Source organism: Lineus longissimus, chromosome 6 (genome assembly GCF_910592395.1).
Source record: "Lineus longissimus chromosome 6, tnLinLong1.2, whole genome shotgun sequence".
NCBI lineage: Eukaryota > Metazoa > Nemertea > Pilidiophora > Heteronemertea > Lineidae > Lineus > Lineus longissimus.
The window spans coordinates 1,498,283-1,629,878 of NC_088313.1; the positions used below are offsets into that span (position 1 = coordinate 1,498,283).

General features: G+C 41.6%; 4 protein-coding genes across 8 annotated transcripts; 1 reads left to right on the forward strand and 3 right to left on the reverse strand.

The window, feature by feature from the left end:
- Positions 1-3,622: 3,622 nt before the first annotated feature.
- Positions 3,623-7,240, reverse strand: LOC135489559 (uncharacterized). The gene is made up of 2 exons (XM_064774958.1): positions 6,941-7,240; positions 3,623-6,176 (listed from the first exon to the last, which is right to left on the reverse strand). Exon 2 carries the CDS (start codon positions 6,166-6,168, stop codon positions 4,063-4,065), a length of 2,106 nt encoding a protein of 701 aa, XP_064631028.1. The 5' UTR covers positions 6,169-6,176; positions 6,941-7,240; the 3' UTR covers positions 3,623-4,062.
- A 12,009-nt stretch (positions 7,241-19,249) lies between these two features.
- On the reverse strand, positions 19,250-28,848 carry LOC135489511 (leucine-rich repeat-containing protein 27-like). 3 transcript variants are annotated; one of them, XM_064774897.1, is made up of 10 exons: positions 28,420-28,848; positions 27,683-27,875; positions 27,179-27,328; positions 25,896-25,955; positions 24,344-24,656; positions 24,061-24,231; positions 23,487-23,732; positions 23,128-23,254; positions 22,737-22,818; positions 19,250-20,664 (listed from the first exon to the last, which is right to left on the reverse strand). In XM_064774897.1, exons 1-9 carry the CDS (start codon positions 28,702-28,704, stop codon positions 22,750-22,752), a joined length of 1,614 nt encoding a protein of 537 aa, XP_064630967.1. In that variant the 5' UTR covers positions 28,705-28,848; the 3' UTR covers positions 19,250-20,664; positions 22,737-22,749. The 3 variants fall into 3 exon arrangements, with proteins under 3 accessions (XP_064630967.1, XP_064630966.1, XP_064630968.1); XM_064774896.1 differs by lacking the exon at positions 22,737-22,818; XM_064774898.1 differs by lacking the exons at positions 22,737-22,818; positions 25,896-25,955.
- A 2,067-nt stretch (positions 28,849-30,915) lies between these two features.
- On the forward strand, positions 30,916-34,044 carry LOC135489733 (uncharacterized). Its single transcript, XM_064775228.1, has one exon. The coding sequence runs from the start codon at positions 31,128-31,130 to the stop codon at positions 33,930-33,932; it is 2,805 nt and encodes a 934-aa protein (XP_064631298.1). The 5' UTR covers positions 30,916-31,127; the 3' UTR covers positions 33,933-34,044.
- An 8,415-nt stretch (positions 34,045-42,459) lies between these two features.
- LOC135489642 (neurotrimin-like) lies at positions 42,460-120,411 on the reverse strand. 3 transcript variants are annotated; one of them, XM_064775080.1, is made up of 9 exons: positions 120,276-120,411; positions 110,339-110,547; positions 49,774-49,925; positions 48,701-48,923; positions 47,919-48,085; positions 47,603-47,717; positions 46,833-47,023; positions 45,520-45,661; positions 42,460-45,232 (listed from the first exon to the last, which is right to left on the reverse strand). In XM_064775080.1, the coding sequence occupies exons 2-9, from the start codon at positions 110,421-110,423 to the stop codon at positions 44,715-44,717; spliced, it is 1,593 nt and encodes a 530-aa protein (XP_064631150.1). In that variant the 5' UTR covers positions 110,424-110,547; positions 120,276-120,411; the 3' UTR covers positions 42,460-44,714. The 3 variants fall into 3 exon arrangements, with proteins under 3 accessions (XP_064631150.1, XP_064631148.1, XP_064631149.1); XM_064775078.1 differs by having other exon boundaries at positions 110,339-110,551; XM_064775079.1 differs by lacking the exon at positions 120,276-120,411 and adding an exon at positions 110,775-110,857 and having other exon boundaries at positions 110,339-110,551.
- Positions 120,412-131,596: the final 11,185 nt, after the last annotated feature.

The window sequence follows — 131,596 nt, forward strand, 5'->3', positions numbered from 1 at the left end:
ACATTTAGTAGTTTTGCTAGCTTCAGTCTTGCCAGTTCAAACCGCGTCCTAAAACAAAAAGTACTAATTGACAGATTAACTGTCGATCACGATGAATGGCACCTCCATATTTCTAATATCATTTCAAGCTGAGTTCCTGTACCCCGTAGTTTCTCTCGAATCATTGTGCATCCCTAGATGGAGCGTCCAGATCCCTAATATCATTTCAAACACTGCCAACGGGCCCTACAAATTTCGACTACGTATCATTTGACTGCGTCCACCAATGGGTTATGCCAATTCCTAAAGCTTTTTAATTGGGTCCCTGATCATTTCGATTATTGATTATTGATTAGTGAGTATTGCACTCGTGCATATACGAACGCCCCACAAAACCTGTATTTAAAGGCGATTTCATCGTTTTACGGGCGTGCGAAAGAAAACATGGAAAATTCTCTTTCCTCGGCCTTTCTTGATTGTGTTTCGTTTGTCTAGTCGGACAAATCGTTTGTGGAATTTACACCACAAACACTTTGCATTGAAGTGATTTGTTCTTGATGTTGAAGTTATCTTGGATCGATCGACAACGAATAACAGATTTCCTCACAGTCTGTTCTGAATTTATCAGAATTGATGACACTCGAATGCAAAAAAGAGTACGGACGTATATCTCAGGGAACCTATTAGAAGTTGAGCACAACAGCAGATAGAAGCCTTTTTTACACCTATAAGAGAATCACTGTCTATATTTTATAGGCAATACCCAAGATTTTTCCGGTATCATCATAAATTGACTTTGGAAGTCTTCTTGACGGGAGTGAATAATTAGCCCAGAATATTTGGTAAGAAATACGTCCACACGTACTATACTATAAGTACATGTATATAGCATGGTCTGTAAACGCGTGGGGAATTGCCTGATTCACAAGTACATGTACTTATAATTGAGTAACACGACCTCAACTGAAATAATTTTGTACCGTATCGTATTTAGCAGGGCAGGGGCAGGGGCAGGGGCAGGGGCAGGGGCAGGGGCAGGGGTAGGGGCAGGGGCAGGGGCAGGGGCAGGGGCAGGGGCAGGGGCAGGGGGTCCCCAGACGTCGACAAAGAGCGTGTCTAAGTAGGCCCTTTTGGGACGAAACGTTCTGCCCCCCTCCCCTCCAACCGAAACGTATACGACCGTCTTGTATACATGTATTGAATTTAGAAGAAGCGCTTCAACTTCACATCATGCGCACATCCCAATAATTCCGAACACAGTAGAGAAATCACGGTGCGAGACAGAGCAATCAGAGTGACATTAAAAGGAATTGGCCGGCTGACGGAATCTCACAGTTTTTAAACATTTATCCAGTGCTGCTGATGTCCATTTAATTAGACGAATAATTATTTTTCAGTTTTCAATTTTCTCTTAAGACGACTCTGCAAGTGTGGTCAGTCGATCGAATTGGGAGTATAGTTTGCTTTATTGGGCGGGATTCGTAGAAAATTCTTATGAGATGGCGTTAGGATGTTGGTATGGTTTTTCTCGGCTGATTTTAGTCGACAGACTCCGTGGCGAATACGCACGACGCCTTTGTCTAACCAAGTGCTTTTCTCGGCATATACTTGTACAATGTACAGTACTCTCTATTAAGGACACCCTTGGGACTGGTCCTTAATAGAGAGGTGTCCTGATTAGAGAGGTCAAATTGAATAGAAACAACTAATTTGGGACCAAGTCTAGTGTCCTTAATAGAGAGGTTGTCCTTTATAGAGAGGTGTCCGCTAAGGGAGGTTCCACTGTATTACGCATTAGAGTGTTTCCATTTCTCAATTGTTTGGGAACGCTGTAAAACAAATTGAGGACGCGTTCTTCTCCGTTTTCCCGCCTTGAGAAGACATGGTCCAAAATATAGGGAACAAAGACCGAAAAGGTTACATCGGTATTCTGTCAACTTTGATAGCATAACAAGAGTCAAGCTCGATCGGAACAGAAGCCTATCACAGCTCTCCAAACGTTGTATCTTACGCAGAAATCCGGCTCCCTTTTTTACAGCTCGCTAGTGATACCCATGCTCAAACTGAAACAGTACGTGTTTAACCTGTGATCAACCGAAATACAAAATATAAAAACAAAACAAAAAACGCCCGTTGATTATGCAGAAGCAACCAGAGACAGGCGAACAGTTCTCAGCAGGCCATCAACTATATGTACTCAAGGCTAACTTTCGCCTGACCGAACTCTCCGCACCGCCAGTCTATCAATCTTGGCTACAATTTATGCCTCTATCTAATATCTTACTTTCATACAGATCTAGTGCCTTATAAAAATCGAAAATAGCCGCCGTAATTCCAATTTCATTTTCTCGGCATTAGCTCGAGAAATGGGGGGATTCCGCACGCCATTACCCGCCTCATTAAACTTGATGAAGCGCCTCCATGATCGGCCATGTCGGGGAAGTGACCAAATTCATAACCCGGGATGTTCGGGGCTTATTAAATAGCTACTGAGTCACCCGACACGGTTTATCGGGTCAATTTCTGTGTTCCAAAGCCGTGATCGGCGTAAACCCGGCGTGAAATAATACATTCGCATCAATCGACATCTGATAGATTGAATTTGGTATCGGTTGCGGTGTGTTCTTCACAGCAGAGACATCTGGTGGGGGATCGATGAACCCAGTCCACGTTGAAGTCCGCTTCAGTCGAAAATCCAGACGAAACGAGAGGCTCGCATTTCGTCCCAAAAAAAATATGTATAAATCAACTTGGGTGTTCATGATATTTAAAGCTCATTATTCAATCACGTTACAGCCACGAAGTACAGTGGCCTGGCTCATTGCTAGCTTTGATATTAGGCAATGAGGCTAAATGATGCAGCGCACCTCGTTCCGTCATGGGTGAGCTACTGAACTTCATGGAGTCATACATTAAACAGGCTGTCGGAGTATGCTGAGGAACCCCGGACAAGCCTGACAGTGCCGGAATGTAGGAATGACCATCAAGGACATTATTACCAAGCTGTCCGCCACCCAGTCACCTTCACCTCTACAGTTTCAGTACCCATAATTAAATAACACTTCAAATGGAAAAATTCGAAAAAACTGCCCAAATTATCACGCTATTCTGATTTTAGACGCGTAAATGAATTAGCAAAGGCCATGATGATAGCCTACCACAGATAACTGTAGTTCGTACTTTGTAGTTCTTGTGTGGTTGCGAAACCTTCCTTATACCATTGATTGCTTTGGCAGAGTACAACGCGCCATCTCGCCTCTATGAGTAGAACTGATACAGAAAGGTGAATTTTATCGCAACAAACGTTTTGGCCAGTAAAGTGGCTATTCTTACGGTATGTACAGAACAATAAGATCCAGTTTCCTCTCAGATGCAAGTCACTCAAAGCAGAACTATTACACAACTGCCAAATGAGTGCAAATTGGCTTGTCGAAAACCGTTGTTGTAGGCCGGAATCAGTGTCTGTCTGGGAGATGCGCCCCGATTGTTCAATGACGTATTGAAGAACACGGCTAAACTTTTTCACCAACGACATTCGATTTTACTTCCAATACCAGACACCATCCTACCAACAAGCAGCCAGTTTGCACCATATTAACCAAGCAAGCAGCTACACAGGTCAACGTTTACATGAAAAATCTAAATAGAAATACTTTTTTAAAACTATGAAAAAACTGTAAAACACGAAATAGTCGTCATCGAAATCTCTATGCAGAATTTTCATAGTTCAAATAGCTCAAATACATTCTCTAGCAGGTCATTATGGACTTTTTGCCTGTGTGGCCAGCCGGCCGCATTGCGGGAACTAGCTACCGCGGGTCTTGAAACCTCGACTCTTTGGGTCAAAGGGTGAATGCCGGTGTAACATCTGTGGTTGTTCCCCATGTGTCAGTGTTTCCAAACAATAGGCAGCTAGAGAGACCACGACATTTCAATAGGGGGGATACACAGAAAAACTTGTCAATCTATTTTTGAGCGTTCCCAAACAATGAGGGGAAACACTCAAAAACAGAAACACTCAAAAACAGAAACACTCAAAAACATTACACCGGAACCACTAAAAAATCAAGATCAGCCAGGTTTTCAAATCATCTGATAAAATAGCAACTTTGCTCCAATACCAATGATAAGCACCTTTTCCTTGATGTCTATTCGAATCCGATCAACATTTTCGTCCACAAAGATAGGCTCTCCAGTATTGACGATAGATATCTTGTCATCAATAAGTAAAATGACCATGAGACGGTGGCGGCTCTCATGACTGTACCCGGACAATTTGTGCCTGAGCATACCAGCTGCAACAATAATTCCGTCAGCTCCACAACAAATGTCTCGGACCAGGAGGGCACGAGGTAGCTCTGGTATCTTTCCGGTTGGTGACAATGTATCACCAGAGAGCTTGAAAGCTTCGGATCCCGGGAAAGAGATGTAGACCATTTGGTTGAGCGAATCGTACGCTAGACGGCCATGATGGCTCTCTTTAAGGGAATGCAACACTTCGCCTTCGCAAGTGAGAACAAAAATATTAACGTCTGGGTGAAATCCGTCGAGAACGATAATCACTTCGCCAGTGCATGCGAGGGCGTGAGGCCTTGTAAATGCAACTTGGTATGCTATGTTTTCATACCGCTGGTAATTCCTAGCAAAGAGGTAAACCCGCAGATGAGGCTTACCCGTCCGAAGTAAGACCAAATCGCCACGGACGTTAGCGGTCAAATCCTTCGACAGTGTCACCCCTTGGGTGACCTCCTTAAAGTCTTTCACATCCATAGAAGGGAAATAGAAAATCTTGCTTTGGCTTATATCACTGGTGCCATCCAGGATTGCCAAACCTTCTGGCAGACAAACAACACTATAAATACAACTAGGACCGTTCGTGTCAAAATTCCATTCACGTATCAGTCGACTTTGAGACCTAGGAAAACCTGTAGGAAATGACCAAGCATATGAATTTGTTTTTGTAATTCGTTCTGCAACCTCTGCCATGGCTGCTGACCTGGAATCATGTTCTGCTCTCGAGGACCCAGCATTATGAGTAACATCCACTTCTGCATTCCCCGACAAGTGACAAACCTGTTCGTCTGGACTGACATTCAGTTCTGCACCCTCCGAAAATTGGCCAACCAGTTCGATCTTGTCAATCGAGCCTTGCAGATCTCCAAGTATCGACGCGATCGCCACCGTACCGCTTCTACAAGCAACGATTTGTTGGTGATGTTCAACCCCATGCCAATTTTGTTGCTTTAACTCCTTAAGCCTGTCCTTTGTCGTAGCAAGCCATTCAACTGCGGTTGATAGGGTTATCCTGGAAGGCTCGACCTCAAAGGAATCAAAATGAACTTTGTCAATTTCTTTTATCTTTGCTTCCATGTTTTCTACGTGTGTTGCTTTCTCATTCTCCAGCTGATTCAGTCGAATCTTAAGTTTTTTAATCTCCTGTTTCACATCGTAGATATCACGTGCCAGTGGATTGATGGCGGCATTTGATTCGTCCATAATCTTCTTTTTTTTAGACTCGAATTTCCGTTTTGCTCCCGTCAGGTACAGGTCAACTTTTGTGATCCGGTCCGCTGTTGACTTGGTGGTGTTTAAAAGTTTGTCAGCCTGCTCTTTTAAAGATTTCACCTGATCAGTGACAAAAGTCTTGTACATGTGTGTGCCATGGTCTTCTTTTGAATGATCTGTTCTGAGACACTTCGCACATATCAATACGTCGCACTTGTAGCAGAAGTGCTTCATCCGCCTCTTGTGCTTCATACAAAAATCATAGATGATGTGATCGCCAGTTTGTTTCGTCTCATCAAGATGGCTACTCCTACAATCTGGGCAGAGGTCGCAGTCGCATAAATCACAAACCGACTTTACTTCCAGCTCATGGCAGATACTGCACATCACAGCATTTTCTGATATGGGGCGTTCCGAATCTGATGCAGCAAGGATCTCAACAAAACTCTTCGTCATGAGATCATCCTTCAGCCCATCCACACCACCATCGGGGAGCTTGCACTCTACGCGACACTGTGGACATGGAAACGATGAGCCGCCCTTCGACTTTGCAAGGTCGATTAAGCATTTCTTGCAGTAAACATGGTTGCATAACTCGAGGATCTTTGGTGCAGTGAAGATTTCACAGCAGATGGAGCACTCGACTTCTTTCTTGATCTTCAATAGATGACATGACGATGACATTTTGAATTCTGAAAGTAAAGATAGGCACATAACCTTGTTATAGGGGAAGGAATGAAACGGCCAGGGGCCATTGTGCTCACCGCATAGATATTTGATGGTTTGGAATTCATCCTAGTTAAGAAACATGCTACATGTATAGTATATAGGTCAAACCAAAGTCGGTATGACATGTGATGGATGCATTGTTGCTTGGAGTACTTACCATACAAAAATCATCGAAAACAAGTCACTAATAAGCGAGATATTCCACTTTTTACCATTTTTAGTTTTTGCCTCCTGATGGCCAAGTCGAGAATCAGATCAGATCGAAATTCATTGTCAGAGGTCACCTGACCAGGGGGGGGGGGGTTTCAAGTTCATAGCTTTAGCGGTTAAGAAACGTGCCACTGTTTTTGAAACAGGATACAGACGACAACGGCGACGGACAAAGACAGACGACGACGGACGACGAAAGACGACGGACACTGCGCTGTTGCATAGACTCCCCTACGTTGAGCCAAAACGGGGAAGACAAGTATTTCAAGTTATCATCTAGAAATAGTACCTATCCGCAAATCCATGTCGAGTGCCATATATAGAACAGGAAATATTGGCTGTCGAATCTGCCTGTGTTTTCAAATTTGTTGTTGTCGTCTGCTAGCACTATGGTACATGTACCATACACAGGCAAATATGCCCGACCCAAATTGTACGAAAATTTTGGCAACAGTATGGTGCAGACACTGTCCGAATCCCCCAACTGTATACGACCATACGGCAGATTTATACTCACGTTTAGCGGGTTCTGCGTGCAATGCCTGGATTGATTAATGCAATCTCACCATTGGCAACGGTAGTGATACTGGCTTCGCAGCAAATGGCCAGCTATCCTCTCAATGGGAGATTGTTGCGATGATTGCAGCTGTATATAGTGATGTACGAAAGAATTTGCCAGATGTGCTTGCCTGAGTTCGTGGCCGAGAGTTCACCGTCATCCAAACGGTCATATCAACATGGTCTACGCCAGTTGCGATCTGCAATCACTGAAAAACCAACGATAAATGCCAGCGTGTCAAAACACTACGTCATTTCGTTGTTGACAAAGACCGACCTACTTTTTTATCGATCGAATTATGTCTGGACAGATGCTCGAGCAACACATGCCTTGGCAAATATCACGGACAAAAAATAAAAAAGTCGGGCCGGCATGATATTATGTTCTCAATAGGCCATTGCAACCATTAAAAGAAGGCGTCAGAAACAGGAATTTGTGCTTGTGCACGCCGTTTATACTGAGTGTCCCAAATGTGTCCCCCATGTTGGGACCATCCATAGTTCCTTCCGACACTTTTTTTTCGGTAAAACATTGTTATTGTCCTTAGTGAGTGTAAGCCACTGTTATATATAATTCGGGGGGACACCCCCCCCCCCCCCCCCCCCCCATTTTGGCCTTGCGGCCAGGAAGATTATTCACCAGTCCTTCGCTCCAGTTTTTAAGAACAGTTCATATTTGTTCCAATCATGGCAAAATGATGCTACAAGCCAATACCAGGCCTTGAGATGAAATTCACCTCTATTGATCTCTAATGGTTGGGATTTTAGCTTTTGTGCGGATCGATGCACGGCGACGCGTTGCGCGGAGACAAAAATCTACACCACAACGATAATAAAAGTGAAGTTGCATTGTAATAGCGGGGTGACGTGGACTCCGATCTCGGCGTCTACTCACGAGGCGGGAAAGGATGCCGTCGCCAAGCAAAAAACGGGAAACGGGAAAGACTGGAGGAGAATACAGAGCTAGGGTGACGACATGTTATTTACGTTATACATGTTATACAATAATCCGATTGTGCATAAGGAATGACAGGGCTTTCTATTACCTAAAAGCTGCACTTGTTGAATGGTTTATCCCAATTCAATTCAGGTGCAGAACAATTATTGCACAAATTTACCCCCTTAAAGAGTTCTCTGGTTGTTAAAATCCTGTAATAGTTTCTTAAAAGTACTATACCTTTTTAAAAATTGAGATCCCGAATCAACTTAGTCACATGCTCCTGCAAAAAGCCAGATTTTTGCCGCGAACCAATGAAGTTAAGGAAAACTAAGCGCAGATGAGTGTGATTGTGTATGGGTGTGTCCCGAATTAGGGATTGAAAGCCCTGCGGCAGACTGTAGTTGCGTGAATATGAATTTGAGTCTTATACTTTTGTGTTGTCTGGGATTCGTGCTCATGATAATATATTGGCCTAATACATCAACTGGTTCGACACTCGGACGAAACAGCACTGTTTCATATGTGTGTCCTTGGGCTAGGCACTCAACCCTACTTGCGTCTCTCCACCCAGGAGTAAATGGGTACCAGGCTTGCCTGGGAAGTTGACCTGCCATAGACCAGGGTCCTATCCAGGGGGAGTATTACTCCTGGTGGGTTAATGCTCCAGAAGCCTGGTAAAGCTCCGGCTGGATGGGCTGTTCTCGGCTCGGGCAAGAGCCCGGCTGACTTTAACTTAACTTGTACATCTGCAGCAGTTGCCGCAATAGCATTCCGCGAAGTTACTATTTATAGCTCACAAGGTCATTTGAATAAGATATTGATGACGTTTTAGTCACGTGACAGTCGGACATCGACACTTATTTCTACGCATTTGAGCTTATTTCAAATTCAATTATCTTTGACCCTGCATTGTTTTTAGCATGAATGATACCATAGAGTCAGAGAGAGTAATATTCAGAACAATTATGTAGTATTTCTAACACTCGGACATGTGCCAGATTGAATTTAACTGCCCGAGTTAGAAAGCCTGAATATCCATCACGAAACCGCATGTTTGTCTCGCATTGCCTGTAATTCAGCGATGGGGAAATAGAGGGCAGTAGCTGCAGTGACGTCATTATCGCGGAATGCTATTTAAGTCACGGTATCCAATGTACTGTTATGTGCAAGATTCGATGAATCCACGCCGGGAGCGACAGATCTGTTCGGTAGATGAAGCAGCTTTTTGAACGCCTGTCTCATCCTCGAGTTCTTCCATGCGTAGATGATCGGGTTCAGTATGCTGTTGAAACAAGCTAAGGTGTACGTCACGATTAGCACCGTGCGATTAGTCAGCCGAATGTCTGCGTACATAATTGTCAGAACCACAGTGACAGGGAGCCAACAAGTCAAAAATCCACCCACTACCAGCAAAAACATTTTTACCGCCCTGTAGTCTGACTTCGAGTTTTGTGCTTGGTCTGGAGCCTGTGTTTCTTCTCGACTCCTATTTTGCTGCCGATGTGCTATCACATACAGTTGAGTGTATAGGACGACTTGGAGGATGGACATCACGCAGAGATAACCGATAACGAAAAGCTTATATCCTGGATGGTGGAACTCCTCGTAGGTGCATGTATTAATCTTCCAATTTTTTCTGCCTGCGAATTGGCAGAGGCCCATTGATATCGAGATCCCCCAAATTGCGATTAGAATGACGGTGACTTTTCGCGTGGTCATTTCTTGGTTGTAATGTAATGGGCGGTTGATCGCGAGTGAGCGATCGATGGCAATAAACGTCATGTTTAAGAGCGTGCAGTACACGGAGATGATGACCGTCAACTGAACGATTGAACACATAACTATGTCTGATGAATCGAACGAAAAAATAATATTGGAGGTGGTGAGTATAAGTATCGACAGTCCCACCAAAGTATCGGCGACAGCTAAACTGCACATGATCAAAAACATGTTTGTCCGAAGCGAGCGGAATTTCGCAACGGCTGCAATCACCAGCAGATTCCCGAATAGAATCATTGCAGCTCCGGCCAAGTTGACGACAGAGATAGCGGTCTGCAATGCCAAGACCCCTTTGATGTCATTGAAGTTCGTTTCGGGGGAAGCTGTGGTCAGGATTTGAATACTCGTTGTATTTGCCATAGTTCTTGGACAGTCGGCTCCTTGAATTTTGAACGCGGTTTAACACTACATCCAGTACAAAAGTTACTCTTCTTCACATGTTATTGTGATAGATATTCAAGGTTCTGTTGAGCCACCTATCTTCATTGCCTCCTCAATGTCCATGTTTTTGAGTACTCCGACCTGAAACATAGAAAAAGCATCACTAATAGCTAGGAGTCTCTTCTGAGTATTTTCACAGTTCAGTATACATTCAGGGTGATCCACAAAAACTGTTATTCTGCAAGGAATTTTTTTGCAAACGGTGGGGGAGTGTTATACATCTTGGCTGTCAGATGCATTTTTTAAGTCCACTTTTTCCTCATATCTTTTGATAGTAACAGAATTTCAGAATGTCCATTTTACTCCTTGACTTTAAGGGCATGTATGCATGGAAGAATGGACCAGGAATATCTCTGTGTCCACTTGCACACCACTCGGGTGCTTGCATATGCCCAGGAGACTGCGCCGATGCCATGAAACAAGTTGAAATGTACGGTGGCTGGGAAAGCCAATGAAATTATTTTTTTTAACTCGGGCACCCGACATCTCGGGCGCCCGACTTAGTATCTCGATCGCCCTACTTATAGTAACTCCGGCGCGCCCCGACTAGAAGCGGGCTTGGCTTGAAGTGCGATATTTATATGATAATTGCTATGATATCAGGGGTAATTAGGTTACAAAATACGTAAATATGTTCACAAATAAAAGTTACTGTGAAAACCGCAAAACACCTTTGTCATGTTGTATATTATTGCGATAATAAGGCTTCGAGAAGGTGTCTATAGGTGGGAACAGCTTCGTTATAATGCCCTTAACGCTGAGGTCCTTCACTGTCAAAAGGGTGGCTATAGTTTCTTACAGACGAGACAAGACCACCATTGATTTTTTAAGCCTTTTAGCAGTTAAATTGTCAATGTTTGACCGCGACGCATCAAATACTGCGTGGGGTTGTGAATCTGAAATTTTGATATGATATTCCGGACAGTCGGGCAGGTAAATGGTGAAAAATAAACTGGTAGTTGACCACGGAAAATTTTTGATAATCGACAAATTAGACAGACATTGATATTTCCACTCTTTTCAGCCAACTGGCAGAAAAATCTCAAAACACGCCCCCTATTACCAAATTAGCAAAATTCCAAATTAATTTTTTCATCAAATAATTTCTTTATATCTGTAGACTTGCCACAACAAATATTTTTTCAATACCTCTCCAAATATGTACTCGAGAGTTAAAAACATGCACTCGTCTAATTGATAGGCCTCGACCCCCCCCCCCCCAACTTATGAATATTCATTAGTGGTCTTGTCTCAGACATCCTTTAATACTATGATTACACATACGAAACCAGTTATTACAGTGAACAATACAAAACTCCATAATGAACAAGGGTGTAATCAATTGATGCATAATGACATTCTAAAAAATCTTAAGTTCCCAATTTCCTTTGGGAGATAAGATATGGCATTAAGTAATAATTAGAAGTAGGTACATTGCATGTCTAAGCTTAATAAAGTCCAAGGCCAGACTAAATAACTCCTGTTTTTATGAGATTAATCAGCAGTGCAAGTCGCTGAAATAAGGGCAATAAATCCAGAGGATACTATCATGTCATCATATCATATCACCACTATAATGGACGCAATGTAACTTGTGATGTAACTCCTCAGTCAGTTTAGATCCGATAACTACAAAACTTCTCCCGAGAGTCGAGATTCATACAGGGCCTATCCCGAGGGATTTAAATATCTGGATTCTGTAGCAATTATGGAGAAATTGCTTTTTTTGTTGCTTCCACATAAGCCGGGCATGGTCATCATCATAGGTAGACTTTTCACCGAGTAATGAGTAATAAAAAAGGCCAATCTTGTTAAAAAGAAGTAATTCTATAACCGTACATATAATGGGCAGTAAAAGGAAGAAATTATTGAGTCGAAAAGATAATAGGCTTGCACTGAAATTCTGCAAAATAAATTATTATATTGATGAATTGATTTTTCGCATTAGGTAAAATGATAATATTACCTTTGAATATTTGAAATCCCTTGCGAAGAATATTCCCTTATTTCCGTCTTTTCAAGGATTGTCCACATTGTCCAATTGAGTTTCCCCGGCAGACGTCTTTGAAGTGTTGTTGTATCGCTCCCGTCTTTCAATTAGTGAGACTGGACATGCATGGCTGATATCACTGGTCAAGTGAAGATGGATGGTCTCAGTGAGTAGTGATCAGTAGATCTCGCGGTGGAGGGAGTTCCGAAGGATGTGTCAGTGCTTGATGGCAGTTACCTTGAGACATGTAACCGACAGCTCTGCCAATTTTCTCTGATCTGATCATTTTGCCACAGACTCATCCACTCTCACGAGATTCTATGGCACCAGAGTATTACTTTAAAGAGAGGTCACAATTTTCCTACAGATTTAAACAGGCTCGAACGATCAAGACGAAGAATTCACTGCCTCTGTTCCTCGTCTAACGTCCGATCCAACTGCACAGACGTATTTATTGCGGCACTGCCACTCCCATGATACCCCTGCAAGCTCAGGGTGTCATTGCATAAAAGGTGATTAGGGTCAATGGAAGGTAACTTAAAGGGTATGTGATCGTATGACAGATCCCCCCTGAGATGGCTCATACACCGACTGCAGAGGTAGTCATATGAATATAGCGTACTCACATGCAGACTCACGTGATGAACAACTCAATGTGTGGAGCTACAGGGCATTTTGTGCGGATGTAATGTGAACATCCTTACACAATACACATTGTAATAATAATAATAATAATAGCTTTATTCACATAAACTAATAGTTTATAGTGATTACAGAGAAAATTTCAACACAAAAAATACAAGAAATTACAAGATGACAGACGGTATAAAGACAGCTGGGGGTAGAGGAAGGTTGACAAGAAAATGGTGAAATACGAACGATCAAGTAAAGAAAGACAGAACTAGCAGTGCATGTTGCATGCAACACGGATACGTTCTGCCTCCTTTACGTATTTGACAAGATTAGAGGTTTGACTTTTGCTGGAGCAATTTCAAAGACATGACAATTTATACATTGGATGTGCTGCATAGAAGGGTTTAATAAAGCGTTGCCGCGGTACATTGTATTTTGGACATTGTAGGAAAAAATGATATTCATCTTCAATGATATCATTACAAAATTCACAAAAACAGTTTTCTCTGGGTACCCCTTACACAATACACATTATACATAATTATCGGCGACTTCTTGAACCTTTGAGATATCAACCGGTTAATTGCTGTAACTTTATCGGACCCGCCCGATGGCTCCAGCCAGACCTCCCTCCGGTGATTGCCTAATGCCTCGAGAGACCAAAAGGAATCAGTAACTTTTGTATAATAGAATCTCTGGTAAGCATTTCCTTTGCAGTGATGGATTTGAGGACTGTATATTTGTGACCCGCTCTACCAAAACTAGGCGCTTGTCGCATCTGAACTTGACAGGTTGATACGGACTTGTTGTTCATTTCCCTATTGTAGACCTTTGGTGAAATGTAACCAGATCAGTTTGTAATAGATTTCACAAAAGGTCTACAATAGGGAAATGAACAACAAGTCCGTATCAACCTGTCAAGTTCAGATGCGACAAGCGCCTAGTTTTGGTAGAGCGAGTCACATTTTAGTGGAAACATTGAGAGAATGTCAAGACATCTGCACTGTATAAATTCTTTAATGAAGAACACCTTCAAAATTCACAACAATACACAGATCGAAACTGCCCTGATCCTTTTGTATTTCTATATACAAACAAGACAAATCCAATTCTCAACTATTCACGTTATACATGTTATATAATAATCCGATTGTGCATAAGGAATGACAGGGCTTTCTATTACCTAAAAGCTGCACTTGTTGAATGGTTTATCCCAATTCAATTCAGGTGCAGAACAATTATTGCAGAAATTTACCCCCTTAAAGAGTTCTCTGGTTGTTAAAATCCTGTAATAGTTTCTTAAAAGTACTATACCTTTTTAAAAATTGAGATCCCGAATCAACTTAGTCACATGCTCCTGCAAAAAGCCAGATTTTTGCCGCGAACCAATGAAGTTATGGAAAACTAAGCGCAGATGAGTTTGATTGTGTCTGTGTGTGTCTCAAATTAGGGATTGAAAGCCCTGCGGCAGACTGTAGTTGCGTGAATATAAATTTAAGTCTTATACTTTTGTGTTGTCTGAGATTCGTGCTCATGATAATAATATATTGGCCTAATACATCAACTGGTTCGACACTCGGACGAAACAGCACTGTTTCATATGTGTGTCCTTGGGCAAAGCACTCAACCCTACTTGCGTCTCTCCACCCAGGAGTAAATGGGTACCAGGCTTGCCTGGGAAGTTGACCTGCCATAGACCAGGGTCCTATCCAGGGGGAGTATTACTCCTGGTGGTTTAATGCTCAAGAACCCTGGTAAAACTTCGGCCGGATGAGCTCGGGCCGCAGTAGTTGACTTGTACATCTGCAGCAGTTGCCACAATTTAAGTCACAGTATCCGATGTACTGTTATGTGCAAGATTCGATGCAGCCACGCCGGGAGCGACAGATCTGTCTGGTAGATGAAGCAGCTTTTTGAACGCCTGTCTCATCTTCGAGTTCTTCCACGCGTAAATGATCGGGTTCAGTATGCTGTTGAAACAAGCTAAGGTGTACGTCACGAGGAGCACCGTGCGATTGGTCAGCCGAATGTCTGCGTACATAATTGTCAGAACCACAATGAGAGGGAGCCAACAAGTCAAAAATCCACCCACTACCAGCAAAAACATTTTTACCGCCCTGTAGTCTGACTTCGAGTTTTGTGCTTGGTCTTGAACCTGTGTTTCTTCTCGAATCCTATTTTGCTGCCGATGTGCTATCACATACAGCTGAGTGTATAGGACGACTTGGAGGATGGACATCAGGTATATATAACCGATAATGAAAAGCTTATATCCGGGATGGTGGAATTCTTCGTAGGTGCATGTATTAATCTTCCAATTTTTTCTGCCTGCGAATTGGCAGAGGCCCATTGATATCGAGATCCCCCAAATTGCGATTAGAATGACGGTGACTTTTCGCGTGGTCATTTCTTGGTTGTAATGCAATGGGCGATTGATCGCGAGTGAGCGATCGATGGCAATAAACGTCATGTTTAAGAGCGTGCAGTACACGGAGATGATGACCGTCAACTGAACGATTGAACACATAACTATGTCTGATGAATCGAACGAAAAAATAATATTGGAGGTGGTGAGTATAAGTATCGACAGTCCCACCAAAGTATCGGCGACAGCTAAACTGCACATGATCAAAAACATGTTTGTCCGAAGCGAGCGGAATTTCGCAACGGCTGCAATCACCAGCAGATTCCCGAATAGAATCATTGCAGCTCCGGCCAAGTTGACGACAGAGATAGCGGTCTGCAATGCCAAGACCCCTTTGATGTCATTGAAGTTCGTTTCGGGGGAGGCTGTGGTCAGGATTTGAATACTCGTTGTATTTGCCATAGTTCTTGGACAGTCGGCTCCTTGAATTTTGAACGCGGTTTAACACTACACCCAGTACAAAAGTTACTCTTCTTCACCTGTTATTGTGATAGATATTCAAGGTTCTGTTGAGCCACCTATCTTCATATCCTCCTCAATGTCCATGTTTTTGAGTACTCCGACCTGAAACATAGAAAAAGCATCACTATTAGCCAGGAGTCTCTTCTGAGTATTTTCACAGTTCAGTATACATTCAGGGTGATCCACAAAAACTGTTATTCTGCAAGGAATTTTTTTGCAAACGGTGGGGGAGTGTTATACATCTTGGCTGTCAGATGCATTTTTTAAGTCCACTTTTTCCTCATATCTTTTGATAGTAACAGAATTTCAGAATGTCCATTTTACTCCTTGACTTTAAGGGCATGTATGCATGGAAGAATGGACCAGGGATATCTCTGTGTCCACTTGCACACCACTCGGGTGCTTGCATATGCCCAGGAGACTGCGCCGATGTCATGAAACAAGTTGAAATGTACGGTGGCTGGGAAAGCCAATGAAATTATTTTTTATAACTCGGGCACCCGACATCTCGGGCGCCCGACTTAGTATCTCGATCGCCCTACTTATAGTAACTCCGGCGCGGCCCGACTGGAAGCGGACTTGGCTTGAAGTGCGATATTTATATGATAATTGCTATGATATCAGGGGTAATTAGGTTACAAAATACGTAAATATGTTCACAAATAAAAGTTACTGTGAAAATCGCAAAACACCTTTGTCCCTGTATGAATCTCGACTCTCAGGAGAAGTTTTGTAGTCTTCCGATCTAAACTGACTGAGGAGTTACATTACAAGTTACATTGCGTCCATTATAGTGGTGATATGATATGATGACATGATAGTATCCCCTGGATTTATTGCCCTTATATCATCTACTTGCACTGCTGATTAATCTCATAAAAACGAGTTATTTAGTCTGGCCTTGGACTTTATTTAACTTAGACATGCAATGTACCTACTTCTAATTATCACTTAATGCCATATCTTATCTCCTAAAGGAAATTGGGAACTTAAGATTTTTTTTGGTGTATTCCTGTTTCGCCTATTCCTGTTCCGCCTATTCCTGTTTCGCCTATTCCTGTTTCGCCTAATTCCTGTTTCGCCTAATTCCTGTTTCGCCTATTCCTGTTTCGCCTAATTCCTGTTTCGCCTATTCCTGTTTCGCCTAATTCCTGTTTAGCCTATTCCTGTTTCGCCTATTCAAATGTATTGCTAACCTCCCCACAGACGTAGGAATATGAACCGTCCCTTACTGACCGACCAAACCCGAGGAGAGCCACATATGTACGCATTGAAACAATACGTCAATGGAGAGAGGGACATAATGAGTTACGTTGATGCCATCAGTTACCTTGTCTGACATAATATCATGATATGTATTTTCCACCTTGTTTGACTATATATGTGCTGTACCTACATGTATATTATGACATGGGTTTTACAGCTGATTTTGATCATAATTATGAGAATGTACAATATTACGTATTTTTATCAAAAACTCATGAATTCAGTTTTCATAAAATAAACGACTGCTTTACTCTACTTAATCTGTTAGTTTTTACTGTGTGTCAGTATGGTCCTATGGTCCTATGGTCAAATAAGTCCCGGACTGTCCCCGCTTTCAAGGTGACTCTTTCAAAACGGTCATGGCATGGTTTGTTAACAAAGTTGATGGCATTTGATTAGTCAAATTGTCATCACATCGTTAACATCATCCAATTGTCCCCTCACATTTTCCCCATAAAATGGACATGCATCCCTAAGGTTCCCCGTGGGAAAGTCGATTTATTGTAGGGGTACTGGAAAGTAGGCGAAACAGGAATAGGCGAAACAGGAATAGGCGAAACAGGCATAAACCTTTTTTTTAGAATGTCATTATGCATCAATTGATTACACCCTTGTTCATTATGGAGTTTTATATCGTACACTATAATAACTGGTTTCGTATGTGTAATCATGGTATTAAAAGATGTCTGTAAGAAACTATAGCCACCCTTTAAATATTTGGATTCTGTAGCAATTATGGAGAAATTGCTTTTTTTGTTGCTTCCATATAAGGGCATGGTCATCATCATGAGGTAGACTTTTCACCCAGTAATGAGTAATAAAAAAGGCCAATCTTGTTTAAAAAAAGTAATTCTATAACCGTACATATATAGCGCAGTAAAAGGAAGAAATTATTGAGTCGAAAAGATAATAGGCTTGCACTGAAATTCTGCAAAATAAATTACGGATGAATTGGTTTTTCGCATTAGTTAAATTATAATATTACCTTTGAATATTTGAAATCCCTTGCGAAGAATATTCCCTTATTTCCGTCTCTTCAAGGATTGTCCACATTGTCCATTTGAGTTTCCCCGGCAGACCTCTTTGAAGTGTTGTTGCATCGCTCCCGTCTTTCAATTAGTGAGACTGGACATGCATGGCCGATATCACTGGTCAAGTGAAGATGGATGGGCTCAGTTAGTAGTGATCAGTAGATCTCGCGGTGGAGGGAGTTCCGTAGGGTGTGTGCTTGATTGCAGTTACCTTGAGACATGTAACCGACAGCTCTGCCAATTTTCTCTGATCTGATCATTTTGCCACAGACTCATCCACTCTCACGAGATTCTATGGCACCAGAGTATTACTTTAAAGAGAGGTCACAATTTTCCTACAGATTTAAACAGGCTCGAACGATCAAGACGAAGAATTCACTGCCTCTGTTCCTCGTCTAACGTCCGATCCAACTGCACTGACGTATTTATTGCGGCACTGCCACTCCCATGATGCCCCCGCGAGCTCAGGGTGTCATTGCATAAAAGGTGATAAGGGTCTCTGGACGGTAAATATAAAGGGTATGTTACCGTATGACAGATCCCCCCGGAGATGGCTCATACACCGACTGCAGAGGTAACAAGTTCAACGCTGATCATCAGGTGAAAATCCTTGGACTTTTATACTCTTAGACTCGGCTCTAAACCACCATGTCAGCAAAAAACCAGTGAACCTGCCAACATTATTATCATAGAGTCATGAATATAGCGTACTCACATGCCGACTCACATGATGAACAACTCAATGTGTGGAGCGACAGGGCATTTTGTGCGGATGTAATGTGAGCATTCTTTCACAATACACATTATACATAATTATCGGCGACTTAATGAACCTTTGAGATACCAACCGGTTAATTGCTGTAACTTTATCCGAACTGTCCGCTGGCTCAGGCCAGACCTCCCTCCGGCTATTGTCTAATGCCTCAAGAGACCAAAAGGAATCAGTAACTTTTGTATAATAGAATAGGAAGTGACTATTTGGCAAGCCCGGCTTACCAAACAGCGAATGTCCTGAATGGAGAGCCGAACTCATTAATGTTAAAGTAAAGTCTCCAGCTCGCCAAACAGGGTAGATTTTTTACCTGTTTGGCAAGCCCGGCTGGCCGAACAGGGTGGCTTTTTAGTGCTGTTTGGCAAGCGGCTCTCCAAACAGGACAAAAAAAGATGCCTGTTCGGTGAGCGGCTTGCCAAATAGACCCCGGCCAATAGAACATCCTGTATTTGTTTCCTTAACGGTGATGGATTTGAGGACTGTATATTTTAGTGGAAACATTGAGAGAACGTTAAGACTTCTGCACTGTATAAATTCTTTAATGAAGAACACCTTCAAATTTCACAACAATACACAGGTTGAAACTGACCTGATCCTTTTGTATTTCTATTTACAAACAAGACAAATCCAATTCTGAACCGAATAACAAATATTGATTTCATTCACAACATAAGTTAAATGTCTATAGTCGTAGTTCCACCTATCATAAAACCCCGTGTTTTTTCAAGACCTTCGCCGTGTGTCAAAAAACCCGGGGTGCACTTACACCTATCAGTGGTGTTAGATAATGGTTTAATAATAGCTCCGGCGACAGGTGCGCTGTAGGTAGGGAGCACTCCTGTGTTTCTTTCCCGTCGGAGGGGGATTTCGCATGCGGAATACCGAGGCAACTACAGCGCGCCATCTGTCGCCGGATCTTAGAACTTGCAATTGCCGTGTCTATTCAGATTCCACCTATCAAAAAACCCGTGTTGAACACGGGTCTAAATTAGCCCCCGATTAGCCCCATCGAGCTCGATGGGGCTAATAGACACGGGGATTTGACACACGGGTCTATTTAGACACGGAAATTCATAGGTGTAAGTGCAAAAGACACAGGGATTTGATAGGTGAAAGTACGACTTAAGTCTCACCCCCCCCCCCCTCCCCTACCACATCTGTGACCCGTCATAGCAAAACCAGGTGCATGTCGCACAGAAGATGAGCCTAAATGACACCAGGAGATAATGGAAGAAATTGATGTGCTCATATTTCACAATAGGCAGACAATAGAGAAATGAACAAACAGTCCGTCTCAACCTGCCAAGCTCAGAGCGACATGCGCCTGATTTTGCTGTGATGGGTCACATTTATCATGGCGATGTAAATAAAAATATCCAACTCTTTATACAAAGAATGTGATGGTAAGGATCACTTTAGAGCTTTGCATAGTCAAACTGGGAAAAACTTCCCAATGTTTTTAATATCATCATTATCAAATGGTCAACAACATCAAAGCGTCAGGTAAAGACTTCTACATGTTCTAGGGCTAGGCACAAACTGCTACTAAAACGCTTTATATCACAGCAAGATGCTCAGTGGCCGACTGCTGAGTGTGCAACAAAAAGGTTGGTGAATCCTGTTGCAATCCTCATGGACATAATGGCAAGGGAAATGACCCCCGTCTGAGGTTTCAATTTCTCAAACTCAACGTGAAACCAGAAAGTTCTGAAAAGTCAGTTTAGTCCCTTACTCAAATCGAGAAATCTGATCTGATTTGAGAGCACGAATTGCAAGTTGTTTTTAGCTCGAAAAGTTCTTTTTTCCACTTGAAAAAACTCCAGGCTGATGTTTCTACCAGAAGGATGTCTCTGCCGGCAATATTTATGTGTCTCCTGTAAAAGCTTGGAACCGGTATTCCAGCTGCCGTCTTCGCTGTTTTAACTCTCTGTGCAGAACTTCAGCCTGAAATACGGACATGTAAGATTACAAGCAGCAAATTCACACTGAGCTAAGTCAATGATGCGCCGTCCCAAACATGGAGAAGACTCCTTTTGGGTGTAAAAAAACTTGCAACGCAACCGGTACAGGCTTTCATTTATTCATCTCAATACCTATAAGTTTGCCGGTCAATTTAGTGGTAGTGATCATCTATCCTGTTCAAATTCAAGCAAGAAGGTTTTTGAATATGCACACTATGAAATACATGTGACAAACTCGCCCTCGCCCTCAAAATAATGGTGCAATGGCCAGATTCACTCTTAAAATCTAAAATAAAAACAATTCAAATATCACTCAAAAGCATAATCTATAAAAATTGTGGGGTATCTGCTGTCTAAATTATGTGATGTTTCCAAACGCGATGTATGTGATGTTTCCAAAAGTGCTGCATGTGATGTTTCCAAACGCGCTGTATGTGATGTTTCCAAAAGCGCTATATGTGATGTTTCCAAAAGCGATGTATGTGATGTTTCCAAAAGCGTTGTATGTGGTGTTTCCAAAAGCGCTGTATGTGATGTTTCCAAAAGCGCTGTAGCACCGATCTGTTAGAGGGTCAACTAGTAAGGTCCTTTACTAATACAACATATTTTCGACAGTGTTGAGACGGAGAGGTGCTGTGATATCCATCCGACTCAAGTAAAACTCCTTCTGGAGACGAAGGTATTTGGAAGTTTCAGAGTGGGTGGTGCAGGGCAAAGCAAGAGTTTTAGTGAAACATAGGATTACTGAGGAGACACCCAAATCAAACCCAACACCTTTTCCGTTACATTTCATTTCTACCTACTTTAAAGATCATGTACTGTCCGTCATGGCGGCCAATAACAATAGCACGTTAAGCCCAGAAATAATTGAAATTCTAGTTCTGTAACCAGAGGACTTTATTCTAAAAGTTTTATTTCGTACATAACAAGTACAACAGCTAAATTCTGAGCTTGATGAAAGAATGTATTGTTCTACTGAATAGTTACTATTTCACATTTGCAATCAAACAATGAGGCTTTAAGCCAATGAAATATGCAAATTCTAATTTGTTTATTTCATTGGCTTCAAAGCCTCATTGTTTGATTTAAGTTCCGGCCATTGGTCACCATGACAGAGACATGGGCTAATGAATTTTAACTTTCTTCCATGATAAGGTGTTATATTTTTAGTCTAAAGAATACCAGTTTTTGGGGAAGAAATGAATGTAATATTAGTGGGATATAATAAGTTGAAAATAATGGGAGTGCATGGCTGGGATGGTAGTCTGGAAATATGCTGTTGGATGAGCAAATGTGAGCCATACCTATTGCATCGCCCGATTTAATTCAAACTATGTATAATGTGGCAGCGTGGCGACTCAGTGCGTGCTTGTATAACGATGCTTCAACGTTTGATTGCAGCGCTCCGATTGGGCACTTGTTTTCTACTACTATCCGTCCCCGAAGGGTATGGATTTCACCAGGGGTTTGAAATATCGAGAGGTGAAGTATATGTGACCCGCTCTACCAAAACTAGGCGCTTGTCGCATCTGAACTTGACAGGTTGATACGGACTTGTTGTTCATTTCCCTATTGTAGACCTTTTGTGAAATGTGACCAAATCAGTTTGTAATAGATTTCACAAAAGGTCTACAATAGGGAAATGAACAACAAGTCCGTATCAACCTGTCGAGTTCAGATGCGACAAGCGCCTAGTTTTGGTGGAGCGAGTCACATATTAGGTCCGTTTAGACGACGCGAAAAAATCCGGATGCGTCCCGAATCCGGATTAATTTTTCGTCGTGTAAACGCAAAAAGATCCGGATCAATGTGGTTGCATCCGGACTAAAAAGGTACCATCGCCTTGGGTGGTTTTAATCCGGATTCATCCAGATTCGATCCGAATGCGGTCTTTTCGCCTGTCGTCTAAACGGCCCTATAGAAAACCACTGGTGCCAGAAAGAGAGTAGCACAGAATGTAAATGAACATGATGAATAGAAGCATGCTTTATTATTTGGTCAACCAACATCACAATAAAATGCACCCTACACCAAGCAGAAAGGATAAGAATTAACCTATAATAGCTGATCAGATTTTGGTAGGATTTTGTCGCATATCGCCGCAGCGTCGTAAGAGTTCAGTCTGCAGGATTTTTACCTGTTGGAAATGGAAGGACTAGTTAAAGGTAGTGCTGATAGGTGGCGTGCTGGTACTATACATGCAGCTTCCACTAAAGAAAGCTAATCATGCCTCTGATTTTGGAAGCTGGGCAGGAAGCAAGGATAAAAGAGTTCTCAAACCCGCCAATACAGTGAAACCTCTATTACAGACACGTCTGTAAACAGGACAGCTCATCTATTAAGACACATACTTTGTTCCTGTAGTAGTTATTAGACGCTATAATTAGGACACCACTCCTTTGAGGATAGTCCCGAGGGTGTCCTTGAAAGGATCGCCTGTACTTACGATCTCCATCTCTCTTTTAGCTGCAGCCATCTCTTCTTTGGGATTACCCTTGGGATGCTTCCTCCTCTCGGTCATATCCTGTGCGTGTGTCTTGATCTTACGCTCCAGTTCTCGATCTCGTTGAGAACTGAAAGTCGGACCAAAAAAATCTAAATTAGGCAATTCTCGTTGCTCCAAAAAAACAGAACAACATAGATCTGTGGACGTGAAAAATTCATGTCGATAAGCTATTGAAACAAGACTCGACGATTCTTGAAAATGACTCAGAATGTATCATTACCTATCAAATTCAAAGGGAAGGATAATGCAAAAAAGATGTTTTGTATTCTTTTGAAAACATTCACAAGATGATACCTTACCGTGCTTCCTCCAGCCTCAATCTACTCGCCGGTGACATCACCCGTCGCATTTTCTCATGGGCAGACTTGACGTCTTCTTTAATGCGTTCCTCGTTGTTCTTCATTTTCAAATCTCCCGATTCGATTCCAAATGGGGCAGTGGTGGCTGGTTCTTCATAGTCTTCTCCTCTCCGCAATCGCTGCGTGTATTTCTTTCGTTGCATCTGTCGCGTCTCTGTCTGAAAGTTCTTCAGCATTTCAGTATCTCTGAAAAAAAACCACAACAGATGGAGAGATCGCCTCCTTGTATTTTGTTTTCAAGAAAAGAGCCGAAGAAAGCTGAGCCAATTCGAGCAAACCTACTAAAAAACAGCAACTTTTATTTTGAAATAAAATTTGATTCTTATTTTTTCCTCCTCTGAGCTGCTTCTACAGAAGTCTTCTGTGAGAGAAAAAACTTTTCTTATTTTCAATTCTAATCCACCCTCCTCAGCTTGCCCTTGGATGAAAAAGGACGCTAACCAAGGTATTAAAAAAGTCTCGCCTTATCATCTTGGACGTAGTAAAAAAATTCGCTTCAATGCTTTCTACTTACTTTCGCTTCTGTAGTACGGCATCCTGTTTTTCTTTGAGACTCTGTATCTTCTTCAACCTCTTCTCCTCCTGAGCTTTGTGTTCGATAACCTCCATTGGGGGAAGAGTAGGATACCGACTCAAGGACTGGGCCGACTTCTTGGACTTGATGGAGGATCGTCTCGAACCCCCACTGAAAATAGCACGCATTCAATCAAGTTGATAGTGTCACTACCAATGGAAGGGCCAGACAGATTTGGCTGATGCGATGCTCGACAATTTTATCATTTGAACGGTGATCTTACCTATGAGACTTGGATTTGTTCAACTTTCCCGATCCACCGGCCTTCGTCACTTTTTCCATATGCTGTTGTCGAATCTGATAATAGCTCACAGGCTTATGTAAGGCAGCAGAATGTCCTGGGAGCGATCCCACAGAATCCAGTGCCTGGTCGCTCCGAGCTGAAGCGCGATCGTTCAACTGGTTACTCCGGAACTCTTGTCGTTCGTAGCCATAGTCTTGCACATTGCGGTTCAACCGGTAGTCTTCCACGCTTTCGTCGGATGAAGTGTCTCCATCTTGGATTGACAGCTCAGCAATTCTGTTCATTTCTGGAACTAAAGATTGGAATCTGTTCATTTCTGGAACTAAAGATTGGAATCTGTTCATTTCTGGAACTAAAGATTGGAATCTGTTCATTTCTGGAACTAAAGATTGGAAATCTATGACACAAGTTGATGGACATTTAGTTTGATGATATGATAATTTCATCCTCGTAATTTTGTAGTATAGCCGATTCTCTCAACTCAATCTGACCTGGCTCATCACCATGGGAGCCACTCTCAATTTCATGTGTAGAGCGCCCATTTAGCTTGGAAGATATTATTTCTAATTGGATTGGACTATGTGTCATTATCATTATGTACGTGTATATAACAAGATATCCGCAAAAAGTTTCAAAAAGAGCTGGAGAGGACAGATTATGTAACAAAATGATAACACAACTACATGTAAACGTATCATCATTTATGAAGACCAATAACTGTGAAATTCAAACACAAACAGAAAAATTTCAACAAGACTGACTGAAAAACTCAAGATGTTAGAAAAAGAACAAAATAAACTGACTCGACTGTTATTAAATCTCACACCATACCAGTGATACTGCACGATAAATGCCACTTACTCAAATGAGTATGTGACTCATTCGAACTGAAGATTGTGTTAATTTGTTTCTTCTTTTTAGCTGAAATCAAAATTGCCGAGAAACGGGGTAGGAGAGTGCAAAAGAAAAGTATGAATGAATGGGATGGAGGTGGTGGTCGGAAAAGATGGATCTCAAAATTGTCTCTTTTCTACCACCTTTGTTACACTGAATATTTGAGATATGTAAATAGGAATATGAAATTGGTGGGATAGAATGTGGGAAAAGAAGAGGGAGTATAAATCATAAAATCATGGAAATAGTGCAAAAAACACTCAAAAGTCTTTGAATTGTTACGGCACGGAAAAATCAAACAAATCAGGGCTCTCTATAATGAAAACTTGTGACGCCATTCCAAATAACACCCCTAAGTGCAATTCTATAACACCGTGGTACTATATTTCATTCCAAGTGATGCATGCTAATGGCATTTGAACAGGAGTTCAACTTCTGTGATGTACAGCAAATTCCGTCCCCCCCCCAACATTTCTGAACGTCACGATTGAATCAGACTATAGCTATAGTATGATGTACTATCCAGAATACAGTACCCGACTACACTTGACCGGATGAAGAAAAGCAAGAATGAGTCTGTTCAAGTACCAAAGATGCATGACGAACAAGGATATGAAATGGTACCACAAAAACTCACCAGGGGGGCTTGAGTCAACAGACGATTTTGATTGAACTGATTCTTCTTCAGTACAATCTTCTAAATATACAAAGACCAAGCGTCAGATAAGCCAAATCAGAATTGGATAGGAAACCGACACTTGGCATACTTACAATACAAAATGCTCAAATGATGAAAATGTTGGAATTTAAAACAACATTCCTAACACAGGTGCATCGTTACTTGCACACTTGGATGAATGAATATCAGACAAGTTTGAACTAAAAGTAAAATTCCTTCCAAAATATTGCTGAAATCAAAAAGGCCACTTTTCGTCTTTTTATGTTTGGGACCCATTTGAAGAAATAATTTCATCATGGTTGTTCACTATATAAGTTCACTGCATGACTGATCCTATGATGATCACTTCAATTCAATTCAATTCAATTCAATTCAATTTATTGCACAACTATCAAAGGATGAGACAGTATGGCAGTACATATATACAAATACAACACATACAAAAATATTTTTAAAAGAAAGTTACATGTATATGGTAATTAAAATAAGACCACAATGACTTATTAATTAGTGCCCCTGAAGAGCTGTTTGTCTTTCTTCAAAGGCTTTCGAGATAAAAATAGCGGTATCTAAAATAATCTTGTTGTCTTCACTGCATCTATGCATCTCACAACTTCCAAACGGTCCTTTCAGAAGAACAAACACATCTTTTTGTAGGCCTCTTCCATGTAAAAGAATAACATGTGAAACTGAATGATAAACAAACACCCAGATAAGGTATGTTAGCATAGGCACAGGAACACAATACATCCATTTATACCAGTGTACAATGCAGGTCAGGATATCCCATATAGTTGTACAAAAGACAAAATTAAAATACAACAAGCATGGTTCAATGTACCGAGAACTGTAAAAATAGGCACATTATTGATGTTGGAATAGTAGATGTACAACTATTATTGATGTTGACCAATTTCACACAGCCTTTGCAAGTAAGATGATTCAGCACCTTTGATATTTCAAATGTGATGTTTTTCGTGCTGTGTGTATAGCATAGTGTAGAAACTCTCCTATTTGAACAGTGTATCATTCTATTCATAGAATAACATATAGAACTTACAGGTAACAACAAAAAATAACTATCATCACAAAAGTAGCCAGAGAATTTTCCGAAATATTGAATGATGCATCATGATCTACGTCTTGACTAACATTTATAACAAGCTAAACTGTCTCTGTGTTTTTCAGTTCCAATAAATCATCAGTATTCTCTATTTACTCTTCCTTGTTTTTCTACTTACCTGATAAGGGAGTTCTTCCCTCGGATTTCGTGAGCAGCATTTCTCGAAGATATCTCAGAATGTGATCGACACCTCGTTCAATGATTTCTGATGATGGGAACTCAAGCGGGTTACTCGCAATATTCAGACCAGTCAGAGTCTCAACAAGACCTACAAAGATGAAAATGTAATTTTGTTTCCAAACATTAGTGGGAAATACTACTTAGCAGGTTGCTGTGCTCATAAATGCATATAAAGTGAAGGAATGTGTACGGGGGAGAAGTTTTGACAAGGCCTCCCACAAGAGGAGTGCCAAAGCACGCGTAGTGATTCTGCTAGATATCTGAAATGGCAGGACAGAAAAGGGCACAGCCTTTTGGTAAAAAAAGCAGGTGCCTTGCCCAGCTTTCAATGAAATGAAAATGATTTAGCAACTTATTAAATTGTTAAAAAAGGCAAGGTACAGCACCCTGCTTTTAACTCTTTAGCTGAAATAATATGCCAATTTTGCAGTGCGTGACTTACCAAGTTCTAAAGGCAGTGACTTCAGCTCATTTCCTTCCAAGAGAAGCGTTTTCAAGCAACAATGTCGACCAATGTATGTACTGGGAAGACCTACAATGTAATTTCGTCTCAAATCGAGCCATTTCAAATTTGGAAGACGATCGAAAAAGTCCTCTGGGAGACACGTCAAATTATTTCCTTCCAGATAGAGATACTGAAATAAGAATTGGGAGGATAGAAAGTTTATGAAGACTTTTCCTATGGAGAAAGTTGTGATGCCCTCCATATTGGTAATCTAATTGAAATAGACAAGGATCCTGACACTAACAACAGACAATGGCGATGCACTGTTGGATAACCATTGTCAAAAACTAAGATTTTATCTTGCAATTATCTTGATTGAAAAGCCTATGTCTCTTCTCTGTACATGACTATAGTCTAGAGAAGAAGTCTTGTTCATCTTGTGTGCTTTTAATGACTATTTGTGATCCGATTTGGAGAACAATGGATACATGAGGAGCAACTTGAGATTAAGTAGCTCGGTATAGAATAGTTTTTGGAATTTTTCAATGCACTGTCTGCCTGTTGAAGTCGCTCAAATTTCACCATTCCAGAGTCGAGCCGACCAAGTTTCGGGACTTTATTATCGTTCTCTCCAAGACGTCAAAGATATCATATCACTGTGACTACTGACCAAGGTAGGCCTTTTCTATTGTGACTTCAAGATTAAGTTTAGTAAGTATGATGGAAAAAATCACCTCAAGCTCCCCCAGTTCCAAGAGTTCATCTGGAATTCTCATCAAATTTCTTTGACTCAAATCAATTGTTTTACTCCCAAGGGCTTTGCATCGTTCAATCAACATCAATACTAAACTATCCAAAACATTTGAGGATTCTGAACACCTGCCACCGCCAATGCCACCGCCAATGCCAACGCCAGCGCCAGCGCCAATGCCATTGTCAGTGATTTTGGCGTCACCATTCAACGTCATTTTTAACTCTCGTGTAGAGCAACCCATTTCGTCAACATCTGATGGCGACATGTCCACATTAATGCATCGATTACACAATGACAGTATTCTATGTATTTATTTCCATCAACAACCAAACATTTGCGAATTTCCTTAAGTTATCGAGGAGTCATTAAGCAAAATTCCACTGCAAATCGAGAAAGTCGGTGCTCGGGTCCGCCATGTTTAAACAAAGTTGGCTATTTCAACCTCGCTTGCAGGATTTCTTGAGAAATCACATGCACAGTAATTGCACTATCTCAGATTCATCAAAAGCCTGCAAGCGAGAACGGGAAGCCATCGCCATGGCGATTATACAGTGCGCGTCAGAAGAAACTGAGCCTATGTTAGTTAGATAACAATGACATAACTTTAGGTTTTATCCAAAGGCGGCATCCAAAATAATTTTGGTGGCTATGTGCCAGTGCTTATGTGCAGAAGGACTTTCAAGCACACAAGACTCAATCTGAAGATCGAAGAGACATTATAACTGTCTTCTCTGTACCAGGGTCGAGCAGTTGTGTTATTCTAGGATGAGACAGAGAATTCGATCGACAATGTTCTTATAATGAGTGTGGTTCAGTCTTCGGTCATGTAATGATGAAGCAAAATACAATTTGTAGTGTCTCCTCCAGGGTTGTGACTGTCTTTGGAGAGTGTGTGACTTACATACATAAGTTGGTCAATTTGACGGCACATACAAAATTCATGCTGCGTCGCCCCCCCCCCCCCCCCCCCCCCGCCTTATGAGATGCATACGTACTTCGGTTATGACCCAATTCAGTATCATTGTCTCATTGGCAAGAGTCATTTCTGAAGGACACGCCGGTACGCGAATTTTTAAATCTTCCATCCGAAGTTCAACTGACGTCACAGACTTGTCGAATTCTGATTGGCCGAAAGTACACAATGCTTTGCTGAAAGGCTCAGGAAAACAAATTCGCCTCCAGGGCGACTAAACCAGGCCAGTCCACTGCATCCGGAGTGTAATCATCAGGCGCAGTATGCGTCAATGCCATCTTATGGGACAAGTTGGTACCAATCTAAGAGAGGAGGGGACCGTCTCATAGGCCATGCCGACTTTGGAGCAGTGAATGTCAATCAAAAGTGTCCTCCTTTCACTTTTGATTGTCACATCGTCCCAGAGATGAGGGGGGTCAAAATTGAATGGCAATTCCCGAAGCAATGGCCCCCTTAATTGCGGAGGGGGGGGGGGGTGTACGGCTGACGTTTTCAAGAATGGGAAGACCACCCAATAAGTGATATCATACTTAAAAGATGGCCATTCTCGGTGAATTTGTCCTCGGAACGGGATAGCAAAACCTCACTATTGTTACCATAGGGTCACAAGGTTGTTGCACCACTCCCAAAATGTGGGATGGTTAGGAATATACATCTCGTTTTAAAAAATTTCTGCAAGTGACCTTGCCGTTAGGGTAGGTTCAGAGGAAAAACAAAATAAAACAAGGTTCTTATTTTAAATATTTATTTTACATTCCAAGCAATAGGACAAGGCGTCTGGATTGTCCTGTAGGAGGAAAACCGTTTCGACGGGAGAAAACCTACGCATTCGAGTCAGCGCGCTTTGGACTCGGGTAAAACTCAGTCGCCATGTCACGATAACCAGGGACACATGGTGTCAAGTCATTGTCGTCGATGTCTCCGCTAACGGCCTGCAGACCCAATTAGTGCCACCCGTCTCCACCTACCAACTGGCCAGGACCTCTGAAATCTGAATAAGTGAAAATTGAAATTAACACGCTAACCATGGACAACAGCAATAACAACAAAACAAACACAGCATTGATCATTCACACTTCCAGCGCTCACTACCGCCCCCAGTGACCCCTCACCCTCCACCCACACGACCCCCACCACGCCCCCCCCCCCCCCCCACCCACACCCTCTCCCAATCCCATTAGATGAGTGGATGGACAAATGGTTCCTATATAACTATCTTACAGGTATTTCAAATCATTTCGTCAACCCTTTGAGTGTTTCCTAGTTTGAGGAGATAGGGTGAGTACTTTTTTTCTTAAATTTTTTGAAAAAGTGGTCTTCGCCATTCAAATGTTAATGCTGACATTTCGACCAGGGTTCTCGGCCCGTTCAGAACGATTTCAGGTTTGTTTACATTTTGCATGTGCGCGCACGTGCACTTTAAATGACCCAAGAAACGACGTCACTCATTGGCTGAAATAGTTGGTGACAGCGCTACGTCACTACCGCCCTGTTCAGGAAGTTTTCAGAACAGACCGATTTGTCCTAGAAATTTGCTCCAAAACACACAATATGCCGCCCTGATCACCGATTGAGTAGTAACAAAATGTTGATTATTCCGTCCACGAACGTTGGTTAGTGAAATCTAGGTAGAAAATGGAGTGGTTTTGCGAGAAACTGTTGACATTCCGACCCGTCCCAAACCAAAACAAACTGTGGTGGGGTTGGTAAAAAACATGGCTGCACCTGGTTCTGACATTTCTTCAGGAGAAACAAGTGGTTCTGTTGGAAATACCGGGATGTCATCCTTCACAGTCGACAATGGGAGCTTCATTGAGACGGGGGTCAGCCAAATGGCCACACGGGCAACCTTTCTGTCAATGTTTATCTTGACTGGATTTCTCGGAAACTGCATGTTGGTTGCCACGATTGCGCAAAGCAAACGACTGAGAGTCTCCATGTTGAACCTTCACATCATCAGTATGGCTTCAGTAAACTTGGTAGACACTACATTGAACATGCCGTTAGTTCTTGGCTCGGCGATCACACAGACGTGGGATTACGGTGGATTCATATGCCAGTTAAATTCATTCTTTGTTCAAATGGTGAATATTGCGATGATACTTAGTTTATGCATGATGACGATGGATCGCTTTATAGCTGTGATAAACCCAGATAAGTACAAGGAACGGTTGAATCATCGGAATACTGTGATAGTGATAATATACACGTGGGTGCAGGCGATAGTATTTTCTGTACCCATACTGACGGGGACAATACCTTCCAAAGCATTTTCCGCACGTTACCTTTGTTCGATTGCAGAAAATGCTCCGTTGATTTACGTTTCTATAATATCCTGTTTCTCCATTCTGGTGCCAGTATTTCTGACTATTGTCTTCTTCATCGTGATAATCAGGTCTTGCATCCGTCAGAAGGTTCATGATCGAGACACTCTTGCTCAGAACAACTACACGAGTCGTGCTGGGGCGGAACAGAATATTTGGATAGAACTATATGGTGCACGGTATGTTGGCCTTCTGTGTATTATGTGGGTGTTTCTAGTTGGTCCGTATGTGACTCTGAATTATGTAGAACAGTACAAAAACTCGGCTGAAACTGCAAAATTACCAGCTTTTATTGCATTTACTTATGCGTGGGAAGTGGACTTGTCTTTCATGTGGATGAAACTAAGCTATGTTCTGATTCTGCCATTCTTTACATACATCTTGCGCAAAGAAGTATGGCAGAAAATCAAAGATCTTATCCTATGCCGTAAAAGTAATACCATCACTGATGGTGCACCTGGAAACACACCACCCAGTAGGCAAGATGTAGAGCAGGCTAAAGAATTGCGCTTAGTTCAGGTTCAACAAAACTCCTTTTCTCCACCGATTTTGTTTGCAATTGCTGATGGGTTGCATGTTATTAGAGATAATCGTATTCAAGATGAAATGTCCACTGAAATTTCGGAAGTGACAGAATCTACGGACGCTATGATTCTACGGGCAAAAAAGTGTGATGTAAATGCATCGCATGAATTTCTTCGTGGCGATGAGGATACTAGTGATTATGATTCCCAGTGTGATCCTTACTCCGTGTCCAATCCGATATCTGTGAAAGACCTGCCCGAGGATGCAAAACCTGCCTTCGAAATGACAGGACAACCTCAAGCAAAAGATTCAGCGATGCGCGTTAAGAAAGAATCAACTGACGAAGGAGTTGGTTCGCAGGAAACATACTCGTCAGACTATCCGCCAGGGAATATTTCAGATGATATTCCTGTTGATAGTGGTGCCAGTGCCCCTTTGAATAACTCTGGAAATAAAGAGAGTTGGAATGAGACATCCCAAAAAGAGAAGGCCGACTCTGGAATTGACTCCACCCAAAATACAAACGAGAAGGATAGAAAGAGGCATCGGAGACGAAGAACTAAGTCCTGTGAGGCTGAGGGCGTCACGAAAGTTGAGAAGTTTGAGAAAGATGAAGGTGGTCGGGGTGTTGGTTATAATGAGCCAACAGACAATTCCGTGGAGCCTGTCGATTCTGGTCGTGGTACTGTAGAGTTGAAAAAGATGAAACATAGAAAGCGTTCTGAAACTTTGGTTCCTGATCCGGTGGGGCAAAATACTGAACAGGCTGAACCTGAGATAGTTGAAAAGACAGTTGTGGAAAGGTTGGTTGAAGATCAAGGGCCAGATAACCCTGAGGCTATTCCTAAAGCTCAGCCAAAGAAGAAGAAGAAAAGAAAAAATAAGAATCCTCTGAATCTGATTATGTTGCCGATATTACCACCTGTGCCACCAGACATGCCAGAACAACCAAGTATTGATGTGGATGATAATCCAGGTGGTTGTAAACAATGTCAGGTGAATCAGGGGGTTGAGGAATCTCTGTCTCAAAGCAAAAGACCTCCGCTCAGGTTGAAGCCTTTAGATATTACTCACAGTAGAAAAGACCTCAAACCTTCGCAGTCCCCTGTGATAAATCACGTTGATTCGAAGACTGAAAATGCATTGCAGGAAGCAAATGATGTATTATTTGAAAAGAAACTAATACCAAACATAACATCGCGAACTGAGCAAAATCTTTCACCGATAAGAAGAAAGTCGGGTGAACGGTCAGTGAATGGTTCTGCTAATGCAGACAGTTCTCTAATTCCTGGTCAAATGGACTTAGAACCAGAAAGTTCTAAAAAACAAAATGATGCAAGTAAGTTGCATAATTCATATCATTCGGATAACGTAGATTCTCTCAGTGCCGATCAGGTTGCTCAATCAAAAACGGATGTACCGTCAAAATACCATCGATCTGTGAGTGAAAACCATGTTCGTGTTCACTCGAATAATGACAGTGACACTGCACTTCTTAGTTCGAACACTTCTACTGATTTACATGAAATAAAGCAGGGGATGATGGCAGATGCTGTTCTGACGGGTGCATTTCCGAGACCGAAGAAGAGAAAGAAGAAGCGTGTCTTCATGTCGGAGAGTAGTCAGGATTTATTGTCGGTAGGGAGCACAACTGTTCAGCCTATCATGTGAAAGACGTCTGGTGAGTAAGGTAATTGGTATACAGGCCTCTCAATCACATGATTCCTATACCGTATAACGGTGTAGGCCGTACAGGATGTCCCCAAATTAGGTCTTTTTTTTTTTTTTTTTTTTTTTTTTAATAATATGACCCCCGAAGCGTTTTTTGGCTCCTAACATAACCAAATCTCATCCAAATGGCCTTATTTTATAGTTTTACCCTAAAATTATGATTTTTCAGGTGTATGTGGTGATATCAGTCACTAACTTTGATTTATGACGTCGCTGTTCAGGCAAATTGGCGCGATGAAATGTCCCCATATTAAGCTAAAAAGCAAAAAAACATGTCCCCCAAAATAGGCTAAAAAATACAGGGTGTAGAGGTCTCCACGTAATTGAAAGGCCTGGTACGGTATATACTTTGTGGACACATTTAGCTGGTTTTGGTGTATCTGTTTCACATAATTGGCAATTGCACGTAATAATAGGCCTTTTGTATGTACAGGTGCCCTTCAACCGGCTAAACAGCGTTGACACAGTATCTGCATGTATCAGCAATATTTTTGGTATCGGGCGTGACAGAATCAGATATTGTCATGTGGTTATTCGGAATATGGAGAAATATATTGCAACTTAACAAATTTATGTTGTAAAGGTTGTCAATTGGTGTCATGTGGTGTAGGCTGGGTGTGAGTGTTAAGTGTCATATGCTATTCAAAAAGTGCAAAACCATCCGCCATTTTTTTTTAGGGTTTTCCAACTACATACTATAATGCAGCCTGTAGTGTTGGGTTCCAAGCCAATCCAGGGACACCAGAAAACCGCCAGGCTGCCCCTAACACATGCAACAGCTTGGTGAAAAAAGGGAGAGCGCTAATATGTGACCCGTCACAGCAAAACCAGGCGCATGTCGCTCTGAGCTTGGCAGCTTGAGACGGACTGTTTGTTCATTTCACTGTTGTCTGCCTTTTGTGAAATATGAGCACATCAATTTCTTCCATTATCTCCTGGTGTCATTTAGGCTCATCTTCTGTGCGACAAGCGCCTTGTTTCGCTGTGACGGGTCACAATCACAAATGCTCCACACTGGCACTGAAGCAACTTCTTTCCATATCTTTTGTTGCTTGGGTGACCTCACAGTCACACTACACTTACACCTACATCAATGCATCTGTAATGTTCAATAACCTGCTGTCCTTGAAATGAACTTTCCATAGGTTCATGGTCTCTATCACCTTATTGCTTATTCATTGTCATTAGAGTCGCTCGATAATGTGATGGTGTTGCACTCGTTTATTGGATTTAATTGTTGGTTGCATTCATTGCCATTGGTGGCTTATGGGACTTAATGCAAGTATCAATTCGTTTCTTGTACCCCCCCTCCTCAAGGGTAGTTAAGCTATCACCACTAATCTTTGCCGATGCTTGAGTAGTATTTATTTTTCCTTTAGTGAAAATTTGGCGAAGCTGGAAAGAATAAGGATGCTAATGTGTCGATGTCTTGTCGAACATACAGCCTTACCCAGTAGAATTAGTTCGGTTACTTTATATGACGGTGATAACTGATATATTGTTGATGGTGATGTCTTGACGAAAGAAAAAGTAGCATTGGTGAAAAAAGGGTGATGCTTGAGCCTTAAGATGTCGTTATAGGGTGATAAGGTGTCGTACCCTTGAGGAGGGGGGGTACAAGACACGAATTGATACTTGCATAAGGTTTCATTCATCCTCTCAATCCAATTCAATTCAATCAGTTAAGTGTAACAAAAATCAATATGCGTAACACTGGCACTATTAGCAGCTAAACACTATGGTAGTTTCAGTTAGGCGAGACTTTTTTTATTTGTTGGTGCTCGAATCCGCCGACCTCCCGTTGTACGAAATAAGAATAAAAAAAATTTTATATCTAGCCAGTCTCGGATCCGCCGATTCGAACATAACCGATCTTGCAAAAAAAAAATTTTGTATTTAATTTTGAGCTCCGACAGTAACTTAAATGATCGAAAATATTTTTTTCAAAATCAAAATTCAACATGATTGAATTAAAATTAGCTTCGTCGGATTGATCATTCGAATCGAAAGTGCGAATGCCAGACCAGCTCTGCCAGACCTAGACTGGTTCTTGTCCTTTCCTAATGCATCCACAGTAGATATTATGACGAGAACCAGTCTATTGTTATGAGTCTGGCTGCTGACTGTTCAATGTGTGAAAATGCACTACTTTTTTTAGGAAAAAATTTTATTTTTATCCTTCCCTCCGACTTTGAGAAATCCTATCAATTTTTCGAGACCATGAAATCTTTGGAAAAAAACATTTTTTTTTGTTTTTGTTTTTCGTCCTCCTCAAAAATATATTCCTCCAAAAATCCGAGCACCAAGTAATAAAAAAAGTCTCGCCTTAGGACATTTTGACTCCCTCAAGAAGATGTCAGTCCTGTGAATTACTAAAACCGAAATACTTGAACCATGGCCACCGTCAAAAGGGTGCTTTTTCATATAAAAAGTAAAAGAAGTGTGACCACTTTTTATAATACTTACTCTACCTTTTTGGCTCACCGCAGCCATAATTGTTATATGTCGCGGAGACAGTAATTGCTCGTTTGTGGGCTGTTTTTGAAGGTGTCAGAAAGTGTTAGACATAGTCCGTCCATTATGTAACTTTGCTAAATGTATTAGCGATTGCCACACACTTTTCATATTACAGTGCGATCATCATTCAATATTTATTGAATATTTCGTTATCCGTGGGGGTTATCTCAGAGTCACATTAACACGGACGTGGGTGACTGGTCTCTCTGTGTTGTTTCATAAGCATCTGCATTGGTGTGTATCTGCATATGTGACCCGCTCTACCAAAACTAGGCGCTTGTCGCATCTGAACTCGACAGGTTGATACGGACTTGTTGTTCATTTCCCTATTGTAGACCTTTTGTGAAATCTATTACAAACTGATTTGGTCACATTTCACAAAAGGTCTACAATAGGGAAATGAACAACAAGTCCGTATCAACCTGTCAAGTTCAGATGCGACAAGCGCCTAGTTTTGGTAGAGCGGGTCACATATTTTTGGTACAAGGGGGGTCCTGACCTCCTAGCTCACAGTCACAATGTACATGCAATCCACGAAGTCACGTCACCTCCGTGTTAATCGCTTGATATTGTGTGACTGACTTCGTATCTCAGAGTCAGGCATGCAGATTTCAAAGTTTTCTGGGGACAGACCTCCTCATGACTGTGTGCCTGCGGTCAACTTTCAGAGACTATCGTTACTGACGTTTTTTTCCCTTGTGGTTGTCTCTCTCACACAAAAATATAGTATAGTGTCATCCTTGACGTCCCAGGCCGAGCTTGGTTGAATGTGCATTCAATCGTATGATCAGGAATACATGTAAATAAATTTAGATTTGCTATTGAAACGGTATTGGAAAAGGTTCATTGTCGGCCTATCGAGAGCGGAAAAAATGTATCGCTAATTTTACTAATAATAGTAATATTGGGTCTATTTAAAATTTGGTCTGGGCTTCTTCAAAAGTAAATGCCTTTGTTCTTTTGGGCCACTGTGTGAAAACTACTGAGCGAATTACCTAAGAAGTTTGGTGTTCTTAAATCTGTTCGAAGATTTTCAAAACTGTCTGTTTTCCCACTTTTCCCCCAATGTGACAGTATGTGGATCATTCAGCCAGAGCCAGTCACATACACGTACTGACGTCGTGAATTGCCTTGAACCTGCACACGCACTTTTCAGTATTCAGGGTCAGATTGTGTCCACAAACTGAACCAAATCATTGATACAATCGTAGAGTATTTGCAGTAAATACATTAAGTTCTTAAAATCTGGGTAAGAATTCCCTGAGTCGGTTTACCAAAGGGCCTTAATACATGTAACAGTCATGGTTTATTAGTCTACCGATACATAACTGGGGAAAGTCGGTAAATACTAGGCCTGATATGGTTACATCACAAATTGGCCTTTTTATGTTGAAATGCCCATGCTTTTGGCTGTATTTTGTAGTGTATGGATGTGTATGTGGTGGAAAGGTTATTTTAAACTCAAATCAGAGCATGAACTTTATAAAAGAATTTTATGATGCATAAGCCTAAATTTAAAAAATAATGTTCTGTAGGTAATTTACCCCAAGTGGCTTTACATGTACTTTGAATTCTAGGTAGGCCTTCACAGAGTCATTATCCAAAAATGTTAGTTTAAATAGGGTTTGAAAATTATAAAGTGTTGACATGGGGCCCTTATTCAAACCCAACAAGAACAAAAAAACATTTTTAAATTTCTTTCTTTTTTGGTCTCTCAGAAAGAACATTTCAATGTCACAGAATATATTTTTCTGTTCAGCTCGATGGTCTGTACCTTGGCCATAAGAAACTAATGCTGCATTTTGCATGTTAAAAAGCATTCATGCTTTCATTACCTCATGAAGCGAACCATTGGAATAAAGGGTCTTTAAAATAGTTACTCTCGCTCCAATGAGCTGTGACTATAGGGAAATTGGTTCTGGCTGTGCACATTTGTCTGGTGATATAAAAATATCCATATTCTTTTGTTTCACTAACAGTATGCCTACATTTACTGGTGTTAATAGTGTATGCTGTAAAACTTCTTTATTTGCCTCCATGGATTTTTATCGTCCCAGGGCAGTTGGCTTTCCGAAAATAGCCCATAGAATTATGTTCGTAGGGAAAGCCAATAAATGACAGGTATTGTGTAAAAGGTGTAGAACATGAATTGCAATGATGCATCCTGTTGCGATTATTTTAGACATGCAGAATATTTACAGACTAAAAACCCATTAACACATCTTTCACCTTTTAAAATCCCAAAGTCTTTAGTTCAATGTTGTCTTTTTCTTTGGTCTACAGGCGTAATCTCACTGAGTACTCGGTTCTGTAGTCCCGTCAAAGCCTGTACACTGTGTAGGCCTACATTTTATGCTAGAGACAATAACGTTTTTGAGGAAATTGCCAAGGGGGTCAACGGATTATTCAGATGTGGTTCATTTTGATTGCTTTTCTTGGCTTTGAACCATTTGTTTGGTATGTGAATTCCCTTGAGACCTGCTTGAAGAGCTCCATTTTATCTCATTGATGTGAAGGTGTTGCAGTACAGTACAGTAGAACCTTTATTTTGATAAATTATTTATAAAGCATTTTTGGTGTATCAAATGTCTAATTCTAATGAAATTGCTATCGACATTTTGAGACATGCTCCTTACTTAAAACTGTACAGGATTCAGTTGATTTCATAAATCTTTTTACATACAATGTACATGTATTACACTTACAGTAATGACAGTGGAACCTCCCTGAATGGACACCTTTGTTTATAAGGACATCCTCTCTCTTGAGGACAGTGGCTTTGGTCCCAAATGGGTAGTTTCTATACTATTTGACCTCTGTAATCAGTCCACCTCCCTATTATGGACAACTTTTGTCAGCCTAATGGTGTTCTTATTAGAGAGGTTTGGCTGTAAATGAAAGTTGAGATTGCATAATACCAAGTAATCTTGCCAGTCTTTATGAAGTATTTGATGTATAACATGAATTGTGATACTTTGTTCTTGGGCAAACTTTGTTTATATCAAATAAATGTTGGTTGATGTAACGAATTATTTTGTCGAAACCTGGATTCAGTTCTATGAAAGGTGTCAAAATATGAAAAAAGGCAGGAAAATGTGGCCGTTTACAGAATCTAACTATTCACAATAAACAGCCTCGTATTTGCCGGGTAAATAAACAGCCTCGTATTTGATGTTTAAGGCAAGCCATAAATGTCATGGTTCAGATTCAGTATTTACCGTCCTCCTTTTCAACTATTGTCCTTTTATCAAAAATAGTATTAGAATTTTAGTTTATACCTCACATGTTACATGTTTGCATACCGACGAATGTATTTTTCAAAATCAGATGTCTAGAAATATATTCGTCACCGTCCACAGTATATTGTGCTCAGTTTTTGCAGGGCTAAGATGCTGTAGTGCTATAGTATGAGGTCTTCTTGTCCTCTCTAAGCAATGTGTTAAGTGTACTTTTCTATGTTTAAATGTTTAATGCACGATATATTCTGTGAAGTATTCATAAATTTTCCGTCCATATTTACAGTGCAACAGCATGCACACAATAAGTACATGTACTACTCGCAAGTATCGATTATTGTAACTACGCAAAACATTGGGGGCCGAATTTACGAAGGGTGTTTAAGAGTTAGACGCGTGTAAATTCTACATAATCAGTTTCAGGGCCTAATGCGGTTTTCATGAAGAAACCCTGCAAGGCCCTGACTCTGTCTATTCAGACATTAAACGCTGTTTTAAGCTAAACACCCTTTGTAAATTCGGCCCTAGATGTTCAACATCTTGAAAGTTGTCACTGAAGTTTTGAACAATTGTTCGTGGGATTTCAGAGGAGTCTTAAAAACTGTTTTTTCTTATTTTACTGGAAAATATCTGTCCTTCTAATTATTGTGATTTGGTCACTGTATATACATGCTTCCCGAAATTGGTGGCTTGCATTGGAACTAACTTTTTCCCCCTTGTCCGTCATCAAAAGCATTCAAGTGTGTTGGTCAACCATGACTATCTCCTTTGTCCCTCCACCATAAGGCCTAGTTTCCCCTTATGACATCACTATTTCGGACACTCGGCGCCCCATTTCTGGAAAGGTGTATATATACAGAGACTTCTCCAATCAAAATGTGTAACATGAGAATAAAACATTGCCTGTTTTCCGGTATTTTTTTCCGTGTTTATTGTTAAGATTAAGGTTGTCCCTGACTTTAAGCTACATGTAGTGCTGGTAGATAAAATGGTGGAACAGCCATAAAAGTTGTTAAGATCAAATCAAAAAGAACATATTTCCAAATATTGATATATTTATCATTGTTCAAGAGCAAATCTGATGCCCGTGTATATATATATTTGTTATGTATTTATTTGTAAATTTGTAAATTCAGGACCACTGATTCACTGGCTTGGGTGCAATGCCACCTTTCTTATACATGTATTATTAATGTAAATAAGATTTTTTCACATTTGTTGTACATGTATTGCAAGAACTTTTTTAGTATCCATGATATTTATTTCTTTTTGTTGAAAACAAATTTGAATAACGTGTGATTGTGTTTTGTATACGATATCTTTTTGTATGCAATAAAATTCAAATTGAATTGAAAGCTTGTATATTTCATTCATTGTTCCCCTAACCATGTTAATTGTTTTTGACTTGTTGAGGCTGGGGCATTGAGCCCATTGAGAAAACAAGAGGATCGCTCTCCTTGACATGCTTGATGCATTGAGGCTTGATGTCTTATGGCCTCAAAATGGCCCAGTACGAGTATAGCATCCTCAAATACCGTCCTCGTATTATGTTACTTGGCTGGGTCATTTGAAGACAATTTAAATAGCATTCCGCGAAGATGAGGTCACTGTAGCTGCTGCCCTCTATTTCCCCATCGCTGAATTACAGGCAATGTCGAACAAACATGCGGTTTCGTAATGGATTCAGGCTTTCTAGCAAGGGCAGTTAGATTCAATCTGGCACATGTCCGAGTGTTGGAAATACTTCATAATTGTTCTGAATATTTCTCTCTCTGACTCTATGGTATCATTCATGCTAAAAACAATGCAGGGTCAAAGATAATTGACTTTGAAATAAGCTCAAATGCGTAGAAATAAGTGTCGATGTCCGACTGTCACGTGACTAAAACGTCATCAATATCTTATGCAAATGACCTTGTGAGCTATAAATAGTAACTTCGCGGAATGCTATTTGCGCCTCTCACAACCAGTCTGACTTCCGGACAAAGATGAGTTGTCTGAAAGTTGAGCCATGTCAAAATATGTACAGGAAAGAATTAATAACGACTAAATTGATTAACTATATCTTCAGGGAGGTGTATCATCCACCTCCCTGAAGACATAGTTAGGCTGTTTTTCTTTAAGCTCCTCACAACCTTGAGAGGACAGATGACCGTTCTCCACCAGAAGACATCTACAGGCGCGTTGTCTTCGAGCCCCACAGCCCCAGACTCATTCACCAGTCTCCTCCATTCACTCATTACAGAGACTGGTACTTGACGGCAATTCACTCGTCATGAACTCGATTTGGGGGCGTAAGCTTCCGGTGTCCGGTCACGTGTTTCTCTCAAAGATCGGCAACCTCGAGCCAAGGAATACCAGCGCCGTCGGTATTGACAGTGCATCCACTGTGTACACGGCTCGCCTCGGGTAAATCAACGAGGCGTTCCGCTGCGCGGCGGATAGGGTCGAGGTTACCTGCCTGTGAGAGGTGAGAAAACAACCACCCCTGATGATATCCTTTGAGCCTTACCGCCATGTGGAGTAAAGAGAACCACGCTCCTCAGTTCGTGAGTTCATCGGGTTTCGAGTGTAGCCTCTGGATGCCCCGACTCTCTCACGATGTCCTCCCTGAAACAGCCTGGTCACTGGAGACGACGGCTCCTCTCTGGATCGGCTTAATGACTGCCGTGTTGAGTTATATGGTTCCTTTATGAAGGAAGAAGAGGACTACATTCTACAAAACCACATTTTATTATATCAATATAACATGACAATTCTTATTAGACATCCATCAACACCAACAAAGTGCAGTGTACTAGTGGTGCATTAATAGAAATAACAATACAAACAAGGAGAAATATGGCAGTTGTGGCCAAGAAGTACCGTAAAAGCCTTCATGATCTGCCACGACTTTGTGTGTTCAGCGCCAATTCTGTGCGTTATAACTACATGTGCTTCATTACAATGCAGCCGATTGCGCCTTAGAGTCGTGACGGCTCCTAACCAAGTTTATAGTAATCTTATGTTAGGTTGGACTGAGAAATCAAAAATGCACGTACTCGGTATCCCTCAGAAAAACGGCCAACAGAAATAAGAGACGGAAAAACGTTTTTCCGAGGAGGCGCAGGCAGAGAGTTTTCCTTGGGTGAGTTGTTGATTACACTCCTACGAAAGGGTTCACAGTGATATCCGTGAAGACCCTTTCTCGTGAGGAAAGACACGCATTTGCGCGTCGCCACCACTTTCGGGATGTATTGCCGATGCGTCATAGCATTCCATTTCAGAGAGCGGTCATCATCGCGCAATCAGGAGCAGCCGGTTCAAAAGAAACTGTCCTTCAGCTGTTACATGGTCGGGCTGGGGGAATAGTACTTTCAAAGCTTGTTGCTTGATATCAAACCCAGTGCATCCAGGGTTCTATTTCGATCTCAATTTCGTCGCGTGCAGTGCGCATTCCATTCGGTGAGAATTTATTGTTGTACGTACATGTCTCTTCTGTATCTTCTGTAAATAGGTCTATTCTAAACTGGCCTCGCAAATCAGTGTGCAGTATTCATGATGTACAGATATACATACACACTATACACTATACACTAAAAGAAGCAATATACAGCTTACCAATCATTTATCAATCACAGGAGAAGACAAGATAACTATTACGAATGAGTAAAATAAATGAGAAATAGGCGTCGCCAGGTTTTCAAAGATGACCATGCTCAGAAAAATCTGAATATAGTTTTGCGTGTGATGGTCAGACACCTCCCTCTATTGGATTTATGTCGTCTTGACGCATCTTTGGGTCAGAAGCTGTGCATCCGTCTCGGAGTAGAGAGAAAGACAGTGTTCCAACCCCTCTGGCGGCGCCCATAGATTGAGCCAGATTCATGATTTTGGCGCGTAGAAGAAATAACTTAAACATCTCCGCAAGCGTGTGTCGCCCAAGCAATTAGCAATTAGAAAACAACGTATAACAATTGCGGTAAAGTGCATTGCTTGATACAAGATCGGGCAAAGAAACAAAATGTTAGTCTCAGTAGTTACATGTTCACCCGTTAGGAGAACGCAAGATGTGCAATGACGTCACGGCACTAACTGACGTTGGCAATGCATGTAATCGTTTTATTTTCTCCTTTGTTTAAATGATATCTCTTTTATCATGAGGGGTTAATTCTGCGTGCCGTTATGGGCCCCTTCGTGTGATTTTTAGGAGAAAGCGTTACATCTCCGAATTTTGAAGCGTCTTACTGCGCCCTTATCGGCGTTTAGTTGACATAATGCTTAAGTCTGTGGTTTTATTCTATCCTACTCTAATATCCCTGTTAGTATTAAATAGTTTGCAGTATTTTCAATTCAAGTCCAATTTTAATATCATTGCATGACATATCTCTCGCGAAAGGTTTAACATTTAAAATGTTTACAGTTTTCATGATATTATTTGGATAGCACATACAGTACAGCCGAAACAAATCCGAGAATAAACTAAACTTGGCATTCAAAATTTCAATGATGATTTATGCTATTATGATGTGAATATTATATGCTTAGCTATATTATTTGTAATATTTTATGATGATGCCCTCGACATCCTCTGTAACAACTAGGCCTATCTGCCGACAACGCCGTCTTAATTTAGGTGGATGTGAAGAACCTAGATGTCAAGAATGTCTTCATGCTTTACATGGTTATGATGGATGCTTTCGTCATGGCTTTTTTACGTCATGATTTGTGTTTTACACGTCATGAATAGGCCTAAGCATGTTAGCAAATGACGTATATATACGTCATTGTAAATGAATAGAATTTGATTTTTTTTGGGTGGTATCTTTTTATGTCTCGAATTAGCAAACTAAGTCTGAATGCTCATACATTGTACATTTCGATGCAACCTATTACATCCAAGAAGGCGTAGGGTCAATGATTTCTGGCCTTTCACCTCCAGAAGCCCCCAGGTCAAAATAGAACAAAATAAAAACACAGCCGACGTGTATCATATATACATCTCGCCATGGTTTTCTGTTGGATGATGTTCGTCATGTTGTTTACCATATTTCCCATAGTTGCCATGGTGACCACTGCCAATGTGTAGATCTTCATCATCCGGGTCGTCCATGGTTTCTGTGGATCCGTCCCCTGACCACGCTGCATCTGCCGCGGGTCGGATATAATTCTCTGCAGTATCCGCATTGTCCTTTGCTTTATTATCCTTGGTCAACTTATCTTTGTCGATTTGTTGAAAATGTATATTGCTATGGAATGGATCCGGCGGCGTTGGCGTGATGGGGTCGTTCCGAGACATCAGCCCAGGTGGCGCTGTGATCTTGATGATCTGTTGCTCTTGCCCAGGTTCCTCTTGTTTGTCGCCGCTCCCTTGTCCCGCTCCATCACCCGAGCCCCCGCGGTTGATGTCCTCGTCGTCAGTGTCCACTTTGTGGAGCCGTGGATATTTCCAGGGGGTGCTGTGCCTGTCCTGCCATAGTGTGGTTGGTGGAGGCCATTCCTTCAATTCTGAAAAGAAACATAAAGCTCATTGAACTGGGTGGGACGAAAATCATCGGTGTTTTTTAAAAACACCAGGAACACTTGTAGAACTCCTTTGATCCAAGAAAACTATTCAAAGATCATTATGGAATAATTGTGATGTAAATATTTCACCATCTTTTCTGACGACTGAATTTTGAATTTTTGTTCGTCAGACAGTGGATGTGTTTCGGGAAAGACCTCCAATTTCTATTACCCCTAGAACGAGACCTACTTCGCTTTCAAAGACGGCCAGAAAGACCTTCTGAACTTACTGTCAACTTCAAACGTGTACTGAAGATGTCCCGCCAGATTTTGGGCCCGGCACGTGTAGTTCCCAAGGTCACGCCGCTTAAACCTATGGAAGATTAGTTCGGACTTTATATGTCGATGCCGGCTCTTCTGGACTCTGAGTTTCTAAAACAAAATCATGTAGAGGCATTAATTGCTCTGTCGTCGCTTTATTGATCACCGGCAGCGTGGTCTGGCATGCATTGAAACGATGTACATGTATCAGTGAGTAGCATTTAGTTTGTACCTACAGTGATGAGCAGGCGGATAGATTCAAATTACATATCATCTTCCTGGTCGCCTAATTCCCACACCCAAATTGTCCCTTCAAATCACGTGCACGGAGCTATATAAATACGATTGCCGTGTGCATGCGCATTTCCGACTCGAAAAGAGTCGACTCGAATCTTAATTCAAATCCGCCATTGCTGACATCATTGGCGCCAAAGACTATTTCTTTTGACCCTGTTGACCTCGCTTCTAAAAACCTTTTTGAGAAAGCCATTCAAACATTAAAATCAACTACGAACATTATCTATTATATCACCGAGTTATATGAATACGATATATCAAGAAGAATCTGTCGCAATATTGAGTAATACGATTAGCTTGGAACTATTTGTACCCAATTACTCTTCCGCCAGCGAGACCTCGTCACAATCATGGCGCTTCTTCAATATGGCGACGACTTGAACAACGAAAATCGCGGTCAATCATTAAAGCCTTGATGGCCTCGGCGGTTAGACAGTTGCACTGTGGATTGGATGGTCACGGGTTCGAACCCCGGTGAATCGATATTTTTCGTGTTTTTCTCGAAAAATGTTCCTGTTATTATTCATTCATGTACGTTTATCAGGCGCGGATCCAAGCGGATGCACCAGACGCACGGCTCCTAATTGATGTAAACTTTTTAAAATTGACTACTAATGGAATTTTGGAACACACCTGTCCAGGAATTTGATGAGAAATGCAGTGCACGCTCCCTCTTCTTCCAGTTTCCAGATTCGCCGGCTCTCTTATACCATCATCTTATACCATTATAAATATTATCATGAAGAAAACCCCTTCACCCGAACTTTTCAAGCTGAAGTACACACTGATTCCAGGTGTTTGAGCATACTTACAACATACCGTCCTGGTTGCCCAAGAATCTGTGTGGAGGCGATAGGGTGCTTTATTCGTCTTGGCGATAGAGGGGCAGTAGCGACCATTTCTAACGGCGTGCTATCCTGATTGTCCAAAAAAACAATTTGGAGGAGAGGGCGCGGGGGGGGGATTAGTAGGGACCCACACTTACCACATGCTCTCCTGGTTGTCCGAGAATCTGTGTGTCGTCTTTGTACCACAAAATATCCGTCGGCGATTTACACTGCGTTTGACACATCAATGTGAATGCTCGGTTGTATTCTGGGAGAGGCCACCAAGGTCCATCCTTGAGTTGTCCCACGTTGATGCCATTTTGGTAGACCTGGAGATACTGGGGTGCGACTATAAGGGAAGAAAGATATCTTAGATGCGTTTGATACCACAAAATATAGTTAGACTCTCACGTAGTATCAGCGACGACTTTGGTGTGACATAACTGCATGGTTGTGCTCAGATCGAATCACCGGGGACAGTCTTGGAATTGCATCATGCACCAAATAGTCGTAGTTCCACCTATCATAAAACCCCGTGTTTTTTCAAGACCCGTGTCTTCGCCGTGTGTCAAAAAACCCGGGGCGCACTTACACCTATCAGTGGTGTTAGATAATGGTTAATAGCCCCGGCGACAGGTGCGCTGTAGGTAGGGAGCTCTCCTGTGTTTCTTTCCCGTTGGAGGGGAATTTCGCATGCGCAATACCGAGGCAACTACACCGCGCCATCTGTCGCCGGATCTTAGAACTTGCAATTGCCGTGTCTATTCAGATTCCACCTATCAAAAAACCTGTGTTGAACACGGGTCTAAATTAGCCCCCGATTAGCCCTATCGAGCTCGATGGGGCTAATAGACACGGGGATTTGACACACGGGTCTATTTAGACACGGAAATTCATAGGTGTAGAGTTATATCGTGAGATATCTTACCTGAGACTGTTATATCAAAGTCAATCTTGACACGTTTTGACACGAAGTTGTCAATATGACAGGAGTACGTCCCGCTCTCTGACTGCTGGAGGAAGTCAATTGATATTGAATTGCCCTGAAAACAAAGTTCAGGTAGTTATGTAAAAGTATACCGCAATCGTCACAGCAAAGGACAGGACAGGCAGGACAACAGGACTAACACAGCTCTCCTTCTCACAGGATAGTCAAAAATTGATATTCGCACTGACAGTATTCCACTCACTTCCAGGGCCGTTTATTGTTGATAATTTGCCCTGTCTTTCTCAAATGTTCTTACCCATATGTAATAGTCCCCGGTTGACCAGTGGTTACTCCCGTGCTTTATTCGCCTTGTCCAGTAAACCATCGGCGGCGGGTAACCGTTGGTATTACAATAAAGAACCAGTTTGTCTCCCTCCTTTAGGTTTGCCTTGGTGTCGTTGTGCTGGAGGCTCAACGTCGGCTCTGAAATTGAATAGGAGATCAGTTAGCAACAATTTGAAAAGATGGCGCAGTTGCTGAATAAGATGCAGTTGAGTACTCGTGGCGCTGCCCAGGAAATTTTTTAAAGCAAAGAGGCCTGAATGCGCAGCTGTAGTCAAAATCGACGGGCCCGCGTAATTGCTTCTTCGAGATGCGCAACCGAGTTCCTGGGCTGGAGGGACGTCAACAAAGATTCTACATGAAGTAGTGGAGTCAATCAGGAGGGGAGAGTTTCTGGACTCCAGACTGGCACAGAGACAATAAGAGCAAGTCCGAGAACGTGTTCCAAGATCTATCTTTGATTAAGAGGAATTAGGAATGCGTCGCAGCGTCTGGCTTTATTGCGACCTTCTCTGATGGGATTTATGTCTACTGGTCGATGTAATAGCTGAGACCGGAATGCAAAATGCAACTGATTCTTGTACACTATCACTGTCATGATGTTGGTCCAATTGGAATGAAACAATGAGTTTTAGACCAACTTCTTACTTACAAATTCTACGGTACTATTTAGGAAAAGCTGTGTTGGCACCATCATGGCATTCCTACCCCACTGATTGATAAGAGGTTATACGATCATGTTATACATCAACCTACCTACGACTTCTAAATGGAAATATTTATGCCTCATCGTCGCCAAACTAAGATGACACCGATACTTTCCCGCGTCTTCCTTTCTGACGTCACGAATTATGAGAATGGACAACGCTCGATGGTGAGCGACTTTGAGGACTTGCATCCTGGCATCCAGCGTTCGGAGCCGGTTGCCAACTGCTATCACTTTCCCCCTTCCGTCTGGTTCGACCTTAACCCATTCCAGCTGAAACGAGGATGAAAATCATATACGCTGTCAGAGTTTAAAGACGCTTTTACACACTCAGCTAAAACGACGAAAAGTCACGGTCAAGAGGATAAGCCTCATTGTCACAATCTCCAGTTATCAGGTCGCTACAGAGTATATCATCCTAAAGCGGCTTTGCCAGCTCCTTCTTTCGAAAACGGAGATGGATAAGAGAAATTCAGCAAGTTTGTAGCTGTTCTTTGTCGGCCGCCACTGGCGAGACCAACACTCGGTCAGTCACCTCGATAGTAGTACCATAATATACGTGTAGTTTCTGCATCAGTAGTCTAGAGAGCTGCGCAATGGACGACATGATAACGTCTCCAACAGCCTAAAGCATTATGGAAGAGAGTGGGCTGAAGGATTGACCAAGAACAGGGGTAAGTCATGGGAAACAGGCAAGGTGAGCCGCACGAACTCACAACAAGACGACATTATAAAAAAGGCCGGGTCTATTTGGCAAGCCGCTCGCCGAACAGGCATCTTTTTTTGTCCTGTTTGGAGAGCCGCTTGCCAAACAGCACTAAAAAGCCACCCTGTTCGGCCAGCTGGGCTTGCCAAACAGGTAAAAAATCTACCCTGTTTGACGAGCTGGAGACTTTACTTTAATATTAATGAGTTCGGCTCTCCATTCAGGACAAGAAAAAGTCGCTGTTTGGTAAGCCGGGCTTGCCAAATAGTCACTTCCAAAAAAGAAATTATAAGAAAGGACTGTCGTGCTTTCAGCAAAAAACAAAGAAGGAAAGTGTAAGTAAGGGTGCAGATGTATTGTATTGAGGGAGTGGAGTGATGCAAAGATGTGGTACCGTATTGAAGGCTAATGACTCACCACGAGACTATCATATCCATAAAGCAGCATGTACTGTCTAGGCATAGCGTCGAAGCTACAGTGAAGGACGGCCGTGTCTCCAGCAGTCACCTTCTGCGCCGAGGAGAAGAAGTTGACACCCTGCATGTCCTCCGGGTCGTAGTAGGCATGATCTGGAAAGACATAAATCAACTTGGCGTTAAAACCAACTCTGATGACCAGTTGTAGGTACCTTATCGGTTTGGTCGTGGTTGAAGATACGGCGAGAACATGCTGAAATGGAAAGGGTAACACCTTGTAATACTTTACGTCATACATTTCTAGGAATCGTCTGCCCTACAATGATGCCAGCATCTTATAATACGGGCGTCCCTAAGAAAGAAACTTGGGTTTAACGTCATTTCTCATCAAGATATTTCTTCGTCGTATCTAGTTGGAAGAAAGTTAAAGGTTAGTAGTTTTGTATTCTGTGACAACTGAAGACACAATCAACTTGGCAGTTGTTAAAAAATGGTTCGCTCTATTGAACGAAATGTTTACCGAATGTGTCTCAATTAAATGGCAGTTTCAACTTCGCTACGTTTGCATCCAACATCGTCTTAAATCCCATGCGCGATTTTCCACTTAAACAACCTTTAATGTTTTCGGTACATAATACTGGCGGATCATTGGATCCCTACGGGATACTTGGTTGTTTCAAAGAACGAGAGCTCAGCGTTAGACAGAGAATGAAGTTGTTTCGCGAATCTAACTCCTGAGGTATTTGCCTGGCCGACATTGACATCCGTCACCAGTTCTCGATTGGTTATAGTTCATTCAAAACTGTATGGCCAGGCTAGTGTATCTTTCGATGATGAAGATGCTGCGGTCGTGATGGCTATTCAGAAAAAGGAAGCTGCGGATTTTCTAAGACGTCATCAGCATCTGCGTGGCGATGAAGATCATCGCTGTATTTTTCTTTCCGAGGTGACAGAGACTCAGCGGTTTCCCTCCAACGTCGCGTAAAAGCTCGCTATTTTTTTTGCGGAAATGTCAATTTTAATTTTGACTGCATGGAGTCGTATCAATTTGTTGTTGACAGCGTTCTGTGTCCCCATTGATTTCTAGAGCCCTGTGTTGCTCAATCAGTATCAGAGAAAAACGTCAGTTTAGATGATCTAAGCGGCTTTTAAGGCCAAAATTACTGCCAGCGCGGGCACAGACCTTGCAGAAGCGCCGAGTTGTCAGCTGACCTTGCAATTACAGAAAGGAGAGCTTGGACACAGACTCAATTGTGTTCTTTGCTAGTGTAAGTGATGGTTGCTTCCCGCTACATGTGAGTTGAAAATCATACCCTCTTATCCGCCACTGTCATATCCCTGGTTCTTCACATCGTGCACATTCCTCGCGCTATGTAACTATTCTGTAGATCACCATCTTGAAAGCTGATAAATCAGCCTCTATAATCTTACTAGATTATAGAGGCTGATTTATTGGTTCAACTAGCGATGAAGAATGAACAAAACAAACAAGTAAATACTACATGACAACAAGAAAATCCTTGTGATTGTGAATCTACCATACATGCCGTAGGTAAGATTGCACCAGGTTAAACGCTATTTTCCCAGTAATTATTTTGTTTATACAATTGTAAAAACCTTGTTACAACTAAATTGCAAACCACACGCACTTGGCATTTAGTTTCTTAGAGGAAACAGGTGGTTGTACCAACTGATCCACTTCATCTTGCTGTTCATGGTGTTACAAGAGGGAAATCGAGTTGGTTACCGTCAAAATACACCCAAGGAACGGATACCGAAGTGTCCGCGAGTGTGGAGCTCACGTCGGCCAAGAGCGAGGTGAGAATTTGGGCGAAACTACAATGGTGTTTGATGAGGCAACTATACCGACAGCGAGATATCAACTTCTATCGTAAAACACCTCAAACTTGATCGATTTATGTAATCGTACTTTCGGCAAGCTCATAACATGTTTGAAGGATTCGAGTTTCAAGATATTAATGCGCCACCCGGTGCAAGGGTCCAACCAAGTAACTTACAGCCACGTTTCGGGGGATTTGCGATTCCTAATAACTTGGAACGCCTAGCCTCTAAAAGCGTTATTACGAATGCTTTCGAAACAATGCCAAATTATTCCACCAGAAATAATGATGTACAAGACGCTCATACGTTCTAAAGCATAGTAATGTTTTTATCAACCAATTTAACTACAAGAATATGAGCCAGTTGTATCTCAGGAAGAATCTGGAACATTGTTGTCAAACTGTGAAAATTAGCCAGAATGCTTTCAGAAAAAATGCTTAGGTATCTCCAAGCTCAAGTGGAATAGCAAATTGAAAGTAGTGTCTCGCTGAGTAATTGGCGCCTAAGGCTGCAATTATATTTCTCACGTGGAGAGTCTGGTTTCCCAGGCAAACTGACTTGGTTACTATCTTAACTATTCTCTTTGGTACACGAACTGATGAACATCAAAGCACCCTTTCAATGAATTCGTGACTAGTTCGAATAATTGATGTATGTAACTTGGCAAGCCCGTTAATTATGCATGTTACGTATCCTCCTTTACGTCCTTTAGTATCGTTAAGCCGGGGATTGTGCGTCTGGATACTAATAAACGCAAATTAGGCGAATTAGAAAACCGCCAAATGATGTTTCCCATGTCCAAGAAAACATCATTTGGCGGTTTTCAAACTACATGTAATGTAATGGCGTTGTTTAGTACTTATACATGTAATCATTTATACAGCATGCAACACTGGCCAGATTGCGGCGAATATACTTCTATTACTCTTGTAAAAAGTACATGCGGATATGTCTGTTTGGCGGGGGTTACCTTCAAATGATACTGGCAATTGGAACAGTGGTGCACCGTGTTGATAGTCTTGCCTAGCACTGCTGATGTCTTCATCAATTCCATTAAGCAGATTACGCAACTAGCCCAATTTTGCGCCTGCGATAAGAATGATACAATATTTGTGTCCTCAGATCTCATGACGGCCATGAAGATCTACGCCGGTTTATATGGCAATAAATTCTATTTCATTAGATTCTCAGACATGACAGAGATGAAGAATACGAATGCTGTGTCCAACGCGGCGAAGACGCAAATCATGTATCGAGGCGATACTGGCAGTCTTATTAATACGAGAAAAGACCATTGTAAATAACAGACGACTGATTTCATCGTCATTGACATCATCATAATGAGTGTTTGGCTGCATGATCCTTTCTTTCGGACCTTACGAATAGCATTCCGCGAAGATGACGTCACTGCAGCTGCTGCCCTCTATTTCCCCATCGCTGAATTACAGGCAATGTCGGACAAACATGCGGTTTCGTAATGGATTCAGGCTTTTTAACTAGGGCAGTTAGATTCAATCTGGCACATGTCCGAGTGTTGGAAATACTACATAATTGATCTGAATATTTCTCTCTCTGACTCTATGGTATCATTCACGCTAAAAACAATGCAGGGTCAAAGATAATTGACTTTGAAATAAGCTCAAATGCGTAGAAATAAGTGTCGATGTCCGACTGTCACGTGACTAAAACGTCATCAATATCTTATGCAAATGACCTTGTGAGCTATAAATAGTAACTTCGCGGGATGCTATTGAGAATATGGAATACACCAGGAACGCTAGCCACTTTCGACATGTTTGGGCCATGAGGTGACTGCACGCAGCCAGCTTTGAACAAACCACGTGATCTTCTATGTCTACATGCAGCACTATCAGTATATTGAATCTCAATATTCAGAAACTGTCGACTCACTAGTCCTGGAATATGCTGAACAATGTTGCGGTGGTGAGACACTACATGTATTAGACTTGGAAGCTCACCACCATCTTGACATTGAACCGAGCGCTCCGGGAATATCTTCTGTCGCTTCAAAACATACATAAATCGAGTTGTACGTCTGCCGATGATGTGGAGTAGTTCAATCGGTCCCCCTAGATATCACGGCGGGCTTATCGACTGTAATTTATAGCAATAAACTCAATTTCATTACCTTCGCAGATTTGAAAGCTTTTGAGAAGGATAGACACGGTAATGAGGACACGTCGTTACAGCGAGACGAGATCTGAGTATTGGTTAAAACTTTGTGAATGTTTATTGGATTTTAAGGACTAAGCCACGCCAACAAACTAGTTTTGTCGCATTGTCAGAGTTATTAAAGGTTCTGAAAGGCATCTGCCAGCAACAAATTAGGCAAGTTAGGCCTACTTTACACTTAAATGGGAAACAAATTAGAGTAAGGAATTTCACTTTCAATGGGAAACATGTTGAAGTAAGGAAGTTCTCAACTTCACTTTCAATGGGAAACATGTTGAAGTAAGGAAGTTCTTAACTTCACTTTCAATGGGAAACATGTTGAAGTAAGGAAGTTCTCAACTTCACTTTCAATGGGAAACATGTTGAAGTAAGGAAGTTGTCAACTTCACTTTCAATGGGAAACATGTTGAAGTAAGGAAGTTCTCAACTTCACTTTCAATGGGAAACATGTTGAAGTAAGGAAGTTCTCAACTTCACTTTCAATGGGAAACATGTTAAAGTAAGGAAGTTCTCTTTAAATGGAAATCAAGTTATAAGGGGTAAGCCCTGGTTCTATGATCAAAGGTATTGGCTGATCAGTCTTATACGTCTGAATCACTTCACAATCCTATTGATTCACTGAGCCTGCCGATATCATAACAGCAACTAATACATTTCGTACTGTGCAAATTTGCAATCCTTCCTGACCAAATCGGCGAATATCACCATGCGATGATGCATCGATCTTCGTGCTATCGCGCCTTGGCCGAATCCCTCAACAAGTACCTGAACAAGCGCCTATCAACTCGCGATGGTTCCTAATTTCCCAGTCCATTACCCGAGTCAAGACGGCAATGGATATCCATTAAGAAGAATACCTTCTGGGGACCTGGGAATGAACCATCAATCTTTCGTTTAGCGCGGTTTCAACCATGGGTAAACGACAGGTGCGAAATAGAACACTGGAACGAAAACGCTTACTGATTTGACCGAGTCAGTGGCATCTTCGGAACAGGTCAATGATGTAAGTTTCCGTCGGGAAAGAACTTGACCATCATAAGCATTTTAGATGGAACACCCTAAATGATAAGTGGTTTCTATTCTTCAAAGGCTGAGAAAGGAGAGGGTTGATCGCAAATAGTATACTGCAACAGGCGGAAGTGGTAAAGATGGAATGCATTAGGGCTGGTTCACAATTTATCTCTGTAGAAAATCTCTTCCCCGGACACATTTTTCCTGATGAGCAGCAATGAGAAAGCTTTCATGCGTTCCTCGTTTCTCTTTTCATTCTCTATACCCAATCAACGGCGTCAGTTATCATCAACAGAGACCTACATTGTAATGTGATTCGTTAGCCTTAACAATTTCTCGCTCCTCTTCCTTTTTGCATGCCTAGATTTGACACACATTTGCAGCGTCATCATATTACACTGAGTATAATGCTGTCATGCATGTATTGATTATTAGACATGAATTGGGCACCTTCTTTTTCAGTATCTCATCCTCATTCATAATTGATGGAAGGCAGTCACGACACATCCTCTATCGAGGATTCGGAATTTTACACTAAACGAACAGCAGTTCTCGTTTTTCTGACGGAAACCTCTCTAAATCTGCATCCGTCTCGAAATTTCTCGTAAATCGCTTGTAAAGTGTAGGGCCACTTATGACCCCGCGGCAAATCCTCTCACACATTCGCGGATTTTTAAATTCCAATACCTTTCGTAGGATTTTCAAACCTTTCGGCCCCGCCGGGTAAAAGTGAGAAACTTTTCGACCTCGCCGTGCAAAAAGTGATACGACACCGCCACACTTTCAGTACCACACACACAATTAAACCTAAACAGACAATAGACGACAAGCAGCCTGCTTTCCTATATGATCAAGGAAGCAACTCACCCCGGGGGCTTAGGAAGCTGCAGCCGGATGTTCTCACTCATTTCCGTCATTCTAGAGCATGTGCAGCAGAAACCTTCGGGAGGGATTACCAACCTGCTCGCTCCCAGGTCGTTTCTCCGCCTCGTCAGGGACTAAAGCTGCAGACTTCAGCGCCAGCGGGAACTTGACATACCCCTGGAGACCTTAGAGAGACGAAGTTACTTCTTTTTGTCTTTTTAGTGGAATATTTCATGATCTGCCAAAAGCCACTGGAAGGCATCCTGTCGTTTGTCACAAACTAGGCGTCCTGTTGACTGCTTGAGGGTCCATATTGTATTCCAGTTGTGTATTCCTTCTCAGAAATAGCAAAAACCAATATCCAATCTATTGTACTAATCGACGAAACTGTCAAAAGACTTGTCATCATGTCATCATGTCATCCATGTCACATGGGTTACTTTTTTATTTAATTCTTTTACCGTTATTTGCCTTCGGCTGGCTTGCTGATTACTACTCAGGATCTTTTTATGCGAACTGTCGTATCTGTCAACTGCAGGGCTTACTTTTTACTCGGTTATTCTGTTGTTAATGTTGTTGTCATCTGTTTTTCTGCTGGCATAAAGTATCTTCCGTAGCGTATTTGCTTTGCTGACTGTTTATCTCCTCCTGGTTTCTTAAGAATCGCTGGTCGCAGGTCCACAGGAGATAGTGTTTTTACCGTAGTTGTGTCTCCGTAACAGCTATTGATATTTCGTGCAGGAAGAATATTCTATCCTTTACTTTTCTTGCATAATTCCCTCGTGCCTTGACAGGGCTATATTTGCGGGGGTTGAATTGGCGAAGCTTTTGATCAAACTAATTATGCATGAAATATTAGAATGTTGGTGCATCTCTGAGTCATCCTGTTTCCCGCAACTATCCTTGATGTACCTGTTCGTTTCAAGCCTCTTTGAATAGACAGAGGCAAACCTTGCCCGTCGCCGAATGAAATCTGTGGTGAAAGCACGTACCAAACTTAGATATCAAATTCTCCGCCGTTTTGAGGAACTATGTCGAGTTGTAGTCGCTACCATCTTAGACAGCCGCTACTGACTATGAATACCGAGGACCTTGATTCAAACGACATTCCTAGACCCTACTGTAAGAGACGGACTAACATTCTGAAGTCCATTGTCCAACTCTCATCAAAATACCAGACGAGTGAACTATCTTGCTTGAGATAAAGATATTTGATCAACCAATAGACAGTGACGTTATCCGCCTACACGTCGTATCCACAGGATGAAACCAACAAGGGGGATTAATCACCAATGTTAACTGGGATGAACATAAAATCCGATTAATCGGATCAATGGCGTGGACAGGGTCACTCTTGTCGATGCCCTGTCCAAGTAATTAGATCATGGACATCTCTGTTGATGCCGGTCGATCATAATCGGTTTTGAACGGACTGTTTGTGTCATCTCTTCCCAGAAATATCTTGCATTTGCGGCTGAATATTAGCTATCGGGTATGATGCTATATGGAATTGCAAAACAGGATATTTTTAAACTATCAGTCTGCTGGTAAAGCCAAATGTATAACTCGTTGGAACTAAGTAATTGGCTACCAAGAGATTAAAACACATGAATAACACATTTTCGCTTGAAATGCCCATTTTGGGAAAAAATTAAATGTAATCGTTACTTTCCTCAATTCCCCAAGCAGTTCGCCTTGTATGCGAGTGAGTGAGTCGCTTCACAGGAATTACTCGACCACACGACGAACTGTCACAAAAAGCCAACAAATTCCGTTGATATGAAATTGTGCAAAAAATGGAATTGGCGACCACTCAAACGTGTGATATCCAATCAGTAAATTCTGTGAACGGATTTGCCTTCACGGTATTACATTAATTCATAATGTAATTACTGGTATATCTCTGAATGCCATTGCTTTTTAGGTCGACTTGCACATTCTATTGGGAGATGAAATCAGGACTTCGCCTACGGGAAGAGGCTGGCCAAAAGTTTTAGCTTATTATATTTCTTGCCTAATACCAGCCCGTCTGATGCAGAGAATGTGGTGCAGCATTTCGATTGTGTAGTCGTCTTCTGTTCCTAAAACTTCCCCATGGTTCCCATAATCAGCCATCCACAGACGTGAGCATACCACCCAAAATCAAAGGAAATACCGCTAGATATACTTGTATTGCAGTTGAAGATTGAAGTAGTTTTTTTCGTGTCTCATCAGTAAACACTAACATACCACATCCCGCCATTATTTGAGTGGCCTTCAATCAGTAAATGCCAAGCAGGGTTGACCACTGTCCTGTTCCATCACCGGCTTCCTCTGTAATAGAACAAAGGCGACTAATCAAGTCTGGCTATCGCTATGGCTTCTCTGCCTCTTCAGTTTCAGAGGACGTGGGTAGAAAGGTCGGGTAGCCTGTGGTGGGTAGAGGCTGACTTTGGAAGGAAGTCTGGAAGAGTGAGAGTCTTCAAGGAACTTCTCGTTGGCGTTGCATTTTCAAGTATAAAATAAAAACTGATATCTGCACGTTTATGACGAGTTATGCTACCCTTTGAGTCGACATTTAGCCCACGATTGCTTGATACATCTTTATTTGGATATGTTACCGAGGGTACAGTTTGAATATGGCCTTACAATTGAATTTGAGCAGTAGTAATTACTGCATGAAGGACATTCATATGACTTGAGCTTGTTGACTTGTTGACTTGTCCTAGCCTGTGGCCCAACAGTATTTGCCATGTCGTCTACACATAATTCAAGGAGTTGGACCAATACGGAGTAATAATTACAAGGATATGAGGGAAAAGATGGCGGGGCAGCGAAGAAATATAGAAAAGCTGAATTTGTCGTTTCAGTGGAACATGTATTACTAAGCTGAATTTGTCGTTTCAGCAGTATTACTAAGCTGGATTTGTCGTTTCAGTAGTATTACTAAGAAAGCTGATCGTTCATCTACCAGTAGTTTCTGCAAAAATTACTTTGGTCGTTGTAACAACGCAGTTTCCGAGCGACTTCGTGGTGTATGTTAAGAACGATCGCTTCGCGTGTGTAATTTGCAGACGCAGTTCAACATTAATTTGGACATGGTCGCCAGAAAATGATACCAGAGTGATCACGGCATGAAGGAAAATGATATGGAATAATTTTCCACTCTATGCGTTATCGATTATGATTTACCCAGTAGTATTGATCAATTGATTGGCAACAGGCCCGCATCACGTCATAGCTATCTGGCAGTTAAGCCATAACTGGCTATTTCAGGGAAAATGATGATGCGCGTCATCTATCATTTTTTACCGCTTTTGTCATATTGTTAAGCCAGTATAAAGTTTATTGTCATGGCTGATGTTCGGCATGGGTGAAGTTAGATCCGATGTATTTGATAATGCCAATAAAGCCTGATGCAATGATGTCGCAACTGTCTGTTTTGCCTACACATGTATGAATCGCGATTCCGGGTTTTTTTACATTAAAGGGAACTGAAACCGCCAAGCCAGTTCGTATGACCTTGTTTTCATTTCCCGCGTATCGGGTGATCAGAACGAGGCATGAATGAAACATGGCGCCTAGCTGTCAATCATTGAGTGACGTCACTACTATGGAATTTACTACGAAAACTCTTGAATGAAAGATCGCATGACTCACGTGATTCTCACATGATTCTCAATAATAACAAATTGAACTGCGCATGCTCGGGCAAAAGTTGAATAAATCGCTCGGCGGTTCCAGTTCCCTTTAAGCACAATGTACATTGACGGTGGGTTAAACACAAGTGCCAGATTACCACATAATGATGGGACGAAAGTAAAGGGTCGAGGCGTTTCCTTCAAGATTCTCTAACACTCCCCTGGGGTTCATTTTTACTGTCAATACATTTCCTGTTTATTAGATTTCCACTTAATTTTCAAATGACAGGTGTCATTTCAAAGCAGTCAATTTCTTTGAGACGCTGCCACGACGCTGGATTACCAAGAGGGCTGATTTCCGGCTATTAAGAAATCCTTGTGAAAGTAATTTACATACATGGCGTTTGAGGGAGTACTGGAATCGTTTGACGAGACGCTTCGTCGAAGCAGCATGAGATGAGAAGCATGGTTTGCGTATAAAGGTAAATGGTGGTTTTAGCGTATTTCTTCAGGCTATGACCTTGCTTCAAGATAGCATCTTTGCCCTTGGCCATTTGGCGATGGCGTTGATTTGGGCCTTAACTGGCCGCAATGGCGTCAGTTGTCACGCTCACTCATACATGTAACTACAGTTGAACCTCTCTATTAAGGACACCCTCTGGACTGACAAGTGCTGTCCTTAATGGAGAGGTGTCCTCGTTAGAGAGGTCAAATTGAATGGAAACAACCACTTTGGGACCAGAATTAGTGTCCTTAATAGAGAGTTTGTCCTTAATAGAGAGGTGTCCACCAAGGGAGGTTCCACTGTACTTGCAGTTCCTCATAAATGAAAGCGTTACTTCAGCAACTATCTGTTATAGTGACCTAAAATTTGACTATAATGATTATTTTCAAAATTAAAGGGGTTTCTTGAACAAATGGTCGCGTTCACAATTTACGAGCACTTATCAAATATAGCAATTTTGAATACCGGTATCACTTGGTGCCCTGTTGCGCAATTCATTTCCTTGCGATCTAATGGGAACATGATGGGAAAAGGCTTCTCAGGTTATTTTCACCAACGCAATTTACAGGCAAACCAATCTCATTTGTCAATCTCCTCAGGATTCTGCCCATTGTTACCTAATCCAAGAAATTGCATCGCCAAACAGACATCCACGGACCAAATTGCTTTGTCTTGCTAATGGCGTTAAGGTTTTATTCCATTAATGCAGATGGTACTTTAGCAATAATATTATTTGTGGTCGGTTCCGTAGTGAATGTGACTGGAAATAATATGGTAAAGTGCTTCGACGGTTCTGTGTTTGGAATCTCTTGATAACAGGGTGCGGCGTCTCTGAGGTGCAAATGGTTGACCCTCACATGGGGCAGGGGTAGCGCAGTGGAAGAGAGTCGGCCTCATGATCAGGAGGTCGTGGGTTCGACTCCCGGCCGAGTCACTGCTTAGTTCCCATACTGGTCGAGTTCAAGTGAGCGCCTTCTGGTTGCTCCTCGAAACCCCTGATTGATTTCTGTGGAGACCAGGGTGATAATATGATATCCCAAAGCGCTTTGAACGAGAACTATAGTGTCACGGAATTGCGCTATATAAAAGACTCATTATTATTATTATCATTATTATTGGAAGTATGGTTGCGTTGCATGATATTATTGTGACCTCTTTCTCACTCCCCACCAGGCCCTTTACCAAGTTGATGCTCTGACAGTCCAGTGGGCCTATTATTAAGGTTGATTTTATGCACCCTGGCATATACCTTCAACTCTTTGTGACAAACAGCAGTCTCCCGGTGTAAAAGTAAAAAGTGTCCCCCCTGGAAAAAGTGTCCGGCCCTATTGTATTCTGCAATATGGTTCTATAGAGACCCTGACAGTCAATAGCTCAGATATTGAAGCGCATAATAGAATACTTTGTTCCCGGACATTTTATCCTAGGACATTTTAAACTTCTACACCGGCATCCTCAGAGACATCATAATGTAGATCACCTGCTCATCGGTTTAAAATGCATGGGAACATTCGGTATTCCTGAGGCCCCAAGGAGCTATCAGTGTCTTTGGATGTGCTATATTCCATTAACGAAATCAGGGGCTCCGAATTTTGCATAATTCAGGTGCTAGCTGATGGCCGATTATCTTATTGCTGGTCTGAATAACATTTTGTAAGCCACGTATTATATTAGGTATACCAAGAGCAACTGTTCTGGACTGTTGGTATAGCTTGCCTCGAAGTTGGTGAAATTTTGAAAGGAGTGGTGTTTTTTTTCGAAAGCAGTTATAAATGCTGTTTTTCCTTAACAAAGACAAAAACAGCTGGTGACCGCACCGTCGCTTATTCCATACATCATCTAAAAAACTGCCACTGGGATAAGTCAGTAAGAAATATTCTGATGGAAATGAGAAGAAGCTCACTTGACGTCAAAAACGGGCGCCACGGAACCCGGATAGCAAAATACAAACGGGGAAAGTAAAAATGATCGGCTACTAAATGTGTAATGGAGAAATCATAGCAACGGAAGTCCACGACCGCAGGCTATGACACTATGGTGATAATGCTGGTCAAGGGTAGCAATAAAATATCCATTTATTCCGCTAATCAATAATCACCCACGGTGCCACGATACTCCTGGTAGCAAAGATGAAAAGGATTAACCACCTGGAGACTGGAAGTGAGATCAGACACATTAAAACACTGTCCTTCGTTAAGACTTTTGTTTATAAGGTTACCAATTTTTTAAACCAGTCTAAAACCCATGTTACAAAAAATGTAAAACATCGCGCCTTCGGGCAGAATGGTTGTCGTCGGATGAAATCTTTTGACCTGCTCGCTTACCCGCTAACTCACTTGCAGCCGTCCGACCATTAGGTTTATCTAGCCAACGCCAATTCTGTTGGACCAGTAATGGTCTGTATTGATGACATCTGCCAACAAACCATTTGGCCATCGCGTCTCCAATACCAGAAAGTAACACATTCGTTATGTACTTTGATGACATTACGGCCGGCAGTTCTACATATATTTATTGACAAAATTAGAGTGGTGCTTCCCCTGTGGCGGAAATCACCATCTCGCATTTTATCCCATATGCAGAGACAGTGGAGGAGCTAAGAGGACTAGAGAGATTTGAGATCTCATCCTTTGGTGTACGTTTTACAATACGTACTCTGTACATGTTCTTCGTCGTTCGTAAAGGCTGCGGAACCCGTCTGGTCTGGTTTCTTTTACCAACAGTTAGTACACCGAAAGCTTTTTTGAAATTTTCATTTCCAGACGAACAAGAAAATGTAATCAACAGTACATTAGTCGATTGCCGCCTCGTGTTCAACCATGTTTATGGAAATTGAACACCTAATCACTTATTCCCTGTTTGAATTTTAAACAAAAAGTTTTAGCGAGGTTTTCTCTTGCCTTGGGGGCAGCAAGGGAATGATAAGCGGTGATAGGGTATGATAGAAGTTGTTATTGTTGGCTTCGCTAAAAACCTAGCTGAATTACAATTATGGCGGACCACTAATCATCATCATCCTTTCGGCATCATAAGTTAATAAGACAAAATTAATGATAGAAGCGTTTGCTGATCGAGGTTGACAAGATATTATGAATTTCTTTTCCAATGTGTGTAACAATAAATGGCGCCTGTGGTGGCATGGGGGGGAGTGGGACGGTGCCTCGGAGATTTAGTCGTCTGGCTTGGGTCAGACGTTCCTCGAGGAACATCATGATAAAACAGGGCTTGTTAGTTGCCCCATTCATTACCCGCAGAACTTAGGCAAAGAAACGCGACATTCATCATATCTGTGGCCAATAAAAAGTTTTCTGCTTCGTTAATTACTCGCAGTACGAAGCTAAGCATTCTATAAAAACACGGACTTTGTGCTAAAAGTCCGTGATAAAAAGGATGAAAGTACGAGTTGCATTTTTCGTCTGATGAATAATTTCCGACACTGGTATTGTCTTGGACCTTCTCTTCTTGCTAAAAGTGCACCCTCTTTAGCCATATCGTACACATAAAAAGTTAAAGGGAACTGGAACCGCCGAGCGATTTATTCAACTTTTCGACTTTCACCGCCCGAGAAAGTCAAACTTCCAACTTCCTATTCGAGTTCAGATTTGTAGCTCCGCCCCCAGTGCCCGAGCATGCGCAGTTCAATTTGTTATTATTGAGAATCATGTGAGAATCACGTGAGTCATGCGATCTTTCATTCAAGAGTTTTCGTAGTAAATTCCATAGTAGTGACGTCACTCAATGATTGACAGCTAGGCGCCATGTTTCATTCATGCCTCGTTCTGATCACCCGATACGCGGGAAATGAAAACGAGGTCATACGAACTGGCTTGGCGGTTTCAGTTCCCTTTAAAAGAAAGGGTTTCTCTTGAATATTGATTTGTGACGCTTCTGCTAAATTCCCTCATCATCTGGCACTTCTCGTGGTTCTGGGCATGGCTGTTCAGAACAAGTTCTGTCACTCACGGTGGCGTTATCAACTGAACTAGGCATTCACTCAGCTAAGTATCAGACTTAACGCCAAGTCAAGTTAATGCCAGTTATTGACAAATCAGCCGCCCTCCAGAACGCATGTTACTCCCACTACTTCTGATCCCCAATACAAACAGTTCCTTAGCTTGTCAAAGGGACTTTGCGATCTCGGAGCCTTGTGTGATGAGATACCGGAACGGAATTTAGGCTGATGTGGTACATTTTCCTCTCACGACATAGAGCCATTCCGCCATGATCGCAGTCATCCCGGGTAACCTGCGAAGACATCATTAGCCGGCTAGGTGAGCGAAGCATAAAATGTTGAGCATCTCATTAGCTGGTCGGTTGAATTCCCAACGACTAGGCAACAACTCGAGTCTTACAATTCCAGTCTGCGGTGTTCCCGACAGGTTATCGTCTTTCCCGATTGGGAAAGCTGTGCACTTGGCATTGTACTCGTAGCCTGTTTAGAAATTGAAATGGATCTGAAAAATCTTAGTTCCATTACTCTTCCCCAAACTTCTGGCTGCATTCTTCCAATGATAAAACGCTATTTTGTGGTTGTCATTTCGTATATAAATGACACTTAAATTGTGAATGATCAATCGCATGCATTAGAAAATATGTCAACAGGCAGTCAAAAAATATCGAAATATAACTCCGGGATTCCGGGGCCTATTAGTAGAGATGCTATCGAAAGACAACATAATACTGATTAAGCTGGGGGATTCTTTTGTAATCAACAAAACGGGGTTTAGTACCGAGATTAGTTATGATGTTGTTTTCCAACTGCGTATTCGTACAAGGCTCTTCATATACATCTAAATATGCACAAAAGCCCATTTTCACAAATTTCATCATGTCCAATTTTATACCATCACATACAGGCGTACTATTGCCCCGCTAGGGCCCTGGAGAGAAGGGAGTAGAATCTAAAAACTTTGATTATGACTTTTCTTTTTACCCCAAACCAATCGTTTCCGAAATTTTTCGACCATTCCGAGACATTTCCTCTCTAGTACATTTCACATCTTAGAAAAACAATAACTGATGGTAGGATATCCATAGGCATGTCTGAAAGCAACAAGTGATGATGTGTTGATTGAACATGTTGAATACTGATTATGGCTTAGCTGTTGATTGTGATGACCTTCGAGGAAGACCCTCGTTAACCTGTCGTATTCCGTGAGAGAGTTACAGCAATGGTGAAGGGTGTTTCTCGAAGCCCCGTCCAAGCCGCACAAATCAGCGATGGCCGTAACGTTGTAATATCGTGGGACAAGAAGATACATGTATGTCGATAGAGTGTCTTGTAAGAAGAATTGAACCTCAACGTGACATAGTGGCTAACAGGCGTAGAGCTACAACGCACCATACGGTTTCAAGCAGATTTCCCCTGCAGTTCGCATTTCTAATTGTTATTACAAGCATGTGTTACGGAAAACATTACAAAAGGGTTTTAGCAAAATCTTCTTACGACTCGTTTAACTTGCTCAGCAAAAACAGCGCGAAATTGAGAACCACTCAAGCAATAGAGAATGAAGTTGATTGCGCTGTTGGAATAGGACATACACCGAACCAAAAATCGCAAGCAGTAGAGAAGGGCATACGTTTGGCGCGAAGTCCCAAATTTGTCACCTTTGTCTGCTCCTAAAATGAAATACATTTGGGATGGTAAGGTCAACATAACGAAGACGATGCTGACTAACACTAGCATTTTTGTGACGCTGCCCCGGTCTTTCGTGCCATCAGCTTTGGTGTCACCCAGGGCCTGCCGCTTCCTCTTACTTTTGATGACTCTCGATATTATAAGAATATTGCAGAGCGTAATAACTGCGAAAGGTATACCTGCGTATACTGTCATTCGGATGTAGTACCACGCACCCGCTAAAAACGTAGAATACGGACCAGTTGGTGTACACGTAACTGCATTTGGCGATATAACGAACTCGTGAAAAATAATCATATGGCAGTCGAGAAGGGAAAGAAGAATTGCAATAGTTAGAAGAGCACAGTAGGTTACCTTCGTGGTACATATAAATCGTGCTTTGAAGGGAAATATGACACATATAAACCTCTCTATGGTCAGAAGCATGATACCCCATGACGAGAACTGTATAACCACATGCAAGAGAAAGCTATGGATTTTACACGCAAACCACGATTCTAGTCTGATGTCTATGAAATATGAATAGTATAACCAGAAGTCAAGAAGACCCACGTACAGCACCGATGTGTCACTCACTGAGAGGGATACCAACAGACTTCGAGTAGAAGCATTTCCCATTTTTCCGCTCGCAACTGTAAAGATCGTTGCAATGTTCAACACGGTTCCGACGACTAAAATAAAAGGCGCGACGTAATCAACCAGGGCTAGAGCGAGACGAGCTTGCCAGAGGTCCTGGAGGGATTTCAGCGACGGCCTTGTCTCTGAGGTAGACACTTCCAATTCGTTGTTGATAAATGTGGAGGTCGCCATGGAATTCGATGTTGAGACTGATCAGCAAGGACGGGAATGATTGTGCCCCACGAAGTTTAGGCACAACACCAGCTGCCTCATTGTGGACAAAAGCGGGAAGTGGACGTGTTGAAAGATAGAGCAAACTTACTAGGTACAGTACTGTCCGCGCTCTGGCCATCAGTAGACCTACTGAGTAAAACATAGTCGTGATTACATGAAAGGAAAGAACATGTCCACTGGGTGTGATTTGCCAGAGGCTAGATTCTCTACTTACTAGAATATGATGAGCAATATCATATCTCATGTAACAGTGTTATCAGCTGTCGTGTTATATTTCAACTTTATTGGTTATTTTCCATATTCAGAACTGTGGGATATACGTAATACGTGTATACTTTATAGTCGGCCCCAAAAGTTGATGCCACTGACCTTCCTGGCCGCTGTGCAAAAACTACTGGGCCGATTACTTCAAAGTTTGTTTGTTTCTTAAATCTAATTTAATTTTGGACCCAACACAATTTCCTGGTTAGTGATGTGCTAATCAATTCCACTAAAAAATCTTCATTGGAGCACTTTGACGATTTTTGGGGTCTGACAGGTAGTTTGCGCACAGCGGTCCAAAATGACCCCGTGACATTTACTGATGAAAAAAGTTAATGAGAGTAACTTGGTTTTTCTAGTAATCAGTTCAATATCAGCAGAATATATGTATCCAGGTATGAGACGGGATCTACAAAATAATCACCATAAAATAATAAAATAAAATAAAATAATTAAATTAAATTTAAAAAAAATAAAATAGAATAAAATAAAATAAAATAAAATAAAATAAAATAAAATAAAATAAAATAAAAATAAATAAATTAATTAATTAAATTAAATTAAATTAAATTAAATTAAATTAAATTAAATTAAATTAAATTAAATTAAATTAAAAAAATATAAAATAAAATAAAATAATGATAATAATAAAATAATCACTATAAATTTCGTATATAAAGCAACTGCTAATTGTTCCTCTCAAGCCTGGCTATTGCCTGTTTGTAAATGTCACGACAATGCCAGTGTATTATGTCGAAGCTGCCATATACAGATGACGCCTGAACATGTATGAGATTACTGAAAGCCCCTAAGATAGTCACTCTCTAATTGACTGAAGAGCCTTTCGAGACATTTTTGAAAGGTCGGGATGCGGTTTGTTGACATGGAAATGTCTGACGGCCTGATCGAGAAAATGGATTACTCAGATGCAGCCGAAATGGCTATTGCGTCTTATTGAAACAGCTTTAACTCCTGCTGGCGCTGTTCAGCGCACCGCGCGGCTATATGATAGTGTTGGCAGCTCTTCAGCGTCTTTCGTGCGCAGCAAATATTGCTGTAAATTATCAACTTACTGAGATTATCTCTTATACTGATCGGCCGCTTCCATTGTAACAATTAATTAAATTACTGCGTACCTAATGCAATTATTTCAATCTCGATCAGCGCTATATAACGTTAACGCTTCATGAAGGATTGACTAAGTGTACATATCATGTACTACATGTCCATGGAAACGTGCGTTATGAGATACGTGCACAAATAAACTGGATGCTGGGATGGTTTCTCCCAGGAGCTGCACCATAAAGATAGGGATACACACTATAGTCTACTCAATGACATCTAGCATTAAAGAAACAAAAACGCATTTCACCCAAGGTTGACCGAATTACCTATGCACCATTCACCTGTGCAAACGAAGGTGCGACACATTCACAATATGTCTTATTCACCCGAATTGATCCCGTGCTCGGTCGAAATCATTTCTTGTAAGTCTTCAGTGAGAGATTTGGTTTGCCAATAGTGCTCTCGCACCTTGGTTAAATAACTGGCTCAGAAATATCGCCTTCTGTTGACATGAGATAAGAAAATCTTTGTCAGAAGGTGAGAAGTGAGGTAGGTCGATACGCTCAATGGTATCGTTGACTTGGTTGGTCGCTTATTCTTCCTTGTCGCGGCAGCTCGGGTCAGAAAGAGAAAGGTGCCATGCCTGTCATTAATAGATGATATGAACAAAAGTTAGTATATGCTTCGACTGCCACTACAAGCACATTTACGCTAAGCCTCGGTTACTGCTCAAAACGAAGTACAACGTAAAAGCATTTTGTCTTGATTCATATCCAGGTTACTGCATGCTGTTTACTTTTTTCCCCACCATCACGGGATTGTTTGATTGGTCAGGTTTATCGTGCTACATGTATATGCACTTTCAATATTCTTATTACCTAAAGAAACAACAACAACAAAACAACAACAACGGCAGCGGCGACGACGACGACGCCGGCGGCAATTAAAGACGACTATACAATAACAACAACAACAACAACAACGACAACGACGACGACGACGACGACGACGACGACGACGACGACAACAACAACAACAACAACAACATTTCAAACATCAGCAGTTCAAACATCAGCAGTTCAAAACACGTGTCACAAAGTGGGGTTTTGCGTGTTCGAATCCTTCGCGAGCACGGCAAGCAGACGACTTTCAATCTTCACGAGGATCATCTCTGGTTGTTTTTTGAATGGCGCAGCTGTTTTGAGAAGTTCTTATTGTCTGTTGTATTAAAGAAGAATTGCTGACGGTAATGGGTTGGAGTCTGTTCCAACCTGGTTGTCGGGGTCCTACGTACTTTATAAAGTTCAATTTGAACGCAATCTCAATAACTTCTGGCAAACTTGACCTGGAAAGCAATTGGTGAAACAGTGCAGGTGATGTTCATTTGTCAATCCTGGGTGGGAATGGTGGATTTCGAAACAAGACGCCGAATGAAATTGTTTATCTTCTGATTGCAGCGAGGGTTTTTCGATCAACTACTTCATAATGAGGTCGTGATCGGGAATATTTTACAAGTATCTTGGTTCATCAAAAGGCAAAACATGTGCATTTTGCGGGTAATTGTCTCCCAAAAGCTTTCGAAGAAAATCTCTTCTCTGTAAATTACGTCTACGGTCAAAGATAAGAGCAAGCGGGAGGTGCTTGCGACTGAGATGGCGATAAAACATGACAACCGTGGGATGTACTTTTAAATTAAGATAATACCTGATGAGTCTCTTCTCTTTCTGATTGGCGCAGATGCATTTGCCCCGAAAAAACATGAGCTATTCATCATCCGTTTGCCTGAGAAAGATATGCTGGAGGTATTTCATTAAGCCAACTACCTAGCATGCCTAGTGCCGTGCAAAGCAATATCACTGCTTCGCACGCCAGTGCAGTGTTCCGTGAATTCCTTCCCGAAGAACAGATCATGTGTCAGTAGGGGTCAACCTCCCTCTCATACTAATCATCTGCGAATAGATTTTTAATTAACCTCATGCTAGGGTTCTCACATTGGCGTACCAAATAACCAACATGGTGGCCATTCATCAAGACTTGATTATCGTGGCTTTGGATCTTCTAAAGGGTATCCCACCAGCCGGTGTAGTAGTTGCAAATGTCCCACTGGAAAGGTTTCCAGGTCTATTGTATTCTGACGAATTGTGGTCTATGGATAAAACTCATATAAACTCTTTCCCGGTCATTTTATGCTACTAATCTGAAACTTTTAAAGGGGTTATTATTCTGCTAAAAAACTTTGAAGGGGCATTTTCGAGTTGGCCGTAAAACAAAGCTCAAAAACCTTTATTTCTCAAGAGTGTTTTCTTTTGCACTTCCTGCCACTGTGTAAGTTTACCAAGTCCTCGCGTGATCCGGCCAGTAAAGAGGCTCGAGTTATTACGCTAGTCTCCATGATGGCATCTCTGGGCGATGATTCCATCCCCTCGGGGCAAGATGGAAATGAATTATTATGATTGCTGCCGATCCCGATGTGCTATTTGCAGATTTTTCCACCCTTGGGGAGGCGTCTGACGGTATTGTCTAGATGTGTTGTCATAATGCCTCGACAGTGTACAATGTACATGAACTTTACACGTGCATACGTCTACGGTATTCGTATTCACTGTAATTCCATGCTGTATGGATGAGGATAGTTTTCCTTATCGAAATCAAATACTGTTAACCGCCAACAAAATCAGGGGTGTTTTATTTTCGCAGATTTTGCGACAAGTCTAGTTTCGCGAAAATAAGCATTGCAGTTCAGCGTTCAATCTCACTTTCCGGCAAACAGTCCACTTCGACACCAATCAGTCCACAATTCCCCTCAACCATTGAATATTGATCAGCAATAACTGAAGAATAGCAAGACTTCTCTTGTCTCCAAAGAGGTTTGTCCTCGTCAAAACACGCCCTATAAACCAATTGGAATGGAATAATAGAGTTGGCTCCAGAGAATCGCCTGGTAAATGAACTTTGGGATTTGGTGATCGACTTGTCCTGAGAACGGTTTGGTTATTGTCACAAGTGTTGTTGCATTCGATCGCTAATGGAATGAATTTGGAGGATTATCTTGGGTTGTTGGATCAGTGATGGATTAGACCGGTCCATCTCACCATTAGTAAATGTCAGATTTACTCAGCCTCGGCGAACTATAGTCCATTACACGAGGAATGGCACATACAAGGCAATGGCTCATACAAGGCAATGGCTCATACAAGAACCCACATTTGTATGTACTCACTCACACACTCACCGCGACAACATGGCGTGTTTGTCTACGTCAGTTGTGCAAGGACACACACGTCTCCACTCTCTGCGGTCATTGGCAGCTGTGCTGCACAGTACATTCCTCCGTACACCTGTTGACTCAGCATCTCTTGTCACTGCGTCCATCCATCTTGTCCTGCATCTTCCCTGGCGTCGTTTTCCTCCAACTGTTTCTGGCCTCCAGTCATTCAGTGCTCGGGGTAGGCGTGTCCGGCTCATATGGGCCACGTGCCCATACCATTGTAGACTGGCCCTTTTCAGTAGGAAGGACACAGGCTATTCCAACTCGTTTCACTTGACTGGGGAATTAGATATAAAACGCTAGCCGAAAAAAACGGCAACTGTCCAATAAACTGTATTCCATTGATTCAGAACTGGTCCACATTTTTTCACCCTCGATAACAAATCGATACGGATATCTTCTATTGGTAATAAATCAGATTAGATCCCACTAAGGAAGAATTTCATCTCGGGCTATATTCAACACGCGTATAGTTATAGACGCGCAGAATATCAATTTCATATTCGTTTCATCATTCTCTGGAGGATGCCGTTATTAGCTCTGGGGTTTAGTCGTAACGGAAGTGATGCAGGCGTGTTTTTCTAAAGCACCCAGCAAACGAATGATTTTGTCGCTGCAACATGCAGTCCAGATCGTATGTGACCAAACCTTCTCGTCTACGGCGGTCATCAACACAACTATAAAAAGACGAGCTGAAATGCCGACGAGAAAAATAACCATTTAGGAGCTCATGTTCTCATCATCCTGATCGGCCGAAACTGATTATCATGCAACCTTTTGACAAGAAGTCAAATTCTTAACATAATGTTCATCTCAATCCCCATCCAATAATTGACAGATTTGAATAAGCATCATTGGAAGGATGCACCCCCTGATAGATGAGCTCTGGAATTTCTCCAAGGTAATCACCAAACGGTGGAAAGAATTGACAGTTTACCGATATTGGGTCGTTCTAAAATCGGGCTATCGAGTTTAACGGGATGGCGAGGACACGATGGATAACAAAATAATGCGCGCACGGCAATGGAAGATGTCGCGCGCAGGTGCCCCACATTACATGTAACTGCCTCAGCCCCATAAAAATACCTCGTTGTCTCTTCAGATGAAATGCACGTTAAGACGATTCATCATCTGCTTTGTTGGCCTAAACTTGTGTGGAAGAAAGATGTTCTTTTCTGTATTTTGTTTGCTTTAGTTCCGTCCGAGAGTGTTTTTTGTCGGCTGAAAATCTCTACTTAGTGTAGAGCTGATTTGATGAAATCTACATAAACTGTTGACGTTGACCTCAAAATGCGGTTTGTTGCCATGAGCGCGTCGATTTACAGAAACCGACCTTTGATAAATATAAAAATGACCATGTGCAAGCACATTGTAGTTAAGTTCCACCTCAACTTCTTTTGCGTCAGTGAAAACATACAGGATGGCCAACATGGCAGCTTTGTTATTCTATCCAGGTTCTGTGATTCCCATGTTTGAAGACAACGAATGCTATTGACTTGATTCATGAGGACAAAGCGATTACATGCATAATATCACAGCGAAATGCCAGATGTACTGTTTGTGTGTAATGTCTTTTGTGAGCGGCTGTGTTGGTTCCATGATGCTATAAAGATAACGGCAAGATATTCCCAAGAACAGCTGTTGCATTGATAAGAATAATAACATAAAATGTAATGTTGTCATGAGCTTGACCCCTTATGGACTGATGATCTCAACGAAATTTACTCCAAGTACATGTGGCCTCAAGCCCAGTGGAATCGGCATGATGATGCTCAGTTTTCTGATGATTTAAAGTCCGACATAGCTTTGTCAAATAATATTCAGATTCTCACCAGAGCTTCGCTTGGCGTACGTTGAATAACAAATTTAAGCACTTTTTTCAAAAGCTCAATCAAATAAGATTGGTTCAAAACAATTGCGTCATCATACGTAAACACAGAACACGGAAAATAACTGGCACTGTTTTCAAAAAAGAAGATAGGCTTCGCGAGCTGTTGGTTCCCATCAGTTTCAAACAAGCAGGTCTGTCAGTTGAGTCATGCCACCGGGCAATAAAGCAATCTAACAGCCCTGTGGAGCAAAATCTCAGGAGAGTTGTAAAACCTTAGCATAATAGCATTTTCAATCTTAATTAGAAGTCGCATCGAGTTGAACCTAATTAATTTACAGAAGGTTTCTTGTTGAGAAATTGTTGAGTGAGTTGGTATGCCGGCCTATTTCTTAAGTTACTTCAGCGTCTTCTTGTTGCCAATTACCGCAGCTTTCAAGATCAAGAGGAGGCGGTTCGTTCCAATTAAAGCAGAACACAATGTTCTACTGATTCAAAATGTTCATACCGTCATAATCATGATCTTCCCCTTTTTCTAAAGCCATAAAACCGGCCTTGACCGCGCGCATCTTCGATCAGTCCCAGTGACCGGTGACACGTTCCAATAAAAAGCAACGCTGTACCTTCATAAATTTGCGATCGCCGAAGTCCACCGAACTCAAAAGCCTATCAGCTACTTCGAAACGAGAAAATGACCGGACGACTGGTCACCAGCCCGTTCCGGAAGTCACCAATCCACCATGATGGTAGCCTATTACACGCCAGCTGTAGCACTTAATGGAGAATCCATTAATAGCTGGTGTAGACATTTCCTATCCTTACCCGCCACGTATAGAGTCTTGATTAGCTCGTTGAGCGATGATTGCAGCGCGGTCAGAAGCCCTTTCTATCCTTTTTATCACATCCTCGATATTTCCACGCGAGTAGTCAGCGAAATGTTACACGACACGATAATGTGTTTCTCTTCAAGAGGAGCTGGCACATATCACCATTCCCATCGGAGGTGGTCAAAGCCTGGGCCAGTCGCCCACTGGCTTCAGGAAATGAGGTGTACCATGACCAGGATGACAAGGATCGCGTTGGTGAGGAAATCCATTGAACAGAGTCATACTCCTCGTTCCCTCGTGGCCATCTCGCCAACAAACAGACCATGCGCTGGCTAATTAAAAGACAACATGAGAGTCTGGTTATTGATGGTGAATCTTTGGGGAGGTTATCTCATGAACTGCTCGCTGTTTATGAAGGGAAAAGGTCACAAATTCCTTTTCTTTAAAGTCATTTTTGGCAAGAAAAGTAAATGAGGTGGATATTAAGCGTGCCTTCAAAGTTGAATTGTACATGGCAACACCAATTACGCTCAAGCTGGTGATTGATGATACAGGCCTGACAATGAAATATTACAAAAGTCAATAAAATGCGCAGATTAAACACAAGTTATAATCGTCTAACGTGACTCTACCTGATTTCGATCTACGCCAAAAATGTACCAGGATTCTTTACGAGTTCGTGGCCAAACGATGTTGTTATGCCTCTCCGTGGTGTGCACCAAACAGCCACGGGAGTGATATTTAATTAACCGCCACCGGGCAAGATATGCGACGAATCCACAATTCTGACAAAATGCCATCATTATGCAGCTTGCCATCATTATGCAGTCAATTTCTGTTGAACTGGTGCTGTTTTTTGCTCTTGTTCGCTATGAGCATTAAGAATAGAATGCTGTATTACTGTACACAGTCAGTGAGGATAATCTTGTTATATGTAGCTGCAATTACACGACTGTCACTGTGATGGATGGGGCGCCATTGCCTGCCAGAAGATCCTGAATATTTTCTCAAAATATTACCATTTAATGGTCTGTTTTTTCGGTGTGATTGAGTACCGTTACCAAAGCCGGTCGCCGTTTCAAGTTGTTTCAAGTTTGGACGGGCGTCTTTATACAGTGTATATCCTATTGTCAAATCAATTACCTGTAGCTGGTGACAGTTTGATGCTACAATTGCACGCAAACGTACAGTAGTTTCCTTGGATAAAGCGCTAATGCACTATAGTCAGGCATGGAACATAACTTAAGAAACTGAACCGCAGTAAAAAGACAATTACCTGCCATACCTCTCAACCCTGATCATCATGAAGTCAGTTGCAGCTGAACTGACGAGTTCTTTCTGTTGTTTCTGCAGAATGCAGTAATTGAATGGGCCAGGTGACCTCATAGCGACGAGCTTTCCTTTGCATGCGCGTGATGTTCTCAAGAGAAATTCGTTTTTAGAGGCAGATATTCCTCCTGGTCAATGAATAATTATAGTCATGCCAACCGACATCTAGTGGGAAATCTACAGCTTTAGTTAGACTGCATGCCATAGCAGGTGGCGAAAAATGGCCCCGACATTGGGGATCAGAATAAATGTACTTTCAAAGCAATAATATGCTTTCTGTGCATGTTATCTCCTTTATGTTTATCATCATCATCATCATCATCATCATCATCATTACCATTTTGATCATCGATAGCCTCTTGATTCTTATGGTTATTTGCCGGCTTACTTATGCAAGTATCAATTCGTGTCTTGTACCCCCCCCCCCTCCTCAAGGGTACGACACCTTATCACCCTATAACGACATCTTAAGGCTCAAGCATCACTCTTTTTTCACCAATGCTACTTTTTCTTTCGTCAAGACATCACCATCAACAATATATCAGTTATCACCGTCATATAAAGTAACCGAACTAATTTTACTGGGTAAGGCTGTATGTTCGACAAGACATCGACACATTAGCATCCTTATTCTTTCCAGCTTCGCCAAATTTTCACTAAAGGAAAAATAAATACTACTCAAGCATCGGCAAAGATTAGTGGTGATAGCTTAACTACCCTTGAGGAGGGGGGTACAAGAAACGAATTGATACTTGCATTAATGCTGACGGGTCAAATGTACATTCCCGAGTAAGGCCGACGTCGATCACTCGGGAATGTTCGTGATGTGCATTTGAATCTGTCATCCTTTTTCCCAGCCGCCTGCTCTTGTTTAAGAAACCAATTATTGTAACGCGTCTCTGTGGCAATTTTCAGCATGACTGACCTATCTGTCTGAATTATAGCGCCTTCTCGCAGCAACACGGTACTGACCCGCAAGTGACCATCGACACTATGATGTATTAAAACAAGTCGGGAAAGATGAGTGCGAGGATGGTCGACATCTTGGCACAGACTACACGGCACCGGCTGGACTAATAGAGTGTAAATTATTGAGTAGGTTCAAATGGATCTTACGGTCAGTTGCTACAATTTGACATAGAAACGGCTTCGATTTCTTGACGTTTTCAGCATCTTATTGCGAACCCCGTTGTTTTCTCCGAATTGATTGCAGATGGTCTTATGCAAAAAAGTGCCAATTATTTAAGCCATCTAGACATGACATTGAAAACAGTATTATAAAGTAAGTCAATCTGTCAAAACGTGGCTTACATCTCTTCATGCATGACGTACAAACTCAATCGGGTTAGTGCTGTCCGTACTGCATGACGACAGAAATGATCCGCCAATTTTCACCCATTTTCCTAAAATCCTCCACATCATTGCGCTGTACTCAAAATCGCCAAACCCCATTGCCCCTCCAGCACTTATTTTTAAAACGTCCCCGACCCTGAGTCCATGCCAGATCACAGATTTGCTGCGGTCACTTCGCCATCTACAACCGTTCAATAACTACCTGTGGATATGAGACCAGAGGGATTATTCAGCTTTCTCAATATCCGAGCACGCAGCAAGGAAGGGTTCAAAATAATGCCTGACTCAGGAACACGGTATATGGACCTTCACGGAACTCCATCACGTATAGTGATGATAGTCCTTTGTAAGCTCATAGTACACTCCTCCGGGTGCATGCACTCTGGCCTTCACGATTTGTCTCAGGAATAGAATTATCATCTTGCTCTTTCTTGATTCCTGTATAATGTGTCATTTTTCGTTATTCAGTTCACAATATGCTGGCTTGAGAAAGTCATTGCCACTGGTGTGTATCTCATCACGATGAGAGTCAATCATAGTAATTACTGACCCGGGAAGGCAGTTGCTCTGATCTTGTCATTACGGTCGGCTATCAACAGGGCTAACGAGCAACCTCAACTGCCAAATTACCTCGTCCATGATGGTCCATGAATAGGGGAATATATGCAGGGGTGTAAGATGTTCCTATCGCAGATTTGCCTGAGTTGGGTATACAACCGCTTTATACATGTGTTAAGAAAGGGAGGTTAGGAGAAACTTGTTGATCCCTCCATCATCATTGCCCGTTTTCTAGCGGCCAGTTTCATAACGATCAGCAAGGCAATATTTAATGTATAGATGAGAAACGGCGGACCCAACGGCACGAAACTGATGTAGGTTATCATCCTCTGTAGGCGAGCCCAGTACGGCGGATATAGACCAACTGCATGGGCTCCAACGTACGCCTATTCTGAGCCCCAAAGCCCAGAACTTAGCTAAATTACAAAGAATAGAAAACACTCCTATAAAAACGACAGCTTTCCCCCAGCGAGACCCTTCTTAGAAAATCTTCTTAGAATGGTCAGAGCGATGCGCTTTCTAGAAAATCACCCCAGCCAATGCATCTCATCTCAGTCTTTGAAGTCGAAGCCATTTTCGCAAATATCTAGTTATATCCCGTATAGGATCTAGTATGGTTCGTTGAGTCAGATTAACTCTGACAATAAAATCTAGTTTACTGGTAATTGCATCGGTCTGGAGTTGATGACGGGATAGGACCGCTTGAGTGGGCAAAGTGGCCATGGCAATTCTACAATGTTCGGTTGCTCGGTTATGAAGAAGGCATCGCCGGGTATTGTCAGCATAATGCGGATTAGAGGACAAATTCGTGGAGTTTGAGCATGCATCGCATCTACAATTAAGCACTTACAAGGAACATTTGTATGCGGATATTATTCTCCTTTCCTTACACACATGCACTCTAGTTCAAGATAGAGGATTAGACTCCGTCCTTACGCAGCGTTAATGGAATGTATCTCGATGATATAACGAAAGGCTTGAGGGTCAATGGGATTCAATGAACTTGCCATATTTCAACGAGGACCATCTCTGCAAACACCACTATGCACACTATTCGAAACCCAATGTCGCCAAACCACTTTGTCAATAATTTCCTTCAAGGTATTATCTTACCAGACTGTTTCAGCGGATACGATCTTCCATTACGACTGAGCGACTTCTGTTCAACAAAATCCTGTTACTGGAGCAGGTCCATTTGTTTTCTTGGATTCATTTGATGGAAACAGAGATAGCCAAGTTGCTCCCCGCAGGGAATGATTTTGTCCACGTTACTGGTACAGGCTGGTCAGTGGGATGGAAGAGGCTAGTCTTCTTTAAAATGACACATACGTATCAGGTTTTTTAATAGCACGTAGGATAGCCAATGACATGCGTAGGGGCTCCAGGTCAGTTTTGCTATGTCCTTGAAATCTTAAGGTGCACAAACTGGGCCCTTGAATGCGTACATTTCAAGCTGAGGTAGGAAATACGATTGGTGGGATCGGTCAGACTTAGTTTCGAACAAAACTACACCCTAGCATCAAGGAAGACTAAAGGGAGAAGCCAGTGGGCCAGATTAAGATTAGGTTACACGAAGTTGCAGACAGGTGTCTCAACCTTTTGTACAGGACATCGGCACAATTCACACTTGCACGAAGATAGTGCGACGAGTACACTGGGACTTGATAATTGTGTGCAGGCATCACGGTTCGAAACACTTACTAAACTGCTCCCCGACTGATGAAGGTCCCCTGAGGAGAAAAGAACACCATTAAGTGTAAAATTAGCAATAATCATCCAACCAAGCTTGGCGGATTACATCCAAATCACGGCAAAATGAGATCAATAACTCTGATCACCAGTTCCGCTTAATCAATCAAATATGCATCTTTAGTTACATTGATCAGTTTCAATCGTCTATTGGTTGCATTCTAGTGGGATAATGCAACAGGGATTGTGGTAGTTAGCGCTATTCTTACAGCTATTCTGGTTGGTAACCTCGAAGAAGGAGGTTGATGGACGCATTTGACGTCGTTAACTGCTTGATTTAACTTCATAAAAATGGATTTCACATCCCTTTTGTTTGTTCCTCCTCGCATCTTGTAGCGAAACGGGTGTAACGCTTTTGATTGTTCCCCGTTATTTCAATGTTTCAATACAATTGACAGACCTAGCGAGAGAGACCATCGCTTCTTAATAAACGGAGAAAATATGTCTAGGAATACAAGTGGTTCTGAAGACGTTAATGGCATTGACGGTACCAGAGAAAAGCAACCCAGCATCAATCTCTCCCCTGGGGTTCTGCAGCCAACTTGTTTTACAGACGCGTCGTTGTCGGGTACATAAGACGTGAACGTCTGCTTCCGCTCTTGGAGAGATAAATTCCAACGGCCCTCAATCATTCCCGGAAAATGATCGATTAATTACGCTGATCAGAAGCTGAATGACAATTGATGACCTAGGGGCATGTGTCCCCCAGAAACAATAGACTTCATTTCTTGCCAATTACTTCTGTCTTGGCCGCGATCTCTGCCTTAAATGCCAGAGCACGCACGACCGTGCTTGGGGGTTGTGAGAAGCAATGCAACATCATCACCGATCGTGCAGAACGAAGGCCGGTACGACTGCATGATCTGCTTCAGTTCAATCAAATAATTGATATCTTTATTTTCGACGCTCGAGTGCAACAAAAGTCCCTCACTGTAGGCAGTTATGGTTAGCTGCTTCGTTTTCTCTTTTAAATCATTAAAACCACTTTGGCGCTTCTGTTCGGTGGACAGAAAATCCACTCGTTCGCAAGACGTAGTGTTAGTAATGAAAAATTATCGCTGTGCACTGCACTATAACATGAAGCACTATAACATGAAGCACTATAACATGAAGCACTATAACATGAAGCACTATAATATGAAGCACTATAACATGAAGCACTATAACATGAAGCACTATAATATGAAGCACTATAACATGAAGCACTATAACATGAAGCACTATAACATGAAGCACTATAATATGAAGCACTATAACATGAAGCACTATAACATGAAGCACTATAACATGAAGCACTATAATATGAAGCACTATAATATGAAGCACTATAATATGAAGCACTATAACATGAAGCACTATAACATGAAGCACTATAATATGAAGCACTATAACATGAAGCACTATAACATGAAGCACTATAATATGAAGCACTATAACATGAAGCACTATAACATGAAGCACTATAATATGAAGCACTATAACATGAAGCACTATAACATGAAGCACTATAACATGAAGCACTATAACATGAAGCACTATAACATGAAGCACTATAATATGAAGCACTATAATATGAAGCACTATAACATGAAGCACTATAACATGAAGCACTATAACATGAAGCACAGCAAGAGTTGTGATGCGGTTTTGTTGAACGAGAATGCGTCATATGACGGCGTCGTCTATTTCTGAGTCACCAGCACTTAAAATTCTAATATTCAGATTTCAAATATTGCAAAATTGCGGATAATTTGCTGTCATCATATTTGAGATCATTTGTTTTGAATCTTTCACGAACATGTCATGCGCTAAACAACCAGGCCTACGGCACTTGATTCGACATTTTTGGAAGAAATTGCAAAAACCGATATGTACGAAAAAAAATCACAAAACCTAGGAATGTTCTAGTTGCAGCAACATCCATCAATGAATACCTAAACATTCTACATTATCTGTTAAATCGATTGAATAATTGTAATTTCTCTCACTCTTTTCAGTATAACACTCCGAAATGTGTTTTTGTTACACGTTTTCTGTGCAAATATCACATGCTTTTGAAGTGAACACACGTTGACGCGAACAGACGGCGCCTCAGAACGAAAAAGGATTATAAATACCCCTTTTGTTATTATCCAATTAACATGAAGAATTAACAGAGCGATCAATAAAGCTGAATTGCCTATGATCTTTCAACAATTTTTCTCACTTAGTATTGTTGTACATTATCGAATATTCAGCAGTTTTTTCCCAAAACTGTTAGAAATAGTGAGAACGAGTCAACTCATTTCTCTAATGACAGAAATGATGGAATCCGAATGCGAGCGGGGGAACCATTCTCACTGATCATATCCAGTTTACAATGAAACCCCAGCATTGGGAACAACTCCTCGGCAGGCCTGCAGACTATTGCCAGTGTCTGAGAATGACTGACACTCAGCACCAGGCTTGCTGGGTTCAAGTGGCTTTCTGGGATCTCGAATGACAGGAAGGAAATTGACTGGTTATAGTATGGGTGCGTTCATCAGCGGACATGCCATGGAGGGGTTTTACTTGGTATTCTCGGTGACGTTAGACAAGGACACGTAAGACCTCGGAATCTGAAGTAATTTTCTGCGTGGTATAATATTATAGGGCAGGGACGACCTTTTGACTTGCTAATGATACTGGACCACTTGCCTCAAAGGCAAGATACTGGGAACAGTCGTGAGAACTAAGCAGAATAAAATCACTGTCACGGTAACATTTGGCGAGTATGCCTCCATTCTTTTGAAGTATACCATGGTTTTCTGTGGTCATTGCACTGAGAATTATGAATCAGCGCATGACACGCGATAAATTTTACAGAAAGTGAAAAACTTCCCGATATTTGGTTACCATAATCTTGTTGAGAAGACAAGCCACCGATGAAATCTTGTCCCACTGTGAGTCACACAGTTATCTCTTAAATTTACAAGATAGATCATGAACCTTGGGACAAATCCGCGCTTGTTGCGTAGTCTTATCAAAGGTAAAATGGATCATGTGTCCATCCGTACCGCAGAACGATAACCGACATCGAATGAGTCAAGATATGATACGTCTGGACTATCTTTTCGAGGATGTTAGTTACAGTGGTAAGGAAATCGGGTCACTTAGTCGTTCTATAAAGCAGCATTTATAATGTGAGTCAATGCTGGAGCAAATAACTCAAACTGAGTGACATCCTGATTATGATCCTGAGATTCTAAGATTACGCAACAAGCAAATAAATCTGGTGACATACAATTTATCACATGACTCGAGCAGAGTTGACACGGCTGATGCTTCCCTCAAGACAACCCCGGCACCGATTTTCAGCCATTATAATCCCTTGTGACTATTAACATGGTTAATTTTTCATGACAACTAGGTCACTGGGACTTGTTTGGCTATGCAACAAGCGTGGCTGACTTGAACTAAAGGATGACATGATTTATGAAACCGCTGACTCAGCGTATAGTAGTTGTACCACTTTGATCCATCACTTGAGTTCTGTTTGACATCGCCTTTAGAATTCTTCTTTAAAACTATGCAGATTCGTCATTGTTTTGATAGGATGGTTCAATGGAACTGTCTTTTGTCGATGCATCAGCTCTGAGGCTTCAAAGTTTGATGGAAAGATTATCCATGAAATAATTCAAAGCTCATCTCTGACTAAGACAGTATGGACAGCTTATGGTGTTTTTGGTCTCAAATGTTTGCTTTTGGTAGAAAACGAAGACATTTCGATGTTCTCTTTCTGAAATGCGCACATGGTTACATGTCGCCTCCTCCACATTGTAGATACTCCTCTCACGTAGCTTGATATACCTAGGAACGGGCCCGAGCAGCCCTGTGATCACCTGCAACCTTTCAAATCTTGACGATTGGGCGATCAAAAATTTCAAGACGATTATCTTAGATCAAACGAAGGTCCACATGTAAGATCGCGCTTACAGTATGATTAGTCAGAAATGCTCGTGGCATTGGCCTGCGAAGCCAACACTCCAGGTTCGAATCCTGCTTCGGTCGCATTCTAATTTTTTCCTTGATTGGCCTTTTAATTTTTGTCTGAATATATTTGTTAATTTATCATAAAGAGCCGACTTTCACTTCAAACTAACTGACACATCTGACGATATCATTAATTTTCCATATCTAGGAGTGAAATAAACATACATCCGGTGTAAAAGTAAAAGTGTCCCCCCTGGAAAAAGTGTCCGCCCTATTGTATTCTGCAATGTGGTTCTATTGAGACCCTGACAGTCAATAGCTCAGAGATTGAAGCGCATAATAGAATCCTTTGTTCCCGGACATTTTATCCTAGGACATTTTAAATTTCTACACCGGCGCTCAAACATGGCTAATCGACCTTCCAATACGTCCAAACCGCCCGAACGTGTGACACAAATTGACATCTGGATTCTTAAGGCGATACTCGATCCACTTGTGAATGTTCCCACTAATCAATAAAGGTCGTCTGACACGGATTAATTGGTCGTAAGTAACTGTCTTCATTGATCCAGGGATAGGAGGTCTACATCTGCAGACAGTGACTCATGGATAGTTTCAGACGATAGATAGTTTAAATCGGGCCAGACATCAAACTCTCTTATGATGTTGTTTTCTCAACTGACGCAACTTATACCGAGCTATTACGTGAAACAGCCATTTCGCTTATGGAAATGATTTTCCCATCACACACCTTACAGAGGGACCTGGGCGTGCAAATTATAGGGCGAAAAGTCTTAAACCGTGTCATTTAAGCCGAGATCGTCAACTAGAATAATCGATCTTTCCTCTCGTGATCCTTGTTGCGTTTTTTATGAATCGAGAAATTTACTAAGATCACTGTTTTGAAGAGACGATGGAATGACGCTTATTGCAGCTGACTAAACAATATCAGACTGGATGTCTATCTTAACTATAAAGTTTTAGATCTGCATCATCTAAGTTCAAGTTGTTGAAATCCACAGCCATGCCTTTTCTCTGTTTTCTTTGATGGTGATCGGTTACTCCATATCACAGTAGGAGGCTTTTTCCGACATCTTGACGGTTTCTCTATCCATTTGCTGATTATCCGACTCAAGTCCGACATCGGGCGACTTTTCCCTGAAAGGTCGGATTTCTAGGAAACCTGTCAAAAATACTAGGGCTTCCCAAAATAGGGGATTAAAGATCAAAGGACTTTGTTGAATGTTGAACGTTGACTGAGGTGACCTAATTGAGGGAACTAATTAGTATTCACACTTAGGGTCACTTCGAGTGTTTGGCTCATACCTCAACCCCACTCAACATAGGCCTTTGATCTTTATTGCCCTATTTTGGCAAGCCCTGGTATTTTTCACGAGTTTTCTAGAAATCCGACCTTTCAGGGAAAAGTCTGACAATGTCGGACTTTTGTCGGATAAATGAAGACAAGTTAGAGAAACCGTTAAGAAGCCTCATTTCTCATCACGATTACCTTTCTGGCAATTGTTTTCAGTTTTTCTACAAAAATGGTAGACTCTGATGCAGAGACATAAGTATTTACATTAGCCAACAGCGTATTATAAAGTTTACCGCCGCGACACCTTCGGGCTTATCGGATGACAGTCGGATAAACGACGTGTTCTCGTTATTGGTGACGATAACTTGAAGGTGTATTGACATGCAGAGTTAGACAGTCGTTGCTTCAGGGATGTTTGTCTTTGGGTTCAGTAGATTCAACAGCGTCATTCTGACATGGCTGAAGGTCGTTTCCATGTGCCAGGTATGAGGATAGATAAGTCGGCACAGGCTAAGACAATGTTTAGTTGGCATTCGCCTAAGGGTCTGCTTTTCCGCCTACCGGGAGGAGCCGGCTTAGCTGAATATAACAAATAACAATATTGATGGTATTTACACAGACTGGTTAGGATGAAAAATGGCTACAGGGATGACAATATATCGTCTAACTACTTGCAGACAGCAATATTTTTCTGGTTATTATCTTCACAACAGATGTGCATTGTGATAGCATTGTTTCAGTGCTAGTGTATGGATACACATTATGCATGTACAATATATCTTAGAGCTATAATCCGCCTATTTGTTAAGATCAGACAGCAGCGAATGGATTCTCACTAGGATTCTCGCTTTGATACTACACCAGACTCTGGATCATGAGGGAAAGTCATGAAACACTTTTGGGTCCATCGTCTAAGCCCGTTTTCTCTGTCTTCGGTATGGCCCATCGAGCTCAAAGTTTTGTAACATTCACAAGGTGACTTTCTGCCCAAGTCCATTTTGCGTTCCCCATAGCTTGGTATGAATTTCATTCATTGCTATAGGAACTCCGGAATAGGCAAGCCAATCATGCAATACAGTTTATATGTTCAAACCAAATCAGTATAATTATCTCCCAAGATGGCGGAAGCAGCTTGTCTTCGGATGCGCTCTGGAGACGGGGAATCAGCCCAATTATAGAAAGATGAATAGTCTGCTGGATATCAATGTCTGGCTGAGATGCTGAACGAATCAAAGTAACTCTTGGGTAATATAATGACCTGTCTTATGTTCGAACATGTTGGAGTTGGAACACTATACCATATTTTGTGGTTAGATATATGTGGCACGGATTTGTATCATCCATTACATGTACATGTAGCAAGGCCCAATCGCTCTAGCCAAATCATTAGCGTTGTGTGTTGCGGTCGGGTATGAGAAGTTCCTATGAGAATTGCCGATTTGCCTGAGTTGGGTATACAACCGCATGTATGCATCCATATGTTAAGAAAGGGAGGGTAGGAGAAGCTTGTCCATAAACATACCATGATGGTCGTCTATTTTGAACCAAATAGCTTCGCGAGGCAGTGACGAAACCTCCTGTTTGAGATGAAATAGGCTACAAAATTTGCCCCTGAGTCAAAAACTATTAAAAGTAACCCAGTTTTTCTGCTGTAATTAGAAAATGGATCGTCAGCAGAGAACACGACACCGGCCAGAGTCGCAAGTTGGTCGACATTTTTCGGGGTCTCGCAAATAGTAAACAGGAGCCCAACGGAAAGGACCATAAGTAGAGCCTGTGTTTGATCTTGGTCAGTCTTTTTCATACCAGATCCCTCCATCATCATTGCCCGTTTTCTAGCGGCCAGTTTCATAACGATGAGCAAGGCGATGTTTAATGTACAGATGAGGAACAGCGGACCCAACGACACCAAACTGATGTAGGTTATAGTCCCCTCGGAAGGAAAGCCCAGTACGGCGGATATAGACCATCTTCGAAGCGGCCACTGCATGGGCTCCAACGTTCGCCTATTCTGAGCCCCAAAGCCCAGAACTTTGGTAAATTACAAAGAATAGAAAGCACTCCTATAAAAACTACCGCTTTCCCCAAATTTCTGTTGGTGCAGTGGGATTTAGACCAAAGCGGAAAAAGTATGTTGAGGAACCTCTCAAACGTTAGCAAAATAACCAGCCAGTTTCTTGTTTGAAGCGTCATTAAATAAAACGGTAGCGAAGAGAAGAATATTATTACGCCTATATTTGAGTCTGCTTCACTAAATATGACATCTGGAGTAGCAATATAAACCGTCAAGTGGCGGATGAAGAAGTAAATGAGGCACACAACGAGAAAGCAAATGTCATTTCCAGCGATTATGCGCAGTAGAAAGATGGTTGTAGACTGTGAGTTACTGCGCATCTCTCGCATGCGCAGTACGACGAGATTGAGGATATTCAAAGCTATCCCGATGATAGCGATTGGTGTTATTCCGCAAGTGTACAAGAAGAACACGTCAGCATAGACCTTTCTGTACTGACATCCTTGTGGCATCTTTGAGGTCGGCTCCATTTCAAAATGGTCTGTACTTGCCATTTTGACTGCAAGCCCATGAAGTTTACTCGCCACAGGTTTTCAAAATGTATTGCTTTGCTACAGATGCCAAACCTGCATTCTGGGTATACACTTTTTCCTTTTTCGACCACTTCCAAGATTTGGTTGTTCCTTGGGACCTGCAACCCTTGGGCAATCCTTCACATACTCCTGTAATGCCTGTTGAAAATGACATCAAAACCAGAACGCTCTTAGTTGTTCGTTATCTCCCGTTCAAATAATCATAACGACAGCACGACGTATACAGCAATATCTAACATGAAAACTATATGTGTCATTGCTGGTCTGTTGATAATTGGCAACAAAAAACCAACTACATCAAAGCAGTAAGGTAACTCGATCAGTGTTGACTGAGGCAGGGTTCAAATTTCGCGTTATATTTCATCTGCACGTTCTTGTAAAAACTGACATTGTAAAAACCACAATATTATTATCAATGCAATATACATATGTGGCACGGATTTGTATCATCCATTACATGTACATGTAGCAAGGCCCAATCCCTCTAGCCTAATGATTAGCGTTGTGTGTTGCGGTCGGGTATTAGAAGTTCCTATGAGAACTGCAGATTTGGCTGAGTTGGGTATACAACCGCATGTATGCATCCATATGTTAAGAAAGGGAGGGTAGGAGAAGCTTGTTGATGGTCGTCTATTTTGAACCAATTAGCTTCGCGAGGCAGTGACGAAACCTCCTGTTTGAGATGAAATAGGCTACAAAATTTGCCCCTGAGTCAAAAACTACTAAAAGTAACCCAGCTTTTCTGCTATAGTTATAAAATGGATCGTCAGTTGAGAACACGATACCAGCCAGATTTGCAAGCTTGTTGAGAGTTGTTGGGGTCTCGCAAATAGTAAACAGGAGCCCAACGGAAAGGACCATAAGTATAGCCTGTGTTTGATCTTGGTCAGTCTTTTTCATACCAGATCCCTCCATCATCATTGCCCGTTTTCTAGCGGCCAGTTTCATAACGATGAGCAAGGCAATGTTTAATGTATAGATGAGGAACAGCGGACCCAACGACACGAAACTGATGTAGGTTATCATCCCCTGAAGGCGAGCCCAGTACGGCGGATATAGACCATCTTCGAAGCGACCACTGCATGGGCTCCAACGTACGCCTCTTCTGAGCCCAAAAGCCCAGAACTTTGGTAAATGACAAAGAATAGAAAGCACTCCTATTAAAACGACCGCTTTCCCACAATTTCTGTTGGTGCAGTGAGATTTAGACCAAAGCGGAAAAAGTATGTTGAGGAACCTCTCAAACGTTAGCAAAATAACCAGCCAGTTTCGTGTCTGAAGCGTCATTGAATAAAACGGTAGCGAAGAGAAGAATATCCGTACGCCTATATTTGAGTTTGCTTCACCAAATATGACATCTGGAGTGGCAATATAAACCGTCAAGTGGCGGATGAAGAAGAACACGAGGCACAGAGCGAGAAAGCAAAGGTCATTTCCGGCGATTAAGCGCAGTAGAAAGATGGTTGTAGAGTTACTGCGCATCTCTCGCATGCGCAGTACGACGAGATTGAGGATATTCAAAGCTATCCCGATGATAGCGATTGGTGTTATTCCGCAAGTGTACAAGAAGAACACGTCAGCATAGACCTTTCTGTACGGACATCCTGGTGGCATCTTTGAGGTCGACTCCATTTCAAAATGGTCTGTACCTGCCATTTTGATTGCAAGCCCATGAAATTTTCTCGCCACAAGTTTTCAAAATGTATTGCTTTGCTTTGCTTTAGATGCCAAACCTGCATTCTGGGTATACCCTTTTTCGACCAATTAACCAAGATTTAGTTGTTCCTTGGGAACGACCTTCAACCCTTGGGCAATCCTTCAAGTACTCCTGTATTGTTTGCTGAAAACAACATCAAAATCAGAACGCTCTTAGTTGTTCGTTATCTCCCGTTCCAATAATCATAACGACAGCACGACTTATACAGCAATATCTAACATGAAAACTATATGTGTCATTGCTGGTCTGTTGATAATTGGCAACAAAAAACCAACTACATCAACGCAGTAAGGTATCTCGATCAGTGTTGACTGAGGCTGGGTTCAAGTTTCGCGTTATATTTCATCTGCACGTTCTTGTAAAAACTGACATTGTAAAAACCACAATATTATTATCAATGCAATATACATATGTGGCACGGATTTGTATCATCCATTACATGTACATGTAGCAAGGCCCAATCCCTCTAGCCTAATGATTAGCGTTGTGTGTTGCGGTCGGGTATTAGAAGTTCCTATGAGAACTGCAGATTTGGCTCAAGGAGGATACCGCGGTGACGTCACGGCTTTTCCAAGATGGCGCTGCATATTGTAAACAAACTCGATCCACGGCCAAGGGAAAATTAAGTCATCAAAAAAGTTAGATTTTTCGCATCAAATCAGAGTTATTAGTACTTTTCTGCTATGAAATAAGTCTTCAGACAATAAGCTATCATTTGAATAATGAAAAGTGCTGTTTTGATGGGGAAAAATAGGGTTTTTAAAACCAAATAGCCGGCACCGATCTTCCAAAATTAGCGATGGTTTCAAAACAGTCTCCCAGATATGGGGCAATCTCTTCATTATCATAATGGGATTTGGAGGCATGTTTACAGATTTTACAAGTTCGAGACCTGTTATACCTAAAACTCGCATAGATCCCCATAGATCCCCTCTATTTGTCGAGTTAGCGCCCCTGTAAGATCATGCATTTTCGGACACTAGAACGAAATCTTCCTGCGGATATCGCGGTTTCGGTGATGATTTAAGGAGAAATTGACTGTTCTTAGAGTTGTATGGGACAGAAATGAGTTCATACTTCATGAATACATGAATATATTATGATATGGGCGGGCTTCTAAGTCAAAACAATAACAAACTCAACTGCATCTCTACCGTGTATCGCGTAGTGCATTGCCTAGTGTATTTCGTAGTGTATTTTAGCGGAGACATTATTTCCCATTATTTCCGCACTTTGGCCACGCCAAACGTCTTTTTTATTCGTGGAAGTTAATCTGCTCTGTAAATTTTATTCTACACAGAAAGAATCCATACTCAGTATTGCAATATTTCATGTCTATTGGTGTTTTTGTGTACAGGAGCGCACCGGACAGTGAGACGTGGAGATATGTTCAGTGCTGGTGCTGTCAGTAGACTGAATCTGATTGGCCATAGCGATCACTAATATGGGTCGGGATCACGTGATGTGACGTCACCGCGGTATCCTCCTTGGATTTGGCTGAGTTGGGTATACAACCGCATGTATGCATCCATATGTTAAGAAAGGGAGGGTAGGAGAAGCTTGTTGATGGTCGTCTATTTTGAACCAATTAGCTTCGCGAGGCAGTGACGAAACCTCCTGTTTGAGATGAAATAGGCTACAAAATTTGCCCCTGAGTCAAAAACTACTAAAAGTAACCCAGCTTTTCTGCTATAGTTATAAAATGGATCGTCAGTTGAGAACACGATACCAGCCAGATTTGCAAACTTGTTGAGAGTTGTTGGGGTCTCGCAAATAGTAAACAGCAGCCCAACGGAAAGGACCATAAGTATAGCCTGTGTTTGATCTTGGTCAGTCTTTTTCAAACCAGATCCCTCCATCATCATTGCCCGTTTTCTAGCGGCCAGTTTCATAACGATGAGCAAGGCAATGTTTAATGTATAGATGAGGAACAGCGGACCCAACGACACGAAACTGATGTAGGTTATCATCCCCTGAAGGCGAGCCCAGTACGGCGGATATAGACCATCTTCGAAGCGACCACTGCATGGGCTCCAACGTACGCCTCTTCTGAGCCCAAAAGCCCAGAACTTTGGTAAATGACAAAGAATAGAAAGCACTCCTATTAAAACGACCGCTTTCCCACAATTTCTGTTGGTGCAGTGAGATTTAGACCAAAGCGGAAAAAGTATGTTGAGGAACCTCTCAAACGTTAGCAAAATAACCAGCCAGTTTCGTGTCTGAAGCGTCATTGAATAAAACGGTAGCGAAGAGAAGAATATCCGTACGCCTATATTTGAGTTTGCTTCACCAAATATGACATCTGGAGTGGCAATATAAACCGTCAAGTGGCGGATGAAGAAGAACACGAGGCACAGAGCGAGAAAGCAAAGGTCATTTCCGGCGATTATGCGCAGTAGAAAGATGGTTGTAGAGTTACTGCGCATCTCTCGCATGCGCAGTACGACGAGATTGAGGATATTCAAAGCTATCCCGATGATAGCGATTGATGTTATTCCGCAAGTGTACAAGAAGAACACGTCAGCATAGACCTTTCTGTACGGACATCCTGGTGGCATCTTTGAGGTCGACTCCATTTCAAAATGGTCTGTACCTGCCATTTTGATTACGAGCCCATGAAGTTTTCTCGCCACAAGTTTTCAAAATGTATTGTTTTGCTATAGATGCCAAACCTGCATTCTGGATACCCTTTTTCGACCAATAAACCAAGATTTAGTTGTTCCTTGGGAACGACCTGCAACCCGCCTTTGGCAATCCTTCAAGTACTCCTGTATTGTTTGCTGAAAACAACATCAAAATCAGAACGCTCTTAGTTGTTCGTTATCTCCCGTTCCAATAATCATAACGACAGCACGACTTATACAGCAATATCTAACATGAAAACTATATGTGTCATTGCTGGTCTGTTGATAATTGGCAACAAAAAACCAACTACATCAAAGCAGTAAGGTAACTCGATCAGTGTTGACTGAGGCTAGGTTCAAGTTTCGCGTTATATTTCATCTGCACGTTTTTGTAAGAAACTGACATTGTAAAGACCACAATATTATTAGGCCGGGTCTATTTGGCATGCGGCTCGCCGAACAGGCATCTTTTTTTGCCCTGGTCGGAGAGCCGTTCCCAAACAGCACTAAAAATCAACTCTGTTCGGCAAGCCGGGCTTGCCAAACAGGGCAAAAATACTACCCTCTTTGGCGAGCCGGAGAGGTTACAACATGTTGGCCAATCAGAGAGCAGTGACGTCATATTCGAATTATGCGCATATTTAACAATGGCCGACTTCCCGCTCTCGATTCAATTTCTGTTACTAAACTCGGGTTTTGGTCAATAATCCATGAAGAAGCATGTACATGTACATGACTGTATGGATTTACAAAAAAAGTCATAAACGTGATTTAACTGAGGAGCATGTTAAATGCATTAGTGTGCATTTCTAAAGGCGTTTCACTGTAACTCCAGTGTTGCTGACCGTGTTGTCACGAATGATATATATGAGTTCCTGGATGGTTGAATATGCATGAGTTCGGCTCTCCATCTAGGGCAGAAAAATGGCGCTGTTTGGTAAGCCGGGCTTGCCAAATAGTAACTTCCATATTATTATCAATGCAATATACATATGTGGCAGGGATTTGTATCATCCATTACATGTACATGTAGCAAGGCCCAATCCCTCTAGCCTAATCATTAGCGTTGTGTGTTGCGGTCGGGTCTTAGAAGTTCCTATGAGAATTGCCGATTTGCCTGAGTTGGGTATACAACCGCATGTATACATCCATATGTTAAGAAAGGGAGGGTAGGAGAAGCTTGTTGATGGTCGTCTATTTTGAACCAATTAGCTTCGCGAGGCAGTGACGAAACCTCCTGTTTGAGATGAAATAGGCTACAAAATTTGCCCCTGAGTCAAAAACTACTAATAGTAACCCAGCTTTTCTGCTGTAATTAGAAAATGGATCGTCCCCAGAGAACACGACGACGGCCAGATTTGCAAGCTGGTCGAGAGTTGTCGGGGTCTCGCAAATAGTAAACAGCAGCCCAACGGATAGGACCATAAGTATAGCCTGTGTTTGATCTTGGTCAGTCTTTTTCATACCAGATCCCTCCATCATCATTGCCCGGTTTCTAGCGGCCAGTTTCATAACGATGAACAAGGCAATGTTTAATGTATAGATGAGGAACAGCGGACCCAACGACACCAAACTGATGTAGGTTATAGTCCCATGAAGGAGTGCCCAGTACGGCTGATATAGACCATCTTCGAAGCGACCACTGCATGGGCTCCAACGTACGCCTATTCTGAGCCCCAAAGCCCAGAACTTTGGTAAATTACAAAGAATAGAAAGCACTCCAATAAAAACAACAGCTTTCCCCAAATTTCTGTTGGTGCAGTGAGATTTAGACCAAAGCGGAAAAAGTATGTTGAGGAACCTCTCAAACGTTAGCAAAATAACCAGCCAGTTTCGTGTCTGAAGCGTCATTAAATAAAACGGTAGCGAAGAGAAGAATATCATTACGCCTATATTTGAGTCTGCTTCACCAAATATGACATCTGGAGTGGCAATATAAACCGTCAAGTGGCGGATGAAGAAGTAAATGAGGCACACAACGAGAAAGCAAAGGTCATTTCCGGCGATTATGCGCAGTAGAAAGATGGTTGTAGAGTTACTGCGCATCTCTCGCATGCGCAATACGACGAGATTGAGGATATTCAAAGCTATCCCGATGATAGCGATTGGTGTTATTCCGCAAGTGTACAAGAAGAACACGTCAGCATAGACCTTTCTGTACGGACATCCTGGTGGCATCTTTGAGGTGGGCTCCATTTTAAAATGGTCTGTACTTGCCATTTTGATTGCGAGCCCATGAAGTTTTCTCGCCACAAGTTTTCAAAATGTATTGCTTTGCTATAGATGCCAAACCTGCATTCTGGGTATACCCTTTTTCGACCAATTAACCAAGATTTGTTGTTCCTTGGGAACGAGCTGCAACCCTTGGGCAATCCTTCAAATACTCCTGTAATGCCTGCTGAAAACGACATCAAAATAAGAACGCTCTTAGTTGTTCGTTATCTCCCGTTCCAATAATCATAACGACAGCACGACGTATACAGCAATATCTAACATGAAAACTATATGTGTCATTGCTGGTCTGTTGATAATTGGCAACAAAAAACCAACTACATCAACGCAGTAAGGTATCTCGATCAGTGTTGACTGATCGAGGCTAGGTTCAAATTTCGCGTTATATTTCATCTGCACGTTTTTGTAAGAAACTGACATTGTAAAAACCACAATATTATTATCAATGCAATATACATATGTGGCACGGATTCGTATCATCCATCACATGTATGTAACAGGGCCCAATCATTAGCCTTGTGTGTTGCGGTCGGGTAAAAGAAGTTCCTATGAGAACTGCAGATTTGCCTGAGTTGGGTATACAACCGCATGTACACATGTGTTCATAAACATACCATGATGGTCGTCTATTTTCAACCAATTAGCTTCGCGAGGCAGTGACGAAACCTCCTGTTTGAGATGAAATAGGCTACAAAATTTGCCCCTGAGTCAAAAACTACTAAAAGTAACCCAGTTTTTCTGCTGTAGTTATAAAATGGATCGTCAGCAGAGAACACGACACCGGCCAGAGTCGCAAGCTTGTCGAGAGTTGTCGGGGTCTCGCAAATAGTAAACAGGAGCCCAACGGAAAGGACCATAAGTATAGCTTGTGTTTGATCTTGGTCAGTCTGTTTCATACCAAATCCCTCCATCATCCTTGCTCGTTTTCTAGCGGCCAGTTTCATAACGATGAGCAAGGCAATGTTTAATGTATAGATGAAGAACAGCGGACCCAACGACACGAAACTGATGTAGGTTATATTCCCATGAAGGCGAGCCCAGTATGGCGGATATAGACCATCTTCGAAGCGACCACTGCATGGGCTCCAACGTACGCCTATTCTGAGCCCCAAAGCCCAGAACTTTGGTAAATTACAAAGAATAGAAAACACTCCTATGAAAACAACAGCTTTCCCCAAATTTCTGTTGGTGCAGTGAGATTTAGACCAAAGCGGAAAAAGTATGTTGAGGAACCTCTCAAACGTTAGCAAAATAACCAGCCAGTTTCGTGTCTGAAGCGTCATTAAATAAAACGGTAGCGAAGAGAAGAATATCGTTACGCCTATATTTAAGTCTGTTTCACCAAATATGACATCTGGAGTGGCAATATAAACCGTCAAGTGGCGGATGAAGAAGTAAATGAGGCACACAACGAGAAAGCAAAGGTCATTTTCGGCGATTATGCGCAGTAGAAAGATGGTTGTAGAGTTACTGCGCATCTCTCGCATGCGTAGAACGACGAGATTGAGGATATTCAAAGCTATCCCGATGATAGCGATTGGTGTTATTCCGCAAGTGTACAAGAAGAACACGTCAGCATAGACCTTTCTGTACGGACATCCTGGTGGCATCTTTGAGGTGGGCTCCATTTTAAAATGGTCTGTACTTGCCATTTTGATTGCGAGCCCATGAAGTTTTCTCGCCACAAGTTTTCAAAATGTATTGCTTTGCTATAGATGCCAAACCTGCATTCTGGATATAACTTTTTTCGACCAATTCCAAGAATAGTTGTTCCTTGGGAACGAGCTGCAACCCTTGGGCAATCCTTCAAGTACTCCTGTAATGCCTGCTGAAAACGACATCAAAATAAGAACGCTCTTAGTTGTTCGTTATATCCCGTTCCAATAATCATAACGACAGCACGACTTATACAGCAATATCTAACATGAAAACTATATGTGTCATTGCTGGTCTGTTGATAATTGGCAACAAAAAACCAACTACATCAACGCAGTAAGGTATCTCGATCAGTGTTGACTGAGGCTAGGTTCAAGTTTCGCGTTATATTTCATCTGCACGTTTTTGTAAGAAACTGACATTGTAAAAACCACAATATTATTATCAATGCAATATACATATGTGGCACAGATTTGTATCATCCATTTATACCAAGGAGGATTCCGCGGTGACGTCACGGCTTTTCCAAGATGGCGCTGCATATTGTAAACAAACTCGATCCACGGCCAAGGGAAAATCAAGTCATCAAATAAAGTTAGATTTTTCGCATCAAATCAGAGTTATTAGTACTTTTCTACTATGAAATAAGTCTTCAGACAATAAGTTATCATTTAAATAATGAAAAGTGCTGTTTTGATGGGGAAAAAATAAGGTTTTTAAAACCAAATAGCCGGGCACCGATCTTCCAAAATTAGCGATGGCTTCAAAACAGTCTCCTTGATATGGGGCAATCTTTTCATTATCATAATGGGATTTGGAGGCGTGTTTACAGATTTTACAAGTTCGAGACCTGTAGGACCTAAAACTCGCATAGATCCTAATAGATCCCCTCTATTTTTCGAGTTAGCGCCCCTTCAAGATAATGCATTTTCGGACACTAGAACGAAATCTTCCTGCGGATATCGCGGTTTCGGTGATGATTTGAGGAGAAATTGACTGTTCTTAGAGTTGTTTGGGACAGAAATGATTTCATACTTCATGAATACATGAATATATTATGATATGGGCGAGCTTCTAAGTCAAAACAATAACAATCTCAACTGCATCTCTACCGTGTATCGCGTAGTGCATTGCCTAGTGTATTTCGTAGTGTATTTTAGCGGAGACATTATTTCCGCACTTTGGCCACGCCAAACGTCTTTTTTATTCGTGGAAGTTAATCTGCTCTGTAAATTTTACTTTACACAGGAAGAATCCATACAAGGTATTGCAATATTTCATGTCTATCGGTGTTTTTGTGTACAGGAGCGCACCATCAGACAGTGAGACGTGGAGATGTGTTCAGTGCTGGTGCTGTCAGTAGACTGAATCTGATTGGCCATAGCGATCAGTAAGATGGGATGTGATCACGTGATGTGACGTCACCGCGGTATCCTCCTTGATCCATTACATGTGCATGTAGCAAGGCCCAATCCCTCTAGCCTAATCATTAGCGTTGTGTGTTGCGGTCGGGTATCAGAAGTTTCTATGAGAATTGCCGATTTGCCTGAGTTTGGTATACAACCTTATGTATACATCAATGTGTTAAGAAAGGGAGGGTAGGAGACGCTTGTTGATGGTCGTCTATTTTGAACCAATTAGCTTCGCGAGGCAGTGACGAAACTTCCTGTTTGAGATGAAATAGGCTACAAAATTTGCCCCTGAGTCAAAAACTACTAAAAGTAACCCAGTTTTTTTTATGTAGTTATAAAATGGATCGTCCGCAGAGAACACGACACCGGCCAGAGTCGCAAGCTGGTCGAGAGTTGTCGGGGTCTCGCAAATAGTAAACAGCAGCCCAACGGAAAGGACCATAAGTATAGCCTGTGTTTGATCTTGGTCAGTCTTTTTCAGACCAGATCCCTCCATCATCATTGCCCGTTTTCTAGCGGCCAGTTTCATAACGATCAGCAAGGCAATGTTTAATGTATAGATGAGGAACAGCGGACCCAACGACACGAAACTGATGTAGGTTATCTTCCCCTGAAGGGAAGCCCAGTACGGCGGATATAGACCATCTTCGATGCGACCACTGCATGGGCTCCAACGTACGCCTATTCTGAGCCCAAAAGCCCAGAACTTTGGTAAATTACAAAGAATAGAAAGCACTCCTATAAAAACAACAGCTTTCCCCAAATTTCTGTTGGTGCAGTGAGATTTAGACCAAAGCGGAAAAAGTATGTTGAGGAACCTCTCAAACGTTAGCAAAATAACCAGCCAGTTTCGTGTCTGAAGCGTCATTAAATAAAACGGTAGCGAAGAGAAGAATATCATTACGCCTATATTTGAGTCTGCTTCACCAAATATGACATCTGGAGTGGCAATATAAACCGTCAAGTGGCGGATGAAGAAGTAAATGAGGCACACAACGAGAAAGCAAAGGTCATTTCCGGCGATTATGCGCAGCAGAAAGATGGTTGTAGAGTTACTGCGCATCTCTCGCATGCGTAGAACGACGAGATTGAGGATATTCAAAGCTATCCCGATGATAGCGATTGGTGTTATTCCGCAAGTGTACAAGAAGAACACGTCAGCATAGACCTTTCTGTACGGACATCCTGGTGGCATCTTTGAGGTCGACTCCATTTTAAAATGGTCTGTACTTGCCATTTTGATTGCAAGCCCATGAAGTTTTCTCGCCACAAGTTTTCAAAATGTATTGCTTTGCTATAGATGCCAAACCTGCATTCTGGGTATACCCTTTTTCGACCAATTAACCAAGATTTAGTTGTTCCTTGGGAACGACCTTCAACCCTTGGGCAATCCTTCAAATACTCCTGTAATGCCTGCTGAAAACGACATCAAAATCAGAACGCTCTTAGTTGTTCAGTATCTCCCGTTCCAATAATCATAACGACAGCACGACGTATACAGCAATATCTAACATGAAAACTATGAATCGAAAACTATATGTGTCATTTCTGGTCTGTTGATAATTGGCAACAAAATCCAACTACATCAAAGCAGTAAGGTATCTCGATCAGTGTTGACTGATCGAGGCTAGGTTCAAATTTCGCGTTATATTTCATCAGCACGTTTTTGTAAGAAACTGACATTGTAAAAACCACAATATTATTATCAATGCAATATACATATGTGGCACGGATTCGTATCATCCATTACATGTATGTAACAGGGCCCAATCATGAGCCTTGTGTGTTGCGGTCGGGTAAAAGAAGTTCCTATGAGAACTGCAGATTTGCCTGAGTTGGGTATACAACCGCATGTACACATGTGTTCATAAACATACCATGATGGTCGTCTATTTTGAACCAATTAGCTTCGCGAGGCAGTGACGAAACCTCCTGTTTGAGATGAAATAGGCTACAAAATTTGCCCCTGAGTCAAAAACTACTAAAAGTAACCCAGTTTTTCTGCTGTAGTTATAAAATGGATCGTCAGCAGAGAACACGACACCGGCCAGAGTCGCAAGCTGGTCGAGAGTTGTCGGGGTCTCGCAAATAGTAAACAGGAGCCCAACGGAAAGGACCATAAGTATAGCTTGTGTTTGATCTTGGTCAGACTGTTTCATACCAGATCCCTCCATCATCCTTGCTCGTTTTCTAGCGGCCAGTTTCATAACGATGAGCAAGGCAATGTTTAATGTATAGATGAGGAACAGCGGACCCAACGACACGAAACTGATGTAGGTTATATTCCCATGAAGGCGAGCCCAGTATGGCGGATATAGACCATCTTCGAAGCGACCACTGCATGGGATCCAACGTACGCCTATTCTGAGCCCCAAAGCCCAGATCTTTACTAAATTACAAAGAATAGAAAACACTCCTATGAAAACAACAGCTTTCCCCAAATTTCTGTTGGTGCAGTGAGATTTAGACCAAAGCGGAAAAAGTATGTTGAGGAACCTCTCAAACGTTAGCAAAATAACCAGCCAGTTTCGTGACTGAAGCGTCATTAAATAAAACGGTAGCGAAGAGAAGAATATCATTACGCCTATATTTAAGTCTGTTTCACCAAATATGACATCTGGAGTGGCAATATAAACCGTCAAGTGGCGGATGAAGAAGTAAATGAGGCACACAACGAGAAAGCAAAGGTCATTTTCGGCGATTATGCGCAGCAGAAAGATGGTTGTAGAGTTACTGCGCATCTCTCGCATGCGCAGTACGACGAGATTGAGGATATTCAAAGCTATCCCGATGATAGCGATTGGTGTTATTCCGCAAGTGTACAAGAAGAACACGTCAGCATAGACCTTTCTGTACGGACATCCTGGTGGCATCTTTGAGGTCGACTCCATTTTAAAATGGTCTGTACTTGCCATGTTGATTGCGAGCCCATGAAGTTTTCTCGCCACAAGTTTTCAAAATGTATCACTTTGCTATAGATGCCAAACCTGCATTCTGGGTATACCCTTTTTCGACCAATTAACCAAGATTTAGTTGTTCCTTGAGAACGACCTGCAACCCGCCTTTGGCAATCCTTCAAGTATTCCCGTAATGCCTGCTGAAAACCTATTCAAAATCAGAACGCTCTTAGTTGTTCGTTATCTCCCGTTCAAATAATCATAACGACAGCACGACGTATACAGCAATATCTAACATGAAAACTATATGTGTCATTGCTGGTCTGTTGATAATTGGCAACAAAAAACCAACTACATCAACGCAGTAAGGTATCTCGATCAGTGTTGAGTGAGGCTGGGTTCAAGTTTCGCGTTATATTTCATCTGCACGTTTTTGTAAGAAACTGACATTGTAAAGACCACAATATTATTAGGCCGGGTCTATTTGGCAAGCGGCTCGCCAAGCAGGCATCTTTTTTTGCCCTGGTCGGAGAGCCGTTCCCAAACAGCACTAAAAATTAACTCTGTTCGGCAAGCCGGGCTTGCCAAACAGGGCAAAAATACTACCCTTTTTGGCGAGCCGGAGAGGTTACAACATGTTGGCCAATCAGAGAGCAGTGACGTCATATTCGAATTATGCGCATATTTAACAATGGCCGACTTCCCGCTCTCGATTCAATTTCTGTTACTAAACTCGGGTTTTGGTCAATAATCCATGAAGAAGCATGTACATGTACATGACTGTATGGATTTACAAAAAAAGTCATAAACGTGATTTAACTGAGGAGCATGTTAAATGCATTAGTGTGCATTTCTAAAGGCGTTTCACTGTAACTCCAGTGTTGCTGACCGTGTTGTCACGAATGATATATATGAGTTCCTGGATGGTTGAATATGCATGAGTTCGGCTCTCCATCTAGGGCAGAAAAATGGCGCTGTTTGGTAAGCCGGGCTTGCCAAATAGTAACTTCCATATTATTATCAATGCAATATACATATGTGGCAGGGATTTGTATCATCCATTACATGTACATGTAGCAAGGCCCAATCCCTCTAGCCTAATCATTAGCGTTGTGTGTTGCGGTCGGGTCTTAGAAGTTCCTATGAGAATTGCCGATTTGCCTGAGTTGGGTATACAACCGCATGTATACATCCATATGTTAAGAAAGGGAGGGTAGGAGAAGCTTGTTGATGGTCGTCTATTTTGAACCAATTAGCTTCGCGAGGCAGTGACGAAACCTCCTGTTTGAGATGAAATAGGCTACAAAATTTGCCCCTGAGTCAAAAACTACTAATAGTAACCCAGCTTTTCTGCTGTAATTAGAAAATGGATCGTCCCCAGAGAACACGACACCGGCCAGATTTGCAAGCTGGTCGAGAGTTGTCGGGGTCTCGCAAATAGTAAACAGCAGCCCAACGGAAAGGACCATAAGTATAGCCTGTGTTTGATCTTGGTCAGTCTTTTTCATACCAGATCCCTCCATCATCATTGCCCGGTTTCTAGCGGCCAGTTTCATAACGATGAGCAAGGCAATGTTTAATGTATAGATGAGGAACAGCGGACCCAACGACACCAAACTGATGTAGGTTATAGTCCCATGAAGGAGTGCCCAGTACGGCTGATATAGACCATCTTCGAAGCGACCACTGCATGGGCTCCAACGTACGCCTATTCTGAGCCCCAAAGCCCAGAACTTTGGTAAATTACAAAGAATAGAAAACACTCCTATGAAAACAACAGCTTTCCCCAAATTTCTGTTGGTGCAGTGAGATTTAGACCAAAGCGGAAAAAGTATGTTGGGGAACCTCTCAAACGTTAGCAAAATAACCAGCCAGTTTCGTGTCTGAAGCGTCATTAAATAAAACGGTAGCGAAGAGAAGAATATCATTACGCCTATATTTGAGTCTGCTTCACCAAATATGACATCTGGAGTGGCAATATAAACCGTCAAGTGGCGGATGAAGAAGTAAATGAGGCACACAACGAGAAAGCAAAGGTCATTTCCGGCGATTATGCGCAGTAGAAAGATGGTTGTAGAGTTACTGCGCATCTCTCGCATGCGCAGTACGACGAGATTGAGGATATTCAAAGCTATCCCGATGATAGCGATTGGTGTTATTCCGCAAGTGTACAAGAAGAACACGTCAGCATAGACCTTTCTGTACGGACATCCTGGTGGCATCTTTGAGGTGGGCTCCATTTCAAAATGGTCTGTACTTGCCATTTTGATTGCGAGCCCATGAAGTTTTCTCGCCACAAGTTTTCAAAATGTATTGCTTTGCTATAGATGCCAAACCTGCATTCTGGATATAACCTTTTTCGACCAATTCCAAGATTTAGTTGTTCCTTGGGAACGAGCTGCAACCCTTGGGCAGTCCTTTAAGTACTCCTGTAATGCCTGCTGAAAACGACATCAAAATAAGAACGCTCTTAGTTGTTCGTTATATCCCGTTCCAATAATCATAACGACAGCACGACTTATACAGCAATATTTAACATGAAAACTATATGTGTCATTGCTGGTCTGTTGATAATTGGCAACAAAAAACCAACTACATCAACGCAGTAAGGTATCTCGATCAGTGTTGACTGAGGCTAGGTTCAAGTTTCGCGTTATATTTCATCTGCACGTTTTTGTAAGAAATTGACATTGTAAAAACCACAATATTATTATCAATGCAATATACATATGTGGCACGGATTTGTATCATCCATTACCAAATGGATTCCGCGGTGACGTCACGGCTTTTCCAAGATGGCGCTGCATACTGTAAACAAACTCGATCCACGGCCAAGGTAAAATCAAGTCATCAAATAATGTTAGATTTTTCGCAACAAATTAGAGTTATTAGTACTTTTCTGCTTTGAAATATGTCTTCAGACAATAAGTTATCATTTGAATAATGAAAAGTGCTGTTTTGATGGGGAAAAATAAGGTTTTTAAAACCAAATAGCCGGGCACCGATCTTCCAAAATTAGCGATGGCTTCAAAACAGTCTCCCAGATATGGGGCAATCTCTTCATTATCATAATGGGATTTGGAGGCGTGTTTACAGATTTTACAAGTTCGAGACCTGTAGGACCTAAAACTCGCATAGATCCCAATAGATCCCCTCTATTTTTCGAGTTAGCGCCCCTGTAAGATCATGCATTTTCGGACACTAGAACGAAATCTTCCTGCGGATATCGCAGTTTCGGTGATGATTTAAGGAGAAATTGACTGTTCTTAGAGTTGTATGGGACAGAAATGAGTTCATATTTCATGAATACATGAATATATTATGATATGGGCGAGCTTCTAAGTCAAAACAATAACAATCTCAACTGCATCTCTACCGTGTATCGCATAGTGCATTGCCTAGTGTATTTCGTAGTGTATTTTAGCGGAGACATTATTTCCGCACTTTGGCCACGCGAAAGGTCTTTTTTATTCGTGGAAGTTAATCTGCTCTGTAAATTTTATTTTACACAGGAAGAATCCATACTAGGTATTGCAATATTTCATGTCTATTGGTGTTTTTGTGTACAGGAGAGCACCAGACAGTGAGACGAGCACCAGACAGTGAAAAGTTCGAGACCTGTAGGACCTAAAACTCGCATAGATCCCAATAGATCCCCTCTATTTTTCGAGTTAGCGCCCCTGTAAGATCATGCATTTTCGGACACTAGAACGAAATCTTCCTGCGGATATCGCAGTTTCGGTGATGATTTAAGGAGAAATTGACTGTTCTTAGAGTTGTATGGGACAGAAATGAGTTCATACTTCATGAATACATGAATATATTATGATATGGGCGGGCTTCTAAGTCAAAACAATAACAATCTCAACTGCATCTCTACCGTGTATCGCATAGTGCATTGCCTAGTGTATTTCGTAGTGTATTTTAGCGGAGACATTATTTCCGCACTTTGGCCACGCGAAAGGTCTTTTTTATTCGTGGAAGTTAATCTGCTCTGTAAATTTTATTTTACACAGGAAGAATCCATACTAGGTATTGCAATATTTCATGTCTATTGGTGTTTTTGTGTACAGGAGAGCACCAGACAGTGAGACGAGCACCAGACAGTGAAAAGTTCGAGACCTGTAGGACCTAAAACTCGCATAGATCCCAATAGATCCCCTCTATTTTTCGAGTTAGCGCCCCTGTAAGATCATGCATTTTCGGACACTAGAACGAAATCTTCCTGCGGATATCGCAGTTTCGGTGATGATTTAAGGAGAAATTGACTGTTCTTAGAGTTGTATGGGACAGAAATGAGTTCATACTTCATGAATACATGAATATATTATGATATGGGCGGGCTTCTAAGTCAAAACAATAACAATCTCAACTGCATCTCTACCGTGTATCGCATAGTGCATTGCCTAGTGTATTTCGTAGTGTATTTTAGCGGAGACATTATTTCCGCACTTTGGCCACGCGAAAGGTCTTTTTTATTCGTGGAAGTTAATCTGCTCTGTAAATTTTATTTTACACAGGAAGAATCCATACTAGGTATTGCAATATTTCATGTCTATTGGTGTTTTTGTGTACAGGAGAGCACCAGACAGTGAGACGTGAGGATGTGTTCAGTGCTGGTGCTGTCAGTAGACTGAATCTGATTGGCCATAGCGATCAGTAATATGGGATGTGATCACGTGATGTGACGTCACTGCGGTATCCTCCTTGATCCACTACATGTACATGTAGCAAGGCCCAATCCCTCTAGCCTGATCATTAGCGTTGTGTGTAATTGCGGTCGGGTATTAGAAGTTCCTATGAGAATTGCAGATTTGCCTGAGTTTGGTATACAACCGCATGTACATTATGCATGTGTTAAGAAAAGGAAAGGTAGGAGAAGCTTGTTCATACCTTGATGGTCGTCTATTTTGAACCAATTAGCTTCGCGAGGCAGTGACGAAACCTCCTGTTTGAGATGAAATAGGCTACAAAATTTGCCCCTGAGTCAAAAACTACTAAAAGTAACCCAGTTTTTTTTATGTAGTTATAAAATGGATCGTCCGCAGAGAACACGACACCGGCCAGAATTGCAATCTGGTCGAGAGTTGTCGGGGTCTCGCAAATAGTAAAGAGGAGCCCAACGGAAAGGACCATAAATATAGCCTGTGTTTGATCTTGGTCAGTCTTTTTCAGACCAGATCCCTCCATCATCATTGCCCGTTTTCTAGCGGCCAGTTTCATAACGATCAGCAAGGCAATGTTTAATGTATAGATGAGGAACAGCGGACCCAACGACACGAAACTGATGTAGGTTATCTTCCCCTGAAGGGAATCCCAGTACGGCGGATATAGACCATCTTCGAAGCGACCACTGCATGGGCTCCAACGTACGCCTATTCTGAGCCCCAAAGCCCAGAACTTTGGTAAATTACAAAGAATAGAAAACACTCCTATAAAAACAACAGCTTTCCCCAAATTTCTGTTGGTGCAGTGAGATTTAGACCAAAGCGGAAAAAGTATGTTGAGGAACCTCTCAAACGTTAGCAAAATAACCAGGCAGTTTCTTGTCTGAAGCGTCATTAAATAAAACGGTAGCGAAGAGAAGAATATCATTACGCCTATATTTGAGTCTGCTTCACCAAATATGACATCTGGAGTGGCAATATAAACCGTCAAGTGGCGGATGAAGAAGTAAATGAGGCACACAACGAGAAAGCAAAGGTCACTTCCGGCGATTATGCGCAGCAGAAAGATGGTTGTAGAGTTACTGCGCATCTCTCGCATGCGTAGAACGACGAGATTGAGGATATTCAAAGCTATTCCGATGATAGCGATTGGTGTAATTCCGCAAGTGTACAAGAAGAACACGTCAGCATAGACCTTTATGTAAGGACATCCTGGTGGCATCTTTGAGGTCAGCTCCATTTTAAAATGGTCTGTACTTGCCATTTTGACTGCAAGCCCATGAAGTTTTCTCGCCACAAGTTTTCAAAATGTATTGCTTTGCTATAGATGCCAAACCTGCATTCTCGGTATATCCTTTTTCGACCAATTGACCAAGATTTGTTGTTCCTTGGGAACGAGCTGCAACCCTTGGGCAATCCTTCAAGTACTCCTGTAATGCCTGCTGAAAACGACATCAAAATAAGAACGCTCTTAGTTGTTCGTTATATCCCGTTCCAATAATCATAACGACAGCACGACGTATACAGCAATATCTAACATGAAAACTATATGTGTCATTGCTGGTCTGTTGATAATTGGCAACAAAAAACCAACAACATCAACGCAGTAAGGTATCTCGATCAGTGTTGACTGAGGCTAGGTTCAAGTTTCGCGTTATATTTCATCTGCACGTTTTTGTAAGAAACTGACATTGTAAAAACCACAATATTATTATCAATGCAATATACATATGTGGCAAGGATTTGTATTATCCATTAGATGTATGTAGCAAGGCCCAATCCCTCTAGCCTAATCATTAGCCTTGTGTGTTGCGGTCAGCCTACTAACAAGTACATGTAGTATAGTCAATATAGATATCAATGTCTGGCTGAGATGCTGAACGAATCAAAGTAACTCTTGGGTGATATAATGACCTGTCCTATGTTCGAAGATATTGGAGTGGGATCGCTTCACAATGTACATGTATAAGCAAACTAAAAAGCTAATGATATATTTTGTGGTTTAATAGTGGCACGGATTTGTATCATCCATTACATACATGTAGCTAGGTCCAATCCCTCTAGCAAAATTACTAGCGGTGTGTGTTGCGGCCAGCCTGCTAACATGTATATACTGCCGGTGGTACACTACCAACAAATCTCTAGGAAATCAAAAGAGAAAGGAAGTGACTACTTGGCAAGCCCGGCTTACCAAACAGCGACTTTTTCTTGTCCTGAATGGAGAGCCGAACTCATTAATATTAAAGTAAAGTCTCCAGCTCGCCAAAGAGGGTAGATTTTTTACCTGTTTTGCAAGCCCGGCTGGCCGAACAGGGTGGCTTTTTAGTGCTGTTTGGCAAGCGGCTCTCCAAACAGGACAAAAAAAGATGCCTGTTCGGCGAGCGGCTTGCCAAATAGACCCGGCCAAAGAGAAAACACCTCGTATTTGGGCATGAAATAGGCACGAGTGGTAGAACCCAGTAGCACATTTTTCAAGGAATTGTCACCATACAACTTCAGGTATTGGTCGTCTTGCCTGACCTTACGAGGGTGGAGCTAACATGTGGGATAAAATGCGAGGCGGCAGTCGAGGTTTTGTGCAAAATTGCATATTCTCTACTCGATCGTACAGTGCCGTTTGTGGTCTTCTCCTCAGATCACTGGGGGTGATTCGTTCGAAGCCAATTAGACGATTTTGATGATGTTCCATAATGCAGTTAGTGCAATTTCGTACAACTTGAGGATGATACCCATCATCCATTACGGTCTGGTGCAGTGACAAATTAGACTAATTATATCCCTAGATGAGAGATGCTGCATGTCATCGGATGCTGGTAGGGCGCGGGATCAGCCCAATTAAGGAAAGTTGATCAGATGGGTATCAATGATAGCAGGGGGCATTATATGGGGAGCCAAATGACATGCGCCGAATTTCACTATTTATAGAAAAGTATGAATTTTTAACTCTTAAAGTTGAAGACATTTTCTTATACATATGGCCACCGAATAAGCACTCGCCTCATATATTTTTAGCGCTGCAATGAAAAGATCTTTCTTCGTACATGCAGAAGTTCATAAGCATGATCTAGTGAATCAAACTACCTTTTTTCGAAAAGTTATGTCGGAGTACAGTTACTATAATAAGTACTCTAACGCAGGGAGTATAGAAGCATATCATTACTTTCACAAGGTTGGAGACGACACTTCTCAAAGGAGAGCTTCGTGATTGGTCTATAAGGTCACAGAGTGGTGAGCAAATAGATTCCTTTCAGTGTCAGTATCGAATCGATATCCGATACCTAGTCAATAATAAGTAACTGTTGGTGTAATATGATAGACTATCAATCGGTTTGACATGCCATATCAAAGAGTCGGAAACATATTCATTTCTTGTCAACAGCGCCCGTGGATGCATCCTCGAATACCGGAGTCAATCGCAGTCCTCCCCTCGCACACTTTTGGCCGTTGATGCCGAGTGTTGGCCCGAGGTTTAGGATGCGCCCAATGCGAACTAGTGATAACTTCTGAGGTATGGGGGTGGGATCCTGTGTTCGATGAAAATGCAGGAGTTGACCCGTTCGACTAGTATTTAGTGTCGATCCCAAGCCCATCAATCCTTAACTTTCGAATAGAAAATACAAATAAGATGACCTGCTCTTAGAAAATCTTCAACTTGCACTCTTGACTCAGTCTCCTGGGAATACATTTGAAAATCTAATTGATAAACACCAGCGCGTTATTTCTTTGTATACATTCGCACTTTGTTTACACTGCGAGTTGAACTGGACAAGTGTTGTATTCCGAAGTATCCATGTCCTTTGTGTGTGATATCCCACGGACAATGTGCAGCAAGAAAAGGCCAACACGGCCTGAGACAGACCCACAGCATATCTCACTTCATGTTGACCAAACATATCGCCATATTCATTACTAATATCATTACAGAAAGTACAAGCTGCTTCGGCAGTCTAACTTGAAACAAATTATGGTTTCTCATCAATGAGCTGCCGTGGCTTTGCAAGAACAAGCTGGGCTATTATACCAACTCCACGGGGACCTAACCAAATGAAAATTACTAGCATTCCCGAATAATAGGATTCACACCAGGTGCGGTTTTGTGGCGAAGGTTGTTAGCATGTTTTAAAGTATTCTCGCAAACTGAGGGAAGACATTTGTCTAGGGAGTGCTAACCTGTATGTTAGTTGGTTAATTTCCGAACTATGGCTAATCAAATTTTCTAGAAATCTTTACTTCAGCAACAGTTTTACTGAGTAAATTTATGACTCCCGGTGCAGGTGAATCCTATAAGCTGTATACATCAAACCCGCCGTCTTGCATCTTTAACATGATATATGACAAGATGTATGAAGATGTAGGTGAGTTAAGATAAAAAACAGAAATGCTCCCCAAATGCTAACACGCCACGCTATTTCAAACTGTCCTCTCTCCTTCTAATAGAAACTACTGCTCCCGTGTCTGCATGCAAGCACATCAAATGGACGAAATGTCAGTGAAGCTTCCCATCCCGGCCACCCATATTTTGTTGACATATATATGTCGAACTTACTGGCTCTGTAATGAAAATGATCAGATGAAGTTGGGGAACGTTATTGGTCAGTAGACCAGAGTCAACTCCCTCAGCGGGAATTCATGGAGACAGTCTAGACACCAACTGACCGTGTCACATCCGGGACCGCCGATGTAACAAATCATGCGAGCAAGGACGTCATTAGGGATTCATGTTCAACTCTTAACCCATCTAGCCATTGTCAGTGTTCATTAAGGAAATCAATAATCTCCGCGAATCTTGAAACTATTCCTCGAATGATAGAGCAATCTAATGCCAATATCACCCTCAGCGTTGTTCGGCTGCTCGACCCCGTCACACGAACCACGTCCCTCTCTACAAGCGGTATCTCGAACATTTACCGGAAAAGGCAGATTTCCTGTCACAGATGTTTCAAAGTATATTCTGTCAAATTGATACAAAAATGCAGTTACAGTCATAGAAGTTGTAACTTTGACGAGTTTTGTCATACAGTTATGGGAACGTTCTGGAATCATCTGCTTGTTCTTGCATTTAATATGCATGGAAGACAGTGATGGTCTATCAACAGCTTCCTGATGAGAATGGAAAATGACTTAATTTGCCAACTTTTGATGACAATTTGGCAACCAAAATGTTAAGCACAGAATAGATTGGGTTATATGGACAAGAGTGTGGAAGCATGTCAAGATAATGATGCGTGCGGAAAGAGTGTTTAGATGTATAAGGAGTTCTTGACCAACACTTCAGAAGATATTAAATTTTGTCACAGGTTAAGTGTTCGTTATTGAAGACTTGCCACACGCATGTACGCTTTTTGATTAACACTTATCATAGCGAGATATATATAAAGCGACAGAATGATTCCAGAAATATTGTACATGTGCATACTATACGTCCATATCTGATTTAATGACTGCAACAAAGGCTATCGAATTGGCCATAACGGGCAAAACACAACATCCAGTGACTTGAAATCGTTACAAATCATGACATTTTCATCCCACACTTGGCAGAAAGATATAGATGGTCGAACAGCGTGACTGATATATCAATACATAGTGTAATCCAACTTGTAGAACACAAACAAATCAAACGAACCCCTTTCACTTTCTCCCATTAGAAAACTGTCAATTTTTTTAAAAATGGGCAAAATATTTTGGGAATAGATGCGGCTAATAGGCCAAAGCAGACGTATATCACGGATGTACGCAACTTTCGGGTCCCACAGATCCATTATTCTAAAGGTTTATATGACCTCTTTTGATTATCTCGATATAATGGCACGGATAAACAAGCGGCATGACGTCTCATTCCTCTCCTTTATATCCATTAAAACTGGCAACACCCCCGCTGACGCCCCTAGCATGAACGAAAGTGCCATCCGTCAATTGGATCCGAAATTGTCATGAAAATCTCCCTCACATTTCCTTTCAGAGCAAAATGTTCTTGTACATTTAGTTAATCATTTGGCACCCAGGGGCGACGTTACACTGCATAATTGAATACTGTGGCAGTGCATGTATGACGGATTGCACATTAAATTAGCGACGGAAATGGAAATTTATATGGCGTACTTCGGTATATGATACACTTATGAAAGCATAGACATTTTATCGTGCACTATTTTAATTGAAATTGTGATGAAATTAACGAAGGAGAACCGTAAAGGTCATTATTGGTAAACAAGAGATATAAATCAACATGGATTGTCTACGTCTGACTTGAAGAACTGTAGTAATATCATCATGATACTACAATAAACTTATTGCAAATGAGCGAATCTCCATTTAGAAAGAAAGCCACTGTCGCCCTACCCGAGAGCGAACAACACTATCAAAACCAGTGTTAAAGATGAAAATATCGGCCCAGAAACCACATCTACTGTAAATCTGAAAACTTTCGCACATATTTTGCAGTTCGCGAAATTTTTTTTTTTAATTTCACAATTTTTTTTGGCTTACTACAAGTTTTCGCGGATCGAGAACATGCGTGAAAATTTGGCTGTTTAAAGTTCAATAGAATATGGCGTATAAACAGTAGATTTGATATGTTCCAGTCAGGTCTTAATCGCGACATGAGTACCTTCTGAAGAATAGTTAGAGACTTTTTTGTGGGACCAATCAGCCACAGTGGTTGAGCACACTACAAAATATGATCAAATATATCTGAAAAAAATTGATTATAAAAAAGGTCCTACCTGGTTCACCCCATGGTACAACTCCCGTCACCAAGCCAAGCAGATAGATCCCCAGAAGAGCCCGGTCAATGGGCTTCCACCGCATCCTTGCCTCTGAGAATGTCCAAGCGAAATGAATCGGTTACATCCTACTTGGAAATCCGTAGTGTTTCGATCCACACTTCGTATGAATGTCTGATGTTATCCTCAGGTCTTGGCAGCTACTCAGACTATCTGAAAGAATCGAGTCACGACATGTAGCAAAGAAGCAGCATGATACTAATGTAGGAGAAAGGAACAAAAAGGACTTGTAGAAATGATATGGTCATCACAACCACTTGTTGACAAAAAGAGTAACTTATCACGAAATCTGAAAAAGGCGGAAATTGACCGGTTTCATAAGAAAAATTACAGAAATCCTTGTTCCGAAATCTGAAATAAGCAGAAAAGCACTAACTTCAGTGATATCCAAATATAAGTATGTGCTTTTGATATATTGATACAGATATATATAACATGGGCAGGCTGTTGATAATCCGTTTAGCCCTCAATCATCATGGCCTTGGCAATATAGCAGTCACGATTATACCTAACCATTCGCCCGGTGCTCCATTAAGAGCGGCGTTCTATTTTATCAGTTTACTTACTGATGTGTATAGATTTATGAATGGATAAATATTTGAAGTAATATGTGATATTTTGTACCGAGTGCCCGAGATGTGATAGTGAAGGAATAATAGCCTTATATCAATGCAAACTAGTCACGCGGGTGTTTTGTATTGATACGAGCACGTGTTTCCCTCAAAGCGATCGCCCGAAACGAATGAGAAAGTCTCCGATTCACGAGGCCAAGTGAAGGATGTCGTTGGGGCGATCGAGGCGTGCGGTTTCCTGGTCGGTTTTGTTCACCTTTCCAGGTAGACTATACGAGGTGGGCCGGAACCCCATGAAACTTTGATATTCATTCCTCAAATGTCTCACTGAGGTTGGTCAAGGGTTATCAGGGCAAAATCCTGATGACATCTTCCCCACGAAACAGGTTTCGTGCGGGTCGTAAGGCCCATGGCCCAAACCTGCAAGGACAGATAACGTAAACTTGATTAAAAATCCCTAAATTTTAAACAAAAGTGGCTCGTCAATATACATGTACATCACCACAAGCTAACCGACTCTAGTAACATATTTCATGAGACGAATGCTCAAGAAACATGACTCACTAACACAAGGGGAAGGTTTACAAACTCTTATGATAAGTTTGGAAAGCAGCCATCACTTGTAAATATGGTAAACCTACTTGCGTTTGAATACTAGATCGGGAGACCATTGTCTGACCTTTAGTAAAGAGTCGATACGTTATGGGCTATAAGTGATGTTTGCTCTTCCTACTTTATCGAAAGTAGCTTAAAGGTTTTGAAGAGGAATGTCGTTCCATCTCCTTCATCCTCTTATTCTGATGTCTCAATTCCGGATCTGCAAGAATGTTTGTTGGTACGAGTGAATTTATACTGGTATGACTTTTTGCATTCGTCTCATTTTGTACTTATCAGTTGGGTGCCCACGAGTTTCAGAAAAGGGTTTATAAACCCCAATGCAGACTATGCTGCCCTGAAAAGTGGATCAGTGTCGACGAATTTCGATCACGGAAAGACAGAATATTGACTTGACATGCTGATATCAGTTGTGGATGGTGAGTATCTGGCTCTTTGCTGGACCTGAAACCTGAAGCCCTTCATCAGCGACGTCCCTATCTGCTAATTGGTATCGAAACTGTAGGAATCAATCCATCTCTTATTGTCAAATTCGTTCTAGTTTGATAGAAAATATAGTACCGTGACGGAAGTGCGATTCCTTCTACGCTGAGCGTGGAACCAGCTCAGAGTTACTAATCTGGTAATTGACATTACTTCGTGCCAAGAATATCTCCATCTCCTGATACGAAATCTCTAATTGATGAGGACCATTGTCTTGATAATGTCTATTGTAATCGGATAGAAAATCAGATGCAGTGAATGGCTGAATGAGAGTAAGAACGAGAGGATTGAGTAAATTGGATGGCATTAATAAAACACGGTTCATTGTGTTGGAATAATGACTGGAGCTCCAGGTATCTTCCGTGAAGGCGAGAAGACGATGAATGAAAGACAGGTTTTTCTCGCTAATTTCGAGTTGAATGTGACGCAATCTAAATTGGGTCTCATATAAGTTTTGTCTAGTTGTGCCCTGGTGATCTAGTTAGCAATTTCGAGTTGAATGTGACGCAATCTAAATTGGGTCTCATATAAGTTTTGTCTAGTTGTGCCCTGGTGATCTAGTTAGCAATTTCGAGTTGAATGTGACGCAATTTAAATTGGGTCTCATATAAGTTTTGTCTAGTTGTGCCCTGGTGATCTAGTTAGCAATTTCGAGTTGAATGTGACGCGATCTAAATTGGGTCTCATATAAGTTTTGTCTAGTTGTGCCCTGGTGATCTAGTTAGCAATTTCGAGTTGAATGTGACGCAATTTAAATTGGGTCTCATATAAGTTTTGTCTAGTTGTGCCCTGGTGATCTAGTTAGCAAACGCGGACACATCAATTTCAATATGTGTCGTCACCAAATAAATGACTTGCTTTCGTTACTATTGAATTGTCTGTATCTTAAAGGTAAACATGTGTATTTACCTGACAAAGATTGATGACCTTACGATGCAGTGATACGAGGCCGCAAGCATACCACAGGACAAATATCGTCAAAGAAACACCGGGGCTTCTTTCTTAACAATCAGGTCTTTCGGTGCCTCCATCTTGAAAATCATCAGAATCTTCTCTACTCGATATCTGGTTCACTTTCTATATTTTTCAGATCGGCTTCGAGAAGAATTTTGATATCTAAGGTTTAACTACGTGTGTCGTATTGATGTACGATGCATTATTATGAAGATAGACCATATACTGCTCTCAGCGGAAAGCAAATGGTGCTTGCCCTGTTACCATGAAGACAGTGCTATTATTCCGCAGTGTCTTCTCTGCGGACTTGAAGCTAGATTCAAAGTCTGTCGGTCTCAGTCCGTGTGGATTCAAGAACAATAGCTGACAAGGGCAGTGAACTTCTGATGGGATTAAAGGAGATGTAGGGTTTTGCTGTTGCAACTGTAAGTGATTTATACAGGCGGGTGACAGTTGATGATAATAAGGCGTTTTCGCAAAGCTCCCGAAACGCCAACCTGAACGTCTATCTCATTGTTTGACCTCCTGAAAACGAAGGCAAACAATGGGATAGGCGTTCGAGTGGACGTTTCGGGGGATTTGCGAAAACTGCCTATACGTCTGCTGGCTGGTAATACGAACGTTCTCGGCTGGTCGATTCTGTAACAGCGTCATGGAGTTTTTCACTTTTAAAAATTCCCAGTGATTTTAGAATTGTTCGAATGATGGCTGAATATACTCAGAGTCTTTCTTTGATATGCTGTCATGTATTGTCGAATTTCGCACCTGAACACCTTTATGTCTTCATGTGAGATAGATAATGGCCATATAAACGAATCAAATTCTTTTCCAATTTAACATAAATGCGTTTGATATTAGGTCTTTTATGGCGGATATGTATAATAGAGCGATAAAAATGTACAAAAGAAAAGAAATTAGTCTGTTGATGATGTCAATTGTACACTTTGCAAAGATCCACCAACATGTTATAACGCTATCATGAACAGAGAAGACTTTATTGTCGGGTCGATTGAAATTTGGATGGTTACTCGCACGTTCAGTAAAGCGTTAGTGTATGGTATAGTTTGCCCATCGTAAATAGTGTAAGGTATCTCGGGGTCATGGTCTGTCTGGTAAGGTTAAGTTCGAATATTCTCGCGAAAAAAGCTCGTGCCGAAGTGATTGTTGGTAAGATCGATGCCCGTACACTTCCAAAGAAACTGAGGAGAGGAACTACTGTCATCGAATCAAAAAATTATGGTTGAAATAAAATTATCAACTTGAGATCGACATGAATTAAAGGGACTGCAGAATGATGCAAGAATATTATGCTAAAATCAACTCAGAAGCAGTCGTTGGATTACAATGTGGTACTGGAACCGTTGTGAATAAATTAATCAAGACGAAATCGTCCAAGGTCGTATTTGAATGTTACCACACAAATCTGTTGATGTAAGAAAGTGGTGGAAGATAAGTTGGAAAAAGAGCTATTATCAAACGTTTGCATGAAATTAATGACTAGGCGGTTTTGAATTGTACCACTGACTGTCAATTACGTTGTGAATGAACAAAACTTGTAGTTCTTTATTCCATTACCATATCTAGTTTGTGCTTATATCCTGCTCGGAAGCATCCGTTATTAGTCTCATAAGCCTGACACTCCTTAGTGGAACCTTCCAAGGACGCAAGGCAATGACGTCAGTGTTTTTGATTTAGCCAATTAGAGCCACGGTGCCGTGGATAATTTTGTGGGAAATGTCAAAGAAAGAATACAACGATATAGCTGAAAACGATAGAATTAACTAGACGAGGATATTTTTACACGATGTGCAGTGTGGGTGGTACCAGTCTGTAAAGGTTTCCAATAAAAGCAATTGGTTCCGCAGTGAGTCTACTTTTGACCATTTCACAGCTCTTTGCGATAGGTTCCTCGGTACACTCAAGTGCAACATCGACCTCCAAAAAGGAATATTTGGATGCGATAAACTATCATCGTTATTTCATAGTGACCAAGAGTGCAAGCTTTAGAATAATCGTTCTTTCTTTCCTTTCTTCGTTGTTCTGCATAAAAGCGTTTATTAAATATCGGCACACGCCGCAGTTTTAGCGTTCTTAAGCCGAAGGTGGCTAAAGCTATTTGCCTCTGGCGGCTTTTAAAAATCGGCTCATTGTCATGATATCCTAGAGGCATAACATGGGCGGTGATATTCCAGACGTGACCTTCAATTTTGCAGCTATTTGTAATGCATTAGCTTAACCACAAAGGTATTACCACACCCACAGTCTCAGTTTAACTTTGAATGAGACAGGAGTTGATTTTGCGAACATGACACGCCATAGTCTTATTCTGAGGGATATTCGTTCGCAAAAAAGACGACTATAGCATGGATATGTGGACTTTCCTCAAAAATACTTTAGAGTTGAATACAAATCTGCTGAATCCCTCTCAACATGTAATCTATCGTCACCAATGGAGACAGTAACGTTCAATAGGCTTGAACGCGCCACCGGCACTTCTTGCCTTCAATTCATGTTTTCAACCCTCTTCATTTCGAACCGCTTGATAAAATTCAGCCCACCAATGTTATCAATACCAGTCAAGCTGATGATGAAGACAGAATACACTGAAACATTGCCTCCTGCATCCGAGAACAGAAAGATAATTCAAATTCATCGCACGTCACAGTGAATATCTATACTGGCGGCTTCTCGCGTGCAGCTATCGCAGGAGCTCGAGGCGATGCCTTACCATAATCCGCGCATGGACCAACTTGTTAAATCATCCAAGGATGATTTTTCACGCTCTGAATAATTTCCTCCATCTATCATCTTCATGGGGAGCATATGAGGTGTGATTGATAGGATTTCAGCAGTGATACGACAAATGGTACTCATTGAACTGAATAAAACATGTCACTTGGTAAGGTTCGGTAACCTAGTGATTTTGCTGATTTATTCTGACTAATAGTGGATTTGGCATATACATAACTTATCAAGGTTTTGGTTTTGCCATTCGATACATGTGCTGTACGTACACTTCAAGAAATAACGCGGTTACTTATCAAGGTTTTGGTTTTGCCATTCGATACATGTGCTGTACGTACACCTCAAGAAATAACGCGGTTACTTATCAAGGTTTTGGTTTTGCCATTCGATACATGTACTGTACGTACACTTCAAGAAATAACGCGGTTACTTATCAAGGTTTTGGTTTTGCCATTCGATACATGTACTGTACGTACACTTCAAGAAATAACGCGGTTACTTATCAAGGTTTTGGTTTTGCTATTCGATACATGTACTGTACGTACACTTCAAGAAATAACGCGGTTACTTATCAAGGTTTTGGTTTTGCTATTCGATACATGTACTGTACGTACACTTCAAGAAATAACGCGGTTACTTATCAAGGTTTTGGTTTTGCCATTCGATACATGTGCTGTACGTACACCTCAAGAAATAACGCGGTTACTTATCAAGGTTTTGGTTTTGCCATTCGATACATGTACTGTACGTACACTTCAAGAAATAACGCGGTTACTTATCAAGGTTTTGGTTTTGCCATTCGATACATGTACTGTACGTACACTTCAAGAAATAACGCGGTTACTTATCAAGGTTTTGGTTTTGCCATTCGATACATGTACTGTACGTACACTTCAAGAAATAACGCGGTTTTAGAGTGTGGCAGTCTGTTGCGGTTGGTTATTCCCCAAGTGAAAAACCGATAAAAGGTTTTGACACTAGCAATTTGAAAAATCTCCAAGGAATGCATATTTGTCGGACAAAATATATATCAAGACTTTTCAAAAGCTCAAAAAATATTTCTAAGAGTGTTCGTCAACACGCACGTCTACGTTTTTGGGCTTTGGCCACCCAATGTGGCAGCTGGACTTCGTGAGTGTAGCATGAGGTTCATGTTTCATCTTATATCTTAGGTCGTCGTAACAATGCCAAACATCGACATTATTCGTCAGGAGATCGAACATTAAGTCCAATACGTGCACATGAGGTGAGTGAATAATGTCATTTGGCCTATTATCGTATCGTTTTGTCCATTCACACACACAGAGTGTCAAATTAATGATAATTTGCACGATATACTGTGGCAGTAAGTGGAAAATTGCCGCTCGAAATCGATTTCGAATCGGTATTTTTTCTCTGTGTGTACAGTATTTGTATACAATTGTAGCAACTAACACGTGTATTGGTAAACGAGACGAGTTGCACTTGCATCAGATGACGAACCCAAAAGAATATAATGCTGCAACTCCTAGGGGCCGTGACGTAATGGATACATATTAAATATTTGAACTACATATAGCTCAGGGTTCGTGGATATTGCAAATATATCGGAGATGATCCAAGTGGTTATTCTTTTAGTATTTCTTGCGTTATATTGGTGCAAATTGATACATTTAATTTGCGTCTCTAAATAAATCTGCAGATAAAGAATGGCTCATACACCATGATAGAACTTAGTCAAAAACAGCATTCCACTTTTATCGAAAACGGAATAAATGTGATTAACATCTCAAAATTCGCAGAAGAAGACACTTATTTTTAACATGCATTTGTCCATGGGTATACATTGTACATATGCTACATGCATAAGCTCAGTGGCTGTAGCGACTTGGACGTAGCCAAAGTTTAAGCATGTTAAGTGCCAGTAGTGTAAACGCTCTTATATCCATGCACAAATTAATTTTAACCAGTGTAAATATAATTTTATTTATGGTATTATGTAAAAATCCATCTTGACACATAAGTCTCTGAAATTGCAAAGTCGCTCTAACAAGCTCTATTTTCAGGCTTGGCCTGGAGGATTTGGACTTACCGGTATTTCGGCAGTATTGTAGAAATACTGCTTAATCTCGAAGCCAACTAAAATATCTGTATTCTTAAACGTGCTACAGTTACACAGACGAATGTCACACTACACCGCTCAATGTCCTAATGTGACGAAATTCGTGTGAATGTCTCTTCAATAATCGGAATCGTGCAGGCAAAAATTAACCTCCAATCACATCTAATTAGAGGAACGCGAACTTTGCAATTTGTGCCACTGACACGACTGAGAGAAATTAATATGAAGTTACTTTTGATGGCTGCTTGTATGTAAGCAGTGGCGTAAGAAACACCGGGCTTATAACCAGCGGTGGTCGTAGCTTCGACTCCCACATGGGTCCCGCTACGCTGTTTTCTTCACTTGATCTCACTTGCTTTCCACCGCCCGTGAGAAACTTTGCCGGATGGCTGGAAGAGATGAATGTAGACGTTGAGTCGGGCCGTTGTACTCCACAATGACTACAGGGGAGCCGAGGTATTGACGATTCACGCAGGAACGATTTGCGCAACATACAGGTATATAATGATCTGGCAGACATTTTCATTATTATCATGATTTGTGGGTGTCATGTGTGGCTTGTTACACATGCTGATTCTACACGAGAAGTTGCAAACAAAAGTGTTGTGAGGTAATACCGGTGAAGCGTTTAAAAAATAATCCATTAACGACCAATCATCTTCAATTAGAAGACGGTAGACGTGGACTTTGATAAGCACGACAGCGAAATCGGATGCAGTTACCATTCATCAGTTCGTAAAGTATACGTAATTGACAAAAAACAACCGTACGCAATAGTTTACTCAGAACTGGTTGTAGTTTGTCATTGTTTGCTGTTGGTTTTGTAACTATTTCGACCGATGTCGACTTAGTTGTTCGTCGAATGCGGAACCTTTCTTTGTACGGACGTGGGTGAACTCTGTAATCTATATTCCTTATGAGTTGCAGTTAAACCTCGCTATTACACAGCAACATTCTGTAGCTCATATTTCAGTCATAACAACTTACTTTTCGTCGTTTCCTGATAATCAATTTATTCGATGACATCGATTTCCGCGCTAGCTTTTCCAGTCTTTATGCCATACCGATATTCTATCGCTCATTTCGGAAGTAGTGCTAATAGCATTTCTGAATCGGAATGCTTTTCACTGTATTCTTTTTTTGCTTTGGAAAAAAAGGTTATTTTTGATGTTATGGTGTTACAAGGCTTATTCGAACAAGTGGGGATTGATTGATTGCTTTTGCAGTGATTGCAGAATGCAAAAAGATGACTATGCTGATCGAGCCTCAGGGAAGGGCCCTTGCTTGGTCGGGGACAGTAAAGGGACCTTGGCATACGGATGTGACTGACTTCAACGGAAGATTACGTAACATCGATGGAAGTTCTCTCGTCCTCATTTTATTGATCAAATTTAATTTTCTGAGAGTTTTTTTTTTTATCTTTTTTTTCTGTTTGGCGTTCGATCACGTCAGGTCTAGTTTTTGTTTTCGAAGCGAACCGACAATTTTGGCTACTGACGGCATCAAAACACAAAACACGTTTCTTGGCCAATCCGTGGCCATTGATATTCTTGGCAGTTCTTTAAAAAAACACCATTTGATCGTCTTATACCCGGCCGGCACACACCGTGGCATATTAGCCTACACTCCTCAGAAAATTCGAGCCAATTTTTTCCCCAGGCGTCCTGCTCGGCCAGGCGGAGGGAATTAGAGTTGACAGGCAAACCTATCTCATGAATGATTGAGTGAGATGACCGGGCGAAATCGATGCCTATCGATGACTATGCTATATATAAAATAAATATTCCGATGGGATTCGACGCGGGTACTTTTTCCAGTGGACTGTTATGATATGAGCGTATTTGGAATTACAGCGTGTTCCAAAAAATCACCTTCATTAAAATTCTACAAAACACCACAAATTTGGGGATTTATCATCAATAGGCATCTGTATAAATCCCAATCTGAAATTAACTTATTTAAAATCGACTTTGAATACACATTTCGAGACAACCGGCATTTATTGCACATACTGGAAACAAAGGTATTTATTGTATCCTCATTTTGATTAATGCCTTTAGTTATTTCAGTGCAAATATTACAAAGTAATAAATACAAATGCAATCGTTCTCATATCATATATCAGATGAGATGGAAAGGGACTGCATGCTGGAAATGTCGAGGCTGAAATTGCAAGTCTTACCATATTCCCGCCCGAACGTTCACGCAATTCAATCATACACACGTCTGCTTTGAAAGCAGCAAAGAACCAATCATGCAAGATATCCAACACAGCAAATGTAAACACTTTCTTCAGAAGCAGGCACGAACAGTCATGTGGTGAATACTGCTATTAGACTGATCCTTCAATACCAAATAACTATGAAAAACTTATGATTGTCATGTGTAGTACCGATTGTAACCCTACCTGTGATGTATCCTAAACAGAATGCACACCAAAATCTTGTCTTTTAAGGTGAAGACACCGACATAGCTTATCCAGGAAGATTTAAATCCTTCTGTTCTCTGGTAGAAATGATGTACACGCTGCACAACGAAACCCAGAACAGCGATTGCCTCAATTGCTTGACAATAAGCTAAGATTTCGCTCAAGCCTATCGGTGGGTTGAGGAACTAAAGTCCCTGGCTGGGCCACATTGATCCGTGGTAAAGACCGTACATGCTGAGACATCTATCCATGCACTGCGAAGGGAAAACGTTCATTAACATGCAGCTGGAAATGTTTCAAGTTATTATAAGAAAATAATGAAAAACTGATAGTAATGGTCATTGTGATAATGAGTTTTAAGTGGAGAGTTATCAACTCGGGTCAAATCGGAGTCAACATCGGAGAAGCGTGATAATTCAGTCAGATTTTGAATTTTTCCTTTTTTGTGCAATTTGTCGATGGAAACTACTTATGTAGAATAGGAGGTGACTGGGCAGCCGACAGCTGGGTTATATTGCCCTTAATAATACCGATGGTCCTTTGACTGGGTCTAAAACAATAAAAAGCTACGTCATCAATTTCCTTCAATGGTCGCCATGGTCAAGCCAAGAACCAGAAAGGACCAGCGGTTGGTTTCGTCTTGGATGACCTTAGCCTGGTTCTCTGGCCTGCTTTTGACACAAAGGCGGTGGCGTGTTCTATATCTTAGAATTGGTATGAAAATATGGGAACAGGCGGCACTGTAACCCCACTGATGAGCCTATGCGATGCAAAATAAATGAGGCGAAACGCGTCTGGAGGTCTAACAGTGCCGCCTGTTCCCATATTTCCAAACTATATCTTAGAATTGGACAGAATCCCAGTCTATACCCGCGGAGGTGAATAACATGACAGTACCCTGATGTGCGAGGAAGACAACGGACTATGACAAAGGATGCAGACGACGAAATGTGTTTTCGGTTTTAGCCACCTGGTGGCAATATCTGGAATGTAACCGAATTGAATTTGGTCTCCCAGGTATCATTAGATAGTGGAGCATATGTACCGGCCTTCTGGAATAACAAAACGTGCCTTGCTAACCGACGATCGGACCACGACCTCTGGAGGCGAGCTAAAAACTGTCTTAATGATCCGGATTGGTTCTTAGGGATTTGTGTAGATGTCTCTTCGAGCAACCCCTGCGCAATAACCGATCAAAAACCAACAGTATCCTTGTTGATTTACCCGAGGCGAGCCATACATTTTCAGTGCATACAGTGGATACACTGTCATACCGAGCGCTCTGGTATTGCAGTATTCACTTGCATCGAGGTTACCCATCCTACAGAAAAACTCGTGACCGGTCACCGGAAGCTTACGCCCCCAAATCGAGTTCATGACGAGTGAATTGCCGTCAAGTACCAGTCTCTGTAATGAGTGAATGAAGGAGACTGGTGAAAGAGTCTTAGAAGTACTCTAGGTGTTAGTTCGGTTAATTTGTTCGCAAGAAGTGTCGTAAGATCATCGCTGTAGCCTTGACCTCTTAAACCTGATAAGAAATGTCACACTTTGAAATATTCCAGTGCGGAAATAAAGTTTGGTGTTTCAAAGAGCCAAGTTCGCTGCCCAATTGACCAAACAAATCGAATCTAGACTCATTTGACGACAAGACACCAGATGTCTCTTCACAGGTCAATGTCATAATGATTTCCTCAGCTGATTATAGATTTAGAAGGCTCCCTTTCCTTTTGCTTGGCAGAATCTCAAGAACTACTAATGACTTTGCTAAGAACAAAATCACTGGTCAGTATCTTTACCTGATTTGAAAAGCTCAAATTTGGTGCGCTAATGGGGATATATAAGCATTGCTGATATGTTTAGAATGGGTATAGAAGGTGCTTGCACGACCTTCTGTGAGTGTTTCGGACGTCAACCAGACAAAAAAAAGTCGTGGATTGCGTACAGTCAATTTAGCGTTAAACCTCGATCAATTTCAGGGTAAACTGAACTGAGCCCGCAGATGAGTATTGATATTTTGCACCAGATACGTTGTACATGTTTTTGCCTTGTCTTTGCTTTGAGTAGCAAAACTGATCTTTATATTCGCATATTTACTCATGACAGTAAATGAGAGTGAAGATTGCAAGCTTCTTTGCAATCAGCACGTAAGCCCCCTACTTATGTTGATAAAACACCACCAAATGATTGTATAAGGAAATAAGCGGTGTGATCATTATTAATGCTGACAAGATAGCCTAGTTAATGAGTTCCTCTGTCGTCAATCCAGTAAATACTAACTCGTGATTCCCTATAGAGTTTCGCTGATAGTTTACAATTTTGATCACTTAAATTATCTCTCTGTTTAGATAGGCACTTGAGGAGGCCGCGCTCCGATCCGTTATTGACCAGTCGCTGTTGACAGGAAAGAAATTCTGCACCCCTTTCGTGAATTATGCCCAAGACTCTGGCGAGGCACGCCATCAAGTGTGTGTTTAGCGAACATAAGACATTTTTACACTCTTTTTTCCTTCATTTTCTCTTCCAGTGACCACTCCGAGGTGAACTTCCCCACAGTTTGTCATTGCATAAGCCATCTATTTGCTCGCGCCTCGAAACTGCTTCGATTGAGTGAGAAACCGTCATATCACCTTCAATTAAGGTGCATGGCAATAATGGCGCGGCGGTTAGGCCAATCCCTGGAATCATCAAGAAAGTTGCCGTGAGTGAGACCTACTTCAACAGTCAAATTAGGCCAGTTCAGCCATCTGAAATGAAAGAAGAGCATCAAATGAACCCCAGAGGGTCTAAAATAACTACATACTTACAGGCGAGTATTACTGAGATACCCCACCTTTAAATTTGCTAAATCATGCTGATTTACAACCGGGGAGGCTAAATGCTAAATGTTATGGGGAGTGTCTTCAAATTCCTGGAATAAGGAATGGCCTCTCTTTTGCACGCAAGCCTTTCATTGCGTTTCATTTAATACGGCACTTCCTTCAGTTCTCATGAATTTCTCATAACGTTGTCAGCCACCAGCTTTCGCAGTGGCACTCGCGGCCTTGTCAGATAGATTAAAAAAATAACAACACTCGCGTCCAAGAGAAAATAATAGGGAACAACATCCTAATTTGGAATGTCCTTAGACAAATAAACGAAACACGGTTCTTCCATTTACATTTATTTCTCGTGGGGTTTGTTTATCTTTTCGAATGCAGTAGCTCGTCATTTCTTCCAATCGTTTTGGGAATTGTGGTTGTGTATGCTTTTTGACAGTGGCATTTTATATCGTCCGTGTGGGTGTATGGCAAGGACTGGTTTAATTTTGTGATCACTACAAACCATAATACTGTACGTCACATACATTATCTTGGAATTAGAGTTTGCTTTGGTGACAAGTACGAAAGCCTAACGCTTTGAGTATTTCCGTTTCTGAGCGTTTCCCATCATTCTGCAGAACGGCTGAAAGATAGATCAACGTACTCTTCTCTCATATCTTCTCATGAAAAGTCTTGATATCTCTTTAGCAGTCTACTGCAGTACATTATTATGGGAAACAACGGAAACGTTGCACCTGTCCTGTATACAATATTCACATCCCTTAATAGTCCTCATGAAATGAAGTGTATAAACGCGTCTGACAAATTGTGCAGTGGGAAAAAAGACTAGTTATTTATTTTGACCATGAGACACTTTAAGTTTCCTGCAGGAGTTGTAACAGTGGATGGTAGTGTGGGAAGCCAGTTTCAACTTGGTAGGATCACATTTAGCTAACCACCTACGCGGCCAAGTCACGCCATTTTGGAGAGAACAGTGTGACCGGAATACGAATTTTGTTCGTGCCCTTCAAATGTTGCTAAAAAAGAAGTATCATTTGGTAGAGACATCACCCGATGGAATATATGACGTAAAGTGTAACTTTAGGTTAATTCTGTGATAGTTCTAGAAAGAATTTTCGTCGGTTTTAGTAATGAAAATAAATTGCCAGTGTCACCTACGAGCCTTTGTCGCTCGAGAGATTAATACTGAAAGGTAACGTGTTCTTTAGAGCCAGCGTGGGGCTCAGGGCGAGTTTGAGGATGCCATCTTCAAACCTGTTGACTGTCGTGCTCCATCTGATCACCTTTTTAAGGATACTTTTTTCAATCGAGCAAGAGCCGACATTAATTCCATCTCAGCATGCTGCCAGTGTGGGAACCTATTGGCTCACATGTTTTTACAGTGTTTTTGCCGCCTGCTAAAACCATAATGCACTTAACGTTACCACACGCACCTTTCAAAACACTTGGTTATGCTTTTACCTGATTACTGTGTGGGTTAGGTTACGATCTCAAACAGAGATTGGGGTGGGGTAAGACTTTCTAAAGCCAGATTATGTGCCGCGGCTTCATGGAAAAAGTAACCAGAGTGTCTGCTTTTGTTGCGGACAGTGCGAGGGAAAAAGAACAGATGAGCCGTAATCCACCCACTTCGGGGTCTCATAATTGATAGGTTAAGGTTTTTGATCAGGTGTGGCGGGGATAGTAGTCCTAGGGCTGATAGTCCGTGTAACAATAGCCCGCATTGCTAAATGTTTTGGTTAGGGTTAGCGGTACAATAGATCATGCTGCTTAATTGGTCAAATACAATGCTACCGGACTATGACTCCAGGGGGACTATATCCGCTGTCACACCGGGAACGAGAACGACAACGATGTGGTATTTTGACGATAGATACCGCATAGCTATTGCTATTGCTATTAAATCGATTTGATATCGCAAATGAAGAATTCTACCTCGACAGCCACTTTTGACATAATGTTGTGAAGATAGAATTATGTCATAACTGATTGCCATCATATGTTCAAGACGGCCATATTGGATGATGCGATAGGCTATTCATATCCAGTGATGATGCACAGCTGATATAGAAATCTGTTTGGCTTCAATAGTTATTGAAGTGTTGATGCAATGATAGAATTATACTCCGGACCGCCTATTTCAATGACAGAAGACAGAAAGAGAGCAATCTGCCGTAAAGGGGCACCTTATGATGACGACAAGTGCATTACAACACATTGAGGCAAAAAATCAGTCCCACGCGATCATGGCTCGAATACCAATTCGAGAGATGAAAAAAAATCACACATGTACATGTACGTGTATGTTGGACTCGTATTCGAGACACTGGCAACCCAACTGCTGAGATGAACGGACAAGCGATTACCTATTACATTCATGAGTTCATTTGCCGCCTTTAAAAATATATAGAGATGGCTATAAACTGCACGTCGTTTTGTTCCTATCTACTTCTCGCTGACTCGCTTATACCAGCGAATACTTTAAACATCATGTAAACCTCACGCCGAAACTGACTTCCGCTGACACAGTACAATATGAAGTTTATTGTATTATTGATGTACATTGTCGAAATTGTTGCAGTGCTCGCCAACTCTAAATTCATAGACTCGCCATGGGTGTAACCTTTTGTAACCCTTTTCACCGCCATGAACGTGATAAAGAATATGCCTGATGGCAATAGAAGCAAGAGAAACATACAGCTGACGGTAGTCAACATGTAAGTCATACTTGTAAGTTGCGTCGATTGCGGGTCATCACACCGTCCGCTTGAAGACTGGAGTTTCCTGCGGTGGGCATATCCTTGAATGACCTTGTACAATATGGCACTGTTGCAAAATCCAATAACTGTAAACGGGATCAAAGTGCGAAATATCAAATCAAGAGGGTTCCACGCATCATACCAGAAATTTACATACGCCGCATTTAACTGAGAACACCGTTGCCTTTTTGTAGCAGGGTCCTGAAACATTCGTAGGTAGTAAAGCATATGTGAATTGAGAGCGAAAAGGAATATTGCCACTAGAAATAAAGCAACCCATACATGCTTTTTTCTGCAAATGGCGATGGCTTTCAGAGGAAAGGACACCGAGATCCATCGTTCGACTGTTAACAGCATGACGTTCCAACTGGCACATTGGATAAAGTAATATGTGCAGAATATGTGGAGGGGGCATGAAAATTGAGTGAGGAGTCGGATGTCCAGACCAAACATATGCAATAACCAGAACTGCATTAATCCGATCCATAGACAGAGAGAGTCTACAACTGCTAAAGAAATCAGCAATATCCTTGTTGAAGCCTTTCCAAACTTTCGTTTTACGAGGACTAATATGGTCAAAGCATTCAGAATGGTGCCTACGACGATGAGAACTGGCGAACCATATCGAGCAAGGGCCAGATGGACCCACCATTGCCAGTAAGCATGTTGCCAGACCGCTATGACTGTTTGATCGGTTGTATCAGTGAATCTATCATGCAATGAAAAATCGTTTCCAGCAGTAGCATGGGTTGTGTTGGCGGTCGTTGGCACAGCCATAGTGGCCGTAACTTTGATCGTGCTATCGGTGTCTCGTATTGCCTCGCGTATTTCAATGTGTTATGATATCAAATTACAATATCGCGTTTTGAGGCAGATTGAAAAAAAGATTGATTATTTAAAATACGATGTCGCCTTGTTGCGTAATAGAAACTGACGGTTGAAACATGTCTAGATTAACGAAAATGGTATGGGGTTAAAGATGATACAACGCGTCAAATAGTTGAGAAAAAATCTGTTATGTTATCAAATTGCAATATCGCGTTCTCAAGCAGAATGAAAATAAGATTGATCAATCAAAATACGAAATCGTCTTGTGGAATGTCAAAGAAACTGACTATTGAAACTTGTCGAAGGAGTATGTGGTTACGACCCAGCGCGTCAAAAGGGTGCTAAAAAAGACCTGGTTGACATCGCAACTCGGTGTCAATCTCATTGGCACTTAACCTTCCAACTGCGCTGAGAAGCTAGAAGCTTTCTCGGATCCGCATTTGACGCTAATCAACCGGCAGCCAAGTGGATGGCTCTCAACTAATTGGCCAGACCTCGCTAGAGAGAGATTATCCAAAACCCGAATGGGGTTGCAAAAAATGAATGATGTAGCATACCAGTTCGCATGCCGGGGATCTAGTCAATAATGCATAAGAGTTATCTCGAGCGCTCCAGCAAGAGCAGAATATTCATAAGCAGCTCTGGTGCAATTGCTGTGGTGACTTGTGTTCAGATGAACATTTTCAAAAAATGCTAAGAGTGACATTGAAAGTTGGTCTCAAAAGAATTAAAAAGATAAGTCAAACACAGTCAGTCAGTCGTATTTATTGCACCAGAACCTGCCATCGGCAGGGGTTCGGAGTACCATCCAAATAGGAGAATTTCCGTTCATATTGGCGTACATTGCATTACCGGCTACATGGGCGCGGTAAAATCGATCATGATTTTAGAGAACCAGGTTGTTAGAAATGCCAAGGTAAGTTCTAGACTTGATTTTGCTATGATAATTCACTTCCTGATTCCAACCTTCAATGGGCTGACTCGATTTTATACTCATTTCTTGATGGTGCCCTGATTTACCAATAGTGATTATGGAAGATATCAATATTTTACTGATAGAATTACAAAAGTAAGACCATACCCACAATCATATTCTCTATTAGCCGCCGATGTTCGCAGCCGTCCAGATTAGATCAGATCGGGAAATCCCAGTGATCATCGAAACTAATGATCACCCTCGGTCAAATTGGTCCACAGATATATCTAGATTGATTGTGGGACAATCCTAATTATTTGGCGGTACATTGGCCAGAGAATCGATGGGCATCTGATTGAGAGGTGAAGAGGAGACTGGTCATTAGTGCTATATTTGACGTTTAGTTTTGCCATCAGATAACACGATAGCAGTCATCTGGAAGGTGTTATTGACCTATTGACCAGGAGAACCGGTGTGACAGCGGATATAGTCCCCCTGGAGTCATAGTCCGGTAGCATTGTATTTGACCAATTAAGCAGCATGATCTATTGTACCGCTAACCCTAACCAAAACATTTAGCAATGCGGGCTATTGTTACACGGACTATCAGCCCTAGGACTACTATCCCTTGCACACCGGGAGAGCGCCATCGAAGTATTACAAAACTAGTAGGACTGCTTACTTCTGAAAAGCACCAGCAATGCCATCCTGGCGGAAGGGAAAATGGTAGAGGGAACTTTTGATATACGAAGTTGACAACCTGACTAAGATTGCCAAAATATGCAGGGTAAAGCCGGTGTGACGGGGATAGTAGTCCTAGGGCTGATAGTCCGTGTAACAATAGCCCGCATTGCTAAATGTTTTGGTTAGGGTTAGCGGTACAATAGATCATGCTGCTTAATTGGTCAAATACAATGCTACCGGACTATGACTCCAGGGGGACTATATCCGCTGTCACACCGGTGGTGTTCTGTCACTGCCATCACAACCAACCCTACAAAACAGTCAAGAGGCGTTCATCGTGGAGATTTACATTGTGTCATCGGAAACTTGAAATGACTTAAAATTATCAAGTGGGTGTACTGATAGACACAAAAGCGTACATGGCCTTTCAGATTTAACAATAAATAGAATGAGATGGATCAGTAAGAACACGGAGGTTAAGGGTTGTCGTCATCCGTTATATTCGCCCGTCAAAAGCCTGAGCAACATTCCTTTTATAACGCGATAACCGTCAGCCTCTGCATGTTTCTCATCGGAGGTCAGAAGCTCGACAGTTTCAATGTTGTCATATCTAAATTTAGAATTTCGAAGAAGGTCGAAAGAGTTATTGGCAATTAATCAAGATTTTGCTGATATTGGGTCGTTTAGACAAGTTCCGATTATTTAGGCGGACGCATGAGTGCCCTACCACCAGCTAACCTGTCAGAAAGGTACTTTGCGAATCACACCCCGTGCAGGGGTTGCCGGCAGAAAGCGGAAGGTCAAGTACATTCGTCACGATGCCTTGGCGACCCCGCAGTAATTGGGGGATGCTTTTCAAAATACGCTTCTTCATCGTTGCAATGAAAGTGATATCCGTCGTCGGATTACTTCGAAAGATGATTCATACTTCGAAATTGACATAACGTGCTTGAATCTTCCGGCTGCTGCAATTGTAATGTTTTTTAACTTCAGCTCACAAGAAGTAAAATTTTAAAAGGTTCCTGTAAAAATAACGTTGATTTTTATTGATACTAAACTGCTTACGAAGTAGATTTTCGAAGTCTTTTTTTATTCCACACGATATATTCCGTTTTTGTGTTGAGAAATGAATTAAGTCGCTGTTCATCATAAACATCATCGTCGGGAATATTTCAGTCACGAAAATACCTTTCCGTGTGAATTTGTGATCGCCTTATAAGCAGTTAATTTAGACGCCTAGACACGTTCTCATGTTGCATGAGAACTCATCTAGCATGTCAAAGACATTGTCTCGCTTGCCATCATCATGCCAATTATACATCCGTGGTGCTGGCTCAGAATGATCTTTGCATAGTCTCGAGCATAAATAAAGCTACCAGTTTAAGAGCACAGTAATCAAACTAAAGAAATATTCACGGCATTCTGCTGCAATAGGCAAGACTTAAAGAAGTTCATCATTTGGCTTGACATGAATTTCTCCCACACTGAAAACAAGGTTCCAACCACATCGATGTTACACATGAACCATCCGTTCACTGAACCACCGGCTCATTGATGAACATGACGTCACCCAGTCTCCAAAGCAGCGATGAGATTCAAGTATATTCTTTCTGAAAGTATTGGCTTTAGAATGTACGCCAATGACGATCAAACATCGTGGTCATTCCTTGTTAAACATTCTCACGACAATCTTCCTCCCAGAACGAATATTAAATTCATTGTGATTGGAGGCAAATTCATCAACGTGTTCTAAGAAAAATCGTGCTGACATCCAAACTAAACTGACAAAAAATCGTGCCCGGGTAAATTGGTTGCTTACTTCGAGATAATTCCCATAGGTCAGGTGTCACAGGTAAACAACAATTCTGATTAGGTAGCTGTGTACACTTCATAAGTTGAATTGGTTGCTTTACGTCCATCCTGACATGAAAACCACAAATAGTTGTCAGGGATATTTTGTTGTGAGACGTTGTGAGTTGGTAATGAAGTCTCAATTCATGGCCTTACCGTCACCATCGACATTGCCATCACATGACGATTCGATTCAACCTGATCTTGTCAATTTCCATCATGTTGACGTCCACTAAAAATTAAACTAGCCGTAACTAATCAAAATAATAAATTGACTTTATACACTGCCACAGTTGGTGACCCATTCGTGTTGTGATTGATTCTCTGAACAACTTGAAAATTTCATATTGACTTGGTTAGATATCACAGTTGGCCAGCATTGATAGTGTCAAGTAAGGCAGGGATTATTTATCTGAATCACAACAGGGAGTTATATATATTGAAAACTCGACCCTGGCAGGTCCAAGATTGATTGAATTCAAGATTTGACTGACATACTATATTGACTTCTCTTGCGAAAAATTGATAACCCTGGCGATGGCCGTGACGAATAATAGGGCGAACTCTAAAAGTCAAACAATACTGACCATATTTGATTAGGCGGAGAAAAATGTCAATTGCTATAGACAGAGCAGTAGTGTTCCGCAGCCAGGTTTTGATGGCGAGTCAGGATTTGTATCTGTCTATTGCCATGGCGATGGGAACCCGGACTCGCCTCGGAAAAGCTTGCATTATCTTAAAACATTTTCATTTGAATTCACGTCGGGCCGTATCTGTCGTGTCGTTATTCGGAAATGAATCGGAACAATAACGAATGGCTTACCATGTCATCAATATCTCGTTGGACAACGCATTAGTTTTTTACCAATTATCAGAATTATCGGATGCGGCTAAGCTAGTTTCCTTCAGTTCATGGCATCGACAATGCGACTAGTCTGAAATGAGCCTTGTTTTATATTGCCTGACAAGGTGATTTTTTTGTCCTTGGCAGTTTGAGATTGTTTTGGCTTATGTGATTTCCGATCCATTCTGAGAGACCAATTCTTCGGACTTCGAACAGAATATTAACCTTCTATTTCAGCATCAATCAGTAGAAATATCATGTTGAGGAACTAAGCTGGGATGGTATCGTGTATATGTATGGTTTGTAACAAGGTTAAAAGATTATTGATCACTGGCAAGAGTTGAAAATATGACCTCGAAATATTTTCACTGCATAGTCACAATGACAAACATATACGCGAAGTGATTCGTGACGCCATAATGACCCTTGTTCTGTGATGAGGCGACCCAAACTCATGTCAAATTGCTCTTTTCGAGATACGGGATAACATCAATGTGAGGTTTCATCATTCTTTGTAAAAATCATAGTCAGCTATATCATGAAGAGTGCATGTTGAAATCTGAAGACTCGCTTATACTTCGTTTTACCTATATAACACT

Coding starts and splice junctions, on each gene's coding strand:
- LOC135489559 (XM_064774958.1), bottom strand. CDS start 6,168: ATGTCATCGTCATGTCATCTATTGAAGATCAAGAAAGAAGTCGAGTGC.
- LOC135489511 (XM_064774896.1), bottom strand. CDS start 28,704: ATGTCGCCATCAGATGTTGACGAAATGGGTTGCTCTACACGAGAGTTA. Junction 27,876..28,419: donor TGGAACTGGGGGAGCTTGAG/GTGATTTTTTCC, acceptor TTCTTATTTCAG/TATCTCTATCTGGAAGGAAA. Junction 23,733..24,060: donor GCCGTACTACAGAAGCGAAA/GTAAGTAGAAAG, acceptor GTTTTTTTTCAG/AGATACTGAAATGCTGAAGA.
- LOC135489733 (XM_064775228.1), top strand. CDS start 31,128: ATGGCTGCACCTGGTTCTGACATTTCTTCAGGAGAAACAAGTGGTTCT.
- LOC135489642 (XM_064775080.1), bottom strand. CDS start 110,423: ATGCGGTGGAAGCCCATTGACCGGGCTCTTCTGGGGATCTATCTGCTT. Junction 45,662..46,832: donor GACAACCAGGAGAGCATGTG/GTAAGTGTGGGT, acceptor ATTTTGTTTTAG/AAACTCAGAGTCCAGAAGAG. Junction 45,233..45,519: donor GTACACGTTTGAAGTTGACA/GTAAGTTCAGAA, acceptor GTTTCTTTTCAG/AATTGAAGGAATGGCCTCCA.